Raw genomic sequence first — 144,179 nt, 5'->3', positions numbered from 1 at the left:
TTTCTTAGTGAAAATTGATGCTAGGATTGACTCCAAATGATGGACAGTTTCCAGCTAGCTTTATTGCAGTGCAGGCTTACTTCCTGTTACAATGCCACTGGTATTGAGAGAGTTTTAAAGAACTTGACGTTTCTTTTCAAACTTGTGCTGGTGAGTGATAAAGTAGCTATTGGTTTTGAAGGATTTGCATTCATTTCTAATTGTACATCACATTTTCATATGGAAACTACATTGTATGCATTGTCTATTCTTTTACATTATATTTTTGAACTCTGACCTGAAAGTGGGCAGAATAGATGATAGATTGAAGTTATAGTTTGGTGAAAAAGCCACTTACCTACTGTGACCATTCCTTTTTATCATAGAATCATAGAATCTCAGGGTTGGAAGGGACCTCAGGAGGTCATCTAGTCCAACCCCCTGCTCAAAGCAGGACCAAACCCAACTAAATCATCCCAGCCAGGCTTTGTCAAGCCTGACCTTAAAAACCTCTAAGGAAGGAGATTCCACTACCTCCCTAGGTAACCCATTCCAGTGCTTCACCACCCTACTAGTGAAAAAGTTTTTCCTAATATCCAACCTAAGTGACGTGACTGAACCAGATTTGGATAAAATGTGACTATCCCTTGCCTGAGCAAGGTGACGTTCGGATAGTCAAAGATATCCATAGTGAGTGCATTGCTACTGGTGTCCAGCTGATGATGTATGTGAAGGTAGCCATTGGTTGAGTCTACTGGAAACCAAGGCCTGACTCAGCACTGGAGTAATACACTGCTGAACAGGGCCCTAATGGTCAAGTTCATGAATAATAAAATGTAGTGTCAATACTGGGGAAACTGATATATGGCAGCTCAAAGCCTCTACTTCAATATTTCCTCCCCACCATAGTCCGGCAGCCTTGCAAAACATGAAGATCAATTAAATTTTATTGTTGAATTTGACCCTTAATTCTGAAATACCAACAAAAAATGTGTTAGCATAATTAAGAGAACCATTAAGTGCACACATCAAAACTGAATAATAATGCGATCTTATTACAGTAAACTTTGGAATTCCTCACTGTATTGGCATCCTCCCTTTGCTTTTTTTCTTGCTGGCTGCATTATGCCTAAAATTGGATTACAAACTCTTTAAGGTAGGGACCAAGGCATTTATTTTTATTTACTCTATAAGGTGTCTAGCACATTTTTCAGTGCTATATAAATAATAAGACATTATAGCTGGATGTAATGAATAATAAGCATATGTTAGACAATATATAAATCATTTTTAAAAGTGCAGAGCACGTATGGGAAAGTTTTTTTTGTTTTGTTTTTTTCCCTGTCTCTTCTCATCTAGATCAGTAGAAGTTTTCCAGATCTTTTGCATGTACCTCCCTTGTAGTTCTCCAAAGTAGCAGTGATATTCCCCTTCTCTGTTTCTTGCTCAGGCCTTTGTTCTTGAGAACAGCTGTGGGTCACTTGTTGCTCTGGCTCTTAGAAGGTTCACAACCTCCACAGGGAATTTTCCATGTTTGTTTTTCAGTTTTTAGCCACTGCTTTGCTCCTCCTTACATTTATTTCTCAGCAGGTCCTCTGTTACTCTCCCACAAGGAGAAGGGCAAAAAGGGACCTGTCTTAGCTATGTATGAGCTGACAAGCCTGCCAGAGACGGTTATAAGGTTAGTAGCTGTGATAATGGAACAGCAAAAGACAAGAATATTCATGCACTACAACAGTACTTTAAGCCAAGTTAGCAGAATGGTGTTTATTAAAAACTAGTTGTTTTTGTATCTTGTGGGTGGGCAGCTACTGCTTTTCAGAGATTTCATTCTTTCCTACCCTGGCTACACAATTGCTTTTTATCCTGATTTTGCCACTGGTAATTAAGGTAGATTCAAGCTATGGGAAATCAGTGTTATAGAAAGGCTACTGCATTAGGTAGACCATAACTCTTTTCCAGTATGCCATTTCCTATATTCATACCCATCTGATCTAACAATGCAAGCCAGGTAAGAAAGAAAAATGTTTTGAATATTTCAACACATTTTTTCCCTGTATTACAGTACACAGCTTCTTTCATTCTCAACTACATCACTTCATTAAATGTCTTATCTGTATCTGTGATTCTGAGATAGGTAACACACTACCTAATCTAGTCTATTACAGTTCAATTTTATTGTGCGTAAAGACTTTCAGACAAACTACACTTTAAAGAATTATATAATACAAATGAATATGATATAAATTACAAAATAACAAAGATGTATGGAAAATCAAGCTGAATCATTCAGTCCCAAGGATAATAGAGAGACAGGGAGATATTGAGATAAAGTCCAGTTTGGCAGATAAGCATAAGAGAAAATACATGCTTTAAAATAAGTTAAATGACACATACTGATGCAAAGCAAGATATTGATGATGCTGGCTGCCAATCCAAGGAAAAACTTGTGATAAAATTTAAGAGTCAAAGTATCACATTTCCTTGTGTCTCCTCCTCTACCAACCAAACTGGTAAAAGAACCAGCCCTTTTGTAGATGTAAAGGGCAGGTTTTTTTCCAAACAGATCCTAAAAGTAGGCTAATAAATCCATATTTAGCTACCTAGTGAGAAGTGGCTTGATTGGCCACAGCTCCCAGTGAAGGCATGGTTTTCTTCTTTCATCTGTCCTTCGGGCCTCCCTCCCCCATTTTATTGATGAATGCTGGAACAGGCAATTTTTGGTCTGAGTCCTCTTATGTTTGAGTCATAACAGTTAACTGCTGTTCAGATGATACAATGAAGTCTTACAGTTTTTTACCTTTTTCTACCTATGCCCTGCTGGTTTCTCTTTGGTATTATAATCAATTTTCTCTTTAATTTTCCATTTAATCTTTTACCAGTTGCTGGACCTGATAACTAATTCATTGGTAGAGTATTTAAACCAAAATATTATTCCGGTGTTGCGCTCAGATAAGAATGTGCACAGTTTAAGTAGTATCTAACTAATTGGAGGCTGCAAACTTGAACAGGAAGAAGGTTGGCTGTAAGGCATTTTCCATCTGATGACGATGAACAGGAATGATTATAATATGAGGACTGAAAATTACAATAGTTGTTTGCTACTGTTACAAATCTTTTTTGACCAACTGATAAATTGAATTCTATTTTTATCAACAATAAAAATGGAAAGAAGTTTAGCATATTTTTCCCCATCATGAAAACTCTTTATTCCTCCATTGCTTTTAGCTATTTTTATGTTGTATAGCAATGCTGCAGCATTCAAATATTATTCTGATTTGTTGGGTATTTCACTTGACCTAAAACTCCAATTGATGTTGTTTCTAAGTTGAACTTTTACTTGGCAGTGAAAACAGTGCCTCCCTATTTCTTTACTTGGATGCTACAGCCTACAAACCTCATTCATATATTTTCTACATCATTTATCCAAGTTCTCATTTTAGTAGTCTCTTAATTAACTTTATTTAAAACTATGCTGCATCTGTTGTATTTTGTAACTAGGTCAACATATGACAAACTCAACAGAATAGAAGATCATAGTTTTGTTTGTAACCTCTTACTTGGTATGCATTACTTCTGGTAATTTATTGGGACTAATTCCTCCCTACTGCTTGTTCCCGCTTGCCTTTGGTCCTGCGCTCTTAGACTTTTCTAGAACCTATATGAGGAGTAAAAATTTCCACAGCAATATACCTTTAGTCATGATGAGTGAAGATACTACACTTGCTACTTTTGGATTAAAACCTTGTTTTATTAGATCTTTTTCACCCATATCCAGTAGCAGTTATAAGGATTTTTCATTTTGCTCTATTTAATGCACAACATTTCCTATGTTAAATACAAATAATCAGACATCTGTAATTTTAAGTAAGTTGTATATCTCAAACTGACAGGAAATTTAGTCGAGTAATGCTGTAATATCTCTACCTAAAGGAAACCCTAGCAGTCTAAAGTAATAGAAGCAGCATTTTTTCATAACAGCTACACTGTGAAATGTTCAATATGTGAAAATAACTGATGGCTGAGCAGCACAGAGCAGTCAAATTGGGCCATGGAAGCTGTGGGGTGGTGAGGTGGGAAAAGATTTGACCCACTGAGTTTCTGTATAAAAAATACCCTGCTGGACAGGTAAATTTAAGAGGTAAATTTTCCTCTTAAAACTGAATTTTTTTCATGGGGAAAATTTCAATTCTAATTTAAAAATTTTGATTTTTCCAGTGGGAAATTTTGAATTTAAAAAGAGGTGGGAATTGCACTTTTCACACTTCCTTACACTTTTTTCCAAACAAAAAAAATTTGGAAAGTGTCAAAGTATGAAAAAAATCCACTTTTTCACAATTTCTTATAATTTTCTAACTGGAAAAAAGTTGGAAAACATTAAGAAGTGTGGAAAAATAATTTCTCTTCCCCACTTTCTCATACTTTTTTATTATTGTCCAACTTTTTTCTATTTGGAAAACAAAACAGTGTGAAAAGTGGGATTTTCCCCAATGTTTCTTTCTATTTTATTTGTTTTCCCACTGGAAAAAAGGAGGGAATGCAGAAAATGGGAAAGGAAAACCCAAAATGGAAAACTGAAATTTTAGGTTTCCAAAAACTGAACTGAAAAGACATTTTAAGTTGAAACACAACGATAATTGTCATTTTATTTTGAAATTTTTAATTTGAATCTTTTTTTTTTTAATTAAACAGAATAAAAATCTTCTTGTCCCTGGGGAAGATGACCATATTTGGGAAATGTTCAATGAAAGTATCCCAGATTGCCCACCACTGATCTAGAGCAATATATACAACCCACCCGTGACACTTCCCGCAGCTCCCATTGGCCGGGAACAGCGAACTGCGGATTACTCATACGGGCTGCATGCAGCCGGCAGGTCACAGGTTGCCCACCACTGCTCTAGATAAACAATTTTCAATCTTGTTTTTCTATAACACTTTTTTACAACTTAAAAAGGTTCTTTTGCAAGTGTATCCACACAATAGTTACTTCCCAGCCTACATTAACATTATTTCCACATACATATACATAACTCAGAGGACTGCCTGCTCTTTGTTCTAGCTCAATGATCTTATTTTCATATCTTAATTTTCTTCACTGGTGGTGTTTATCTAAATCCAATTTGCTTTCTGACTTGCATCTGTTTAGATACATAGTCTTATAATTATTTCTTAACATTAATTCTACTGTACATCAAATATGAATTATTTGTTAATGCTGATCTGTCATAGTTGTCACAAAGCTGCTGAGGTTTTTTTTGTTTTAGGTATACTAAAACAGACAAGCACAGTTTTTTGAGTTTAACCATAATAAGCCAGTAAAAGTCTTATTTATGAAAAAAATCATAATAAAGTATGACTGGTAGGACACACAGCTTTTTGACATATCCCATAGTTTCAGCCCACATTAAGTGGTGCTTGTGAACACTTGTCTGAAATATGTAGGGGGGGTGTCAATATACTGGACTAGGAATTGCTCTCATAAAAGCCGAGCAATGGCATAATATGGGCAGTTACTGTGCAATCTTTCATCTGAACTTTCACATACTTTCTGGACCTAGTTTTACACTCTCGTTCATTGCAGAATAGAGACTATCATTTAAGTTGTATTGACATTTTGTGATGTGGATAGAAACCTATTAGGGCCTAATATAAGACAAGAAACCTTTCCTTATGTTTAAAATGTCTGTTGTGCATAAAGAAAATCCTTATGAAAATTCTTTAGCATAAAGTTACTGAATATAAAACAGGAGGTGCCCTTATTTGAACATAAACTTAATGTCAACTGAAAAGATATTCTAAAGAAGTATGGAAAACTGTTTAAGATCCTGAATAGTCTTCACTTATGGTACCTACCAACTCCTAACTTCAGTGTTCCATGCCAAAGATTTCTCAATAAGACTCCTGCCCACCACGGATTGCACTCTCCTATAAAAGGCCTTGTCCTCACAAAAGAGATTTTTATGAACTACCTGACTTGTTTTCACAGTCTGCTGTAGCCTGAATAATGATTAAACATTTCCCCACTCTCCTGATGTCCTCCTCTTCATTTCAGCACTTCTGTTCTAGAAGTAGGCTTCCAGGGAAGAGAACCAGGTCTCTTCCCTGTTTCCCACCTAATAAATTCTAGCTGCTACATTTTGACTGTTGTGTGGGCTACAGAAATCCTCTTTCCCAGCACAGAGCTGCTCTGCTGCCAGCCAATCCAAGAGCAGAGTTACAGGGATGCATCTGCACTTTCTCCTCACGTTTATATTGCCAATCATTACCAACCATTTTCAACTTACACTGCAGTTCACAATCATCAGCTAATTAACTCTTCACTACCCAATGAGTCATATTAGTATTTGATTAGCTTAAATGGCAGCTCTAAAAAGTAACTTTGCCTGGTCCTTTTGTTCATGCTCTTCCCTTTCATGTCATCCCTACTGGGTTTTTTCATTATGAAAAATGGGGACTATCAAGATGCATACACAATAAATCAAAGCCACCACATGGTCATATGGTAATACACCTAAAAACTAGTAATATAATATTGCCGTAACCCTTGTCCTCTTGTCTCCCTAATTTCATGCTGTTTGTTCACTTTGTGCTATATCTAATCTCTTCAAAGCAGGAACTCTTTCATTCTTTTCTGTAAAAAAACTATGCATATTTATGTTGCTGTATGAATAATAATAAGCTTTAAAGAGAAACCTTTAAATGTTTGATTTATATTTGCTTGTACTCTGCTTCTGTATACCTGGTTTATATTTGAATGTCCTGATTTTGGATCATAATAGCTGCAGCCTACTGTATTGACCTACTTCTGGTCTTAAATTGACCGTAGTTAGAGATTATGAAATGTTATCCATCCTTCATTGCCTGTCTGACACCTCTGCCCTAGGATAAAGTTTGACCAACTGAAGAGTGTGCACCATACCATCTAAACAGATGGACATTAATGCTGGGAGCTAGACATACAATTAGTACCTATTCCTAACGCACTATGCTATCCCTAATCCATCCCTAGGCTGAATTAACTCTCAGAAATAGAAACAAGTTTTAGCCAGTTTGTTTAGTGAGGATTTTTGTCTCATTTAAATCAGGTACAGTTCTAGGTTTAGACAGAAAGAGGCGCTATGCCAAATTCAGTAGTAGATATGTGGACAAACAGAATGAAGAGAATCTGGTACCCTCACCATTGCACAGGTATCTTTGCATTGTACAGATAACCTTTGTCACTGATGGTCTGTGCTGGACTATTACAAGATTTTTTTTCGCTAAACGGAGTCCCTGTAACCCATCCTTTGGAGGAATGATATGCTGTTGTATTTCAGCATTCTTCTGGTATTCAAGTAGTATGGAATGCCCACAGGCATAGACCTGTAGTATGTCATTCAGCAGATGTCCATGTCTCAATACATGGCTTCCCACACCAAAAGTGCTACTAGTTTATTTCTCAGACAAAATTTCAAATAAATACTGACTTAGTGTGGAAATTTCCTAAATGATGTAGGACTGGATGAGAGTAATCAGTACTGTTTTTTGTTTTTTAAAAATTAGGGATGGTTGAATCAGTTCAGACATATATAAAACAACTAATGATGGGAAAACTGCAAAAGTTTCTGTACTGGGGTTTGGCTCAGGTGCTTTTCTGAAGCATTCTGTATTGCAAAATGGGATTGGAAATTTCACCAGAACTCATCCTTCACAAGACTACTGAGATTCCTGGTTTCAATCAGAACAGGAAGTACGGGTGATTAGTAGTGTGACATATGTTGTCCTTATAAGAGGAAAGATGGACCCATGATTAGGGGACTGACTGGGATTCAAGAGACCAGGATTTTATTTCCTGTACCACCACAGACTTTCTGTGTGACCTTGGGCAAGTTGTTTAGGGTCAGATTTTCAAAAATATTTGGAAGTCTAATAATGTAGGTATCAGAGGGGTAGCCGTGTTAGTCTGGTTCTGTAGAAGCAGCAAAGAATCCTGTGGCACCTTATAGACTAATAGACGTTTTGCAGCATGAGCTTTCGTGGGTGAATACCCACTTCTTCGGATGCAAGTAGTGGAAATTTCCAGGGGCAGGTTTATATATGCAAGCAAGAAGCAAGCTAGAGATAACGAGGTTAGTTCAATCAGGGAGGATGAGGCCCTGTTCTAGCAGTTGAGTGAAAACCAACGGAGGAGAAACTAGTTCTGTAGTTGGCAAGCCATTCACAGTCTTTGTTTAATCCTGAGCTGATGGTGTCAAATTTGCAGATGAACTGGAGCTCAGCAGTTTGTCTTTGAAGTCTGGTCCTGAAGTTTTTTTGCTGCAGGATGGCCACCTTAAGATCTGCTATTGTGTGGCCAGGGAGGTTGAAGTGTTCTCCTACAGGTTTTTGTATATTGCCATTCCTAATATCTGATTTGTGTCCATTTATCCTTTTCCTTAGAGACTGTCCAGTTTGGCCGATGTACATAGCAGAGGGGCATTGCTGGCATATGATGGCATATATTACATTGGTGGACGTGCAGGTGAATGAACCGGTGATGGTGTGCTTGATCTGGTTAGGTCCTGTGATGGTGTCGCTGGTGTAGATATGTGGGCAGAGTTGGCATCGAGGTTTGTTGCATGGATTGGTTCCTGAGTTAGAGTTACTATGGTGCGGTGTGCAGTTACTGGTGAGAATATGCTTCAGGTTGGCAGGTTGTCTGTGGGCGAGGACTGGCCTGCCACCCAAGGCCTGTGAAAGTGTGGGATCATTGTCCAGGATGGGTTGTAGTTCCCTGATGATGCGCTGGAGGGGTTTGAGCTGGGGACTGTATGTGATGGCCAGTGGAGTCCTGTTGGTAGGTAGACGCCTAGTGAGATTTTCAAAAATGAACTAAGTGCCTAACGCCCAATCTTTATCTTCAAGTGCGTAAATACAAATGAGGAACTGAGGCTCAAAGAGACTATGGGCCAGATTTTTAAAGGTAAAGTGAGAATATTAGTACTTCAGTACCTCACAAGAGTGTTATGAGGATAAATAGATTAAAGATGAGAAATTCTCAGGTACTGTGGAAATGGGGGTCATATAAGTATTACAGATTGTGATATTTTCTCCCTTACTGGAAATACATTAAAAAGGCATCTTTCCAACCCAATTTTGCAGACTAAATAAAGTTTTGATATTTCAGATAAGCTTTGAAGAAGTATCTCAAATTCCTGGTTAATTGTGCAATGTAAACTTCCAAACTTTTGAGAGCTACTAATTTTTATTTTTATTTTAAATCAAGTACCCATAGATACCCAGCACAGAGCAGAGTTAGAGAATGTGGGCTGTTTACAAATTAGTAATCTACCAATTATAAAAAAAAAGTTGAGAATCATATTTGTGAAATATTTTAGCTGCGCAAAGGTCTATATTTTTCTGAATATAATTGAGAAGAGACTAATATCCTATAGCAGGATAGTATAGTTATTTTTATATCTATCTTTTACTGTACACTAGAGGTTCTGATTATACAGATACTGCCAAGAATATAGATTTAATTAGCAGATATCTTTCTGGTTCTAATAATTGCAAATTTACAAACTAATCTAAAGGGAGAAAAAAAATCAGTTTAGCATATAACAAAGACTTTATTGACACTATTCTCCATTTGTGTTGTGCTGAGGAGATGTTAATATTAGGGTATAGATTAAGCCCTATGTCATCTTCAGAAAGTTCTTCTTTCACCCTGCTTGGGTCTCCATTCAGTAACGAAAATAGAAGCCTGCTAGTATGTAGGTCTTAGGAAAAAATGTGTGTGACACAGAATGCACAGTATGAATGATTCATAAAGCAAAACTGGAGATGCATAAGAATGTGCAGTGCAGTGGACTAGGGTTTGTAACTTGGGCAAAATGTATGCAGAAATCCATATATGGAAAAATCCTAGTTTATTTATAATGCAACTAACACATACTCCTTTATTATGGAAATGTGCATCTTATTCAGAATTATGCCAAGATGTTTCACAACAAGGTGATGAATACATTGTTGCAAGAGTTACAATATGAGAAGAAGCACAATAATAGGTGTGGAAATCAAGAACCTGCTCAATGACATAGAAGAAATGCTAGTATTCTCAAAGGCATGCTAGTATTTTAGTTTAAATGACTATTTTCAATTAAGAAGGGCTAAATGTTAATTCATCTTTTCCCTACTATATATCCTCTATGTGTGAAAGGGATGGTAGGAAGTAAGGTACATGTCAAAAAACATTGGCTCCAATCTCTTCCTAGTGTGCTGCTTGCTGCCAGTATGTTAGATGAACTATTCTATTATTTCATCTTGTGGCTTGACCAAGTGAAGATAAGAGTGATTATGAATATTAGATATCATGGTCTTTGGAAACGGGGAGGCTTCGTTTTCTTTTCAGAACAAAGAGACCATTTATCAAATTCTTTGTGTTATTGTTACAGAACTAAATCAGCTTGATCCTGTCTCTTCTGTATTACTATTGTGAGAGTGCCTGAGTATAAACAAAAAGAACAGGAGTACTTGTGGCACCTTAGAGACTAACAAATTTATTGGAGCATAAGCTTTTGTGGGCTACAGCCCACTTCATCGGATGCATGTAGTGGAAAATACAGTAGGAAGATATATGTATACACAGAGAACATGAAACAATGGTGTTACCATACACAATATAAGGAGAGTGATCAGTTAAGGTGAGCTATTATCAGCAGGAGAGAAAAATAATTGTTTCTAGTGGTAATGAAAATGGCCCATTTCCAGCAATTGACAAGGAGATGTAAGGAAATGGGGGGGGGAGGGGGAAATAAGCATGGGGAAATAGTTTTACTTTGTGTAATGGTCCATCGACTCCCAGTCTTTATTCAAGCCTAATTTGATGGTGTCCAATTTGCAAATTAATTCCAATTCAGCAGTCTCTCAGCAGTTTTTGAAGTTTTTTTGTTGTAATATTGCGACTTTTAGGTCTGTAATCGAGTGGCCAGGGAGATTGAAGTTTTCTCCAAATGGTTTTTGAATGTTATAATTCTTGACATCTGATTTGTGTCCATTTATTCTTTTATGTAGAGACTGTCTGTCTGGTTTGGCCAATGTACATGGCAGAGGGGCATTGCTGGCACATGATGGCATATATCACATTGGTAGATGTGCAGGTGAACGAGCCCCTGATGGTATGGCTGATGTGATTAGGTCCTATGATGGTATCCCCTGAATAGATATGTGGACAGAGTTGGCAACGGACTTTGTTGCAAGGATAGGTTCCTGGATTAGTGTTTTTGTTGTGTGGTTGCTGGTGAGTATTTGCTTCAGGTTTGGGGGCTGTCTGGAAGAAAGGACTGGCCTGTCTCCGCAGATCTGTGAACCTAACCTTACAACAAAGCCCGTTGCCAACTCTGTCCACATATATATATCTTCCTACTGTATTTTCCACTACATGCATCCAATGAAGTGGGCTGTAGCCCACGAAAGCTTATGCTCCAATAAATTTGTTAGTCTCTAAGGTGCCACAAGTACTCCTGTTCTTTTTGCGGATACAGACTAACATGGCTGCTACTTTGAAACCTGAGTATAAACAGTGTGTCTGACTTTCTTTATAATGGGCCATAGAACTTCCCCAAAATTATTCCTAAAGCAGATCTTTTGGAAAAAACATCTAATCTTGATTTTAAAATTGTCAGTGATGGAAAATCCACCATGATCTTTGGGAAATTGGTTCAGCGGTTAATTACCCTCACTGACAAAAATGTACACCTTATTTCCAGTCTGAATTTGTCTAGCTTCAACTTCCAGCCATTGGATCATGTTATGTCTTTCTCTGCTACATTGAAGAGCCCATTGTTGAATATGTGTTCCCCATGTAGATACTTATGGACTCTAATTGAGTGAGAATCAATTTTAGGATGGAAAAGAAGGAGCAAAGAGATACAAAGAGCGTGGGAGAGGATGGAAGGAAAAAAGAGAAATCCTGCTTACCTTACTTACATATACTCACATATAGTTCTGTTGACATTGGTGGGACAACACATATGTGTGACCAGAACTGGATTTGGCCCTAAGAGGAAAAAGAGACAGAACAGTGAGAGACAAAAGGCTTAACTGCCTTGCATTTAGAACTGGACTCCATTAATGCAAAGTAGGAACCTTAAAGTTCACACCTGCAGCACTCATACAGGGGAGTTACAGCCATGCTGCTATTCACAACCTGATATCATGAATGACTGGACAGTGTAGACATGCCCTGAGATGTGGATTAGGTACAGTTTATTAATAGATACAGGGTCCTGTGAGTATTGAGTATCATCTTTTAAGATCAGATAGAAGTCATCACACTGGGATTTCTTCTTCCTCTTCTTCCAAGGTGTTTTGTATTTTAAATTACATTCTTATTGACTTTCCAGACATAGACTAAACTAAGCTTTCAAAAAAACCTAATGAACAAAAAACAGCTCAGACTTTGCCCAAATGCTGTTTAACTGAAAATGGGCAGGTGGCAGAGAATCAAAAGAAACAGAAGCCAAGCAAGTTTTGCAATTTAAAACCTGTCTGGTGTATAAGCGGATTTATAAACAAACATAAGAAATGTGATAGGTTTCCAAGGCTAAGAGAAAGGTGAGCAAAAGAGTCGATAATGGAAAGGATGTTCAGAGAAGTCCACAGCTCTAATTCAAATCACATTAAGCATTTGGTTTCCCTCAGGGCAATTTTGTCTTTCCATTTGTATGTAATGTAAGCAAAGATCATTTATTCCAGTCTGAATACTGGTGACATCACAGCAGAATTTTTGGAAGCCGCCTTAATCTATTGCTAAATTTGCACACTCAGCAGTTGACCTCCCAGTAATCTGCACACCCTATTTATCCGTCCCTTTGCCACTTGTTCCGTACTATGATGACCTGCCAGCATTCCTTCCATGATAACTTTCTGAAGGCTATTTCCATCTCTATGCTTGATGTGACCAAAGTACATAAGTTTGTTTCTCTTATTTTCCGACAACAAAATCTGCTTCTCTCCAATAATGTTTCTGACATAAGCATTCATCTTATTTTCTGTACAGGAGATACTCAAGAGTCTTCGCCAGTTCCATATCTTCAATTTTCTTTTTGTCAGCAGCATTATTTCCCCATAATTCACATCTAGATGTCACTGTGGAAAAGAATTAGGTTTTTCACCACTTGAACTTTTGTACACTTCAAGATGGCATGTTTTCTCCACACTGTCATAAGGGGGGGGTGGCTGAGTGAGCCATTAGTACTCTTCTTCCAATTTCTTTGGAGCAGCCTCCTTGGCTGGATAAATATGATCCCAGATAATTAAATTCATCTACTGCCTCTTCAGCTTAACTGTAGATCTTTATGTCCACTTGCATGCTATTTATTATTGATCATGTCAACATACATGCTTTTGTTTTTTTCACATTCAGGGATAGTTCATATTCCTTGCTATTTTTCCAGATGAAACAAAATTAATGGGTGATTATATTCCCTGCATTTTTAATGGTATGATGGATCTTTGCAATTTGATCATGCATGTCTTGTCGCTTTTTGAAACCAGCTGGTTGTGGTGGTAGTTCTGCTTCTATCATTCATATTAACCAATCTTGAATTATATAGAGCAGCAATTTACTTGCCTGAGATTTCAGGGAGAGGGTATAATTGTGACTTCCCTTCATATAATCATAGAATATTAGGGTTGGAAGACACCTCAGGAGGTCATCTAGTCCAGTCACCTGCTCAAAGCAGGACCAACCCCAAATAAATCATCCCAGCCAGGGCTTTGTCAAGCTGGGCCTTAAAAACCTCTAAAGATGGAGATTCCACCACCTCCCTAGGTAACCCATTCCAGTGCTTCACCACCCTCCAAGTGAAATAGTGTTTCCTAATATCCAACCTAGACCTCTCCCACTGCAACTTGAGACCACTGCTTCTTGTTCTGTCATCTGACACCACTGAGAACAGCCTAGCTCCATCCTCTTTGGAACCCCCCTTCAGGTAGCTGAAGGCTGCTATCAAATCCCTCCTCACTCTTCTCTTCTCCAGATTAAATAACCCCCGTTCCCTCAGCCTCTCCTCGTAAGTCATATGCCCCAGCCCCCTACTTATTTTTGTTGCCCTTCACTGGACTCTCTCCAATTTGTCCACATTTGTTCTGTACTGGGGGGACCAAAACTGGATGCAATACTCCAGGTGTGGCCTCACCAGTGCCAAATAGAGGGAATAATGGCTTCCCTTGATCTTCTGGTAAAGCTCCTACTAATACAGCCCAATATGCTGTTGGCCTTCTTGGCAACAAGGGCACACTGCTGACTCATATCCAGCTTCTCATCCACTGTAATCCCCAGGTCCTTTTCTGCAGAACTGCTGCTTAGCCAGTTGGTCCCCAGCCTGTAGCGGTGCATAGGATTCTTTCTTCCTCTGCACTTGTCCTTGTGAACCTCATATGATTTCTTTTGGCCCAATCCTCCAATTTGTCTAGGTCACTCTGAACCCTATTCCTACCCTTTAGCATATCTACCTCTCCCCGCAGGTTAGTGTCATCTGCAAACTTGCTGAGGATGCAATTCATCCCATCATCCAGATCATTAATAAAGATGTTGAATAAAACCGGCCCCAAGACCGACCCCTGGGGCACTCTGCTTGATACCAGCTGCCAACTAGACATCGAGCCGTTGATCACTACCCGTTGGGCCCGACAATCTAGCCAGCTTTTGATCCACCTTATAGTCCATTCATACAATCCATACTACTTTAACTTGCTGTCAAGAATACTGTGGGAGACTGTATCAAAACTTTGCTAAAGTCAAGATATATCACACGTATATATACGTGTGATATATACGTATATATACGTATACGTATATATACGTATGGAACTTTCCCCAAATCCACAGAGCCAATTATCTCATCACAGAAGGCACCGGGTTGGTCAGGCATGACTTGCCCTTGGTGATTCCATGTTGACTGTTCCTGATCACCTTCCTCTCCTCCAAGTGCTTCAAAATGGATTCCTTAAGGACCTGCTCCATGATTTTGCTAAGGACTGAGGTGAGGCTGACTGGTCTGTAGTTCCCCAGGTTCTTTCTTCCTTTTTAAAAATATGGACACTATATTTGCCTTTTTCCAATCATATATCTCCTTTCTTTGGTAAGGGTAGAATTCCCTCCATCCAGCTGGCCAGTTAATTTCTAGTCATCCATACATCATTGCAAATTTTCCACATGAGATAATATTGAGGTCACCAATCACTTTTAGCAATTCTGCTGATATGTTACCTACCCTTGGTACTTTCCCAGGCTTCACTTTCATAATGGTATGAACCATAGTATTAACGGGGTTATGAACCTTTTGTGCAGTGGAGTTTGTCAAGGAGGTGAACAATTTGCTGTTATTCTGCTGAAAACACACACTCATATCCTTCTTGAGGTGAAGAAGGATTTGAACATTTTTTATTAATGTAAATGAATGTGTATGGAGCAGAAGCGAAATGTTTCACATCTTATTGTTGTATAACATTGTTACAGACAAAACTCTTTATTCACAATAAACATTCTGTTTAGATACAACTGGTCTCCCTAACAGTGACTTCCTCACAAATTTCCACAGGAAAAACCACCCCCTTTGTAGAGAACAGCATGCTGTATACAGCAACTACTCCATGCTGTTTCACTTCTCTGACCCTGTGGTGCCTCCTTAAGACCTATTCAGTCCCAGCCCTGTAGAAACGCTTCTGCTGAATGCATGGAAACATGTTGGAGGGACACAGCTTCCCTCTTTCTTCCCCATTTTACTTCCCTGTGCACCTGTAGATGAGGGGAACATGGGGCTTTGTGCTGATATTTTTATCCCTATGTGTATGTATGACATAATTTGGCTGTATTTGTGTGCTTTACTGATATGTAGTCTTGTATTTATGAAAAATTAATATAATGATTCACTGCTTGTATTGACCTAGCTGGGAAAAAGCACAACAGAAAAAGAACTGATTTTAGTTTTGGGTTGTATGTTACAAACTTTTTTTTTCCCATTTAAAATATTGGTTATTGGTGAGGAAATTGGGCCCACTCCTACTCCGATTGAAGACAAAGGTACAGAATCCATGGAGTCAGGATCACTGAGGGACAGATTCCCAAATGCACCTAGTAATGCACAAAGGAGCTGGTTGCACCTCCCTAGCCCTAGGGCCCTTTCTAGCTCAGTGGTTTGAGCATTGGCCTGCTAAACCCAGGGTTATGAATTCAATCCTTGAGGGGCGCACTTAGGGACCTGGGGCAAAATCAGTACTTAGTCCTACTAGTGAAGGCAGGGGGCTGGACTCAATGACTTTTCAGGGTCCCTTCCAGTTCTATGAGATAGGAATATCTCCATATATTATATTATTTCTTGCTTTGATATAGTTTAGAGCAGTTTTGGGGCTGTTCTGAAATATATCAATTAGACAATCATCAGTTGGAGACTGCACTAAGGCAGTGCATTCTGGCCAGGCCTCTCAACTTCTCAGCTTATTAAGACCCATCCTAATGTAGGAGTTCACTATGCCAGCTCCAGGACTGTTGGAAACTTCCCCTTGGGGAATCCTAAGCTGGCAGGATCTGTCCCGTTTCAGGCCCCTTTCTACACCAGAGAAGTGCAAAGAGGCCAGGGTGGGGTATAAATCTTCTCATGTATTTCAACATAAGGTTTGCCTTTGGAAATAAGCTGTAACTTGCTATTAAAGAAATGCATGATTTCTATGCTAGTGTACCTTAATTGTCAGAGAAAAATGTTGTAAAACAATCATACTTCAAATATATCATGTTAAATCTATGGAAGCTATGGGTTCCTTTTGAAACATGAATTACTGGCCCTGAAAAAGATGATTGTGTTATCTGAAAGGAGTACATTTACCCTTCTTATTTGAGCCTCCTTTATGCTAAGCCTTTGTCATTAATTTGAATCAGTGGTTTGTGGTTAAATCTTTTCTGCTGCTTTGGAATGAAAGCTCTGTGTGTGGGAATTATTAGGATTTGAAATTTAATTTTCACTGCTTCTAATCTCTACCACTAAAGTTCTTTCATATTCCTGCAAAACTGTTATAAAGGGAAAAATTCTGCTGGCTATTCAGTAGTCTCCATTTTTGTTTGGTGCATTATGATGTGTTGTCCTGATTATTTGTTGCTTGACGTCTTTTGCTAGCCAGCAGACTAAATGCAGCAGTGAGAACTGAACAAATAATCTCACCACTTGAGAAGCTGGAGGGAGGTAATCATTTTAGTTGCAAATGATGGCTATAATAAATAATACAATTCATTCAACTAAATTCTTCCTTACAACCTGCAGAGTAAAATGGAACTGTCTAAATGGCATGGAATAAGGGGCAATTTTGTTGGCAGAGTTTTGATTTGATTACCATATATTTTCCATAGTCCCACATAGCCTGATCCGATCTTAAAAAAAACCCAAAAAACAACCCACCCTCTGCCACTACTGTGTCAAGAAAGTCTGAGCAAAAACAATTTTGCTTTTTTTTTTTAAATAAGTTCAGGAACAATGAGGACATATAGCCTAAAAAGTATTTTCCATTATAAAGTTAAGAATGTTTTTAAAAAGGTTGCAATCTTATAGATGAACTGTCTGAGACTTGTGTGAACAGTGAGCCTTAAATGCTCTAGAACCTTTGAAGTGATGGCTGCAAAATGTGCTAAGAAAGTAATGGGGGGTAAAAGTTAGGAGAGGATAAGGGGACGCTTGTATAAACCTTGTGATTTGGACTTCGCTTTTAACTAGGGAAAGGCAAACTTTTTTTACCTCATTTCAAACCAACTCAAACACTGCAGGTTCCAAAGTCTGACACATACTGTATTGGATAAATAGGTAGAGCGAAAAACAGAAAAGTAAATCACAGAGACACACGAAAGTAGCAGATGGGAAGAAAGAAAATGTCGAAAGAAAAATGAATATAATAAGCCAGAATTTCCCCACGAGGAAAGTGGGAGGGAAACTGCACCTCCTTTGCCATGGGGGTAGCTGTTCTAGAGGGTATTCATTCCTGAGAGAAGGCCAGGCAGCGGTACCTGCCCTTCTTTCCACCAGAGAGAGCAGCTTTAAATTGAAGTTAAGGCTATATGTTGAATTACTGCAATCTTCTGGGTGGCTTAATCCCACCTTGACTGGTCTTGCCCACTTTTTGAATTGCACTGGCTGGCTGCACTGTGTATCTTCTAACCTTCCCCCATCTGGGCCCTTGTCTACACTATGAGTTTAGGTCGAATTTAGCAGTGTTAGATCGATTTAACCCTGCACCCATCCACACGACAAAGCCGTTATTTTCAACTTAAAGGGCTTTTAAAATCAATTTTGGTACTCCTCCCCCGAAGAGGGGATTAGCGCTGAAATTAACTTTGCCAGGTCAAATTTGGGGTAGTGTGGTCGCAATTGATGGTATTGGCCTCCGGGAGCTATCCCATAGTGCTCCATTGTGACAGCTCTGGACAGTGCTCTCAGCTTCGATGCACTGACCAGGTAGACAGGAAAAGCCCCACGAACTTTTGAATCTCATTTCCTGTTTGGCCAGCATGGCAATCTGCAGGTGAGTGCAGATCTCAGCAGCAGAGGTGACCATGATGGAGTCCCAGAATCGCAAAAGAGCTCCAGCATGGACTGAACGGGAGGTACGGGATCTGATCACTGTATGAGGAGATGAATCCGTGCTATCAGAAATCCATTCCAAAAAACAAAATGCCAAACATTTGAAAAAATCTCAGAGTGCATGAAGGACAGAGGCTATAACAGGGACTCGCAGCAGTGCCGCATGAAACTTAAGGAGCTGAGGCAAGACTGCCAAAAAAACAGAGAGGCAAATGGCGCTCTGGGTCAGAGCCCCAGACATGCCGCTTCTATGATGAGCTGCATGCCATTCTAGGAGGTGCCACTACAACTACCCCACCCATCCCAAGATAGGGAGATGGGTTCCGTCTGTTGCCCCACCACAGTTAGGGAATCACATTGCAGCAAAGCCATCCACTATGACCTGCACATTTCCCAGAGTCACTACCCTTGATATCAGCAGCTCGTTGATTGTGTTGGCTACTTGAATCACAGCAGCCCCCACAGTAGATTTGCCCACTCCAAATTGATGCCTGACTGACCGGTAGCTGTCTGGCGTTGCAAGCTTCCACAGGGCTATTGCCACTCACTTGTGAACTGTGGGGGCTGATCTCATCTTGGTATTCTTGCGCTTCAGGGCAGGGGAAAGCAAGTCACAAAGTTCCATGAAAGTGCCCTTATGCATGCGAAAGTTTCGCAGCCACTGAGAATCGTCCCTGACATGCAACACTATGCGGTCCCACCAGTCTGTGCTTGTTTCCCGGGCCCAGAATTGGTGTTCCATGGCATGAACCTGTCCCATTAACACCATGATGTCCACATTGCCGGGACCCATACTTTGAGAGAAGTCTGTATCCATGTCCTCATCACTGTCGTCACCGTGCTGCCGTCGCCTCCTTGCCTGCTTTTGCAGGTTCTGGTTCTGCATATACTGCAGGGTAACGCGTGTGGTGTTTACAATGCTCATAATTGTGGCGGTGATCTGAGCGGCCTTCATGCTTGCCTTGCTATGGTTTCTGCGCTGAAAAAAGGCGCGAAACGATTGTCTTCTGTTGCTCTGACAGAGCGACTGATGATATGGCTTACAAGGTTGTCACACAAAATGGCATCCTCAAGGATTGAATTCACAACCCTGGGTTTAGCAGGTCAATGCTCAAACCACTGAGCTATCCCTCCCCCCGCTATTCACAGAGGGAGGGAGGGGGGAGCAAATGAATACAAACCAAATCTGGTCTCTATTGTTTTGATCCACTCCATCTCTCTTATACATCTTAGGCTGGCAGCAGACAGTGCAGTACGATTGTGAGCCGTCATCATCTCCTGGCTGCTTGCCAGAAGATGGTGCAATATGACTGCTGGCCATCATTGTCTCCCATTTATGTCCAGGCGCCCCCGACCAACCTCACCGAGGTCGGCTAAAAGAGCACCCAGGAGACGACGACGATGGCTACCAGTCATAATGCACCGTCTGCTGCCAAAAGGCAATGAATTGCTGCTGTGTAGCAATGCAGTACCATGTTTGGCAGCACCTAGGAGACATATGGTGACGGTGAGCTGAACGGGCTCCATGCTTTCCATGGTATGTCATCTGCATGGGTATCCCAGGAAAAAAGACTAGAAATGATTTACTGCCATTGCTTTCACGGAGGGACGGGGAGGCCTGATGACATTTACCCAGAACCACCAGTGACAATGTTTTTGCCCCATCAGGCATAGGGAGCTCAACCCAGAATTCCAATGGGCAGCGGAGACTGTGGGAACTGTGGGATAGCTACCCACAGTGCAATGTCCGGAAGTCGATGGTAGCCTCAGTACTGTGGACGCACTCCACCGAGTTAATGGTCTTAAGTGGGGACACACACAATTGACTGTATAAAATTGACTTCTAAAAAATCAACTTCTATAAATTCGACCTAATTTCGTAGTGTAGACATACCCTGAGGCACATAGCCTGAAGGCAGCAAAACCTGGTCAATAAATCAGGCCCTTTTAACATACACACAGAGCTCTAGCTTGTGCTAACCACCTCTTAGAAGTATAGTTAGATGATTTAAAAAAAATTTTTTTCAATGAAAAATAGAAAGTTTTCAATCTTGAAAATGTAAAATGTTTTGTGTTATTTCAGTTTTTACATTTACTTCCCCTTTTCTCATTAGTTCCCCATTCACCATTTCTAGTTGTAAAATAGAAAAAAGGAAAAGAGGGGGAAATGAGAGAGAGAGAGAGGAACGATGAAGGGAAGGAAAACTGGAAAATATTTTGCAGACATTTTTAAAAACATTTTCGTTTTAATTTCCACAAAAATGACTTACCATTTTTCGAGCAGCTCCACTTAAGGAGTTTGCTCAGTCGCTAACAGGGAGCAGCAGCTTCGCTTTGGGTAGAAACTGTTTTGGTTTTAAATTTAATCACTCTTAAAGAGAAATAGGTTTAAATGATAGGGAAAATTGTTTACGAAATCATACTAGTTTTGTAAACCCTTGGAACTCAAACAATATTTTACCAAGCCAGTAGTCTTGAACTGCACAAGGTTTGCTTAGCTCTAATTTCAGCAGTGGGCTCATTTTCTCTCTTGCCTTTGAAGGACTCATGAGGTACCATTTCAGTTCAAGAAAATAGGTTTTTAGATATGCTTTTGATATGCTTTTGTAGGGATTTAGGGCTAGATCCTGAGGGGTCCTTGCTCAATGGAGGCAAAGGATGGCAAGCAAAAACTCAGCTGCTCTTCTACCCTGCTCTTTTGTATGGGTAAGTAAGGACATCTCACAGTAGCACTGCCTGAAGGGCAGAGGTGATGAACAGAGGAGAGAAACATGATCCGTCCAAATGGACAGTATAGTGAGAGACTGTGAGGCATAATTTGCCTGAGACAATCTCTCCAGTGTTCTTTCTGGGATAATGGTAGTTAAGCACTGTGTCCTATTCAGAGCTCTGGTTTAAAAGCCAGAGTCTAGTCCTTACTGTATTATATCAAAGTGTAAAATACAGCAGAACATAAAATGCTTACCATAAAAACACAGTGTATGTGAAAATGTCCTCCTTATGGCACTGTTTTGTAGAGTTGGTCAGATTCGTTCTTTCTTCTGTAGCATCAAATACTGGCCACAACTACAAGAGAGAACAGCATAATATTATGATGTAGATTGCAGCAGAGCCCATGAGATGCGCCAGTGAGTTCAGAATCTGAGAAGTTCAAATACTACTTGCATCTTTAAAAATGACTTAAGTGTTGCATAGCCCTCATGCTGGCTTTTTGCAAAGGAGCAAATTACACCCTCTTTGAATTTCACAAACTGTGTGTGTGTGTATGTGAGCTAAAGTGAAAGAATCAGCATTCTTTCCCAGATCATCTTGCCTGCTTCAATCTATTGTACCTCTATTTCATCACAGCAAATGCAAGTGATTCTGCCATTCTTGTCCCAGACTCGCATCAAATCAGGACTGGTGGTATAAGTATCCATGCAGCTGCTGTTGTCAGTGTGATGCTTACAGCGAAAATCAGTGCTCAGCTGCTTCTGGTTTGTTACAATATTTGTCAGCTGTGGCAAAGGGATTAGCATCCATCCAGGGTTCTTAAGACCAACTGTAGTGAAAATACAGCAAGAACGTGTTAGCTTCAGGAAATGCTAGAAACAAAACAAAGCATGGGGCAGGTGGGAAAGTGCGTATGTATTTTTTTTTTAAGCAAGAGGTGGGAGAGATGCAAGATAGTATAAAACAGGTGGGATTGAAGGAGCAAGCAGTGGCACTATTAGGGACAAGGGCAAATCAAATTTCAGTTTGTGTTTTTTTAAAATATTGGCATTAGTGAAAACTGTTAAAGATCCTAGCTATATATGCAACTGAAACCAAAAGCTGCTCCTGGATGGCAGTGAGAGGTGGCTGCAGCTGACAGACACGATTTCTCTGAAAATATTCTAGTTTTTGAATATTGGTGGCAGCAAGCATGTGTGGGCATAGGAAAATTTCAGTTATATAACAATTTTTTTAAAAAGTCAGTCACAAGGAGGAAAAGGACCTAAGAAGGTCCATTGGGCTTCTTGGCTCTTGTCCCCGGCTTAATCTTTGCTTTATAGGTATTTGATTCTTATTTCCTATTAGTTCTGTAATAACCTGATTATTCAGTGTTCTTGTGAGCCCTGATAGAACTTTTAGCTGCTAGGATCCTGCATGTCTCCAGTCATTTCCTAACAGAAACTACGTAAATTGTAGTCAGCAATTTGAATAACTTTTTCTACCATGTATTTACAATATCCACATGGAAAAGGCATATGTGTTCCATATGCTGAACACTAAGAGTATGTCATATCTTATATACTTTTATATAAGTTACATAGATATATGGACTGCAATAGAAAAAAGGAGCCAATTTCATATTATTTACATATGAGTCAATATACAACCTCCCACAAGTCCAATATGTAAAACATGGTAGCATTTGTATGATGTACATTGCATATATATATTTTTATTTCACATGGGCACATATAGTCTTCCAGATGCTGTGTTAAAATTAAGATTTCCTCTCATATTTAACTTATTTTAATGGAGTAAGTTAATTTTACTCTCGTCTGAAAATGGGGAATTCCCATTGTGCTAATTTTCAGTGCTGTCCGAAATACCCTCTGTGCATTGTTATACTAACTGACACACTAGAGAAACTCCTGACAATTTCATGTATTTTCTCTCCACCTGGATAATATGTTCTGCAGCCTGTCTTGCTTACAAATTATATTTAGAATGTTTCGTTTTCCAAGTAAAGACTTTTCTTCATGCTGGGTGTTGTCAAAGAAATGCTATTTTTGGTCCTAATTATTTGGTTTGTTGAGTTAATCCCTCTCTACCTACTGCTGCCAGATTCCATTGTCTTTAATCCCCATGTAATATTTGAAATCTAGTTTTCAACTTGGCTACCAGGACCCATAGAGTTTTAGTGTGGTCAGACATTAGCTGGTCAAGCAGCCAGCAATTATTCCTGCTTTCTTTTCACTGACTCTTCCGTGACCTCCTCATAGTTAACTATGTTTTACTCCAGCAGTGGCCCCAGGCAGCTACATGTTTGGAATTTCCTTTTCCAAGCCTAAGCAGCATAGCTTGACTTAATGTACAAGAAGCTGTTGCACAGCGGCACTTTAATCCGATGATTTACTCAACTGTGTGTCCATTCTGTCACCTGTAGAAATGTTTCTTTTGCCACGAGAAATGTTCCGATACCTACCACAGACTACAGAAAAGCAAACAACCAAAACAAAATATACTGAGCTTGCTGAAGTTTCCAAGTAATGTTTAAGAAAAACTTCACTACTTGTTTTCAAATGGATTTTTCCTTTCAGAGTGTTGTTTTCCCATTTTCAGCATTATCATTCTTTTTTATCACTTTCTTTCTTTTTTTATCCTTTTAAACCAGAACTTCTTTTCCTTTGGCCACATGCCAGTGTTGTTGTTCTGTTTTTACTCAAGCATACTCCTATTGAATCTAGTGGGAATTGACTTCAGTAGAAAGAATAAAAACTGACTAAGGACTTTGTTTGCTTCCACCCCCCTGTTTTCCTATTGTTTGTTTTGCCTGTATAGCCTCCAACATGGAAATTGTCTTACTATTGATAATCTGGTTGCCTCTAAACCTGCCTTTTTTTTTTACACCTGTTTTTACACCTTTTAGTGCCACTGGCTTATGTAAAAGTATTGTGTAAACCCGCTGAATGTATATTCACATGAGAAAGGATTGTAGAATGGAATCAGGCCCTTCTCTGCTGTATAAGTTCCACTTCACTATCTCTTTCAGAATGGTTTTAACTTTTACATTTTGTTTTTCCTTTTAATGACTTATCAGACCCAGCCCTCATCTCATATTATAGACTAGGGACAGGTCTCCAGATGGTGTTAATCGGTATAGCTACACTGAAGCCAAAACTACACCGACTGACATTTGCTGAAGATCTAGTGGATCATATTTTTTATAAGTACCAGCAGTGACATCTTAGTTCTTGCAATGTTGATATCCATTCCAGGCAGTCTCACTGTTTGCATAGATCTTTTCTGCAGTGGTGGAGGAAATGTGACTAATAAAAAGGACCTCTCAAGTGACCAAGGTTCTCCCTCTCCTTTGTTGTCTTACATCCATCCTGCAGTGTCCCTCTTCTGCTGAAAACCTGCAGCAACATATAACCCCAAACTGTCAAACTGATCCTCTTCTTTTCTGGCTGTCCATTCTGGGCGGCATTTGATGTCTTCCAGCATCATTCACAGTCACTGAAGAGCCTGTGAAAGGAGTGGAATTACTTTATGGCAAACTGCTAATTTCCTTTCCAACAATTAACAAACTAAAAGTGAGGAATGCCTGTTACGTTGTCTCTAAACATTACTTGCTAAATGATTTAGTCATTCTACATCAGTGTTGAAATAATGAGAATATTTTAACTGGGATTTGTGCAGTTATTTATATCTAGCAAAACTCTTATTTTTAAAAAATATTTCTGCAAATTATACCTGTCGCTGATTGGAGGACTCGGGTCTCTTTGGCTCAAGAGCTGAGAGGCTTGTTGACAAGAAGAAACAGTCTAATGAAAATTAGGACTGATCAGGGCTCTTTGTTCTATTTGGGAACCATAAATGTACCTTCTGCTCTTTTTTTCCTCTTTTGATAATGTTCTGCCTCCACAGCAAATTATATAAGTATAAACAAAGAGCAACATCCTTATGAGCAGAACATAATGTAATGTCAGCATTAATGCTCTGGTACAAGCCTCTAATATGAATAGCAGCACCTTACAGTAAAAGCTGTATAATTGATCTAAAGAAATCTTTCATTCTGCACACTAACCCATACAAAAACAAAAAACACCCCAACCCTCACCACCTTCAAACAATGAATTGTATTGAAATAGAAAAATAGATGAGGCAGGACTGCCAAATTATTTATCTTTCATTAAAAGAGAAAATAACACATAATTATCTCTGCTGTATGAGTACATTTGCTGAAAGTTGGCAAGGAATTGAGCAATAATAATCATAAGACTATGCTACCCACAAGCAAGTTGAATCTAACTAGCTGTTTTTAAGTAAAATGTTAGAACAGGAATACCGAACAAGGAAAATATTCCACTAAAAGTAGTCATTCGGTATGTCCTTTTCTATAGTCTGAGTATAGTCAAAAAAGGGATAGCAATTTACTTCATAGACGGAAAGAGCTACCCATAGTTTTGAAGTAAACTTATAAGTATGTATGTATGTATATATATAATATATATGTATGTATATATGCTAATCAGTGAACAGTTATAATACATCTTTGTAGTGTGCCAATAAACAAATAACAATCGAGTTGCTTTTTAAATGAAAGGAATCTGATGTCTTGAAATTAAGCAGGAATGTGATGACTTGTAGTTTTATTCATACATTTTTGAAAGATTAAATAGTGTGTACAGGAGAAAAATACCAGATCAGGATTTGCATTTCAAAACACCCCATGCTTTCTGTTCTCAGTTTTAAAAAAATCTAGTCTATAGTTAGTCATAAATTAGAGCAGCATGGGGTGACATTCAGTGTCTTCCCCAAGCCTGCAAATCTGTAATTTGGAGTGCAGTCACCTTAAGAATTGGCCATTCTATATAGTTAGTATATGGGGTTTTCATTTTCTTTCCCATTATCACTCCATTGACATTTGTTGTAAGGCTATAAATATCTAAAAAGCTAGAGATGCTTTGCATAGTTTAAATAAATGAACAGTTGCTTCTTTCTCGCCTCTTTCAATGTGCCAGGCATGCTGTTGTGTGCTATTTCTCTATGCTGATGTGTGCTACTGGTAGCTTAACAGCTCAGTTTGGAAACTTTGTTGCACAATCCTTCCAAAACAGCAAATTACTAAATTTTCCCTCTTCCCTCTGCAAGACTTTTCTCCTCATTCATTTCAAAGTGAGGCCAAGGAAGCCATTAATCACATGACTATCCATCTACATATCAAGTAATAACAATAGCAGAATTCACTATTGTCCTGACATAAAATATGGAAAACTATTTCTGTTCCTGTTAGGACTCTAGGAATTGCCATAGCAAAAAAACAGAACGCTTTGATGATCCATTTAGCCCAAACACCTCTCTGCCAGTGACCTATCTTTGCCCTTGTCTCAACTACAAAATTAAGTCGACCTAAGTTAGGTCGAAATACAACCACCACAATTGTAATTGCAGTTTTTCATGTCCATACTAGGTCTTTCTGTCAGCAGTGCATTTCCTCACCAGGTGCACTTCCACCTATGTAACTGATAATGTGGGGTACTGACACCCCGGAGACCCACCGACGAGGCCAGCAGGTTGTCCTAACTACATTGCCCTAAGCGCTATGCCACTCATGGAGGAGGAGTTAAGTCAATGGAGTGGGTGACTTACATCGGTGGAATCACCACTGTAGTGTAGTTACTTGCAGAGTGAGGGCTTGGCTACACTTGCAGATGTGCAGCGCTGGGAGTTACAGCAGTCTTCGTACAGCTGTGTAGGGAAAGCGCTGGAGTGTGGCCACACTGACAGCTACCAGCGCTGCAGTGTGGCCACATTTGCAGCGGTGTTGGGAGTGGTGCATTATGGACAGCTATCCCAGCGTTCAAGTGGCTGCAACGTGCTTTTCAAAAGAGGGGGGTGGGGTGGAGTGTGACAGGGAGCGTGGGGGAGAGAGAGAGACAGAGAGAGTGGATTTTTGGAGCCGACACTGTGTCAGCTCCCTGCCTTGCAAATTCTGACCATTTCCCCAATGCCTCATTCACTCTTAAATGCAAACAGCCTGCAGACCAGATAAGCAGTTGCTCCCACTGACTCCCTTCCCCCTCTTCCCTCTCCCCACCGTGCTGTTTCTCTCCTAAAGCAAACACTAGCTGTAGACATTCATCCCCCTGCCTGCCTCATTCACAGCAAACAGGAGCTGTGTTTGTTTTTTAGATAAGCAGCTCCAGGAGCCCCGAGTTCACAACAAAACAAAGAGAGGCATCATAACAAAACAAAGAGTTCTTTAGTTAAAAGCATTATGGGAAAATTCTGCTGGAGGCCAATTACAGCGCTTTTGGTGGCCACACTGGCAGAGCAGCGCTGCATCACCAGCGCTGCAATAGTTATACCCAAGGCAGAGCAGGAGTACAGCCAGCGCTGCAGCCAGGGAGATGCAGCGCTGTATGTGCCTTGCAAGTGTGGACGGTGTGTAAGTTGCAGCGCTGTAAACCCACCACCAGCGCTGTAACTCTCCAGTGTAGCCAACCCCTCAGTTTGACATAAGCTGCCTAATGTCAACCTGACTCTGTAGTGTATAGGCGAGGCCTTAGATTCTTCAGAGGAACGTGTAAAACTTTCACAGAAGCAAAATTCGTCATGAGTCAGGCTGGTGATCAGTTCTGCCCTGAAGTCAATGGTTTTGCATCTTTTTAATGTAATTTCCAAAGGATGGAAGCTCCTTCCCACATTTATAATCAATGTTTATTTTTTCCTTTTTCAGGGAAACTCCCATTGAGGTAATTGGGTTTGACTCACAGTGTGTAAGAAACCAGTGAAAATATATATATATATATATTTCTAAAATGAGCTTTGAAGAGGAATTCCTTAATTTTTTTACTGGGTTTTGGTACTTTTTATTTCTTTGTTTATTATTTTTCTATGGAATTAGGTTAGAATTAGAGTTGTTTGTGAATTTTTTGATGATTTTTTTGTCAAAAATGCTGATTCATCAAAAAGAACAATTTTTACTGGAAAAGGTCAGTTTAGATTAATTGGTTGACTTGAAATTTTTTGAGGAAAAAAAGATTCCAGATTGTTGCAATGTTTCAAATTTGACATTTTCTACATGGAAAAATTTTCATTTTCCAGTTTGAAATTAATTTTCATGTAGAAATCTAAACAAATTATAGTAAAAAAAATACAAATAAACAAAATTGAAATTGGAACTAAATATTTCCAAAATTATCAAAATGAAAGCTTTCAACTGACCTGAACCAAAATGTTTTTCAGATTTTCAGTTTATGAAAATTTTCAGATTTCAACTTTTCATCCTGATTCATGAAATGGGAAAACTGTTTCCCACACAATTCTGGTTTATGTGGCTTGGGTTTTTAGTATGTAACCCTCTTACATAGCGAAGTTATAATGATAAATTTATGACATATTCATTTCTATGGCAACTGTGATGCCACAATTTTCAGAAGTGACAGTGATTTTGGGTTCCTGAGTTTTTGAGATTCAGAATTGATCTTCAGAGAGTGCTGAGCATTTGGCTCCAAAAAATCCTGCCCCTTTAAAGTGTCTCAAGTTGGACACTCAACATTTGAAATAGACAATGTCACTTCAGAAAAATTTTCTGCAAGAAAGGCAATTGTTTCTTGTATACATTTTTTCTCTTTTTACCCTTAAAAGGGAGTTCGATTTTCTTTCATGTCCCTTTCTGTGTTCTCTACATCTCCGACCACATTATTAGGGTTCATTTATAGATAAATGAGTAAAATAACATAAATAATATGGGGAGTTTAAAATGATCTTAGTGTATGGGAGATCTTAGTGTATGGCAAAAACAATAAGCTCTTCAGGGTATGGACCATGTCTTCCTTTGTGCTTGTACAGTGGCTAATACAATGGATCCCTGGTCTCGACTGGGCTGTGGGTGCTAGCACAATTCAAATAAATAATATGAAGCCTTTTCTGATCTCAGATCTACAAGTTAACAGCAATAAAAAGCAGAACATGCACATAGTGTATTTTATTCGTCCTCGTTGGTGCACAGGTTGAAATCTGCACACCCAGCACCAATAAAGCAACTGCAATGCAGGGGAAATAAGTCCCAGGAGAGGAATAGAACTACAGTTGTCCTCCACTGGGTTTCTTCTGAGCTGGTTCTTCTTTAGGTTGTGGCTGGAGCTCCAGAGGAGCTCTCTGCAGAAAATTTGCTGAATCAGCCAGTCTCCTGAGGGTCTTTGCCATGATGACCCCTTTCCTAGGCCAGCCACAAATATTTTGGAAGCTGACCATTGGCAGAGTGAGGAATGTGGGTAGCTTGTGCCATTGCTGTTGTTTTCCAGGAGAATGTTCCCCTGCTGATGGACAGCCTGGGTCCCTGTTGGCAGCAAATTTGGCATAGTATGTGTCTGAGAGAGAAGCAGCTGCCTCTGCTAACAAACATGGGTGCACCACTCCCCTGAAGTCCTGGTAATTATTGCATTTTCCTGTTTACTGACACGTTGTGTGGATCAAATCCTGGAGCCAGTTAGTCACAGTGGAGTTTGCTGGTGCAGGGAGGTGCAATTTGCAGCTCCATATCTTCACTATCAGTGTGGCTGATTGTGGCTCTTCATGTACAGCCTCTCAAGTGATCTCAGTTATCCTCAGGGTATACATGAGGTGGTATGTAATTCATGGTGAAATCTTGTTCTCTGGCACACGAAGGTGTTCCTGCAATGATGACAGCTTCGTTTAGCATGACTGTATACTTGAACCTGGCTACCTATACTTTAAATATCCAGTTCAAGAGTAAAGTCCTTGTTTTCATTTGGTATGAGACATTACCAAATTTTCTTTGAATGTATAGAACAATACAAGCCATTATCAGAAAATGAAATGAAATCTGTTAATCTTGACCTGCCACATATATTAAACATCAAAGGTAACTTTTATAGATCTTCTACAGAAGCAGCGGGAAGTCTTGCAGACATTTTTCATAAAAAGTTGTTTACAGGGCAGATTTTTCATTACTCAACTGAATTTACGCAACTTATGTTTGAAAAGAGCTGCATAAATCTGTATAAGGTGAAACAGCATGTTACATTATTTTGGTTCTGAAGAGTTTGTCTTCTGGTAAACTGTATTTTAAAAAGAATAAATGGACAAATATCTAGCTATATTCATGTTTTGTACAACAGCTCCTTTGGAAAAGAAGAATAGACTTTAATGGATTAAAATGTTTCTCTAGTTAATTGATGCTGAACATCATCTAAACAGGAATAAGATTTCTAGAGCAAAAGAAAGAAGCAAACAGAAATGTCATTTTTGCAAAGCAACTACCTCATTCTGATAACCTACAGTATATAATCAATATCCATCTGAACCAGTGGGATAACAGCAACAGCAGACTACAAGGTGTAAATTGTGTTCTCAACAACCTCTTTTTTTACTGTAAAAGATAAAGGTCCAATCCTGAAACCCTCACTCACATGAGGAGTCTTTCTTGTGAGGGGTCCCATAAAAGTCAGTGGAAGTAATTTTAATGCAAGCAGAAAAATAATAGATTCTCTCTTCTGTGCATGTGACTGTGTGGCACCAGTTCTGCCTCTAATGCTATCTTGTTAAAATATAATAGCCATCTTTCAGCCAGTCCTTTCAGTGAACAAATTAAATTGGGCTCATACAAATAAACTGAGTTCATAGCAGTTTTGATTTTTAATATGAACCATTTGGAGCAGCCCTTATCAAAACAGAGTTGAAAAATATCTGTTTCCAGCAACTGCTGACTAGGGTAGAACAAGACCCCCTTCATAGTTATTTATCTTCTTAGGGCAAAATATCAAAGACTTACTGCAAGGATTTAGTTAATTTGAATCTGAATATACTTTAGGCTCAAAGTTTTAAAATGTGTATCACAGTGCAGTCAAATGTAGCTTAGTTTGAACTATTTATATTTCATATGAAGAAGTTATAAATTAGTTTTTAAACTTCTTTAATATTTGATTTTACATGACATAACTCTGGTTAATATTTATCACAGAAATAAAGTCTCTTCTGAACAGTAACCACAATATCCTGTTTTTTTCCCTAAAAAATAAAATAAAATAAAATTTGTAATGTAAAGCACATTTCTGTTAAAGCTTACAGACAGCCACAAATTACACAGGACCAATCTACCTGAATGACCGTCTGCTGCCTTATGTCCTACTGACACAATAGAGATTGACAGGGCTGGAACTGCTAACTGTTGCATGATGTAATCTCAAGAGAATGAGAGGTAAGGTATATTCTGCAGAGGGCCTGTGGTTTTGAAATGCTCCTTCCTCAGACAGCATACTCTAGTTATAGCCAAATCCCATTTGCCTTACTCACAAAAGTAGGCCATTAACTTCCCAGAGGCTCCTCAAATGAGTAAAAAGAGTTGTTGTTTTTTAAAAAAAATGCCTTTAGCAAGCAACATTCTTCTGGGAAAGGCTAGAGACACTTTTGTGTGTGTGTGTGTGTGTGTGTGCAGGCATGTGCTAGAATTTGTCCGAGTATTGGGGCACATTGCCATTTGGTTAATGATAGTTTTTAGATACCTTATTATTTAGAAACATAGTGAAGTTTTGAGCAAGAAAGTCTAATAAATAAAAACATATTATTTTAGCCTATATAAAGGTAAAAAAGTACCTTTTAAAATGTTACTATATTTGTGAGTCATAGCAACCCTGTTATTATTAAAATTGTATTCTACCACTGGGTTACTCTGGGAGGCAGTGGATGGACATCTGTATTACCGCTATACAGGGTCCTCTAGCAAAATTGCAAAGGTACAATATTTTCTGCAATTTTATCTGTCACAAAAAGCATAGCTCTCAACAATCTGTTATTTTGCTGTACTTGCCATGAGTCGCAGAGAAGACTAAGAAAGACAGGCAATTTATTTTGTACAGATTTAACCAGAACAGTATATTATGATTACTTCATCAGTGGCTTGTTGAAAAAGCATGAGGAGGCATGTGGTAGACAGAGTAAGTGTGTGAAGGAGCTGTGCTTGGTACACTGATCAATTGACTGGTCAAATGTCAATTGATTGGTCAACTGACCACCTATTTTTGATCATGGTCAAATATCAAATAGTCCAGAAAGAATGCCCTGATGTAGGCAGTGGCCTACCTTTTTTATTTCATCATGGTGTCATCTGTTAGTAAACCCACTTAAAGGTCTTTATCACTCATTTTACTTCATTCTAATGCTACCTGGTGAGGGAGAGAGGGGAGAAGGAGAACTAATTGATAGCTGAGCATCTTGATTGCCTGGAATTTTCTAGAAAAAACATTGTATATATATTTTTGTATATATCCGTGTATATATTTTTGTGTATATTCCTTCAGTATACATGGTGGTTTAGAAAGCTCAGTAAGCAAATTAAGACATGGTTCCTGCCCCAAAGAGTTTACAATCTAAACTGACTAGACAAACATACAGAAATTAACTCAGAAGGGAGTGGAGGAGCGTTCACAGTCATTAAACCTAACACAGAAAGAAAAGATGCACAGCCAATAAGCTGCATGAAAAGTTGGCCTGTTGCCTACTTAGCATAAGAGTATTTACAAATGGCTTTTTTTATTTTATTGTTGCTATGTTTATTTTATTTGTGTTCAATTTTATTTTTCTTTTCTTTTGTAACTGTTCAGACTTGAATAATGTTCATATTTGAATGCTAACTTAATACTGCTAAAAAGGTGGAAATTATTCCATTTTTATAACTTCATTACGTTTCACTTTTTTTAGTTAAAATAACTCAGTTAAGTAACTTGTTTATTGTCATTAGGTATAAGTGTCTATCTAAGGCTAAGCCTACTGGAGACCATAAAATCTTACTTTTTTGTTGTTACTATTCTATTAAATTGTTGCTTTAAAATATTGAACCATTTGTTACATTATTTGAGAGGTCAGTTGACCAATTATTTTTGGACAGGTCAAATGCCCAGTCCTAAAAGGGGCCAACTTGCCTTTACCAAGTGAATACTACTATACATTCAGCCATCAGTTGTTTAGGATGTGCAAAAGGAAGTCAAATCTGAATCAAAATGAAAGAATTTCAAAAGCACTCCGCCAGTCTCTTGGTCTGTTGGCATCTAATTGTGTAAGATTGAACATTTTTGCCTTCCTCAAAATCTCATAAGAGGTCTATTGGTCTCTCTCTGCTCCAGTAAAGTGTAAATTACAAATCTGCTAAAGAGTCTCTGGAAAAGTTACATGACAGAACAGAATCTCAGTGTATTTTGTCTTTTCACAAATCTTCTTTACCCCTTCCTCAGTCTTTCCTCACACTAAACACAAAAAGTGTTTCTAACCAGTGCATGATTTCCTTATAGATCTTCTTAAAATGTGGCTACAGGCAGACAAATGATTATAAAAAGGCACCTTGTTACTGCATAAATCTGCCCCCTATATGTGTCTTCTGAGTCACAACTTCCTAGATGATTGACAAAATCAAGTTTTTACTCATGTCAGCAGGGCAGAGGCTACAAAAGAGCATGTTTTGTTCTTTCCTGCCTCATGCAACATCAGCAAAATGGCTAAGTTCTGATTTCAGAAGCTTTTCTTATTAGTGATTATTGTGTGTTTGAAGACAACCCTCTACCCTAATTATCAAGTATGATGTGCCTACATTGCTGCCAGTTAGAAAAATATCATTTTGACATGAAAACTGAACAGATTTAATATGAAAGCCGCTGAAAGTGGAAAACAAACAAAAACGAATTACTATAACCTGAAATTCTGAGACATATATTAGGTACACATGGGACCATTTTAACAAACTAAATCCCCACAGTTGCTACCACTAGTGTGTCTCCAGTGGTGTGAACAATGCTGATAGAGTTGGTGTTTTAACCCCTGTGTTTTCTGTTCAAGAAGATTGGTCTTTTCATAGAATCATAGACTTTAACGTCAGAAGAGACCATTATGAACATCTAGTCTGACCTGCTGCACAAGGCAGGCCACAGAATCTCACCCACCCTCTCCTGTATCAAACCTGTGTCTGAGCCATTGAAGTCCTCAAATCATGGTTTAAAGACTTCAAGATGCAGAGAATCTTCCAACAAATGACCCATGCCCCACACTGCAGAGGAAGGCGAACCCCCCCACCCTGGGGCCTCTGCCAATCTACCCTGGAGGAAAATTCCTTCCCGAGCCCAAATATGGCAATCAGCTAAACCCTGAGCATGTGGGCAAGACTCACCAGGCAGACACCCAGGAAAGAATTCTCTGTAATAATTCAGACCCCACCCCATCTAGCATCCCATCACAAGCCATTTGGCATATTTACCACTAATAGTCAAAGACTGATTAATTGCCAAAATTAGGCTATCCCATTATACCATCCTCTCCATAAATTTATCAAGCTTAGTCTTGAAGCCAGATATGTCTTTTGCGGCCACTACTCCCTTTGGAAGGCTGTTCCAGAACTTCACTCCTCTGATGGTTAGAAGCCTTTGTCTAATTTCAAGTCTAAACTTCCTGATGGTCAGTTTTTATCCATTTGTTCTTGTGTCCACATTGATACTGAGCTTAAATAATTCCTCTCCCTCCCTGGTATTTATTCCTCTGATATATTTATAGAGGGAAATCATATCTCTCCTCAGCCTTCTTTTGGTTAGGCTAAACAACCCAAGATCTTTGAGTCTCCTTTCATAAAACAGGTTTTCCATTCCTCGGGTCATCCTAGTAGCCCTTCTCTATGCCTGTTCCAGTTTGAATTCATTCTTCTTAAACATGAGAGACCAGAACTGCACATAGTATTCCAGATGAGGTTTCACCAGTGCCTTTTATAACGGTACTAACACTTCCTTATCTTTTCTGGAAATACCTCGCCTGATGCATCCCAAGATCACATTCGCTTTTCTCACGGCCATATCACATTGGTGGCTCATAGTCATCCTGTGATCAACCAATACTCTGAGGTCCTTCTCCTCCTCTGTTACTTCCAACTGATGCATCCCCAGCTTATAACAATAATTCTTGTTATTAATCCCTAAATGCATGACCTTGCACTTTTCACTATTAAATTTCATCCTGTTACTATTACTCCAGTTTACAAGGTCATCCAGATTTTCCTGTATGATATCTCGTCCTTCTCTGTATTGGCAATACCTCCCAGCTTCATGTCATCCGCAAACTTATTAGCACATTCCCACTTTCTGTGCCAAGGTCAGTAATAAAAAGATTAAATAAGATTGGTCCCCAAACTGATCCCTGAGGAACTCCACTAGTAACCTCCCTCCAGCCTGACAGTTCACCTTTCAATACAACCCGTTGTAGTCTCCCCTTTAACCAGTTCCTTATCCACCTTTCAATTTTCATATCAATCCCCATCTTTTCCAATTTAGCTAATAATTCCCCATGTGGAACTGTATCAAATGCCTTACTGAAATTGAGATAAATTAGGTCCACTGTGTTTCCTTTGTCTAACAAATCTGTTACCTTCTCAAAAAAAGAGATCAGATTGGTATGGCATGATCTATCTTTTGTAAAACCATGTTGTATTTTGTCCCAATTACCATTGACCTCAATGTCCTGGACTACTTTCTCTTTCAAAATTTTTTCCAAGAGCTTGCATACTACAGATGTCAAACTAACAGGCCTGTAGTTGCCCGGATTACTTTTTTCCCCTTTCTTAAAGATAGAAACTATGTTAGCAATTCTCCAGTCATACGGTACAACCCCTGAGTTTACAGATTAATTAAAAATTCTTGCTAATGGGCTTGCAATTTCATATGCCAGTTCCTTTAATATTCTGGGATGAAGATTATCTGGGCCCCCTGATTTAGTCCCATTAAGATGTTCGAGTTTGGCTTCTACCTCGGATGTGGTAATATCTACCTCCATATCCTCATTCCCATTTGTCATCTTACCATTATCCCTAAACTCCTCATTAGCCTCATTAAAGACTGAGGCAAAGTATTTGTTTAGATATTGGGTCATGCCTAGATTATACTTAACCTCCACTCCATTCTCTGTGTTTAGTAGTCCCACTTCTTCTTTCTTTGTTTTCTTCTTATTTATATGGCTATAGAACCTTTTAGTATTAGTTTTAATTCCCTTTGCAAGGTCCAACTCTACATGGCTTTTGGCCTTTCTCACGTTATCCCTACATGTTCTGACCTCAATATGGTAGCTTTCCTTGGTGATCACTCCCATCTTCCACTCCTTGTAGGCTTTCTGCTTTTTCTTAATCCCCTCTCTGAGATGCTTGCTCATACAGCTTGGTCTACAACTCCTGCCTATGATTTTTCCCCCTTTCTTGGGATGCAGGCTTCTGATAGTTTCTGCAACTTTGACTTGAAGTAATTCCAGGCTTCCTCCACCTTTAGATCCCCAAGTTCTTCAGTCCAATCCACTTCCCTAACTAATTTCCTTAATTTTTTTAAAGTTAGCCCTTTTGAAATAAAAAACCCTAGTCATAGATCTATTTTTGTTTATCCTTCCATTTAGTTTAAACTGAATTAGCTCATAATCGCTCGAAGCAAGGTTGTCCCCTACAACCATTTCTTCTATGAGGTCCTTACCACTCACCCTAAAATGGCATCTTCTGTTGTTGGTTCAGCAACTATTTGGTGAAGAAATCCATGAGCTATCAAATCTAGGAAAATCTGAGCCCTATTACTCTTACTAGCACTTGTCTTCCAGTTTATATCTGGGAAGTTAAAGTCTCCCATGATCACACAATTTCCATTAGTATTTACTTCATTAAAAACATTAAAGGTCTCTATCCATATCCAAATCAGATCCCGGCGGTCTATAGCACACCCCAAGCACTATCTCAGGGGAAGCTCTAGTAGCTTTCTTCCCAATGTGATTTTTGCCCAGACAGACTCTGTCTTATCCATTCCATCCCTTCTTATTTCTTTACAGTCTCCCTCATCATTGATATACAATGCTACTCCACCACCTTTGCCTTTATTTCTGTCTTTCCTAAATAGCATATACCCCTCAATACCTGTACTCCAGTCATGACTACTTCCTTTACCAGTAACTCTAGTTCCTCCATTTTGTTCCCTAGGCTCCTTGCATTGGTGTACAAACATCTTAATTATTACTGTTTGGCTTTGCTCACATTTTTTACCCAATTAGGCCCAGACATTCTACTGCCAGTATCACCTATTAGAATGGTATCTACACTACCCTTCCTCCTTATGTCCATTTTCCTACCCACGGCTGTATCCTTTCTTACTTTGTTTTCTTCCCTCTCAATGTTAAAATCCGGCGTGGAGATTACCTGGACATATCCCAACCATCTCCCCCCAATTCCTAGTTTAAAGCTCTCTTAATCAGTTGTGCCAGCTCCATCCTAGAAGTCTATTTTCCTCCCTACTCAGGTGAAGTCCATCCTGAGAGAACAGTCCTCTGTCCATGAATGCCTCCCAGTGGCCATACATCCCAAAGCCCTCCTTATAGCACCACTGCCTGAGCCATCTGTTGATCATCATAATCTTGTCACACCTTTGTTGCCCTTCTCTTAGACCTGAGCCTCAAGATTTTCCGAGCTTCCCCCAGCCTCCCTAGTATCTTCATATATTTCCCCAAGAATAGCATCATCATTCATTCATCCCCATGAAGGACAGGATTCTCATTCATTTCTTTCCCCATGAAGGACCTTCTCTCATCAGGTTCCTGCTCCGCCGACTCTCCCCTCCCCTCTGCCTCCTGGTGGGGACCCTCTGTTCTAGCTGTGTCTCCGGGCTGACCCTCTGGTGATCCACCTGCACCTGTCTTCTGGCCTGGTCGTGTCCCCCCCCCCCCCTGGGTGTGCTCCTCCCCTGCCCCCCCCCCTCTTTCTCCCCCTCTCTCCCTCTCTCCTCCCCTCTCTCCCCCTCCTCCTCCCCCCTCCCCTGCCTTCCCCACCAGTCCTCATTATTCCCACACTCTGCCTGGCACTCTCAGGCATCTCATCACTATCATCAGCAGAGGAGGGCAGGGCTGGACCTGCTCTTTGGGGTTTGGCTGGGCCCTCCTCTGCCCTGCAGCCTGCCTGCCCCTGCAACCTACGCTAGGCTGCAGCCTGGCAGCTTCCCAGCAGAGCTCCCCCCCTCCTGTCCCAGCCCCCAGCCCTGCTTCACTCAGGTATCTGGTCTCTAGCAGCCCATCTCTCCTCTCTCTATCTCCAGAGAGCCTCCTCTGGACTCTGGCCCCTGCCTTTTTTATGGGCCCTTGGCCAGGCTTGGTTGGGGCGTGGCCTCACCTGGCCCACCCAGCAATCAGCCCCAGCCCCACCCCCCCACTCACCAGCCCTGCCAGCCCCCTGCTTTTAAACTCCACTTGGGCAGCAGGGTCCCCTGCTAGTCCACCATCCCCACATCAGCACCCAGCAGACAGCACACCCTTCTGTTCTCTGGATCAGCTCTTCTTCTCTGCCTTTCTATTCTCTCATTCTTCCTCTTCCCTAATCCCTTTAGACCCCTTTTGGTTGGATGGTGCAATTTTATGGTCTATCCCCTGTTCCCTCTGGCTGCAAGTCCTCCTATTCACTATTCACTTCCCTTGGTCTCTTGGGGGCTGGTGGTTGTATCTTCAATCTCTCCTTCCCTCTCTTCTTGTAGGACTTCTCTCTCTTCTCTTTCTCTTTGCTTCTCCTTCCACCCAACACCCTGGCCTCTTCTTCATTTTCCAACTCTGCAAACCTGTTCCCGAGCTCTGTTTCTCCTTCACTAGCCTGTCTTTTCCTTTGCCTGGTTCTCTTAGTCAGATGCTTCCACCATCCACTTTCCTCACCCAGCAGTCTCCCCTCAGAGTTCTTTGGTCCTGCTTCCATCTGCAAGTCTGAGCTTTTTCATTCAGACTCCTCATGTCTTTGCTCCATCATCTGCTCAAACCCCCTTCTAAACTCAACCAGAGTTTCCACCTGCATCTCTAATCCTCGGATCTTTTCTTCCATCAGCTCTATAGGCGGCACTTCATGCAGATAAAACTTTTATCAGGTACCTCCTCCAGGATCATGTACATGCTGCAGTTTCCACATCCAGTCATCTTCATTGTGTGTTCCACTGCTTGGGTCACTACCACTGCTGCCTCTGTGTCTGTCATAGGCTTCCCACCTAAATCCTGTAAATCTGGGAAACACAAACCAAACCAAACCAAACTCCCAACAAGGACCAAGACACTGCTAGAACACCGCACACTCCCTTCAGTAGTCTGTCTGTTCCTCTGCCTGCCTCTTAGTCTTCCCTCAAACTCCCCTGTTTACAGCTCTGTTTGCTGGCTCCTGTGCCACTGCAGCTGTCTATGCCACAGCCTGACTGGCTGGCTACCTTTATAGGACCCCTAGTCAGAGAAGCCCCACCCCCTAATCAGGGCTCAGCTTCTCTCCCAGCACACTGTCCCTATCAGTTGAGTGCCACCATGCAGAACTGGAGTCTATCCATACGTCTGCACAGAGTTCCTGTGTGATGCTGGGGATGTCACTTAAATCAAACTTTTCACAGGTGGTCATTTAATTATGTTTGTTTCATTTTGAGTGTGCACCCTGAAACACCTCCGGTCTGATTTGAAGAAGTTCTGAGCACTCACAACTGGAACTGAAGTCAATTGGAGCTGTGCTTTGAGCATACACGTTGATAAAAAAATGCTAGGGACTCTGAAAAATTGTCCCTACAGATCTGAAGTTGAGCACCCATATTTAGTTGACTCATAATAATGTCCTCAATAGTATATGCCTCAGCTCCTCTTCAGTAAAATGGGGATAATACTGTCATACCTCATGAGGTGTTGCAAAGATAAATTTATAAATATTTGTGAATCAGTATGATACTTTAGTGCTGCGCAGCATAAACAGAAATTTGGCTATGTTGAGCACAGCTGGTTGAAATTTTTTGCACAAAACTAATTTCTCCTTAGACACTGTGGTTCTGCTCCTGTTTCTTCTGATTCTATCACCCCAGCCTTTCCCACTCCCCCAATGATCCCAGGATCTTGCTGATCTGCCTGCTTTTCCTGCCACAGCCTGCACCTGTTCCCCCTCTGTTCCTCACTCCTCATCATTCAAGACAGGCTGCTTTCTGGGTGAAAGCAGGAAAAGCATTAATTGTACAGGGGAATCAGTCTACCTGCTCTCAGTCTGGTGCCAAGCACCACAGTGGCCCAAAGCAGCAAGAAAAGCAATTACAGGGAAAGTTTGGCTCAACTTTGCTCAATATAGACAAACTTGTAAGAGAATTTTGTAGCCAAATTCTAAGCCTCTACTGAGCATGCGAAAATGGTAATTGCAGACCATAGGCGCGGGAACTAGGGGTGCGGGGTGTGCAGCAGCACCCCTGGGCACCCAGCGTCCAGCCCCATGCGCCAAGGGGTTTGCTCCCAGCCTCAGCTCTGGTGGTGGGGCGGTAAACAGGGGTAAAGGGGCTGACTTTCAGCACCCCCACTATTAAAAATGTTCCAGTGCCACGGTTCCAGACACTAATAACTTGGCCAAATGTGGGTGGATTTGCACTGGGACGGTAAAAGGCAGGTCTCTGACCTGATGGTGACCCCTTCTGCCAAATTTCAAGTCCCTGCTCCAAAGCATGGGTGTGTTAAATCTTCTCAATGGCATAGATGTAAGAATTTTAACATTATTTTAACATATTTTCCCCTAAGTGTGTTCTTGGGAAAAAATGAACAGCTTTTTGGCAAACTTTTCCAAAAAATTCAGCTTCAGGCAGGCACCTGTCATGGATATTTTCAGACTCGTCAGTTACCTTTTGGCAATGTTATAAGCAATTGAAAACATGGCCTTATAATGGAAAATGTTAGGCACCTTAAATATAAGCAGCATTGCCAGCTCCATCTATAATAAGGATCTGATTCAGGGAAGCATACTTATTAAGTAAAATGCTTAAGCAAGTGCTTAATATTAAATATGTGCATTAGTCTCACTAAAGTCAATGGGTCTTAAATACGCTTAAGTATGTGCTTGAATGCTGTCATGAATAGGATGGTCTTAGACACATACTTAAGTGCTTTCCTCAATCAGGGCCATAAGCATGTAGCATTAGATAGACAATTACATATTAAGTGCACACAATGCTATTACAATGTTAGATCATCTGCCAACCATAATATTTTATAACTATCAAATATGTATATTTAACCTAATGCTGTAGTTATATTTAATGTAAGAGAGAGCTGTGTCAATTATTCATTAGGAAAAAGAAAATGCTAGAAATTTGCTTCTTTTCAAGGGTAGCATGTCTCTGAAAATGCAGTGTTTTTGCATGTAATAGGAAAAAAGACACATAAAATGAATGTTATAAAAGAGCTTTTAAAAAAATGTGAATAACATTATTAGTTCTAAGGACCAATAAAAAATGTAAAGAAAATGAGGATTGAAAACATTTTGTTAACAAATTATATGCAATAGATATTGGATTAGGGATAATGATGATAACTCAGTTAAGCAGAGAATATGTAATGGAAAAGGGAGGAATGTGGCAGAGAAATGATGTTTTTCTGTAGAATTAAGGAAATAATTCAAAACAAATACTTGATATGATTAATCTAGCTTTTGTCGCTATCACAACATGATTTAAATTTCCTCAAATGTATTTGTTTTTCAAATAATTCAGGAAATATATTTTTTAGCCTATGGATTGATCACAAATCTTTGAAATTTTACTTGTTTTTCCTAGAAAGTGATTGTTCATTTAAGGCACATGTTAATAATTCTGTTCCCTAACTGGCCATGCATGCAACCCACTTCCAAGTGAATAATATAATTGAGTGTAAATTTAAAAGTTTTGTTTCCCAGAATACTTGAATGACTTGAATACATGAATGACTTTGAAAGTTGCCTTCTGTGAACATTTATATTAGTAAAGTTTGTTGAATGTTTACAGAAAAGAAACAAAAAAGGAGTGAACACATGGCCAAAGCAAATTAATAGAGATTTTAAGAATATTTAGGAAATTTAAAAAGTTATTTACCCTGCTTTTGCCTGTGGTTGAAGTCCAGACAACCTGGGATCTAATCCAAGCTTTACCATAGATATCCTGTGTGACCTTGGACCAGTCAAATTAAGCTATAGAAATAGTGCTGTGAAAATACAGTGCTTTATTATTAAACAGGGAAATAAATAAAAAGGGAAATTTTAAATTGAAAAGATTGGGAATGGGAATTTTATAGTGGATAATGGTGTACTTAATGTATCAATCTTAGTTGTAACTGAGTCCAATGGGGATTATATTTCCTTTCTTAGCAGAAGACAGACTCAAGACATTGTTTTACTATTAGTTTGACACCACACGACTCTCCAGCTTTACAATAAAAATGTTTTCTCAATGTAAAAATTATAATGCAGTCTCTATGGATTTACATTAAAATCATTGGGGCATCTTCTTGACATCGTAAAATTGTCATCTGGGATGCGGATTGATATCATTTTCTCATCATAATTGGACTTGTAAAATGGTCTCAAGGCCCACATTAAGTTTTCAGTGTGTTTCCTTGACATTATATAATATCTATTCTTTGCCTTTGAATAGACATCAGTATGTGACAACGACAAGTCCTATGAGAGTGGATGGGGAATTGTTTCACAAAAAGTTCCAAGCAGGAATAGCTATAAATGCTCAGTCTACTAATTCTTTTTTGCCATTTATATCTTGTAGCCATTTCAAAAGGCAGTACTTCCAAATAAAAAGGAAACAGCTAGAACCCTGAAGCAGGACTCGGATTCCGCAGTTCCACAGGATCCGCTCCCAAAATAGCAGGAGCGGGTAAAATATATTTTATTGCAGCTGGCATTGGGCAAAATTACAGACAGCGGTGATTTGCAGGATAACACTAAATCTCTCACAATTTTTACATGGTAAACTGATGAATGATTTCCATTTATATAATATATTAACCAACTGTTTTGGTTTTTTTAATAGCATGGGGAAATCTGTCTCTCTTGCAGGATCTAAGGTTTTTGTGGATGGGAGCAGGATAAACAGGATAAACGTGGGAGTGGGTACAGTGGGGCAGGATGGGAGCAGGATTTAAAAAATAGTCCCACACAGGGCTCTAGAAGCAATTCATGTTAAGAATTAACTCACTTCCACATTGTATTTGTGATAGTTTTGCACTTTGCACCCAATTTTATGTAGTGTTTGAAATTGCATCCAAATTACATTATGTGCTTTGTTAAATGAAAAAGGCAGAACCTTTTCAAAAGCTTTTCCAAACTTCAGCTCCCCCAAAATAAAAAACACCCGAGGCATCTGGCTGGCACACCGCTGTGATGTGATTAGAAATAGTTTAAGAAGTTAAATGCTGAAGACAGAAGTATTTAGAACAGAAACACAAACTCAGCTTTACTAATGTATATACTCTACTATCATCTATAATAGTAGGGACATTTCTTCATTTATTATATCTTTTGTCCATTTATATCTGTGTGCCTCCTTTAATTGAGAAAAAGAGAGATGGATATAGGTTTGGGCCCAATGAGAATAAACAGTGTGAAACAGTGTGAAATTAGAGACCAGTTGAAATACTGCCCAGCCATTCTGTTTATACAATATTTATTTAAATTGACTTTGTAGGCAAAGCACTTTTATTTTTAATCAAGCAGAGGTTGATTGTGGCAATAAGGCTGCTAGTTTCCACTAATACTTCAACCCTTTGGAGGGCTGTTGAAGCTCTTGGGGAGAAAAACACAGCAGGTTTGGAATCGAGTGCTCCTGTTAAAAATGTAACATTTCTTCTGTTTCGAGGCACAATCACAAAAGAGAAAGTTTACACAGCCCTTGTATTTCAGATGTGCACATGCCAGTCTCCCTTTCCTAGTAAAATACCAGTGCTCATGAAAGTACCCAGAAAATGTTCTTCCTATCTCCTGTCCTAACAGATCGAAACTGTAACACAGTGAATGTGTTTGGTCTGAAAAACAATCTTATTTTCCTCATTTGGAACTGATCAGCGTTTTAGGTGCATTATAAGGGAATAATAAGGAAGTCATGATTATTTGAGGGTGTTCCAGGGGTTAGGTCACTCTCCTTGGACTTGGGAGCCCCAAGTTCAAATCCCTGCTCTGCTACAGACATCCAGCACAACCCATTTAGCTTTTCTGTGCCTCAGTTCCTGAACTTTAAAAATGGGTATAATACTTCCTTATAATAAATAATAATAATAATAAAATATTATTATGACCTCACAGGAGTGTTCTGTAGATAAATACATTAAAGACTGTGATGTTCTTTGAGATCCACGGATGAAAAGTGCTATATAAGAGCCAGATATTATTATATAACTAACCATATGTTAGAGGGCTTTCCCTTCACCCTATTTCCTGGTTCTTGTCATGCAGAAGTCCGAAGTGCAGGCAATGCAGTGTTTATTGGAGTTAGTTTCCATGTATACCATATAAACATGTATGCCATAACTCCGAAGCTGCAGAGCCTTGTTTCCCAACATCCCATTCCCACCTCTCATGCCGCAGAGAGTTTACCCTGTGTCTGCCCTTTCCAGCTCTGATGCAGCAGAGCCTTGCCTGTGTCCCCATTCCTATCTCCTCCTTCTTAGCAGGCCCAAATATACCTGCAATGCACGCCTGTGGTCCCACCCCTTACAATTTATGGTCATGTTCCATTTTGGAGGGTCGTGAGTTTAGAGTCTTCATTCCACCTTTTTTGTATTCCATGGGAGGGGTGAGGTTGTGCTATGGTCAGAGACAGGCATTTTTTGGCCATTTAGTGTTTTATTTCTTCCCCTTGAGTCCTCCTTGCCCCTCTGTAAGGGTGCGGACTCACTGCTGTGGCACCTCCTGCTGGTGGTCTCAGGGAATTAGCTCTCCAGCTGTTGGAGCACCCTCTACAGGCTGTTGTGCCACTACCTCTTGGCCCCCGTGTCCGTCCCAGACCTGCTGCCCTGTTATCTAGGGTGCTGCCCCCTGGCAGTAACCCCTCAGTCTTAGGGTCTCCCCTCCCCAAGGAACCCCCACCCACTATCCCCACCTCGCCTCAGTATACGGCTACTGCCAGTCATTGTCTAGCCCCCGTGCCCTGGGGCAGACTGCAGTATCAGCCTACTCATCACTAGCAAGGTTGGGTTTGGATCTGCTGCCTTGGCCTACCCCTGGGCTGCCCTCTGCAACCCCCAGTACCTATTAGCCCAATGCTAGGCAGCAGCCTGGGACTTTCCAGGCTGGAGCTCCCCAGCTCCTCTGCCTTTCCTCAGCCCTGCTCCACTCAGGTACCCTGTCTCTAGCTCCCTGCAGCCAGGCCCTTCTCCCTCTACAGCCAGAGAGAGACTGTGTTTGTTTGAGCTCCTGGCTCAAGCCTTTTTAGGGCCAGCTGGGCCCTAAATTGGGGCATGGCCCCAGCTGAGCCTGCTTCCCACTCAGCCTGGGCTGTTCTCCCAGCCCTTCGGCCCTCTCCCAGGGCTGGTTTTAACCCTGTCAGGGCTGGAGTGGGTAATCACCCCGCTACATCCTCCCAACTGGTTGCTTGACCCAGGGCCGCCCAGAGGATTCAGGGGTCCTGGGTCCCCCGCCGCCGAATTGCCACTGAAGACCCAGCACTTTGGCGGTGGGTCCCGGGGCGGACGGACCCCCCGTCAGAGGTCTTTGGGGTACTTTGGCGGTGGGTCTCGGAGTGGAAGGACCCCCCGCCACCGAATTGCCACTGAAGATCCGGAGCAGAAGAAGCTCCGGGGGCCGGGCCTCGCAAGAGTTTTCTGGGGCCCCCAGAGCGAGTTAAGGACGCCGCTCCAGGGCCTCTGAAAAACTCTTGTGGGGGTCCCTGCGGGGCCTGGGGCAAATTACCCCACTTGCCCCCTTCCTCCTCCCCCCCGGGTGGCCCTGGCTTGACCTTGCCTTGAGAGAAGAGCCAGGCAGCCTTTCAGTGTATGCTCATGTATTAGACTTTTACCATACCCTATAACACTTTAGTTTTATTTATTTTTTACCTCACCTGCTTGTGGGCAGGTGTAAAATACAGTGTCTTTGTTTACACATATTAATATAAGATATAAGAGTATTGAATAGTTAAACCCAAAATTGTATCTTAGGCTGACAAACAGGCTTATATGCTAACACCATTTTTTTTTTTTTGTTTATTGCTAGGGACAGTAGTTTTTCTTATAAGTCATAGTGCAGAAGCTGAATAAACTCAAAGAAAGTTAGACTCATATTCCTATGTGAACAGCAGAGGTATTAGAACTCAAAGCTTCAAGTCAAGCTTCTCTAGGAATGTATTGCTAAGTGTTTAACAAGATAATGCATCACAATATGGAATGATTCCCCGTTGAACAAATACAGTCTAGTTTCCCAATGGAAAGTTTGGGTCAGGTATGGATAATCTGAAATAACAGTGAGAATGCATATGTGACCATTAGATTATAAATTCTACTTGTATTGTATTTAATGTAGATAATATAATTTAGTAAGCCAGAAGATTGTACCAGTTTCATACCTGGAACTCTTCATCTACAGAAAATTTACATTGGCATTAAAAAAAAAAAAAACCACTGGACACTTTTTAATTTTGGTCCCCAATTGGGATCTCATACTTTGCCAAATTTGACGTATGATTTGTGCTGATACTGCTCTTTGTGTTCATAGCAGCTGCACAACCGATGCACATTTTTTTGTGTCAAATCTTTGGCAACTGTGAGGATTTGAATTCCCAAAGCCCATTGAAGTCAATAGGAATCTTTCTTCTGACTTCAGCCTTTGGGCCTTTCAATATATGAGCTCTCCTACTTTATGCCTGGGCCAATTCACACACACAGAAACAAACAAACAATGACAATCCCCCCCTTACTTAAATGGATGTTGCTGGTTGAAACTACACAAATGAGCTAAATAAGAAAAGAAAGAGAAAGCTATATGTCTACAATATTTGACCTATCACTTCTGTGTACAAAATGTTAAATGTCTAAACTTGAACTACCCAGTATAAGGATTTTTGAGGAACATTATGTGAAAGTTGAAATGGACAAAACAGGTTGAAAGAACCTAGTGCTCCCTGAAATTACCTGTGACCCACTTTTGTCAAATACATTCTGTTAATCTTTAATTTTTAAAGCACTAATAATATATGCCAATGTGTGGCAGAAAGCCCTCTCTCTCTCACTGCTTCACACATTGCAAGACATTAAACAAAATTTGTTTTTTTTTAAAAGATACAGAACATACATTATTTATGTAGCATAAACATGAACATTTCAAGGAGCTGGGCTGAGAGCTGCAATCCTAGCTCAGTCAAAACTCTGATATTTGCTGTTATCGCTACACACGTTTACAAAGGTTGACATATGAAAAAGCCTGGAAATAATTTGAAGTTGCAGGCTATGAAACAAGCCTGCTTTGGAACTGAATCTGCCTGTCAATTCCCTTCACTGGGTTCATCTGAATTAAATGAAAGCCACATAAAATAGAAAGTTTTTAGTAAACACTAAAAGATGGGCACATCTGCAGGGCAAATGATTAGCTTAGTAATGTTCCTTCAAGTCCAAAACTAGTCTTTTTTGTTCTTCAAATGTTTGTTTATGGGATTATATTAATTTTTTTTTGGTTTGGGACTTTGAAGATACAGTAAATCTGTACATCCCAAAGGTGGTGAAGGAGATAAGTATTATAATGTAGGATTGCAGGGGCATAACCAGAATGTATTTCAATTGGGCACGAAATTTCAGTCTGAGATTTCCCTGTGGCTGTCATGAGGAAAGATTTAGCTAACACAATGTACAAAGGACAAAATCAAGAGAGATAAGACAGCTTTCCTCAGTCCATGACAGCTCTGGGAAAATGAGGAGGAAATCCTGTACTAGGAATGTATCTTCCATGGACGGGATTTTAGTTCTCTGTCTCACAAGAATAGTGTGTTCTCATATCGTGCAATACAGTTTATATGGTGTCCTTCAAATTAAGTTTCTTGAAAGTGTGTGTGTGTGTGTGTGTGTGTATTTTTGAGAGAAAGAGACCATCTGAACCTTGCAGAGTTGGGTGCAGAGTCTTAGAAAAGGGAAAATGACATACAGCGATGGAGTCTAGTAAAAGAAAACAAAGTTGGATTCTGATTTTCTGAATCTGCACAAAAAGTGTGCATGTTGGCTGAGGTAGCACCCAAAAATGTTCACAACTGGAAGGCACAGCCTGCTGTACATCCTTCTCCCTTGTTCTGGAAAAGCAGAACAAACAGAAGATAGGAGCAAAAAGAACAGGAGTAGTTGTGGCACCTTAGAGACTAACAAATTTATTTGAGCATAAGCTTTCATGGGCTACAGAGACATTATGACAGCAAGAAACACACCTTATAAGATCTTTTGGAAGCCAAAACACACCACAAAACAGAAATGCTAAGAAGATCACCACAGTAACTATAGTTATTATCAAGGGACAATGCTTTTTTTCATAGCAGTGTTTTCCACTGGTCATTAATTGTACCTACCAAACTAATGCAGAGAGCATGAATGGTATGGATTCATGTATCCACAACATACTATAGAAATGGTTAGTGCTTCCTGTTTCTTCAGAACAAAACAAGGTTCCCTGACCCACAGGCAGTGCTTAGGCCATGACCTCCATTCAGCAGCTCATCTAACAAGAGAAGGGAATCAGTGAAGTGCTAGCTCATAGCTTTGTTTCCCCCAAAGCTCCCAATTGCAGGAAACATCCAGCATCCCCAATTTGCCTGAGGAGCACTATATAAACGAGGAAGTAACACTCACTGCTACTATGTATCTCTGCTGATTACGCGACTTCTGAACCCTGCATTCCTGGTTCCTGTCCTCCTAACTCAGACTCCTGTCTGCTCCCCATTCCTGCTTTCCTGCCTTACTCCAGGTCTCTGCTCCTGTGCCTGGCACCTGATGCTGTCTCTGGCTCTGACTACTAGGCCTGACTCAGGCTCTGACCAATAGGCCTGACCACCCACACCCTAGTCATTGCACACTGGCCACAATGAAAAATCTAAATAATTTCATTTTGGTGAACTGAAAAAGTCCAACAAATTGTTTTGAGTGGAACAAAACATTTTGTATGGCCTGAAAAGAAATATTTTGTTTCCTTGTTTTAACCTTTTAAAAAAATAAAATGGAAGTAAAATTCAAAATGACAAATTGGTCTGAATTGAGAAATCAAAACATTTCATTATGAAAAAAATCAAAATGAAATATTTCAATTTTTCTGCTTTTTGTGTGTGGGGAGGTGTGTGTGTGTGTGAGAGAGAGAGAGGATGGTACTGATAAGAATTTGCAAAATATTTTGGAGAACCTGAATCTTCATTTTTTGGTGAAAAAAGTTTTGTCCAAAAAATGTTGCCCAGCTCTCCTGTCAATCCTTGTCTAATGCATAGAGAAATACAGCACTTTGAGCTCCACTTCCAAGTCCTGTGTTTCCATATGCCCTGTCTACTAAGTCCCGTGTGCAGCACAGGCACTTCTCAACATCAGGACTTAATGCTGCAGAACATCCGTTTGCTTAAAGACGTCACATTACTTCAAATTCACTTAACTCCGACCTTGTGCATTGTGCAGCTGAGAGGAGGAGCTGAGTTAAAACAGAGTGCACCAGATACTATGGTGATGAGCATGGCGAAAAATCTTACTTAAAACTGAAGATGGATACATACTGTACATACCTAGACATTCACCCTATATAATGCCAGTGAAACAGACGCCTAGGTATTTTAGCTGAGTTGTTGAGTGCTTTGTATCAACTCTTCCTCTGGATGCTTCTCCCTCTGCTTTTCTTTGTTCTCTTCATTAGTTGTCTTGCTTACTCCACCTCTTCTTTCATTCAGTTTGGTTTTGGATGGTGGCAAAATTAGGAAGACAGAAGGAGGATAAAACAAGCTTTTTCCTTGAGCGTTCCTTTGTGTACAGTATTGGGAAAGGGGCTCTGCTCAATGCTGCTCCTCAGGGAGGCAAGGGTGTTGTGTGGCTATTACAATGCACTATACAGGGAAAGCAACATTTAGAAACAAATGTTTCCTCATCAGCTTTTACAACTGTTCAGTTTGCTATTAAATGTCCTGCATGTAACTTTATTGGGGAGCGCCAGTAGCATTTTGGGGAAACATATGCTCAGATGGGGGGACTAATGGGGAATTTAAGTCTTAACATGATTATATTAATGTCTCAAGCAAGATTGCTACCTATGGAGATAATTGTGTTATATATAAGATGCTTAGTAGATCAACTATTTGGCATGTCTACAAACACTTAATTTAGAGAGAGAAAGGAAGGCCATTAACATGCAAAATAAGTCTCCAAAGGTAATAGGTAAACTGGTCATGCGGAAGGGACAGGCAGCCAAGATACACTGGCTACCATTCTATTATAATACTTCTGTTTAAAATAGTCAGTGAGAATGGATCAAGCCTTGAGATCAGTCTTTCCTTACCATTCAATGGGGTTTTTTTTAATAAAAAAGTATACATAAAATATGTCCATACATCTGTTTTTGACATGAATAATGTGATTGTGCTTTATGGTCAGGGATGATCTACTAATCTGCATATTTTATAGTATGTGTTTTATTACATTATTCTGGAGGATTCTAGTCAGCTTAGATAATTGTGGGGGAGATTTTTCAAAAGCCCTTATAGGATTTAAGAGACAGATCCCATTGAAAGACAAATCTCCCCCCAATACCAAAAGGTGATTCATGAGATTATCTAATTTAAACAGTGTTTAGCAAAAAAACAGAATTCAGTTAAGGCCTGACTCCTTATTGGTCTTGGAGCAAGAGTGTACAAATCATCAGGTCCATGAGGCTGGACCCCATTTTGCATTGATCAGAGGGTGCTTTGTGATCCATGGTATGTAAACTGAACATTTAAGTGGATGGCTCTGTGCCAAGATTCAGTCACACTGAAAATACTGTGCTTTCAGTTCTCAACTGGAGACAGCACCAAGAAGGAAAAGCAGTTTTTCATATACACTGTACATATAACTTAGTGCACTAGAGCATACCTTTGAAAACTATACAATAAATAGGGACCCTTGTTGAGAAAAAGAGGAAACATCTTTTAGTGCTATTGGAATATCATAGAATTATAGAAGATTAGGGTTGGAAGAGACCTCAGGAGGTCATCTAGTCCAATCCCCTGCTCAAAGCAAGACCAACCTCAAATAAATCGTCCAAGCCAGGGCTTTGTCAAGCTGGGCCTTAAAAACTTCTAAGGATAGAGATTCCACCACCTCCCTAGGTAACCCATTCCTGTGCTTCACCACCCTCCTAGTGAAATAGTGTTTCCTAATATCCAACCTAGACCTCCCCCACTGCAACTTGAGACCATCACTCCTTGTTCTGTCATCTGCCACCACTTTGAACAGCCTATATCCATCTTCTTTGGAACCCCCTCCTCCTCAGGTAGTTGAAGGCTGCTATAAAATCACCCCTCATTCTTCTTTTCTGCAGACTGAATAAGCCCAGTTCCCTCTGCCTCTCCTCATAAGTCATGTGCCCCAGCCCTCTAATAATTTTTGTTGCCCTCCGCTGGACTCTCTCCAATTTGTCCACTTCTGTAGTGGGGGGGACCAAAACTGGACACAATACTCCAGATGTGGCCTCACCAGTGCCGAATAGAGGGGAATAATCACTTCCCTCGATCTGCTGGCAATGCTCCTACTAATGCAGCCCAATATGCCGTTAGCCTTCTTGGCAACAGGGACACACTGCTGACTCATATCCAGATCTCATCTATGTTGGACTGGGAGCATTTATGGGAGCAAGAGAGAGAATGGAAAGTTAGAGAGAATCCATTCTAAACGGCTAGTATTTCCATGCATGGTTCTGTCCTTCAAGTCAGTAAAATGATTTACTTCTCCCAGACATTTATAACCCTGTGGCAAATAGAAAGTTATTGACAGATAAACAGAAATCTGTAGGTATCACATTAGATGCAGTGAGTACTTATACTAATAGCCTTATATTTTAAAAAAAGGTAAACAATTTTGTGAGACAAATATATTTTGTTTTTATCCCCAGACAAAAATTCTGAAGTTGAGATTGACTGTATACATCAACTATTTGAAAGTAAAACCAAAAACTCACAGGAAAATTATAGTATCAGAGGGGTAGCCATGTTAGTCTGTATCTGTAAAAGCAGCAAAGAGTCCTGTGGCACCTTATAGACTAACAGAAGTTTTGGAGCATGAGCTTTCGTGGGTGAATACCCACTTCGTTGGATGCATGTACTACATGCATGTACTACATGCATCCGAGAAAGCTCATGCTCCAAAACTTCTGTTAGTCTATAAGGTGCCACAGGACTCTTTGCTGCTTTTAGGAAAATTATAATTACAAAACCCCAAGCCCCATCACCACCACCACATACCATTCAAAATTCAGGATATTAAGGAGTTATGGTTGAAGGTAAAATAAACCCCAATATTTGACATTATGAACAAGTAAGGCACTCAAATAATAATTTTGGCCCTGTAGTTGTGCCAGCTTCCTATCATTTCTTCTTTTTTCTTTTCTTATTAACTTCACAAGGTGTGCATGTAGGGGAGCTTATATCACAGAGCTTTTAAAGACATTTTGAATTTGGAAAAGCCACTGTATCGATAAAGTAACCCTTCCACCATCAGCCTCCCATCTCCCCTTCAACAGTTTTTTTCATAAGATGTGTGCAGTCAGTGGTTGTGCTCATCCTAAATTCAGAAAGGACACTGTACTTGTACAGCATGTAGATGGAATATTAAAAATGTGCACCATTGAGTATTGGGTGTTATATTTGGTTTTATGTACACATAGCTGATAGCAAGTGTGACTGTCACCACACTCAGCCTTGCTCATTTTAGGAAAGTGCTACAATATTATGATATGTTCAAAGGATGCAAAGGAGGTTGTCATATGTACATGCACTTGGCATGTGCTAATACTGGTGGCATTCAAAGGGTAGAATGCCTCCGGTCTTGAGCACTGGCACCAGGCTCTTCACGCCATTAAATCACTATATTGGGGGTGTGTGTGCATGGGGAGGGGTCTACCTGCTAGCTGGTTGCACAGGGAGTGCTTTCCAGTTCTCCTGTGTGCCAGTGCAAAAGGCCACATTGGGGATATGTTGGAAGGATGCAAAAAAGGAGCTGTGATTTCATATTTACATGGATCCAGTGGCCTCAATAGCCATGCAACTTGTGCAGAGGGCTACAGCCACTATTCTAAACTATAGGCTGAAATATTAACTGTAGAGGGAAAAACAGAGGAGAGGAGGGAGAGGGGGGCTATATAGTATTCCAGAACCGTAGCTCTCTGTCAACGAAAATGGATTTCACTGCTTCAACCATCCCACACTCTACCGGAAGTAAACATGAATAGTCTGGATTTCATCCTTAAGGAAGAGTGGGGGAAAGTTCTTCTCTGAATGCTCTTTGTCTAATCAGGAATTTATAAAGTACATTTTTTATTTGGACGGTGTAAACACAGCTGGAATCAGCACTGTAATTGTATCATGAAGAGTAAGACATTCTAAGTTCTGCAAAAAGAACAGGAGTACTTGTGGCACTTTAGAGACTAACAAATTTATTTCAGCATAAGCTTTCCTGGGCTACAGGGCCACTTCATCGGATGCATGTAGTTGAAAATACAGTAGGAAGATATATGTATACACAGAGAACATGAAACAATGGGTGTTACCATACACAATATAAGGAGAGTGATCAGTTAAGGTGAGCTATTATCAGCAGGAGAGAAAAAGAATTATTTGTAATGGTAATGAAAATGGCCCATTTCCAGCAATTGACAAAGAGATGTAAGGAACTGTGTGTGTTTGTGGGGGGAATAAGCATGGGGAAATAGTTTTACTTTGTGTAATGGCCCATACACTCCCAGTCTTTATTCAAGCCTAATTTGATGGTGTCCAATTTGCAAATTAATTCCAATTCAGCAGTCTCTCATTGGAGTCAGTTTTTGAAGTTTTTTTGTTGTAATATTGCAACTTTTAGGTCTGTAATCGAATGGCCAGGGAGATTGGAGTGTTCTCCAACTGGTTTTTGAATGTTATAATTCTTGACATCTGATTTGTGTCCATTTATTCTTTTACGTAGAGACTGTCCGGTTTGGCCAATGTACATGGCAGAGGGGCATTGCTGGCACAAGTTCTAAGTTCTGTGGTCACTTCCAAGATTAAGTTGTTTGTTAAGGATGGTTATGGTTGTCTCAAAGTTCCTGGTTTTTTTCCAGTACATTACTACAAGGAAAAGTTAAGGATGCTTTAACTGAATGTCCTTTTACTGCCTGGATTTCTCCTTCAGGTGAATGCGTCCTGAGACTCAGCTTCCCTTTGTACTATGAGGGCAGAGCAAGCTTAATTTTTTCAGAACTGAGATTCAGGGCACCAACGTTTTATGGGCATAATGTTTTATTTAATGCTCTATTGAGCTTTATAAGGTAGTGCTTCTCAGAAGCCAAACTAACAGGTGCCATTTATAGTGTGCCATTTACTGTAGACCTGTATTGAAGTTAACATGATACAATATTTGCCGATGCCAGCCTAGAGAACATCATACTATATGAAAATCTAATACTATATAATGTTAGTTAATAAGATGGGAACATCGCATTGTATTAGACTTTCTCCTAGGGAAAGACACATCACATTGTATTAATTTCTCAGATGATGTTATATGAACATTTAGTGATTGATTCTTTCTTGCCCAGTCCCCGCTTTCCCTCTCAACACACATTGCATCATATTTAGCAGCTTGCACAATGTATGTTTGTTAATGCCAACACAGTGACCACAATAACTGATTCAAATCTGATGCAATTGACTGAGCACTACCTACACTTCAGGAGGTCAGACAAGAATAAGAAATGCACTTCCAGTACCTCGGGCAATAGTTAAAAGGTTGTGCCTAGATATCAGAGGAATCTTAACTATATTTCCCTAGGGGAAGGGAGTGTTTGGTTTCTTGAAATTCATTTCGTAGAGTTAATATTAGGTGAATATTCTTTTAACCAGAAGACCCTTTTATTTATAGTCTGCACATTTTTTCAGTATCCTTAGGCACCAGTTCCATGGGTGCTCCACCCACCAGCAGCCAAGCTCCTATCCTCCCTCCCAGTGCCTCCCACCCACCACAGAGCAGTTGATCCACGGCGCTGGGAGGTGCTGGGAGGGAGGGGGAGGAGTGGGGATGGGGCGCACTCAGAAGAGAGGGGTGGAATCTCATGAGAAGAGGTGGGGAAGGGGCAGGATGGGCAGGAAGGGATGGAATGGGGACAGGGAAAGGGGTGTAATGTGGATGGGGCCTGGAGCTGAGTTGGGGTTGAGCATCCCCATGGAAAGTTGGAAGCCAGCATGTAGTGGGGTGGTCACCCCGCTCCGGTTTGAAAGGGGTTAAAACCAGTTCTGGGAAAGGGCTGTCCCAAGGAGCCAATCAGGGGAAGGCAGGTAGCAGCCAATCCGGGCCTAGTAGGGCTGGTATAAAGAGGGCTGTAAGCTAGGAGGCAGACAGTATCACTCCAGCCTTGGGGTGGGAAGGACTGGGCTGCCTGGGAGCACAGGGTAACTTCAACAGTGCAGTGCTGGGGAAGGGGAAGGCTGAGCTGGGGAGATCAGGCTTGGTGGCCTCCCAGGCTGAGGCCTGACAGGAAAGCCTAAGGAGGTACTGTGGCTGCCAATGATGAGTGGCCATTGCAGACTACAGTTTTCCCCTGAGTAAAGGGGCTAGATGAGGACTGGCAGTGGGTCACTGAGGTGAGGTGGGTTCGGGGGAGTGGGGTTCCCTGGGTGAGGGGCAGCACCCCAAGGTAAGGGGCACTGTGGTCCTGGAGGGACGTGGGGCCTATATGTGGTGGAGATAAAGAGACTGCAGAGAGGTAGGTAACAGAGGGCGAGACACATAGAGGGCACTCCAGGGCTGAGAGAGCTAATTCCCCAATGACCAGCATGAGGTGCCGTGCCAGTCAGTTAGCAGATCTGCTACACAGCGCCTGTGTACAGTATTGACAGTTGCTCGCTGTTGTGAACTCTAGTAACTGTGTACCTGTTACTATTTGCAAATTACAATGGAAATCTACGTATACTATAACTACATATGTTATAGACATTACTTTGTGGTAATTGCTCAATTAACTTGTACTAACTCATGGCACAACCCACAATAGGAAGTAACTGGGGAGGAAAATCTCCATGAGAGTCTCCTCATTTTGCTTCAATTCACAGGAGCAGGGTCTGTTCCCTACAAAAGAGAATCTGTGTGATTTATTGGATAAGGGCACTGTAGTTAGGAGCTCTATTCCTGGCTTTGCCACTGACCTGCTGTGTGACCTTGGGCTAGTAATTTCACCTTTCTGTGTTTGTTTCCCCTCCCACAAACATGCTTTTTATCAGTCTTGTCTATTCAGATTGTAAACTCTTCAGTGCAGGGATTGACTCTTTGGACACATTACTGTGCGGCAAGAGAGTGTATGAATCAACAGCACACCAGCATGCTAGTGCACTGTGGCTTGACTCCCTAGCTAGCTGCACGGTATCTTTCCATTTAGATATGTCCTAAATATGTGTTTGAGCAGTGCCTAGCACAATAGGGCTCTAGTCTTGTTTGAGGCCTGTAGGTGCTATTGCAATACAATAAAAAAATAAATAATACAAGGCTTCCAAACTAGCGCATTCTCAAGAATGCACAAAAAGCCAGGAGCATCTGCATGGAAGCACAGTGCCTGCATACTGGCAGCTCCCCTTCACAGAATAGCTGCAACACAGCCATGGTAGCAGGGATTCATCTGACTTCAAGATGCCCTTGGGTAGATGCCTGGGGTTGTATTACTTTTTCCTGGGAATGTCTTTAGGAGAGGTGGGGAGAGGACGTGTTCTTCTAGGCCCCTACCGCCCACTCCCCTCCCTAAATTCAGACACTATAGCCACTGAGAGATCTCTGCGCGGGGCCTGGAGAAAAGAAAATGGTGCTATCAAAGGACTGGTGGATGAGAAATCTGTGCTGGTAGGGTCATCTCTGTGTATGGCTTTGTTGGGGTATGACCTGAGTCACTGCATTTTTGCAAACTAAGATGTTATTGTCGGTTACCCTTTGCATCATGCAGTATCAAGTGCCCACAGACTATTCATTAATCCCTTCATAAAAAACAACAGCACTTTTAAGTTATAGGCTCTTAAAAATGTTTCTTAAACGTTCAGTCTCCTTTAACCAATTATATTTTATTAAAAGAGATTTCTATCCAGACAGAAATCTTCAGTACAGAAGTTTGTATGGAGAAAATTTGCAACCAGGAGTTACAATACTGTAGTTTCAGTAAAGCTTTATAACAGTCAGCCTGACAGGCCCTTAACTACAGCACAGTGGTGCTGCCAAGTGCAGCTAAGATGCATTGTTACTTTCCTGTGGCGATAAAAGTGATGCTTTAAATGAGTGCTGCAACAGGATTTCTCTGCTAATTGCAGAAATAGACAACATGTGGCTTGAGCAGCTATTATTCATTCTACAGTAATTTTTCTTAAATTGTAAGTGGCATTCTGTTTCAGCAGAGCTACACAATCTGACATTCCCACAAGAAATGTTAAAATGGTTTCATCAATAAAACTTATGCCTTGTTGATTCTAGCTTCCAGAAGTGGAATTACCCGAGGGCTTTTTTTAAAACAATGTGTTGCATTTGCAGAGGCAAACGTCTGAGTTTACAGTCTCATCTGATCTTCTGATTCTTAAGATGCTACAAACAAATCCAACTCTCATGTACAATAATTAATATAATTAACATAAATGAGAATTCATTAAACTGTCTTCAAAACAACTCGAGGAAGATTTAAAACTGTTTAGAGATAACTTTAAATAGTGATGCCCTGAAATGATGCATTTTAGCTCTTAAAAGAAAATCCCACTAATAGGAAAATGTAATCCCAGATTTTGCATAGTAATATCTCCAGGAAAATGAGATGAATTAAGTCATGATTAATTCCTTACGAGAGCAACAGGTGATAGAAATAATCAGATGTGTTCATAGTGTCAGATAAAATGAATAGCTCAAGTTATAGTGTATGTTGGAACAAATAGTCAGTTAATTTGTAATGTTTAATTAAGAAGATGGAAAATGCTACATAAAGTAGAAAAATTTCTGAAACAAGCTTAATTTGAAATAGCATGTTATAAAAGAGAACTAGCTGATTAAAGATCTAGTCATATTGTGCTGCATACTTGAGAATGCACAGACAAAATAATCCAAGGTAATAAATTTGAGAGACAATGTGGGTGAGGTAATATATTTTATTGAAACAACTTCTGCAGGTGAGAAAGGCAAACTTTTGAGCCACATATATCTCTTCTTCAGGTCTAAGAAAAGGTACTCCGAGCATCATACTTAAATGCAAGGTGGAATAGATTGTTTAGCATAAATAGTTAGCACATATGATAAGGGACTATTCAAGGTAGAGTGGACCATTTACATCTCTGCAGTCATAGGCAGGGCTGGCTCCAGGCACCAGTGCAGCAAGCAGGTGCTTGGGACGGCCAAGGGGAAGGGGCGGCTTGTCCGACTCTTCAGCGGCAATTCGGTGGCGGGTCCCTCAGTCCCTCTTTGAGGACAGGACCTGCCGCTGAAGTGCCGCCGAAGAAGAAAGTGGCGTGGTGGAGCTGTCGCTGAAGTGCCGCCGATCATGATTGCAGCTTTTTCTTTTTTTTCCCCCACCATTTGGGGCAGCAAAAACCCTGGAGCCAGCCCTGGTCATACAGCAAGTAGGGGGGTTAGTGTTGTAATAGGCCATACATCCAGTGTCTCTGTTCAGTCCATGGTTTTTAGTGTCCTGTGTGAATTCATTTGAGAGCCTAGTGATTGTCTGGTTTCACCCACGTAATTGTTGCGGGGGGCATTTAGTACACTGAGGTGTGTCAATCATTGTAGTAGTGGAGATATGTCTGCAGGTTTTGTATCTGTTGTTCTGGCAGGATCTGATGCCACTTTGAGTTGGTGTGTCCAGCTGCGGGTGGCTGTGCCTGCGGATGGTCAATGTAAACAAACTGTCTCGCGGCCTGCCAACAGATTACCCTGACAGTGGGCCACAGGTTGCCCACCAGTGATCTAACCTGTTCTTAAAAACCTCCACAATCTCTCTTGGTAACTTGTTCCAGTGTTTAACTACCATTATAGTTAGAAATATTTTCCTAATATCCAACATAAATCTCCCTTGCTGCAGACTAAGCTGATTATTTCATATCCTACTCTCAATGGACACAGAGAACAATCCATCACTGTTCTCTTTATAATACCCTTTGATATATTTGACGACTTATCAGGTCCCCCATCAGTCTTCATCCTCAAGACTAAATATATCCAGTTTTTTTAACCTTCCCTCATAGGTCAGATTTTCTGAACCTTTTATCATTTTTGGTGCTCTCCTCTGGATTTTTCTCCAATTTGTTCACATCTTTCCTAAAGTGTGGCACCCAGAATTGGCCTCATCAGTGCCATGTAGTCTGGGGCAATTGCCTCCTGTGTCTTACATGCAACACTCCTGTCAATATACCCCACATTAGCCTTTTTGGCAGCTGCGTCACATTGTTGACCCATATTCAATTTGTGATCCACTAAAACTCCCTGATCCTTTTCAGCACTATGACTACCTTGCCAATTATTCCCCAATCTGTAGTTGTGCATTTGATTTTTCTTTCCTAATGAAGTTTTTTTAACTTGGCTTTATTAAATTTCATCTCCTTGAATTCAGACCCATTCTCCAATGTATCAAGATCATTATGTCCTCTAAAGTGCTTGTAACCCCTCCAAGCTTGGTGTAATATGCAAATATTATAAGTATACACTTCGCACCATCACTGAATCATTAATGAAAATAGTGAATAGTTTTGGACTCAAGACAGATCTTTGGGGGACCCCATTAAATACATCCTCCCAGTTTGACAGTGACCCATTGATAACTCTTCTTTGAGAATGCTCTTTCAACAAGTTTTGCATCACCTTATAGTAATTTTGTCTAGACCATGTTTCCCTAGTTTGCTTATGAGAACCTCATGTGATACTGTCAAAAGCCTTACTAAATTCCAGATATATCACATCTAATGCTTTCCCTCATCCACTCCTCTGGTTACCCTGTTAAAGAAGGAAATTAGATTGGGTTGACATGATGAGAAGGAGGATGGTCCAGTGCCTAGGACACTAGACAAAGACCTGGATTCAATTCCCAGCTCTACTACAGACTACCTGTGTGACTTTGGGCAAGACACTCAGTCTCTCTATGTTTTAGTTCCCTGTTTGTAAAATGGGGATAATACTTCTCCTCCTCACAAGTGGGTTGTGAGGATAAATATATTAAATCATGAGGCACTCAGATATTATAGTAATTGGGATCATATAATTAATTAACCAAGATAGATATTTAAAACTACAAGACAAAATCACCTTAGATTTATAGAAGTCTAACAATTATTTAAAATAATTCAAAAAGGTAAATTTTAAAATACAGTTATTTTAATATAAACCACTTTCTCTATAAAAATTACTGGATAGACCAGGGGTTGGCAGCCTGTGGCACGCGTGCCAAACGTGAGCCGATTTTTAATGACACGCTGCTACCTGCCGTCTGCCAGGGTCCTGGCCCCACTCAGCCCCCCCGCCCCACCACTCTCTCCTGCAGGGGCAGGAGGCAGAAGCTTGGTCCTGCCGGTAGCCAAGCTCCCCCTTCCCCGCTTCTTCCCCCAGCATGGTGCTTTCCTGCCCCTCCTCCTCTCCTTTCCTGTACTGATCAGCTGATCGCCCTTGCGAGGGGGAGTGGATCCGCAGCGTGCTTGCTGCTCTGGGGAGGAGGCAGAGAAGAGGTGGGGATGGACGGGGCCCTGGGGAAAGCGGTGGAATCGGGCATATCCCCTCCAGCCCCCTGCTGTGAGCTGCTCCTGGCAGGGGGCTCAGAGCACCCCCACAAGCCAAGCACCCCAGCCCTCTGCCCTGACCCCTGCACCCCCCACACACACCCAGCCCTCTGCCCTGACCCCTGCACCTCCTCACACACACCCAGCCCTCTGCTCTGACCCCTGCACAATCCCAGCCCTGACTTTTGCACCCCCCACACATACCCAGCCATCCCACACCATGACTCCTGCACCCCTCACACACCTCCAGCCCCGTTCTGACTCCTGCACCCCCACACATACCCAACCCCACACCCCATGCCCTGACTCTTGCACCCCCACATCCCCACCCCCACCCTGAGCACCAAACGGGAGCTCCTGCACTCCCCCCGATTCCCACCTGCACCCTCGGTCTGGGGTCCCAGCTGCCGGCCCCGCTCAGCCTGCTGCCGGTCTGGGGTCCTGGCTGCCGGCCCCTTGCCAGCCGGGGTCCTGCAGGCCCCGCTCAGCCCACTGCCAAACTAGGTGAACGGAACCCCAGGCCGGCAGTGGGCTGAGTGGGCTGGCGGCGTAAGATCAGCATTTTAATTTTAAATTAAGCTTCTTAAACACTTTGAAAATATTCTTTACTTTACGTACAACAATAATTTAGTTATATAATATAGACTTATAGAGAGAGAGACCTTCTAAAAAATGTTAAAATGTATTACCGGCACGTGAAACCTTAAGTTAAATTTAATAAGTGAAGACTCGGCACACCACTTCTGAAAGGTTGCCAAACCCCTGGGATAGACTAAATGTAACAATAAGAAGACCAATTATCTATGACTATTTCCAAACTACTGTATATTGCAGTCATTCAGCAATATACATTCTTTTTTCTTTTGTTGACATTTATGACTAAATATACATAATTTCATTCAATTACATAAAATAGCATTTTATAATTAAAACTATATGCTACTCTTTTGTTATTCTGTGCAAATGCTTTCCATCAAGTCCTTTTTTGTTTTATATTTATTAAATCCAATACATTAAAAAACTGTTAAAAATGAGGAAGTTTTATATTCTAATCAACTGGTGGTTTTATCATCATACACAGCTACATTTGGTATGCTCTTCTGTGTATTATATCCTACAGATCTCTCATGGAGTCTGTCTTTTGAAAACACCAGCATGAGGTTAACATGTTCATGGTTGGTGTCTGTTGGATAGATCACCCTAATGCATAACACTGTTTTTATTATGCTTAATGCACTTTAACCCCTTTCTCTCTAAAAATGAAACAAAAATAATTGAAACTTTGCGACCCATCTGTCAGGTGTCCTGCATGCTAACAGCATACACTAGCCTTACTTTTGATTAAATATGACTTCTGAACTTCAGTACTTCTATTATTCTTAGTGAGGCAGCTCCCACCTGCACTTTACTGAATGACACCAGCATGTGTGCATTAAAGTTTTAGATTGCTTTAGTTCCCTTCCAGACAGGGAGCCACTCTCCAACTGGAGATTAGGAATCTGTTTATGTATAATATTGAATTAATTCCTCTGATTTATCCCCGCAGCCCCTGAAGTGAGAGAGCATTCATTTTTAATGCAAGAATGAGAGCAAGAAGCCTCCCCGAACCCCCGTGCCCCTTGCGTTATCTTTTGAATAAATAGCTAAATGTTATTCTCCCTTCAAATGTATGTATCTCCATTTTGGATGGGCCATTGTTTAAGGAGGCAAACTTTTTATGACAGATTAGTTTTTACTCCTAAAATCTGGGTGTAGCAGGGTACTTACCCTGCTCCTGCCCTGAAGGGCTTAAAACAGCCCTGGGAGAAGGCTGTGGCAGGGAAAGCAGCTACTAGGCTGATTGGGAAGCAGCCGCAGCTGGGCCACGCCCCAATCAGGCCTCAGCCGGCCCTATATAAGAGGCTGGGAGCTAGGAGCTCAACAGTTTCTCTCTATATTCAGAGAGAGAAGGGCCTGGCTGCAGGGAGGTTAACCAGATATCTGGAGTGGAGCAGGGCTGGGGAAAGGTCAAGGCCAAGGGCGCTGGGGAGCTCCGGCCAAGGAAAGCCCCAGGCTGCAGGCCTGGTAAGGCCTATTAGGTACTGGGTTGCAGGAGCAGCCCAGGAGTAGCCAGGGGCAGCAGGTCCAAACCCCTTTGCCTGTGATGGATAGCTTATACTGCAGTCTGCCCCAGTGAACGGGGGCTAGCTGGAGACTGGGCAGTAGCCAAGACTGAGGCGAAGTGGGGATAGTGGGTGGGGGTTGCCCTGGGAGGGGGAGATCCAGAACTGTGAGGGTACTGGCAGGGGGCAGCACCCAGTTAAAGGGGGCACCGGGGAAGGGACATGGGGGGGCCAAGTGGCAGTGGGATGCCAGCCGACAGAGGGCACTCCAGAGGCTGGATGAGCTAATTCCCCAAGACAACCATCAGGAGGTGCTGCCGGGTGAGTCTGTGCCCATCTACACTGGGATTTCAGATTATTATCTTTTTTCAAAAGTTCCAGTGCAATTTGAAAGCCTAGGGACAAGTACAGAATAGTTTAGCTTATAGTTATTGATTTACAAATTGAGCATCCAATCTTAACAATACAGTGCTGACACCAATCCTTCTTGTGAGCGTACTTGCCTGGTAATGAGGCCCTCTAAGGAAGAAAATGTAGAATTTCAGTCATAATCATCCAGTTATGCAGGCATTCCAATTCCAAAGCAAACCAACAGTTCAATGGAAGAAAAATACTAAAAGACATCACATATGCCTCTTTGCTATGCACTGCAGAGATGAACACAATGTGTCAGAAAAGATCCCAAAGAGATGGAAAGGCAAGCACAAAGGCTCTCCTGTGTATTATATCCTACAGGCCTCTCTGCTCTGATCCAGCTGCATGTGACTAAGGTTCTGCCATGGTCATGAGGACTAGTGGACAAGGGCAACTGCTCCTTCTGCTGTGCTGCAGGTGGGCCTGGGTGTATTTCTACAGTAAATCCAGTTGGAAGTTACAGATGGTAGAAGCAGTGGTATCTCTGTATTCTTTGTCCTCTCTCGTACACCTCCAAAGAGCAGGGGAAGAAGTCCGGGTTAATCAAAGGTACATGGCTCATCTGAAATAATTTTTATAGTGGGCGCAGCAGCACTAGCAGCTGAGTTACTGAAAAGGAAGTCACTCTACAGGGATGCCCTCTTAATTCCTGTACATGCTCTATTTTAAAGCTTCCTTCCTTTTCATGATAACCCAAATTCTTCTTCTTGGGACATTATATCACAACTCCAAAAGTCCCATGCGCACTGAGTGTGAGTGATCATTATAGGATCAAAACCTCAATATTCAGTGGACTTTTTACCTGCCATGTATACCTACTACATATAGTTGAAACTCTGGATTTCTGTTCCTCGGGAATTTCCAACATTTAAAAATTTCTTTTCACTGTGATTTGGAGCAAAACAAACAAATCTAAATCTCATTAAATGTATTTTAATTTTTTGGAACCCCTCTCCCCTTCTGGTCAATTGAAATGTTTTGTTTTGATGAATGAGACATTTCAATTTTAAGCTTGACTTTTTTATTTTATATTATTCCATTCTGACAAGGTTAAAATAGAATATTCAACCTTATCAAAACACTTGGTTTTAATTTACTAAACAAAATTTAATCCAAATCAAAACATTCCCAAAGAGTTTCAATTTGGAAAGGAACTGTTCCGTTGGAAACGTGTTCCATCAGAAAAATGTCAACCAGTTGTAATATCTTTTACATGAAGCATAATGGTATAATAAAAATTATCTACTATTGAAATGATCTTCTATACATACAATTCTGCTCCTAGAGTAAGTTTTTTCACTTTTTGAAATGAGACGACCAACTGTAAAACATTTCTACTACAGAGGTCAAAAACTGTCTGCAACCCAAGTCTCTCACGTCCTTTTCTTTGTCAAAATGCATATTTTTTCATTACAACAGAAGTAGGAAGCATGCTTTCACTTTCATAGCTTGTGCAGGGAATAATAATTCAATCAGATTATAGCACAGAAGTCAAAGCAATCAGAATATTCATTTGTTATTACATTTTTATGATTTTGATCATATTGTTTTGAGCCAGGCACGTAGGAGTTGGTCACTAGGACTCTTGATCAGTTCATACAATATTATATCCATCTTTATCATTAATATATTTTATGATGAATTATAATTATAGTAAATGAGGCACAACTTGTATAATACATAAAATGTGTGAAAGAAAAATACACATAATCAAACTTGTTAAAACTAAGTGTATTTTGTCTCCCTCGGGGACAAGTCTTTTTCATCTTACTCACATGAGTAGTCCCATTGCCTTTGATGGAGCCATTCATTTGAATAACTGAAGCAGGATTTGGCTTAACCTTAAAATGGAACAACCTAGCAGTTAAAATGAAGCAATCTCAGAATGATTAGTGTTACAGTATGAAGCATCCACATTGCAAAAAAAAAAAAAAAGGATAAGACCCATTGAAATAATCCAGTCATCTGGTTGGCTGAATTTGTGTTTAGATTTAAATTATTATGTGTGCAGATAAACAATTTGTAACATTATCTGTTGAAAGACTATTTTACAAAATAGAAGCTTTGGTTGCATTAAGACGGTATACGTTTTCTTAAGAGTTAGACAACATTAAAAATATGTTGATGTTAAGCAACTTGTCCTCCAGGCACCTGTTACTTAATGATGCATATCACATTAAGGTGCAATATATATTCTTAAGGGATGAAGGAATCCTTCAATTAGCAAGTTATCAAAATGCAAAGTATTAGCTTTACATGCACTTTGTATCACAATGCACAGCTGTATTGTGGATTAGGGTTCTCTGCAAACTACATCAGAAGTGATCACCTTATTGTTTTTAAGTTCTTTGAACATTGTTGGAAAACCATTTAATTATCTCTTTAATGAGTCTCATTTAAATCACATCAAGCTCTGTCCTTGTTTTCAAATCTGATTTATGATCATACTCAGTGGAAACAATCAGTAACCTACAGATCAGTGTTCCTCAGGGCACCAAGGTGTGGGGTAGCTCCAACTGGTGAAACAAATTACCAGCAGGGACTCCCCTGTTATATTGCAGGTTAGGATAATTGTCCTGTTATTATAATGCTATAAGAACCACATTAAATACTCAGAAAGTCATTATTAGATGCTCTTAGCAAATGTACTAATGCTGTCATTTCAAGGAATCTTACACAGAAGTTTAGGAGATCACTGATGCTGACACACTTATGACTGGGAAGTAAATAAAATGGGTCATTCTTTCTTCAATTTTTCCTTTCTTCTTGAAAAAACAACTTTTCTTCAGAATAAGTTTCCCGGATTTGCAAGTTGCTAATGCGTCTGCCTTTCTTTCCCAGTCTTTGGAGATGTGCCTTGTCAAAACTTTCAGAATTATTTAGTGTCTTCAACAATTTTTTTTCATCCTTGTCCTATTCATCATCAGTTTGTTTGTTATCCTAGCACACATTCTCCATCTAAACTAATGGAACCCTCATGGCTTCTTCCAAGCATCACCAACTTTAAGGTCTTCTTCAGTCAGTCTTTTTTTTTTTTCCTTGAGCTCACTTCTTTCTTAGACACTTCATGGACAAGAAACCAATTCAGGCCTCTAAGCCTCATGCAATGTCCAGTGACATTAATAGGAGTTTTTCTGGATCAGGCCCTTTATCAGTATCTCAGCAACTTCATCCTATTTCTTTAATTTTTACAACAAATGAAAACACTGATTTTTTTTTATAACAGGAAACAGGAAGAACTACTACTAATAATATATTTGGGAAAAAAAAAACTTCTTTAGGTGTGTGGTCTCTATGTGAGACAGATTTGACTATACCAAAATGTTTTGGGAATTTGTTGGTTTCACTGGATTTTTTTTGTGTGAAAAATACTTTTTTAAAAAGTTGAAAAAAAATTTTCTTATGACTTTTAAAAATGTTTTTATTTTTGGTTCAAAACGTCTTCCTTTTGAAATTGCCTTCAATATATTTTAAATGCTCAGAATTGAAACATTCTGTTTTGAGCCAAAACATTTTTTTAACACTGATTTGCCAAAAATTGAAAAAAATATCATTTTCTGTTTGCCCCAGAATGATTCTACTTCAATGCTTTTGAAGTGCCAGCAAACCAAAAAATTGGTTATTCACACAGCTATACCCCGACCAAGTGGTCCCCTGAGGAGCCGACTGGGTGGGGAATGGCAACTTCACATTCCCCGAAAGTTCAGTGGAAATGATGGAGGAAGCTGTCTTACCCTCTAAATATAATAAAAAGGAGGGGAGGTGTCCTGGGTCAATGGACTTTAGGTGTTCCTAATGGAGGTTCAAGGTTTTTATATAGTTAAAATTTCAACTTAACCCACAGGGCTTGATTCGCTGCCAGTCCCTATCAACCAAACTGCAGTGTTCAGTTCATGTGATCCAAGTTCTGTAGAATTGAAACAGAGTTGAATGGAATCAAAAGTGGATGGGTTGACGTAGTGAAAACCATGATGTAGGAAAACACAAGTTTCCTTCACTCCCTGAGAAGAAACTGCAAAGGAAACTGGTACACTTTTTCCCTGCTTCTCCCCTGAGCTGTGTCTGAAGGTAACTGCATCTGAGAGAAATGAGTGACAGACTGTTTTTTCTTCCCTGAAGTTTACCTCACTAAACTCATACACACGTTTAATTTTGGGCAAGTGGGTAATCTCAATGAAGTCAATGGGACTAGTCATACTTAATCCCATGCATAAGTTTTTTATAGTGCTAGAGCCATAATGTGTGGAGATGGAAATAAACTGAATTAACACCAAAATGGGCCTCAACCTAGAATGCACAAAAGGGATGGATTCTGATATCTACACTGGTATAAAATATACATCTGGAGTATACTCAGAATTCAGAATCTAGCCTAATATGCACACAATAAAATAGGGGCTGGAGATCTCTCCCTTTCAGTTCTGGTTCTAAGGTGGGGCCTCCAGTCAGCATTCTCTCATCCCACCCCAAGAGAATTGCAAATCTTATGTAAAGAGAGGGTTAACATTTGCATCACCCACAAATAATCCGTGAATAGTGGATTCTAGATTCATCTATTAATGAGTCTAGCCTCCCAAAAGCACCATTTTATGCACAAAACACTAAAAGCCCCAGAAATTAATTTGCAGTATACAGACTAGCTAGTCAGCAAATGAAGATAATACCAGAGGCTTAACCACAGTGCACAGTGTAATGAAGAAGGCTTACTTGGAGCTGTTAATTAAATCATACACTGTGGTAAGGCTGAGTATTAAAGAATAAGTCAGTTTATTGGATGTTCAATATTAAAGTGTTCTGTTATGCAATGGTTTTCATGTGGAACCCATCATAAATATTTCAGGGGTTGTCTCTGCTTCAGCAGTTCCAAAGTCCTGGTGCAGAACAAGGAAGGAACTTTTCCAGAAAATTACACCCAGTAAAAGACAAAAACCTGCATAAACCCAGAGTACCTCCTGTTTTTAATAGCACTTACCCTAGATCCTTTTTTTTAAGCATCCTAAGGAAAAGCAGCCCCCACTCTCATGTGGCTGGGTATTGTATTTTCATACTGGTTTATCATCTCTATGGTTAGTCAACATGAGGTATTAAACCTCTTAAAAAATTGTGCACAGGTGTTTATCTCCCACATACAATGTGCTAATATACTAATTGGCATTACTTGAATATTATACTTGGAGAGCTTCTAAATGAATCATGTCTGAAAAAAGCAGATGGCTCCATTAGGTTCATCAGATGCGTTTTCTGCTTCTATACCTTAAAGTCTATGGAAAAGCCCTACCCCTGAGTCAGCATTTTTTTCTTCTTATACAATCTCTCCTTTTATATCCTATAGTTAGCTAATTCTTTCTCCTTACTATTCCTTCTCTCATGCTTGACTGTACCTTTATTTACATAATCGCTAAGTCTAGTGCACTCTCCATCTTCCCTTCACTCGTCTCCATCAACTCCCTGTACAACACTCATTTCTTTTTTAGGCTTCCAAAGCTTCCTGTTCATAATCCTCAGTATTTTCATTTTAACATTATGCTCCAAGCTTTTTGTGGCAGAGACCTTGGCTTCTCATGCACTTGTAAAGCATTGTGAGTTGTGTACAAGTAAATAAATAAATAGTAATAAATAAATAAATAGTAATGAGTGCAACAGTTTTTTTTCTTTTTTTTTCAGAAAAATTATGGCGCTAAGTGGTCTGAAGCTCTAGTTTTGTCAACTGCTATGGTGTAGATTAGAGTACTCTGATTCTGTTCAAGATCGCATGTAGGAGATCTAATAGTCAAGATCTTGTGTAGTGGAAATAAAGTACAGATTTTTTTTATTGGAGTTCATTGATTACATACTTGATGATATTTTGTATTTGAATTCAGACAATTTAAAAAAACATGAATTTCAGAGATTTTTGAAATCTAGATTTAAATGGTTTAGTTATCATGATGGGGGATGCGGGGAGGAAGTTGGGTCATCAAGTACTGAATGATGGAAAGCAAAAATGAACCTGCCACAACTGAAACTGTTATTTGATTATTAAAAGGTTAATGGTGCCTAAATGGCTTCATAACATTTGAATTCCTTGGTCTTGTAGATAGCAAAAAGTTAAAATGAAGTTTAAATAAACATGCTTTTGTCCATTAATTAATGCATATTTTATGAGAGCAATGGCCTCCTTTGACTAACAAAAATTAGTGGCAGCAGTCCAGACCCATGTTAAATATATGCAAAAGCAAAAGTGACCTTATGATTGCATGGACAAATTAGGCAACTGTACACTGATGGTTAATTAGTAGCTCTGAGACTCGGCCAGAGCACATGGAGATACATAGACTCCCAGTCATTTCAATGAGTTTAGGATAAGGTCCTTTGGGGGGGGGGTGGAACTGGGCTTAATTTTATGCATATGAATAACCCCATTAACTCCAATGGGACAACATAAGTGCTTAAGTGCTTTTCTGGGTTGGGATCTTGTATGGTGTTTGCAAGCTAAAGTGAAGGTACATGGAAAACCAGGGAAAAAATGGCCCTAATTAATCAGATAAGATCAGAATATAAACACACAGAACATATGCCAATATCTGACATATGAGTGTAATGAGGCTACACATAATAATCAGAATTCCTTTTTAAATTTTTGTGCATACTTCCAGTGTCTGGTCCAAAGCTCATTGAAATCAATGGAAGTCTTTCCATTGTCTCCAACAGGCCTTGTATCAACCACTAGAAGACCAGTCAACACTAGCATTTAACTCAAGGGCTCAGGGCATGGGCCTGGGGGATGTGCAGGGCTCAGGGCAGGGGCCTGGGGGGTGCGCAGGGCTCAGGGCAGGGGCCTGGAGGATGCACGAGTGGGGAGTCAGGGCAGAGGGGTGTGGGGGGGAGGGGTCAGGGCAGGGGGCTGGAGAGGATATGCCCCTATTTGACCCCCCCACACACTTTCCCAAGGCCCTGCCATCACTTCTTCTCTGCCTCCGCCAGGAGCAGCGAGCATGCTGACTCTGCTCCTTCCCGACCCACTTCCTCCCAAGGGCCATCAGCTGATCCTCCGGCAGGGAGGGATGGAGAGGTGGAGGAGGGGCAGGAACCCAGCACACTATGGGAAGAGGCAGGGGGGTTGGCAGGACCAAGCATCTGTCCCCACGGGGGGGAGGAGCAGAAGGCGGAGAAGAGTGCACTGGGCCAGGCTGGGCAGGATTTTTAATGGCACACTGCGGTTGCCAACCCCTGCCATAGAACAATTTTTTTTTGCAATCTAAGTTACTTGTATTTCTTGGTTTTGATCTATATAGGACACTGACTTCTTCAATGAGTCAAGTCACTGCATTCCACCCGTTGTACATTTTCCTTGTTTTCTTTTATGCAGTTATCTGTCATCTAAGTTGGTGGGAGAGAGTGCAGAGCTCAAAGACAGCAGTGGGGATGGAGGGGGAGGTCCTTAATGAGCCTCACATCCATTCACTTATCTGCCCCTGGGAAATGTATAGTTGTTTCACAGCCCCAAGCTTATGTTTTTCAATGTTTGTCAAGTTTTTAACTCTTCTAAGGTGTACAGACCAACATGAACCCCTAGGGAACCATAGAATCTGGCTTCTGACCTTAGTTTGTTCTTGACCTTGCTATTTGGTTGCTGTCTGTAACCCAGGGCCTGACCCTAATATACTGGTAACCTGGCCTTCCCTGCCTCCTGATGACTCATTCTTGGTTTGACCTCTGGCTTGTCTTGGACTCTGACCTCTTGGCATTAGACCTAGCCTGACTTCTGGTCTGACCACTATGTCAGACTGCCTAGCTCCCAAGCCAACTTGATTCTTTGACAATGTTTCTATGTAAAAGGAGAAATTGCTATATGTTGACTACTGCTTTTTCATTAGACTATTGGATCATCAGAATACCGCAATACTGATGATTCTTTAGTCAAATTTCAGCTTGGATTGAATATATTTTGATACTTTTAAACACCTTCAAAATAAAATAAAACTACCTGTCAAAGGACAACATCAAACAACTGGGAAGCAATAAAACCTGCAGAAGGCAATTCTATTACAAAATACCTAAAGCAGTGAGTTTTGGGGAAAGGATTGGCCTGTTGTATTTCTAACACTGATGAACAACCTAGTAGTATCTTTTGATCAATCAGGGAGATGTTCAAGTTTCTGAAAGCCATAATTTGTGGAGGTACATGAAGAGAGCCAAATTTCTTCACTCTTGTCTAATCTGAGTATGATATATTATGATAATGGTAGCATAAATTTAGGGTTTCCAATAATGAGTAGGGTCATCAAACAAAGGGTATGTCCTATTGCTTATCAAATAGATTGGTTTCAGAATAACTCTTAATTGAACCCCCATGGAGTAAAATACTCTTGTTTCCTGGACAAAGTTAATATCTGGCATGTTTTTATTGTCTTTAATAGTATGATCTAAAAAAAAAGTGAAAACTTGCAAGGTTATGTCTACATGTTATATCTGAACAAGAAAAAGGAAAAAAAATTAGCTATTTAAAGATGGAAAGTAAATATGGGTAATTTAGATTTTGAAGGTTTGGTTTTGGGGAATAAACAGAAGATGAAGTTCAGGTCATAATGAAGTATGTTACCATTTCAAGATACTGTAGGTGAAACAGAGGTCATGTCCTGTAAAATCATTAAATTTCATTTCTTGCTGTTTGAAATTCAGCAGTGGGAAATCCAACCTGAAATAAACTAATGAGCTTTTAAAGTTTCTGTAAAGGCTTAATGAACTCAAGGAGAGAGAGGGCATTTCAGAAATTCTTAGAGCTTAAACATTAACGTTTATATTTAATACAGTTATCCTTTTAGCCAGAAAGTCAAATATGGAGTCCCAATTGTAGTTGTAATTTTCTTATGAATAGCTTCAAAATGTTTCCCATTTGGATGATAAATGGGTTGGTCTATTGGAGCACCTGTATATTTGTAGTAATATTACGTGGTTATAGTTTTGTTTTTTTCTTTTTATTTAAGGCAAAGTTACAATAAAATTACTTGTTCAGGTTAATAGTCAGCGAACCAGGCTAAGGATTCAGGTTTGCTGGCTAGGAGACCTCCCCCTTTTACTACTCTAAAAAGGGTGACAAAATTTCTAAATATCTATCCTGTGTTTAGAGGGGCAAGGTGGGTGAAATATATTTTACTTGATCAACTTCTGCTGATGAAAGAGACAAGCTTTTGAGGTATGAAGAATTTTTCAGGTCTGGGAAAGGTACTCATACTACTATAGGTAAATAAGTAGCTAACATATATTCTAAGGGGCCATTCAAGGTGAAGTGGCCCATTAACACCCATACAATCATAGGACAAAAATGGGAGGTAGTGGGTTACACGTTGTAATAAGCTAAAAGTCCAGTGTCTTTATTTGGACTAAGTTTTTGGTTATTATTTTTTTTATTGAAGGATGTTTGGTTATTATTTTTTTTATTGAAGCAAATTCTCTCAGGGTATCTGAGTATCCTGTTCCACCATGTGATCTGATCTATTTCTCTGGAGTGTCCTTGTTTGGTGAAGCCAGTTTTAAGTGTGTTAAGGTGTGTATCCCAGACTTTCTCCTTGGAGCATACTGTGGTACCTGAGGGCCAGGCTGTAGATGTAGATGTAGGTGTGGTGATCTATGGGTTTCTTTTGTGTATAGTTGTCTGCAGAGTGGCTGGTGAAGTTATGGTGGAAATCTGCAAGGGAATTTAGGTCGTCCAATGTGTTCCATCTTGTACTTAGCTGTGAAACTCTGAGTACCTGAAGAACTCTGTATAGCTCGAAAGCTTGTTTCTTTCTCCAACAGGAGTTGGTCCAATAAAAGATAATGTATCACCCATGTCTTTCTAATATCCTGGGACCAACAAGGCCACAACAACACTGCAAACAACAATGGAAGATATCCTATTTTTGGCACTTCTCTTTTGTAAGTACTTGGTGTGAAAGCTTTCCTATTACAGTAAAATATGGACTGTCCTTGTATCTCAAGTCCATAGGAGGCGAAGTCACATTTTTCCAATGTGCAATACAAAGTTTATAAGAGCTTTCCACCTCTGTGCCTGATCCAAAGTCATTGAAGTCACTTGACAGACTCCCATTGACTTCAATGGGCTTTGAATCAGGCTCTTGATGAGGGTTTTTGTTTTTTGTTTGGGGCTTGATTTGCTTACTACAGTGCCACCTTTTTCTTAAGTATTCATGCTGATTCAGCATATAACTGTTAGTAGAGATTGGGCATATTATTGTCTGCCCTCTGTAATGCTATATGTCAGCCTTGGTCCTTTTGGTTTCTTTTACATATGTGCTCTTGTTGCAAATATGCTCTTGTTGAATTACTGTGAGTAATTAAAGTTATATGTAACTTAAGGTAAGTATTATTATCACTGCTGAGATAGAGATAACTACTTGGAATACGAGACTAATTAGCAATGCCCAAGGTGAAAATACGTTTTCTTCAGACGCTTTGTTCTGCACTAATGTCTTCAGCAGCAGTAAGCCATGAACAAACAGCTTTCTCAATTTCTTTCCAGAGTTGCAGTAGGAGCCCCTTCTGTAATTTTTGGCCTTGCCCATTGGCTTACAAATTCAGGTCCTTATCAAGTCTAGGCTAGGCACTTTGACCTAAAATAGCTAATACTTGTAGGTGTTAAGGCAGAGCGGCTCAGGTTGACTTCAGACTCTGTGCAGTTGATCAGTGATCATTCCATAAGTAAACTGAGTAGGTGATTTATTTGCTGTAGCTGAAAAATCAGCACAAAAGATGATACTGGAGACTGGCTGACAGGTGGATTATTGGAATGATTGATCAAAAAACAGGAAAGTTCTCTCATGGTTCCACTAGCTATAGTTAGTAGGGGGAGAGGATATGTACTAGAGTTTATGCCACAGCTGATACTTTTGGCATGACTGATGCATTTCCCTCTGTCTCTATTGCTGTTCCTGTTCTTGCTGTGATGGTAGTATCTGCCTGTGCCTCGACTGATGCTCTGTGTGGCTCCTATATGTGTTGTTTCCCTAGCAGGACTGAACCATTAGCTATGCTGTGAGTGCGGTTGCTGTCATTACCTACTCTGCTGCTTCTACCATGATTACAGCATTTGCTTTGGCCTCTTCTGTTCCTTTGCCATATCTCTGATACTAATGCTCTAATGGCAGCCTGTGTTCTGGCCTCTTCTGCTGTTACCCTTTACTTGTGCCATGACCATGCCATCCCTACTTGCCCTTTCCCATGATTCTTAAACAGACAGCATTTGTTGAAACTTAGATGACTCCAGGAGGCAGGTGACAAGGAAGTTCTTTCCTTGGGCCCTGTGTTTTGATGGCTCTTCCTCTGCTTTCCTTTCCCTTTAATTTATGTGCTATCAAGCCAGCATTAAGAACTAATGTAAGCATTATATTATATTTTAAAGGGAAAATGCTTGCATTTCTAGCTGGTAGCGGTATCTGAAAATAAAAACAAAATTAACTAAACTTTTACAGAACTGCTGAAAAAGTTGACTTTGTATTTTTAGCAAAGGTCCAGGTCAGTTCCTCTTTTATCTGGATCAGTTCAGCCAACCCAAGCCACTGACCTATTTTCTTCCACCTGCTGGCTGCAAGAAATGGGGGAATGGGAGAGTTATTTAATTTAAAGGGAATTATCATGCTATAGCTCAGACTGATGGATGGTTAGGGTTTGTAGGATTGGACGTGTGTGTGTATGTATTGCTATGCTTCACTGTAATCAAAGTATATTTTACAATAAGAGGGTCTTCAGTACATCAAACAGTTTTGCTACACATTATAGTTCTAAAATGTGGACCAGAAAGATAATTGCACTTTCGCTTTGCCATTAGGGAAATTGACAGGCAACTGTCTAATTCAATCTCTTGGTGTAAGGCGGGATGTTCCATTTTCCTTTTATTTAATTTAAAAACATTGGAAACATGTACTGTAGATGAGCAGCCTAAATGTCAATGTCATGATATCTCAATTTTAAAATTCAGTGTTTCACAAGAAGTGAACTGATGAGTGTGTTTCAATATGTTCTCACACTCCTGGACAGACTGGTCCAGGATGTTTGGGATTCTAGAAGCATCTGGTAAATGCTCTGTATTTTGCCTGGTCTAAGACTGACCTTTTTTTAAGGTAAGATATATTGTAAATTACTATATTTCAAGGAAAGTGGAAAAACACTTGGAAGTATTTTTTTCTAGCTCCAGTGCTTCACAAAATATCAGAACTTCTCATAATTCACAAGTCACATAATTCTGATTTACATTCTTGCCTTTCTTCATTTTTAGTTCTGATCTAATTTTAGCAGAGACTAACTCAAGTTTGCAGAGAACAACTTATTTACATCTGTAAGGAAGAAACTGTGTTTTGCTCATTCATGTACTCATAGGTTGGGGACTGCAACCAATACCATGTTTGTTTAAACCATATGACCCACTGGGAAAGTACCCTGAAAAATTCCACGAACAGAAAGAACATTGGTCTACTTCAGCAAAATGTTTGTGCAAGTGCAAGAGACTGGATTTTTGTGGAAGGACATAGATTCAGAAAGGGGCGTATTCTGTGGGGTTTTATTTTTGAGACAAAGGTTTCAACTTCTACTATATGCTAGCAATGTGGCACTACTGTCTTCTGCTACTTGTGTGAGGAATGCAAAATGTGAGATCACCAAATTTCTCATCATTCATGACCTGATGCTTGGTGAAATTCTTGCTTTTGCCTATATTATTGAAAACTGGCTGAATGACTAGCTAGACTTGTACTTGCACAGATATTTCTGGCTGTTTACTCAGTGCTTCGTGAGCCTAGAGGAGGCAGTGGAAGAAAACTGGCATATTTTGAATCTGACCTCGTATATAATAGAAGCCCATTCTCAGGGGGGGGAAAAATCAAGTGCATACACTTACCATGAGACTCCCCCGTGAGAGCCAGTGCAGAACTCTTGGTGGTTCTCAGATTACATCAGTTTGTCAAGGGCTGCCAGAGCTAGCTGAGCAAGGGAATTCCTAAATTGAATGTATAGTGTGTGGGGGACTTTTATACCCAGGCATACTACACTTTCTGCTAAATTCTATGGTGACTGTCAGATTCTCCCATGTATCCTATGGAGGAACATGACAGCTGGACACATCTTTGACCTATTCGTAGGGGCTTTAACCTGACATACCAAAATGCTTAATTCTGTCAACATTATTTTTAACATCTATGACAGACCACTAATGGAGACTGTAAGATGTCATGTGCAATCTCAAAGCTGATTCACTAAAAGGTGGTGAGTGGAACCACTTGGAATTTGACCCTTCTATAAACTGCATGGGAAGGAGAGAGGAGAGTGCCCCTTTTGTAGGGGCATTCCATTTTTTTTGTAAGATGCTCAGATACTAATATGTTTGTGTTTAAAAAGGTGTTGTACATAACATTTTTTGAATAAATGCCTTTAAAACTGTTACAGGTTTTCTAGGAATTTGTTCACCATTCACAACTTGCGTTGTGCTGTGGAATCTGCTTTTCAGAACACATCAAAAATTAATGATCATTGCCAATTATCTGTAGTATATGACTTCTTGTATATTATCCAGAAGGCTAAAGAAATAAAGGTGGCATCAGTGACTACCCATCTGGGCATATCATGCATTTGTTTTTTCAAGTCCCTCTGCAAAAGTTTACTTAGACATGTTCTTGGATTGGGGGATCTTGATGATTAATGGCTACAGTCTGTACCTACAATTAACCCTCTCACTGATGAAAGGGCATGCATGCTGCACTCTTAAATGGAATGTTCCTTCAAGCACCAGGGTAGCTAAAATGTATAGATTATACTGTTCAAATGTGGAACTGGACATTCCTTGTATGCTAGACTGTATTTAATTAAAGTCAGAACAAATTGTCAGTGCCCCAGTAAGTAATACATGGAATTTTCCATTCATATTGGTTGTAAATTATGTTTCATGAGCATCACTGAATTTATTTTCCCTCTGTCCTCTTTTAGTGTTTGACTGTCATAGGATATCTGGTCCCTGTGAGTAAACCAGACCCAACACCCTTGTGTCAGAGCTGGTGATCCCAATTAGTCAATTATGGTGGGGGAAGGGGAGCATTATACCTAGCGTTATAAAGGTTGGTCAGACAGCAGGTAGAGAAGCATTGATTGGGAGCAAGCTGTATATGGGCAAAGGACCCACAGAGGACTGAAGTTAACTTCTGTGGAGCAAGGTGCCAGGTGCCCAGGAAGATTGCTGTGGCTCTGCTGTTCCAGAATAACTCCAGAGCTAGTGGAGTGCAAAGCTGTCTGAATAAGGGCTGGATGAGCTGAAAAATGTTCATTTTGCTTATGTTTGGATTTAAACTTCTTTGAAGGAGACTGGGTGGGGCAGTGTATGCTTGGGGCAGTGTATGCTTGGAAGCTGGGGAGAAACTCTGCCTTGTGACACTGACATTCTTCAGTTACAAACAGTCCTTAAACTTAAGAGACAATCAGAACTTTGTTTCTAAACCTCTGCAAATACCAGTGTGAGGGAGCAGTTAGTGCTTGCCCCATGGTTCTGGTTTCAGGATACATTGAAATTGGCCTTTGTTATTGTACAGATGCAGCCGAAATCTTGCAATTCTAAATATTTAGCATTTGTTTCTGTTTTTGTACAACGAGCACTACCACCATTCTCAGTTGGTAAAATAGAATTTTTTCAGTCACTGAGATGCTTAAAAAGGGATAGCTGGAATGTTATTGGGGGGCAGGGGGGTCAGATCGTGTTCCCTTTTGTTTTGTTGGCTAGTCAGTCCCTTAAAACTCACTCTAAAATCCTATTAGGGGTCTGATTCTGAGTGTGACAGTGATGCATTTAATTTACTGTCCCTTTCAGCAACTACGCTGTTCCAGCATTGTAGGTGAATACCAGGAAGGAGCTCTACTAACACCTTGCTAGGTGAGCACAAGGTACACTCATTTGCTCTAAAGCTTCTTAAGAAAGGGTTGGAAGAAAGGGCAAATTCAGCACACCGACTTTTATTACATTCAGCACTATCAGCCACCAACCTTCCAGCATATCCCTAGGAAGAGGGAGAAGTATTGCTTGCAACACAGGCATCCCTATCTACCATCTCCTCCATTTCATATATATTCAGATCATCTTTTTTGCTCATGAGGGAGATAATTATAGCCTGGCTCACAGAACAATTCTGAGGAGCCCATTGGTCAGAGTTCAAATCTCTAGGGTTTACAGTTCATTGTGGCTATACTTTAAAATCCTTCTAAATTACAGATAAGAGAATGAAATCAAGTAAGGTACTAAATGCATCTTTCTTAATTTCTAAACTGATTCGCTTCACCTGAAGTATTCAGATGGATTAGTGGACTATTGAGTCCTAAACCTCTAGTAAACGGAGGTGACCTCCTTTAAATCGCTATGTACAAAATATGCTTTGTCAGGCAGTCCAATAATCCAAATCCTTTAAACTACAGTAAGCTTAGGTTATTTTAGATGCATGAATGAAAAAAGTAAAATTGATTTTGTTTTCTCTGGATACTAGCATTAAGGGAAGTCAAAGAATGAAATTTGTTTGATATTCAAATGAATAACAATTACAGCATTGAATTTAATCCTTTTTTTTAAAAGCCCTTTTACATGGAAAAGATTTTAGAACAAGATGAGTCCTAGAGGATACAATAAATTATTGCTTTCTCTACAGTTTTGGATGTTTTATCATACTTCATTGCCTCCCATATACAAAACTCATAATAAAAAAAAATCCCTAATAAGTTAGAATCTCTATTTCTATACCAAAAAGTATTAAACATTGTACCCTACATGGAAATCAAAGGGAAACATTTTGTTAAAAATTCTCTTCCTGTGTTAGAAAAAGAACAAAGACTAGCCATAATAATTCATGGAAATGTCCTCTCAAAGCACAGATGTCTTTTAGCCATCCAAAATGGATGCTGAGATCAAAAGGGGAGTTTCATGCATTATGGGCAGATGTTATGTAGGCAGCTCTCATTTGGTCTAACAAAGACGTATTCATGAGCAGGGATTGAAAAAGCCACTTTGCACAGGATTCCAATCACTGGTGACTGAGAGTTCTTCCCCTCATAAATAAGGACCTCTTTTCAGACTACATTGCAAACAACTGGACCTGAACAAAAAAGTTCATGAAAACTGGAACATTATCTTGAGTGAAGGTTTGTGGAGTATTTTCACGTTCTTCATCTCTCTCTCTCTGTATAAGTGGCTAGACCAGGATTCTCTCACTGAATTTCTCTGAGCTGATCAACCATGAATTTATATGTAGTAGCAACCAATGAACCTCATGTAGGTAAAGAAGGGATGAATCAGCTTGATTAAGGATTCATCAAGAACTTTCCCTAAACTCAAACTTTCTGAGGGCTGAAAAAATAGGGCTTTCTTCACTCCCCACCCCACTCTATTCCACAACTACATTTTAGTTCATAATTGTGCACATCTACACTTCCTACTTCCAGCAGGGTTTGAAAGTGCTGAAACTAGATACTTGTTATCCCAACTAGGTCAGGGCCCCATTTTGCTAGCCACTGTATAAACATAGTAAATGACAGCTCACACCCTGGGGATTTTACTATCTAAAAGAAATGTTAGAGGAATGGCCCTCTAAATACAGTTTATGTGCACCAACACAAAGCACCCTCTTATAAAAGATGGGGAAAGAAAAATATTACCAAATCTAATACACTTCCTGAGCACCAAATGTAATTTACATTGGTAAATAGATTTTTCTAGTAAAGTTGATGACCTTGACTTTGATCACAACTGAACTAATGGAGATTAGTCTTCACTGAGAATTTTAAACATTCCCCCACCATTGGTCTAGTACCAGCATAGCTCCACTGCTGAGAGCACTAGTTGAGATTGGCTATAGGCATTTTTATCACCATTTCATCTAAAGCTGCTCTGAGCTGCTGAAAGGGACAGTAAATAGCATTAAAAGCTATCATACCCAAGATCTCACTTAAAATAGGATTCTAGGGTGTTTGTGTGTTTGACAGAGGACAGAGAAGGAATGTGAACTGATCCTCAAATTATCATATAAAGTGTCCCCTTTCATGCTTCGCAGTAATGGATTGGGATTGATAAAGATACACTTATACATTAACTTCCTGTATTTTAATGTGTGCATAATTCTATTCTGATCAGGTCTTAAAAACATGGTGTTAAATAATGTTATGGTCAAAAATATTTCATCCAGCTCTATTTAACTGAAAAATGAAGATTTGGGTTGACCAAAGTATTTAATGAATTTATGTATATTTTGGAAAATTATTTGTCAATGTAAAAAAGAAAAACTTGGAGACCAGTGGCTGAGGTAAAATCTTTTTCTTGGGCCAACTTCTGTTAGTGAAAGCGACCAGTTTTCGAGCTATGCCTAGCTCTTCTTTGGATTCCAGTCCCTTTGACAGTGCCCTCCCTCTCCCACCATATAACTTGACAAATCATCAGAATATTTTCTTGTGATGAATATGCAGTAAAAGTAGGTTTCATTTCATGCTAGCCATCTTTGAGGTAAAAATTACTCCCCTGCTATGTGTAATGTTTTCAATTTCTAATGTTTCTGCTACTAAGATGTACAAGGTTATCAAATAAACAAATAAAACTACGTTTCTGCTTCACCTCTCTTGTTGGTTGTGGTGAAGTGGAAACGAATAGTAGTTCATTGTACATCTCCCATGCTCTTGATGGTGCAGAGGAACAGTAGTAAATGGCTGAACATCAAAAGGATTGGGAGTTGAGATAGATTCACCTGTAGCTAAATCTCAAGGTACTCCCCAGATATGGCTAAGCATTCCTGTCTATATTTCAGAGGATAAGTGACTTACTCTCTGGACAAGGCATTTCCACTAAAAATGTCTTGCCCCTTTCTCTGAAATATTTGGTAATAGTTATTATCAGGGAGAGCACTGGACTAGATGGGACACTGGTCTAATCCTGTATGTTAACTCCTATGGTTTTTTGTTGAATCATATCCATCTTCAGCATTGAGGTAGGGCTGGAAGGTATGTGTATTGTCCATTTGTGTAGCCTATGCACAACTACCTCAGCCATCCCCTCTCCCCCTTACCCATATATACATTTGTAAATCAAGCCAGAGTCCTCAGAGGCTTGGCCACCTCAATTCAGCAGAAGCATTTCAGGCTCTGCACACCTGTGGAGAACAGGATGAGGATTGGGATTTGGATGGGCAGGAATAGCTCTGAATTTCTTTACACCTGGTTTGAAAAATGGAAAGCATGTACAGGAGGCCGGGGGAGAGGGGAATGTTAGCAGTATGTTCACAAAAGAACCTTGGTGAGGGTTCAATACTGGTAGCTAGGAACTGATCTATTCCTTGCTTGCTTATTTAGCAATTTTTTTTAACTTGATAAACTGCTGGTGATGTACTCAGGAGGCAACAAAGAATAATAAGCAAATTTGATTAGAAATGAGCTCATTAGTGCACTAGCTTCCTGTATCTTCCAACAGCTAGAAAATGGATTCCTAAAGTCAGTGTGATCCTTAAAAGAATAGGATACCAAATTTAAAATTTTTCAGGTATGTGCTACTTCTGTGGATATGCCTCTCTTGGTTTTTGAAAATCAACTGGAAATCTGACATTAAAAATGAGGCGGTGAGGAGTGCTGCCTTAAAAAATGGTCAACTTTCTAAATCACATACTGAACTCCAAATAGATACAGGTCTTATGGTACATCATTTTGTAGATTGGAAATATAAAAGCCCAAGCAAGACAGCTCACTTTTTTGAACTGAATTAATAGCGCTTTAAAAAACTCCTCCTTAATTTTGTATGGAGTTGGACTAGATACAGTAGTCATTCATCTAGACTACGGTTAGTAGCTCCTTCTGGATAACAACCAGAAAAACTCAACTGAAATATTGGCTTAATGAACTAGTTATCCACTCCCAGTTCCAAATGCTTTTTTATTTTTTTGTTTCATTCAGGAACTCGAAGTGTATGCCAAACTATGGATAAACACGATCTTCATTTCCTTTATAGCTAACAAAGTGACGTGCTATGGTCCTGCTGGCTCCATTATCAGGTTTGAAATTCCCATCCAGCACAAGGTGAGGCTGATAGAAACACTGTTGCCTTTACAGCTGGCTTTAGTTTCTTTCTTTGAAAGGAATTTGCTCCCCTCTTTGTATCAAAATGACAAATTTCTTACAGTAGCATGTTTGCCAACATATTACAGCACATATAACAGGGCAAATAGTGTACACTGCCAAGATCTTTGCTATTGCATGGTGAAGGCTAGGGCTCATTGGGGAAACTTTTCCCACTCTATGAGAAATTGAATTTTTGAAAAATTTTCTAAACCCAATTGGGACAAAGTTGAAACCTCAAATTTTTGTGACCCAACAAACAAAAATAATCAGTTCAGACCAATTGAAGTGACTTTTTTTAATGTTTCATTTCAATTAAATGTTTAACTTTTTTCCTAGTATAAATTAGATTAAATTTCAAAAACAAGTCACTTTGAACCAAAATCCCATCACAAACTTTTCATTTAGAAAAAGATTGAAACCAGACATTTTGACAACTGTGAAACTCCTTTCGATATATTTTAAAGTTGGGAAATTTGTCCAAACTGACCTTGTCTCACTAACAGTTTTGGATTTGACAAATATAGCACTTTTTGACAAAAAGCTTGAAAAATTCCCCACCAGCTCTAGTGGTGACCCTTTACTCTTAGATCATTTCTGATGAGTTTGGTTATCTCACATCGATTCCTATTGGATATTCGTCCATGTCACAAACACCATATAATTTGCCATTGTCTACTTACAGGATGCTTCATTCTTAAACAGCAAGAGTATTGTGGGTCAGGACTGAGGTGCACTGACAGAAGTCTATGGGATAGCTTGCACAATACCTGTAAACTGTAGCTAGTATGACTGTTTTCAGGGGCATCAACTTCAAGTCGCACTCTTCTTACCCTAGAAGAGCCCTCAGGCTACTGGGTGTGTCTTTCTCAGTCTTTCCTGTTGCAGCTGTTCTTCATTTAAACACCTAAATATTAATTAGAGCAGGAATTGGAACCACATGCCCCCGCTCCTAGATAAGCCCTAACCACTAATACTAAGTTCTAACCTGGCTATTGTGCGGTGGACCTCTGTGTTCTCCTGTTTAAACTGTTCCACTTTGTAGAAAATAGCTGAATAGTAACTGGCCCAAAGAGAGAGACTGTGAACATGACTCTGTTGCCTGCTCACCTGAGTAGTGGGAGGGGGGGCACACTGGGGTTCAAGTCCCTGCTCCAGAGTGAGGATTCATTCTTGAGTCTCCCCATCCCAGGTGAGTGTCCTAAACATTAGCTTTTAAGATGTGCCACTCCTGTTTTGTGAGAGGTGTCTTATTTCCTTTGAATTTATTAAAAATACCTAACACAAGGTTTCATTTGACCCAAAACATTTTTTTCCAACTTGTTTGAAAATATTATTGAACTTCCAGCAAACTGAAAAAAATCAGTTATTTACATAATGATAGCTCTAATGTTTTTTAAATTTCAAATTCATTCTCACTAGCAAGAGCTCCATAAACTGGATGAATAAGAAAAGATATTTTATTGAAGAATTGTATATAATTTTTTAAATCCCCCAATCTATGACAAATTAACTATCAAACAAATACTCTTTGGGTCTACCTTTAATTTTTCTTTGAACATTTGCATGTGAAAACTAATTTCTACCTTTTTTGGATTTTGCAAAAGAGTTTAAAATATTTTTGAACTGTTTTGACTAATTTATGAAAATGTAATCCCCACCTCTCATTCATCAGTGTGAGATGGTTTCCTTCATTATTCTATTTCACTTGTTGCCTAAACATGTATTCCATGAGCTTCTAGCCTAGAATGTAGATTTTGACCTGAGGCTCTGTTATGTTCCATAATGTCAGTAAGGCTCCTACACCTTAGCATTATGTTTGTACTAAATATCCCTATGAAACTTGTTCTGAGGAATGTTACAGAGCATATGCAATCATATTTAACTCTATCATTATTAGGGGTTTTCCCCCTCAAATTGCCCAAGGCATTAATCCACATTATGGAGCAATTTCCCTGTAAAACTGTGTTTTTTAAAAATTGAATTTGGGAATCTTAAGAATATAAAAGCCTTTCTGGAGCTTTTTTGTGTCTACTTCTCCTCCTCCCCTTTCTATTTTTTTTTTATTTCTACAACTTAATGGCAGCCCAAATCATTATATAAATAGTAGGGTTGTCTCCCGTCAATGATCTCCTGGTTTTTTTGGTGCAGCTCTGAGATTTCTTCACTTCTCAATTTTAAGCCACAACCTTAAGATTCCATGTCCTAGCCAGTTACCCCACTCCTCACTAAGGCCCTGACCCTGTAAGCAGAACTGCATAGGTGGGAGACAGTTGATAGTGATGGCACTTCAGTTGGACAAAGGATCTGCATTGTAACTTACTCGGCACCCAAGCAGGCCTTTCCTGCTCATAAAATCATAGGACTGGAAGGAACCTCACGAGGTCATCTAGTGCAGTCCCCTGCACTCATGGCAGGACCTGTGGATCCAGACCTATTAGACCAGGGGTGGTTATGTGAACCAGAGTCTTTCCACAGGGCAATACAGAGCTCTGACTAGGCCGGTAGATCAGTTGTGTTTAAATTTAAGCACACAGTTTGTGGCAAGTTGTGAGACCTTAAACACCTTTTCAACCCATATGAATTTTACGACTGTTACAATACCCTGCAAAACAGGATTGATAAGGGAAACATAAATGCTGACACAACTTTAACTCTAATGGTATGTACTTCCCCACTAACAGACTATTTTATTTCATCCTTCACCAAGCCATTTCAATTAAGTGTTATCTGATATATAAATTAGAGGTAACACAATGATTTTATTCTTATTTGGCTGTAATGCCTGCATCTGGGGGATAAAAAATCCAAACATAAGTAATACCAGAGTACTGAACACTTCATTCATTGAAACATTAAATGTTAAGTGACCTCCAAAGCTTTCTCATATGGGAAAATTACACTTTGGTTTCTGTGCACATACATCAAGGGAAAATTAGTTGCTTATCTGGACTTCCTGGTATAATCATCCAGATTAAATATTTGGCTATGCTTCTTTGGATGATAGCTGTCTTCGTCTTACTGCAATACAGTAGAATATATACTGAAACAGTAACAAAGAGCATCTCCTTAGCTGCTGTAAATTGGTATAGCTTCCGTGAAATGAATGCAGTTGCATTGATTCACACCAGCCGAGGATCTGGCTCAAGAGCCTGAGGAGGGAGGAACTGGCTTTTGCAGTCACAGATCAACTGTATTGCCTCTTTCTGCTTTATCATTGGTATCAAGCATTGATACCTCAATGTCAATAGTTTTGCTACATTCTATGGAGCAAAAATAAGTTTTTTCACAAGGCATTTAGGGGGTGCAGATTAATCTCTCTATATATTATAATACACTTTTCACTGACTGGAAAATAGAAAGAATGACTACACCTGTGTGCAGCCATACTCAATTGTAAAGAGTATTGGCTTCCAAGAATTAGATATTGAGCCATACTAATGTATTAACTCCCACACAGAAAATTATTCTCCACCATTTCTGTATCTTGCATGGCCAATGGTATAGTCAGCAAATGTGCTCACTGCAGCCTCTGTGCGGTGAGTACTAGACTGATTTGCTGGAGGAAAAGGGGGTCTTTGCCTCTTTTAGGGCAACCTCCACTACACCACATAATATGGGGTCGGGGGAGATGTTCAGTGACAAATCAGGAAGCATATTCTTAGCTTAATAGGACTGGCACCAACAGCTGCAGCAGGAGGAGCCTGAGTGAAAGCAAAGGCCAGAAGGAGACACCAGATGCCATTATTCTTCACCTTGGTTAACACAATGTGGGAAGGTGTAAGGGGATCAAACTGATGGTCAGAGCTAAGTGGGATTTAGGGTTGATCTAGGAATTATTCCTTGGGGGACAATTATTTGGTCAGATACGTAGCAATGTAGGGTAGGTATGGGGGCTGTGAAGCCTCAAAGGGGTAATCTGACCAAGAGGCCTGTAAATAGGTGGCTAAATTTATACCCACCTGTCAAGTTCAAGGCAACTGAACCTGTATTTCCCCTCAGTGGTCCAGCAAGAGTACCTACTCTCAAGCTTCCTGCTCCCCAGCCATTGTCTGCCTTGAGTGGAGGCCAGAATCTTTCTTCTGACTAGGGTATTTCCAGGCTGCTAAATTCCTTGGCTTCCCTGTGTTTGTTCTTAGCAGAGGAAGGTTACCCAAGAATCCCTACTTGCTTTCTCTTTAGAGGCTGATAACAGAGTGATTACAAACCTAACTTAAAAAGAAGGCACTACAGAGAACCTTAACAATAAGAATCTACACACACATGCTAATCTTCCCAGAGATTAACCCAACCCTAAATTGGGCTCTGGCTGGAACAGTCCTTCCAAACCCGACCCAAGGGGTTTCTTTTGTGATCATTAGTTCATCTCTGCTTCAGCACAAAATAAGTACACTCATCATTTTTTTTTTTTTTATTTATGCTAATGGGTCTTTGCTGAGCTTGATCCATGCAAAAAAAAGTGTGTAATTAGTACATGTTGTTTTTCCTCCTCCCAGCAAAAAAAAGGATGGGGTCAAAGTCAAATTGGGACATATTCTCTCTCTTTCAAGTGCTTTTCCAGATTCTCTCTTCAAAGGAATTTTTGGAACAATACCTGGGAAGCTCCTAATACTTTCCACAGATTGTAAATTCTATAGGAAGTGGACTAGTGCATATATACAATTCCATAATAACACATGCACAACTGCAATTTTACTATAATTGACCCCAAGGTCTTAATTCACCTTAATTCAATAAGTTCATTAGGATATTGAGTGTATGTCATAGTACCCAAGGTAGTTTGAATCTTCATCAGGGCATATCTTATTGAGCATCAGAGTTAATCAGGGCTCAGAGAGCAGATATAATTTTGTCTGATAGTCACTGATTCCTTCCTGAATATCTGGAAACTCTGTCAGGGAGTGGGGGAGAGGGGGATGAAGGGGAAGCTAGCCAAGCCTAATTATTGGTGCCTGCTTGTGATAGGTGTCTTATGGAAAGGATGCAGTTATTGGATAAAATGGATTGGAAAGGGATTTGAAACAAAGTGTCCCATAAGGGAGCTGATCAAGAAAGTTTTGGGGCTCTTACATCTGTTACAGCAGGGAGCTGACTGCCTTTTTTTTCCCCTAGCCCTGCCCCGCCCCCATTGGGATCTGAGGAAGTGGGTTTTGGGCTTCTCTATCTGGAACAGTGGGGAACCAACCCCATGCCTTTTATAGCCCTCATTTGCCTCATGTAAAGGGAGGCCAGTGGGGGTCCCAGCAGCAGGATAGCTGGGAGCAGTTTGGAGAATATGTGAAAATGATTAAGGAAGAGGATGACCTGCACTGTGCAACTTATTGCTGGGTACTCCAGGTAAATAAAGTTGTAGCCTAATTGAACCACATTCACTGCCTCCTGTCTATCTTCTCGCATAGCCAGACAAATGAGAGATGCACTCATAATCCATCCGTGAAGTCCTATTTCCTATCTGGATAAACAGTCAAACAGATTGTTTAAAGTTTGTCTTGTATATTAGCAAAATACTCACCCCTTTGAATATATTTCTCACACTGCTTCAGAATGTTGATCAACATTTTGGTCACTGCAACCATAAGAAAAGACACTGACAGTGCATATGCATTCACACAGGTGCAGTCCAAGTAACACATTGTCTAAAAAAACCACACTGAGAACATTCAAAGTCAGCAATAAGGTCTGCTTAATGTTTGGATCACCTCAGAGCTTCCCTCATATGTGGCCTCTTCAATGTGGACAATAGCAGCAGTGTAATAATAGCACAGAGGGAGTACTAGTCTCATTAGCATATTGCTTCAGACCCTGTATTAATTTGATCCTGTGTGGTCTTCGTGACGATATCCATAAAGTGGTGACAATATTAGCTGCATAATTCAGGCTTTGCACCCATTTTTACCACTTGATGAAAGGTCACACTAGAGTCCAAAAAAGAGAGGAAAGATCGTCCACTTCACCACTTTTGTCAGGATTTACAAACCATCTGTATTTCTGTTGAACTTATTCTTGATTCAGAAAGTAAAATGTCTTGTGTGTCACACTGGATATGAATGTCATGTCATGGAAGAACTGTTTCTTCTGCTATACTTTGAACCTATTTACTTACTGTAGTGGGGCGGCTTCCCCACTCCCTGAGAATTTAGGATGCAGCAGGCCAGTGGGCCTGCACAGATGGACAGCCAATAGGAAAAGGACTTATTGGGAGCCAATCAGGGCCCAGATTGGAGACAGCCAATCAGGGCCAGGCTCAGCCATATATAAAGGCTGCCCAGAATAGCAGCAGGCAGTCTGTCCCAGCCCTTCAATAGGGGAAAGTCAGTCTCCAGAGCTGGGAGACTAGCATCAGGGACAGCACAGCACAGCACAGCACAGCACAGCACAGTGCTGGGCAGGCCCAGGGGAGCAGATGGGAACTCCAGCCTGGGGTCTGCCAGGCTGCAGGCCCTGAGGGGAAGGGCCTAGCTGGCATGAGGGGCTGAAGGGGAAGCGGCCCAGGGATGTGGACAGATGGAGGAAGAGAAGGAGGGCAGGATGGCTGCCACTAGAGGGTCCCTGGGTTGGGAACCAGAGTAGTGGGCGGGCCTGGGTTTCCCCCCCTCCTTCCCTTATACCCGGGCTGGTGGGAGTGGCCATCTAGGGCTGCACCAACCTCCTGCTAAGAAGGGTGTGACTTTGGGGGTGCAGTTGCCCACATTGCCAGGGCACAGAGAGACAGCTGATTGACACACACCCTCTCCCCTGACCCAGAAGGGGGTATGGATGGACTAAGGGGCACTGCCGGAAGGCAGTGGTCTGGAAGAGGACACCACGAGCTGGAGAGCGATGCGGGCTCAGACGCCAACCAAGGGCAAGACAACGGGCGGGACACCACCGAGAGAGGGTGCTCCATTGGACTCTCCTAATTCCCAAGGATGATCAGCAGGAGGCGCTGCTGTGGTGAGTCCCAACCTTGTCACACTTACACTCACACACACTGAGAGAAACTATCAAACTGAGGTTAAGATCAGACCTCCATGAGGGTCATGCAGCAGAAGTAACATTTGTTACTATTTTTACCACTAATGTAGTTCTGCTGTGTCAGGGTGAGGGGAGCAGTATGGACTGTCCAGTCAGGTCAATCCATACTCCTTACCTGCCATAGAGCTCTAGGCAGTGAGTGGACCATCCACCCCAATGTGGGGTGTTTGGAGACTGTCTCCAAAGTGTACAGGCCAGGAAGCTGACATAGTAGCTGTCTCAGAGGCAGGATTCCATTCCCTGGAATATCTGCAAAACCTCTCTTTACACAACCCATTTCAGGATAACGATTCAACAGGTTTAACACTATGTAAACAATAACACATTCCAGATCTCGCAATGTGTCTCAGAGGAAACTGCTGGGTGTTGAGCGCTTCTGAAAGTCTCTAGCCTTTATTTAGGTGCTTAAATGGGAGCTGACGTCTTTTGAAAATCTGATCTCAATGATGGGTGCTGGCCTTCAGTTCTTTTGAGAATCTGATCGGAATATATACCTCATGTCTGACACAGCAGAGAAGTACTGATGGACACAATGGTGGGAGTGAATTATTGCACACACTGTTCTTTATTATATATAGATAAAGAACACTGTAAAGAACATATATATAAAAAACTTAATTGTGTGTGTGTAAAATCATAAATGATATAGCTATTTATATTCATTTTAATGTTCATCAGCCATGACGTCTTCCCCTGGGATGGATGTAAAGGGTGTTGGACTAAGCTGCTATGTTGATTGTATACTAGGGGTCGGTAACCTTTCAGAAGTGGTGTGCCGAGTCTTCATTTATTCACTCTAATTTAAGGTTTTGCGTGCCAGTAACACACTTTAACATTTTTAGAAGGTCTCTTTCTATAAGTCTATAATATATAACTAAACTATTGTTGTATGTAAAATAAGGTTTTCAAAATGTTTAAGAAGCTTCATTTAAAATTAAATTAAAATGCAGAGCCCCCTCCCAACCAGTGGCCAGGACCTGGGCAGTGTGAGTGCCACTGAAAATCAGCTTGTGTGCTGCCTTCGGCACGCGTGCCATAGGTTGCCTACCCCATTCTATGCTTTTCAGGAGTTCCTGGCTGGCTGGCTTGCTATCCTTATCCACCACTGGAGCAGTGTATGGGGGGTGGATTGGAGCTGAGAATCTGGTCCACTATTTTAGTGGCAAAACAATGGTATCACAGGCAACATAGACCTTCGATCATTTTTGTCCACAACTAATATGTACTTGTGACTTCCAGTATACACTGTTTTAAAGTCCTGGTTTTTGTTCCATTTGGTTCATATGCTAAAATCACAAGCAGCTTTACTAAATGGCTGAAAAGATAATCATAGGAATTTAGAGTTAAAAGGTACCTCAAGAGGTCATCTAGTTTATTTTTCCCTTAACTCCCTCAATGCTGATAAAAAATTATACCTAGGCAAATGCCTGTAAGATCATTTAACCTGTTCTTAAACTTTCAATGAAGAGGATTCCAGAGCCTCCCCTGGTAACTTGTTCTATTGCTTAACTATTCTTATAGCTAGAATTTTCTTCCTGAAATCCCACTGAAATCTTAATGCAAATTACTACTTGTTCTACCCTCAGTGGACATGGAGAACAATTGATCACTACTTCTTAGATGCGATAAGTCTTCAGATATGTAAAAGGTTGTCAATCTGATTTATCTTCTCTCTAAACAGAACCATTGATAACCACTCTTTTTTGAGTATGCTTTTTCAACCGGTTGTGCTCCCACTCCCAATCAGTTGAGCACCCATAATGGGACTAAAGTATTTTGTTGCTAGCCATATCTGCTCAAAGGACTGTCAACCAGTATTTAAATCACACATGTTTGTTATAGGTCTATTAAGGTTGCCTGATACTTCCCATTATAAGAACCTGTCTTTGGTTGCTTATAACTTTGCCAAACTTTAGCTGATTGTGTATGTAAAATATCAGCCTAATTTCTGCATCAGGTTCAATAATTTTGGTTTGACCACTGCTGAGAATGAGGATAGTGACTAATACATTGTATGGCCAAAACTAAAATTCAGGTGACCTTTTCTTTGAGATGCTTTAGCAGCCCCATGCTTTGGAGTAGGGAGCCAAAATTTGGCAGGGGAATGGTCTTTGTCAGGGATGTGCATTTTACCCCCCTCCATGCAAATCCACCTAAATTTGACTGTTATGAGCCTTTGAAAAATCACAGGTTGCACTTACTCAATATAGACTTGCTTGAGCTTTTTAGCTAAAATCCCTGAAGATTGCATTGGCACTAAACATGCTCCCACCTGTGGCAGAGCAAAGCTTTCCTTGCAGCTACAGCTCTGGGCTGCTTTAGGCTCTGCCAAGGCCATGCTCCAGAACTGAGAGCAGTGTGGCTTCCTTTCCTCTTGTCAGGCTATGTCAAGACTGATTCCCCACTCTGGCACTTTCAGTGTAATAATTGGGGGCCCGCAAGGATTCTAAAAACTAATACTGGTCACTCCAGGCTTGTATTAAACTTCCAAGGTTACAGCTTTTCTCTGACCTTGGATGGGTAGGTGCTGCAACTACCCAAATGCAAAAAAACCCTTTTGATCCAGGAAGGTGCACTTGGGAATTCCTCCATGTAGGGTACCCTCAAACCCTTTCACCCTCTTTCTCCCCCTGCCCACCCTGGGGAAGAGCTGAGCGAAAAAACAAAGGAAATCAGCTGTTGCCACCAGCTAATTAAACATATGCACAAACCTCTTAGGACATACAAAACCAATCCTGTTTTTTAAAAAGGTAAATTTTCTTAAACAAAAAGAATACATCTGGAACTTAGGCTATTGCTTAATTATTATATTTGCTCTTTTTAAAATCTAGCATCAAGAGTGGCTTTCTTGCGGACCATTTTAAAGGTTGCAAGCAAAACAAAAGCACCTGGCATTAGCACAGAGGCATCCACAAGCAATAAAGAAATAAAAGAGAAACCTAATTGCGTCTTCCTAGACATTCCCTGATCTGCTTACATATCTGGATGTTTCAAATAAGTAGTTTCTACGTATGATCTGATGGGTTTTTATACCTGGCTTAAAGCTTCGTACAGCATAGTTCAGGCCTGTTCCTGCTCTGCGTCTCCGCTCTCCAGAGAACAGACAGACAAAGGGAAAGTTTTTACCATTTTAAAAATTTCTAGCCCTCCCATTGGCTCTTTTGGTCACGTGCCCACTCCTGTCCTTTTACCTATGGGCTTTTTTTTTTGTTTGGTTTTTTTTTTTAGATCAGAAGGGACATCAAAATGTCTAGTTTGATCTCAGAGGTGAATGGGATTGATTAGGTGAGGAGACTTGGATTAGGAATGGGTGGGTGGGGAAGAGGAGGTCGTTGTGGTGAGGGAAGGGAGACAGATGTATGATGAGGAGCCTAGCTGCAGGGAAACAACTGGAACTGGTAGGGCAAAGTTACTGGGAGAAAGAGCCCAGGCAGGGGTGGCGGTGGGAAGAGATTGGACAAGGAGCCCACGAACGGAGACTGGGGAGGGTGGGGGTCTTTTTAGGCCTTGGAGGACAGAGTGGATGAGAAGCAATGGGGGACGTGGAATGACAGTTGGGGAGAGGGGCAAGATTGGCAAATTGGAAGGAATCAGGGAGAAGGGGTTACTCTTTGGATGGGGGTGGGAATAGGCAGAAGAGTCTGTACCCTGCCTCATTTGTTGCAAAAATTGAAAGGCCTGTAGTGAATGAGGCAAGGGATTTCAAAAAGAGAAGAGAGCTTCATACTTAAGGCAGTTCAGTGATACCCTAGGAAATTGAATTCCACCCCTGCCTCAGCCACACAATTCCTTTATGCTGTGTTCTTGTAACCCTGTTGGTCCCAAGATATTAGAGACAAGGTGGGTGAGGTAATATCTTTATTGGACCAACTTCTGTTGGGGGAGAGAGAGCTCTTCAGTTCTGGAAAACAAAGGCTATGTCTACATTAGCACTCTTGTCAGTGAAACTTGTTAGTCAGGGGGCGTGTTTTTCACAACCCTGATGGACAAAAGTTTTACTGACAGAAGTTTCATGAACAAAAGCACCAGTGTGGACAGCACTGTGTTGGTGGGAGATGCTACTGCTGCTCATTGGGGGTGGTTTAATTATGCCAGTGGAAGAGCTCTCTGTCTTGTCCGCATAAAGCAGCTACATGGGAGACATTACAGCAGCGCAGCTGCAGCCATACAGATCTGTAGTGTAGATATAGCCTAACTAGTGTCACTCCTAAATACAGTTTTGAACAGATTGCTTAATGTGAGTCATTAACACAAATTTCAGGGGACCATTCAAGGTGAAGTGGCCTATTAACAATCCCCCAGTCATAAGGAAGAAAGGAAGGGTGGCATGGAAAGCAGCTGGGGGGAGTTGTAAATGGGTTACTGATTATGGTTTATTACAACAAAATCCAGTGCCTCTCTTCAGTCCATGATTTTTAGTGTCTTGAAAAGTTATGAATTTAAACTCCCAGGCTTGTGTTTTGAATGTGTTGTGCAGGTTTCCTTTGAGAGTGAGGATTGATAGGTCAGCTATAGCGGGATTGTTTTGTGAAAAATGTTCACTCACAAGTGATTTTTATCTTATTTTTCCTGTGTGAATTCATTAGTGAGCATAGCGATTGCCTGGTTTCACCCACATAGTTGCTATTGGGGCATTTAGCGCAACGGATTAGGTACACCACATGTTGTGTAGGACCCACAGATCTTGAATAGTGTTGTGGAGGGTGTTGATCATTGTAGCACTGCAGGTTTTTTGTATCAGTTATTCTGGCAGGGTTTGGTAGCTGCTTTGAGTTGGTGTCCTGGTCTATGGGAAGCTTGCTTCTGATGTTGAGCTGGGGTGTTTTTTGTTTTGAAGGCCAGAAGTGGGGGTTTAGAGAAGATTTTTTTTTTTTTAGGATGGGGGTCCCCATTGAGTATGGCTTGAAGTTTTTGGGAATCCAGTGTGGGGTGGTAGGTAACTGTTGAAATGTGTTAACTAGTTATGCTGAACAATATATGGAGATATACTTATCTCATAGAACTGGAAGGGACCTTGAAAGATCATTGAGTCCAGTTCCCTGCCTTCACTAGCAGGACCAAGTACGGTGCCTGACAGATCTATTTATTTATTTTTTGCCCCAATCCCTAAATGGCCCCTTTGAGGATTGAGCGCACAACCCTGGGTTTAGCAGGCCAATGCTCAAATCACTGAGCTATTTCCCTCCATTTGTTCAAATCCTGTGTTTAGCAGTAATGCTTTGTTAGTTTTCCAGACCTGAAGAAGAGCTTGGTTGAAGCTCAAAATCCTGTTTGTCTTTCCCCAGCAGAAGTTAGACAAAACCATGGGGTTGCATCCCTGACCACCTTGGCCTCTGTCCTCTGACTTTATTTAATTCTTATTTGAACCCCGCTATAGTTTAGGCCTTCACAAAATCCCTTGGTAACAAGTTCTACAGGCTGACGACTGTGCTATGTGAGTAAATACTTCCTTTCAGTTGTTTTAATTTTACCTATTAATTTCATTGAGTGACCCCTGGTTCTTGTGTTATGTGAATGGGGTAAATAACACTTCCTTATTCACTTTCTCTACCTTATTCACGATTTTATAGGTCTCTATCATATCCTCTTTTCCAAGCTGAACAGTCCTAGTCCCTTAAATCTCTCCTCATATGGAAGTTGTTCCATAACTACACTCATTTTTGTTGTCCTTCTCTGTACCTTTTCCAATTCTAATAACTTTTTTGAGATGGGATAACCAGAATTACATATACAATTCAAGATGTGGGCATACCATGCCTGTCTAATGTCAAGCAAATCATTTAAACCAATTTTTTGTGGGTGGTCACTAGTTGTGTGCTCTTCATTTTCTGGGTGCCTGCCTTGAGACCCTGGGGCTTGAACTACAGAAATCCTGAGTGCTCACAGCTGCAAGTGCAGTCAGTGAAGGTGATGCTCTGAACATATGCAATGCTATACAAGAGTAAGTAACTGGAAAAAATCCAGTCATCTTAATCAGGTACCCAAAATTACTGGATACTTTTGACCTTAATATCTCTGTGCCTCAATTCCCCTCCTGTAAAATTAAGAGGATGATAACCCATCTCAGAGGAGTGCTTTGAAAATAAGTTCATTGACGTGTGAAGAACTCAAATAGTAGAGTGAGAGACCTAGAAAAGCCATGAAGAAATTAATAAGTCTGTCTTCAGAGCAGGGTTTGAATAGTGTGCGGCAAATAAGGCATAGGCCCACGCACTGAACAATGAGAAGAAAACACAATATTGAATAGCTGTTCATTAATTGAGTACTGAAGGAAGCAGGTGTTCTGTGGAAAAAATAGTATGTGATTATGTAATTAACGACTATCATAATGCATATGCACAAAGGGACTAAATTAAAGTTGCACAGGCAACCTTAATTCTGACGATTCCTAACTTGAGTGCTTTCAACGTTAATGTTCTTTTAACATAGGTGTGTGTGTGGAGCGAGTGCGTGTGTGTGTAATTTTAGACATTGTTGTATTTAATTTTCTACTGTAGTTCACTGCCAAACTGTTTTTTGCATATTCTACATCTGTTTTTATACATATATGATAGACTTGAACATGGAAAATTAACACTGATATTTTCTTCTATATGGGTACAAAATTTTATGGACGGGCGGGAGGAGGGGGACAAAATTACTGCATCACCTACTCTTCCAAGCAAAAACATTAGAGCTAAGGAAGCTGATGGTGGAGACAATGAAAACAAATTCACAGCCCTGAGGAAATAAACAAGTTACTGTACTTTGCTTTGACCTATTGGTATCAATTACACATTAAAGATAAATGGCCAGTACCAACTAGCTGGCAAAACATCTGAGACAGACATCAATTTTAGTAGAACTGAAGATGTAAATCAGTCCTATAGCTTGATTTTTTTTTTTATGCCTTTCAGATCAGCTGGGATGCTTCTTGTGATGATGCACTCTATATGATTCTATGAAAATATGCTAATATAACTGGAATATGCTTTATGCAAAAGGTCTCTTGTGGTATCATTACAAAGCTTATAATCTACTGAGTGTGGTCATCCTATTTTGTATAAATGTATCAATCTAGTATCTGAAACTAGAAATATGAAATATAGCCCTGAGGGCCTATTGTAGTTATGCAAAGTGTGGGCCATTACTGGTGGTTTGGAATCTTGATAACTCTTATTAACCAGGACAATTGACTGCAGATGGTTCTTTTACCTGTAAGTCTTCCTGTATACATGTGTGCTGTCAAGTGCGCAATGAAGTCTTAGTGACATGTGATCATGTCACCTGAACTAGAATCCATCTTCAACCTGATGTCTTTCCATTGAGAAGGAGGGGGTAGGAACCCAGAGAGGGACAAAGGATTCCCACCTTATGCAAAAGGTGAAACAGAACAAAGAGAAGAGCCATCATGAAGAATCCCATAGCTACCACCTGAGCTGGGACAAGGGCTATACCAGGGGAAAGGATTGTGCTCAGATTAGGAAGGCATCCAGTCTGTGAAAGAAACGTATTGAAACATCTTTCAGGGTGAGATTATCTGTATTCAATTGTATTACTGTATTAGGCTTAGATTTGCATGTTTTATTTTGCTTGGTAACTCACTTTGTTCTGTCTGTTACTACTTGGAACCACTTAAATCCTACTTTCTGTATTTAATAAAATCACTTTTTATTTATTAATTAACCCAGAGTAGGTATTAATACCTGGGGGAGGCAAACAGCTGTGCATGTATCAGTGTTGTAGAGGGTGAACAACTTATGAGTTTTACCCTGTATAAAGCTTATACAAGGTAAATGGATTTATTTGGGTTTTAGACCCCATTGGGAATTGGGCATCTGAGTGTTAAAGATAACGCTTCTGTTAGCTGCTTTCAGTCAAGTCTGCAGCTTTGGGGAAATTAATTCAGACCCTGGGTCTGTGCTGGAGCAGACAGGTGTGTCTAACCCATCACACTTCTGATAAAGCACTGGATTATATTCATGATATCACCTATTAAATCTAAATCTAATCCATTGCTTGGATTATCAAAAAGAGAGGCCCACACTGTACAGATGTGGCATATAAAGATTTTGCTTTTTCTCAGCAGTGAGTGAATAGGTCAACATGCTGGATCTTACTACAGATAACATCTTATTCAATTCCTCTTTATTTCAGGCCAATAATATTAGTTTGCCAAAAGAAAAGGTGTGGAGATCTAAAGGTCTGCTTACTAAATTTAGAAAGTGCTTTAAATATAGAATGGAGATAACACCCTGACATTGGATCACACAGTATTAGGTGTCCACAGAGTTGAAAAGAATAATAGTGCTTTTGCTGTATGTATGTTACTTTATTTAATGCAACTTGGATCTATAACACAACAAAAATGGATATCTTGCATACCATACATGCATGATGAAGGAAAGTACAGTAAGATTTAGTGAAAATCCGTGCTCTGCCTAGTAACGTGAGAACATGACAGACTCTGCAAGCAGTAGAATACGCATTCAGTTTATGTAATTGCTCCTTGTAGGTGATTATTTAATAGGCATAACCCCAACTATACATACAATATGATGGGGGGCTAATTTATCTACAACAGATCAGGAAAAAGATCTTGGGGTCATCGTGGATAGTTCTTTGAAGACGTCCACGCAATGTGCAGAGGCGGTCAAAAAAGCAAACAGGATGTTAGGAATAATTAAAAAGGGGATAGAGAATAAGACTGAATATATTATTGCCCTTATATTAAATCGATGGTACGCCCACATCTCGAATACTGCATACAGATGTGGTCTCCTCATCTAAAAAAAAATATACTGGCACTAGAAAAGGTTCAGAAAAGGGCAACTAAAACAATTAGGGGTTTGGAACGGGTCCCATATGAGGAGAGATTAGAGGCTAGGACTCTTCATCTTGGAAAAGAGGAGACTAAGGGGGGATACGAAAGAGGTATATACAATCATGAGTGATGTCGAGAAAGTGGATAAGGAGAAGTTATTTACTTATTCCCATAATACAAGAACTAGGGGTCACCAAATGAAATTAATAGGCAGCAGGTTTAAAACAAATACAAGGAAGTTCTTCTTCACACAGCATACAGTCAACTTTTGGAACTCCTTACCTGAGGAGGTTGTGAAGGCTAGACTATATAACAGTTTTAAAAAGAGAACTGTATAAATTCATGGTGGTTAAGTCCATTAATGGCTATTAGCCAGAATGGGTAAGGAATGGTGTCCCTAGCCTCTGTTTGTCAGAGGATGGAGATGGATGGCAAGAGAGAGATCATTGTCTGTTAGGTTCACTCCCTCTGGGGCACCTGGCATTGGCCACTGTCGGCAGACAGGATACTGGGCTAGATGGACCTTTAGTCTGACCCGGTACGGCCGTTCTTATGTCTCTTTTTTTTTTCTGTACAACATGAGAACTTAATGAGATCAAGTTAGCTTAACTTGGTTTGTGGACAGCAAGTGTAAAATTAATGAGGAGTCCTTGTGGAACTTTAGATATTAACAGATTTATTTGGGCATAAGCTTTTGTGGGCTAAAACCCACTTCATCAGATGCATGGTGTGAAAAATATAGTAAGGGGTGTGTGTGTGTGTGTGTGTGTGTGTATCAACAGCACATGAAAAGATGGGAGTTGCCTTTACCAAGTGGGCTGTCAGTGCTAATGAGGCCGATTCAATCAAGGTGGAAGTGGCCTGTTTTCAACATTTCACAAGAAGGGTTGACTATCAATAGAGGGAAAATTACTTTTTGTAGTGACCAAGCTAAAGACTGGGAGTGTTCAGGCCTAATTTGATGGTGTCCAGTTCGCAAATTGTTACCTGACTGACTATCTTGTTGACAGAAACACACTAAAGTTGCTTGGTGCAATTACTTTGAGCATTCCCAATTTTTATACAGACATGCTGCTTTCCTAATGGCTGATGGATCCAAACAATTTGAGTTAATGACCGCTGAATAACCAGTATTTTAAGGGGAATTCAGGTTGAATTTCATCCCATCTCTAATAGATTAGGAACACAATTTGCTTTGGCCTAGGGTGGGGTCAGAGACAAAGATCATGGGGATTATGAGAATATTTTCACAGTACATCTTGTTTGATGTACTTTTTGGCTTTAAAGGGGAAAACTAACAACATCTAATGTGTAGGTATTTTTGCAGGACTTTTCTTTGTTCTTGAGACACAGGTATTCATAAAAATCACCCATGCAGGCATTACCTTTTTTTATGGTGAATACTCCAACAGGATACTTGTCTAGTAGACTTAGAGGGTCTGAGCGTCTCACTACTCAGAGGCTGGGACCAGACTTTCAAAAATGTTCCGTTATTAGGCCATCTTATTGCAACTAATTCTCCCCCAACTTTTTCAGAAAACTTCAGGTCAATAATTATGACCCTTGCCAGAACAAATGCCTGCTATGATCATTCTACCCAGTTCCATTTGAACAATGTTATACAACTCTACAAATATCTTTGAAGCTCTTCAGGTTTGGCACAGTCAGTTCAGTTTCCCACCTCCTTCCTGCCATCCCCTTTAAGTCTCTGTCATGCTTTCTGCCTATTTACCAGAAAGACAAGGTGAGTGAGGTAATACCTTTTATCGGATCAACTTCTGCTGGTGGAAGAAGCAAGCTTTTGAGGGCTAGAGCTGCTGCATTATTATTTTTTAGGCTGGATAGCAGCTCAAAAATTTGCCTCTCCTACCTTGTCTCTCTAATAGGCCTACTATGGCTACAATACTGAAAACAACAATGGAAGATATCATCCTAATTTACCAAGCAATTTTATTTTACCATTTTTTAATTGGCTTTTCCCTCCTCATTTTTTTCTTATTGCACACAATTGTTCATTTTGGCTCTTCACATTTATATGGTTTTCCTGCTGCTCTATCTAGCTGCTTTGTTTCTTTGAGAGCCTAATATGGAGCTAGATCATGAGATCAGTGTATGCCCAGAGTAAAGGACAGAGTGTTAATTTGCCACTGCTGGAGCAGCCCCAGAAGGGAGTCTGACTCAGCTGATTAAATCTCCCTTCTGGTTCCCTTGCTGGTCTGGGGAGGGAGTAAACTGCTTTAGGTCTATATACCCACCACAGTTCACACTGCCTGTGCCAAAATCAGCTATACAGTCCTGTGTACTGGTGGGACAGAGTTCAGGGCAGTTCTGCCCCCTCCTGCCTGTTTGTGGCAGGGGGATAAGAAATAGCAGCTTGATCCAGCCTATTTCCACTGCCCTACTGCTACCCATGGTACCTGTAGTCCTTTACATCCCTGCATTGCCATAGTCCATAGATGCCTATATTGCCTTAGTCAATCCTAGCTTATATTAAAGCAAAATTATGGCAAGGCTTCATGATAACTTGATGGGGATGTGTAGATTATGGCCTAGCCCTGTATGTTGGCACAAGGGGGGGAAGCAAAGAAGAAACAAGAAAATATCTTCATCTTTCACCCCTGAGCAGGGACCTAGCACATTCTAGAGCCTTATCCTGCTGGTAAATAAGGACTTGGGATCCACTGCTGGACCTGATTCTGATGACACGTACACCAGTGAAAATCAGGTGTAAATTCTGAGAGGAGGATGGAGTTGCAAGGGTGAAAATCAGAAGCTTTTGTAACACAATCAATGACGGATGCTGACTGTTGTAAAGTGGGAGTAGAATAATGAAGGTGATTTTCATGGTCTTTAAAGTACTGGGAGGCCATAGTAAAGCAATGAGAAATTATAATTTATGAGGGGAGCGTATACACTCATGCCCTGAGACAGATTTGCATGCAGTTTGAAAAGCATCCAGAAGTCCAGATAGTTGGCCTATTATTTATTTTATATTACTGTAGCACCAAAGAGCCCCAGTCAGGAATCAGGGCCCACATTGTGCTAGGCCCTGTAGAAATAAAGAACAACTGTCCCTGCTCCAAATAAACTTATTTATGTATCAGACAAGATAAATAGATGGAGACAAAGAGATTACAAGGAAACAATGAGACAATATTGGTCAGCATGACAGGCAGTGGTCTCAGAATGCCAGCAGCCTAACCGTTAACCTAAGTATCTGAACTTGTGGAGTCCACAGAATTGAGATGGAAATCTCATAAAATCAGGCTTGCTCATGAAACCTGATTTGTTTTCCTGATCCTTGAGCCTGTTTTCTTGGCATTTCACTTCTGATATATTTTGACACTTCCAGCCCATTTGAAAAAGAGGAGGACAAAAAATAATCTCCAAAGCGCTGAAAGTACACCAAGGCTTAGATGAAATGAAAGAGAGAGGAAAGTGTTCTAGCAGGTTTTTTAATGCCAGTTTCCTATTTACAGTATATTCTCCTGTTTCTGTGCTATGTAAAGTAGCTTGGTATGACTTTTTTCCCTTTTGATTCTGATTTCCCTCCACACTACTCACAAATACATCATTCATGGATTTTATATAAATAGTAAAATCAGATAGGTCCGTGCATTTTTTTTTTTAAAAATGCACTATCACCTGAGTGCCTCCCTCTTCTTGTCCTCCTCAGTGATGCAACTGAAATTAATGAATGCTCTATCTTCCCGCAGTATTGCAGCATACAGTACATAGCAAAGTCTCTTAATAGGTCAGACCAAGAGAGTTCACAACTCAATGCACTCAGGCAATGCTCCTTTCATACTAATTGTGCCCAATCCAATAAGATTTGTACAAACTCTAAATCATTTAGGCTTGTTAAAATGCCACTGTTGAGGTTCTTTGTGCCATTTTTCAGGGTGTAGCTGTTTCATGCTGAGATGTGCTCTAGAAATGAAGAAAGGAGGGGGAGGAAGGAAAAAATTCTTTCCTTGTAGAATGAACTATATTTCTGTATCAAAAAGCCAACAGTGTTGTTCTGAGTGAGTGCTTCATTGAAACACCCTTGAAATTGGAGGGTTGTTTTGTCTGACAGCTTCTGCACTGCCACACTTATAAAGAGAGGCATAATACTGATCCATAAACATGCAGCTATTATACAGTGTATATATTGCTGTTTTGGTAGGTCATGTGGATGTGTCATTCTGGAGGCTTTCCTAATACACAGTATTTTCCTGTAAACCTTTTTTCTGATTTTTCTGTGCATCACAATTGCAGTTCAATTGCTTTATTATCCTTTATGATTAAATATGAATGCATGATATTCTCCTCTTGACTTTTTAGTTTTTCCTGTGTAACTGTTACTTCTGGCTAGGGGCAAATAAATCCATCTCCTCTTCATCTAGTTTACTACAGTCACACATCCGCATCTCTAAAACAGCAAGTTATGTTGTGTAGCATGAGGGCTGTACAGTGACCTTGAACTGAGTGAAACTCCATTACCTTCTCAGTGTGCATTCTGTGATTACTGTAGGTTAGGGTTCAAGTGCATTAGCAGAGAATACAGGGGAGCTAGCAGCCTAACAGCAAGACATTTCCAGCACTTTTCCCCCTTTTTCTGCTCATTCAAATAGCCTAAGGGGCAGACACGGTTACAGTTCCATCAGACTGAAGTTGATTAAATGTCACATATGCTGGGTATTATCAACTACCAGTCTATTTTAAAATGTGCTATCTACATAACCTTTGTGAATTACATTTAAAATACTATGAAACATAATCACTGTCACATGTTAACCAGGGCATTAAAGGACCTAAAGGTCATACAGTGAATTTAAATTTCTTAAAAATTGCAAATGTACGATGGTTTAGATTTCTGATTCTTTTTATTTAGCATGAGTGCTAAAATCATTCCACTGGAAGTACAGTTCATGATCGTGCCTTCAATAAATCTGCCTAAAATAAGATGGAGAAAGTGCAGTCCAAAGGGAACATGGATATCCCTGATGTTTTAAAATATAATACTTTCAAATTTATTTATTGTAGAGTGGCATCCTAAATATTTCTGAAGATGTGGTTCTTCCAGTGTTGGGGATATAGAATGCATCTATTCAACAACCTTTTTTTTCCCTTTCTTTCTTTCTAATATGTTACATTAGGTAAAATAGATCAAAGCTCTACCAGTTGAGAAGAGACTAGTCTATACTTAGCAGTGTAAGACACAGCATCAAAGATTTTTATGCTCATAATTTGACATACTTTTTGCCCTTATCAGTTTTTTAAATCCATGTATTTTTATACATATTAGGTTTATTTTAAAGGGAGGTGGCTGCAGCCTCGCACACAGGAGCAACCCTACAGTAACCACCTAGAATTCATGTTCAATGGGAAAAAAAATAAACTGTGTCAGTAACAGATTTTACTTCTGAGTCTCCACAGGGCTATTTTGAGGGATGGGAGAACTGGTTCGAATAGGTGGTTCTTCTATCTCAGTCTTGTAAATATGCTGTAAATCACTGAGAGCCATATTGGTTTTGTCTGGCCTTCCAGGAATGTGTGTAGATACAAGGAGCCTTCCTCCCAGCATTGTGCCTTTCCACAGGAAATGCTCACAATAAATATATAATGTGGCCGGTATGAAAATGCATCTCCATACTAGGAACAGTGGAGTACCAGCTTCTTCAAAGGGGAAAGGGTGCCATGGTCCTGTCCCTCATCCAGAGCAGGCCAAGCAGAAAAAGAGAACATGCTGAACCTATTTAATAGGAGGGGAATCTTCTGATGTTGTAGTTAACTAAAGTCCACCTGCTTCCTGGGGCTCTTGATTTGTTTTAACATAAAGTAGGTCTGTGCCTTTTAATGTGCAATATAGTCCTACACCTTCCTCCATGTTCAAATAGCTTTTGGTGTTGCTCCCTGTAGCAGGGTGCTGGTGCAAAAGCACCTAGTTAGCCCCTGCCCACTCAGCTCCAATCAGGGGAAACAGAGTGGGGCTGATGGAAAAGCCTGATGCTAGCCTGAGAATTGGCAACACCTGCTGGCCTGACAAGCCAAGGGCTATAAAGGCTGGGAGGGAGCCAGAAGGCTGGGGGGCAGCCAGGGAGAAGTCAGTCAGTCAGTCAGTCAGTCAGGGTGGGAACTGGAGGCCTCCTAGCTGAAGGCTGACTCGGCCTGTAGAAAGGTTGAATAATCCTGTAAAGCTTGTAAATAGATAGATACTGGTGGTGGGATAACTGTAAGTAAATAAAGGCATGGGTGTTGCACAACCCTGAAGCCTCTCTGAGCCTTACTGGGGCAACAAGTGGGCCCCAGGAAGAGGGGTGGGTCATGGACCCTGATGCACTCCCCCATCAGCTTTTACCTCTCTTCTCTCACATGCGAAAACTTCTTCCTCTTCCCTAAATCTCAAGAGGGCCACAATTCCCTCCATATGCCCCTAAAAAGGCCTCTGTTCAATCAATGGAAAATGAGCATAATAAAGATAAATCATTAGGAATCTGACCATATCAATCTCCTTTAAAGGTATTCTTTCTGTCATGTTCCAGCAGCACAGCTACACAGCCCCTAGCCAGAGGATCAGATAGAATTCTCTTTGGAACTTGTCAGAACTGAGATTAGTTCAGGAAACACTCACAGTTCAAGGACAGTTTCTGAGGGAGCCTATTTGTGCTGTATGGTTTTACATCTCCTGCATTGTACGTGTGGGAAGTTGCAGCTATAGCTGCTATAGAGTGTTCCTGGACTCTGCAATGAGATGGCCACTCTTTAGCAATACTGACTGAAAATTACGACTGTTATCTTTTATAATGAACCAATACATCTTGAGTATTCCATTAAAGACTAGATTGTGGATGTTTTCATTTCCTTTCAGAAAGAAGTCACACTGCTCCATCCAAAATAAAATAATGGAAAAACTAAAGCCAGAGGCTGATATTTAGTTTTACTTTTCATGCAAAAAAAAATGCTATGACTGTTCAATGAGACATAATAGCAGAGGTTCCTTGCTTGTTGGGGTGCATGTAAACAGTTTGTACATGCGTACTCCTTATGTATCCTCTTTGAATCCTGTTTATTTAGGACTTGATTAGACTAATTAAATGTTTATAATACATTTTACTTATGGACCAATCTTTATCTGAGGATCTCTGTGAACTTCACAAGCATTAAATAAATTTGGATGTATATTACATCTTGTCAAAGAGTCATAGATTTTTAGAACCAGAAGAGACCATGCAACATTTGGCTTGACCTCCTGTAAATCACAAGCCATAGAATTTCAGTCAGTCACCCCTTCATTGAACCCAATAACTTGTGTTTTGGCTAAAGCAAATCTTCCAGAAAGGCATCCAGACATGATTCAATAACAAGGGATGGATTCTCCATCCCTTCCCTTGATAGTTTGTTCCAATGGTTAATCACCCTTGCTGTTAAAAATGTATACCTTATTTTTGAGTCGAATTTGTCTTGCTTCAGCTTCTAGCCATTGGTTCTTATTACACCTTTCTTGGCTATAGTACAGAGCTCTTTAGTATCCAGTTATCGTCTCTCCGTGAAAGTATACACTATCATTAAGTCACTTCTTCATCTTCTTTGATAAGCTAATCAAATTGAGCTCTTTTTAGAGCTTCTTACTATGAAGATATTTTATCTACCCCTTGAATCATTTTTGTGGCTCTTTTCTGAACCCTCTCCATTTTTCGTCTCTTCTTAAAATGGTGGACATCAGAACTGAACATAGCATTCCAGTATCACTCTCATTACACCGTACACAAAGATGAAATTATTTCCTTTCTCCTCCTCACTAAGCCACTGTTTGTACATCTAAGGAATGTACTAGCCCTTTTGCCACAGCATTACACTGGTTACTCATGTTGAGTTCCTTGTCCACTGAGACGCCTTAGTCATTTTGAAAATCACTGCTTTCCTTGACACGGCCCCCATCTCTGTAGCTATGGTCTGCAGTCTTTGTTCCTAGATGTATAGCCATGCATTTGGCTATATTAAAATGGATTTTGTTTAAATGGGCCCAGTTCATGAAATAATCCAGATTGCTCTGTATAACTTTCCTATCCTTATCATTTACTGCTCCACTAATTGTGCCATCTGCCAATTTTGACAGTGATTTTTTTTTTTAAATGAGGGTATTTCTAGGGATTGGTTCTAGCCTGACACTATTCAATATTTTTATTTATCTAGAAGCAATGCTGATTTACCATTAACAACCACTTCTTGAAATCTGTTGGGGAGCTTTTTAATCCATTTGGGTGTTTAAAATCTAGTGTATGATGCTAATTTTTAATCAATTTCATGCCAAGTCAAACTCCTTACAAAAAAGTCTCAATATATCAGTTACCTTTCTCAATCAAACGTGTTAAGTCGTCAAAAAAATGAAGATCACACAAAAATTCAGTGACCAATCCAGGAAAAGACCAAGTTGTCTTATCTCAAAGTGTCATGGTTTAACCACTAGAAACGCTCATGATTTTTAGTTATATTGACAAATGTACCAAGGTTAAAATAAACCTGTAAATATTATCACATGCTGCTAGTTCCTATCTGGTTCACGTTTTACCAGCTGTAATAAACACACTCAAAATAATGATGGTGATAGAAAATAGTAAAGGTTGGTACATGGTGTTTTGGCCTTTTATAAGTTTGTACTATACAGAGTCATATAGATGTTGGTTAGAATGTGAAAGATTTTGGGGGACGAGAGTTAACATAAAGATTCTGGTTGTACCCAATTCCAGTACCAGAATAATGGTCGATTTGACTTTATTCCAATCTGCTAAAAATGTTATCTTGCATATGGATTTATATCTGTGGATGCCACTACTGCTCAAGGCAATAGTGACTTACCATGTTAGCAGAAGTGTGCCTTGTTTTTGGTTTTTTTTTAACCCTGCCCGAAAAATTAGGTTAATTTTTAGATAGTTTTTTGTTTTTGTTTTTAGATATTTTTGTTGGATCCAGTCATGGCTACCTGAATGTGTTACTGCTCCACCGGGAGATAACTGGTACACAGAGGGAGCTCTGCCAAAAATGCACACTCTCCCTATGTGGCAGTAACACATACAGGTGATCAATGTGACTATACAGTTATATTCATGTAGTTTTTTTAACCCTACTTCAAGGCCCCATTGTATACTGTGGGCTCACTTACAAAAAATATACTGGACACTGCTAACATTAAGGGTGAAACTATCAAAGCTATGTCATGGGATGTGGGTAGCCAATTCCCATTAACTTTAACTTGAAAATCTCAGCCTAACATTGTTTTTAGATGATAAAAAAATAGATCTATATCTGAATATAGAGAGACCTTCAGATATAATTATACACACACACACACACACACACACAAAATAACCTCTCCTACCACAGAAATATATATATATTTATTTCTATCTCCCTATAACCACAATCAGAAAATAAAGCCCATATTTAAGTATCCCCTCCCTTCATACCTCTTCCCACAGCACATCTCCCTCTCTGAACTCTTGGGCCGGGGGGGAAATGGCCCTTTCAGAATGTCCAGAAGGTTAACAAATCTAGGATCTGACAGACAATGTTGTTTGCAGGATCCTGATAGATAGATAACAAAAAGGTAAAAAATGTGTGTAGCATGAAGCAAGGGGCCCCCCACATCACAACTACTGACCTCATTCTTTATTCTGTGGAAGTGAAACAATCTCCATGATTTACTGTGCTGCTAAGCTCATCTTGAACCCTTTCCCTCCTCCTCCCATTTTTAGCAGCAGATTTTTCTCCCATGCTGCCCCCGCCATCTGGAACCACCTCTGTGCAGTTAATTGATTCCATGACTCTCTTCATTTCCCATCTGGAGAACTATCTTTTCTCCCTTTCTCATAACCCATAACCTTCTCTCTACTAAAACAATCAAATCCTATCCTCAGTTTCCTTGTACTCAATCAATCTCTCTTACCCTTTATTCTTTCTTCCCCCTCCCCACCCCACAATATTTGCAGATGCCACTGCTGTGGTATAATTGAAATGCTTGTGATTTTTTTTGTATAAAAGATAATATGCAAAATCAGTTCTGTGGTAATGAGATCATGACAAATCTGTTGCATGTATAAATATACAATTAATTTTTAAAAAGGGCTAAATTGAGCTTTTTGTCTCAGACTTTAGCTTGAGTGATGCACAGACTCAGTTCCTCCTCTGTTTCCCTCTTACTCCGAGGAAGTAAGTTGCAACAGCCTTGTGTTGGATGCACCTTATTTTCCTCTCTGCAACCAGAGAGCTATTGCTACTGCCCCCATCCAACCATCTGCTCATTGAGATGGGGAATACTGAACCTAAACCTCTATGGTCCCTTCCCTCCCCTCACTGAACCCAAGCCATCTGTGGAGTAGGCTCTATAAAGCTGTGAATGGAGTTGGTGGGTTCTTATAGCTCTGCATGCCCCATAGGGCAAGTGCACTATCTTTCCCAAAAGAAACAGTACAGTGGAGTGGGTAGAGCAGTGATGGATTCATACTTTAGAGGCAATGGTTCTTCCAGCCTGTGGATTTGTAGATAACTTTGCAAGATCTTTTCACCCTCCAGCCTCGATTTCATCATTCTCAAAATGTCTCTATCTATAATGCAGTCTTTATGGACCACAGTTTGAGAACCAGTTCTGATTCTGATGCTAGGGCAAACGGTGAAAAACTGTTCATGGATAGATATGCAAATTCAAAAATCTATTTCTGTTTGAATGTATTTGCAACCCTGTAATGTTTGCATTCCATAAACATTCAAACTGTCAAGCTTTATTATTACAAATACTCACAGACAATAACTTAAGATCAAATACTTGACTATCACTAAAAGGAAACTGAAAATAGTACATTCAGCTGTGCAATTTGCACTATGCTGGTTAGTTGACTCTTTCATCTCAAGAATGCAGCCCAAGAATTATTTGCTGAAGAAATTCACAAAGAGCTTTGAATACAGAATAAATGTGAGAATTTCACTATCTGTTCACAAACATTTTTTCGGTTTCAAATTCTTCAATTGAATTATTCACTGTGAATTATTTGTGCAGCTCTGCCTATTGTCTTAGGAGCAGGACAACTGGCATCTTCTCTCTGGAACTAAGGTGTTTAAATGCTCAGTTGTTAGATAATTAACGGAGTGGTATTTCAAAAGCACTAAGTGACTTAGGAACACAGAAAATTAATCAGATGTGTGCTCCTAAGTCACTTAGGCACTTCTGAAAATCCCATCCACTGTACAAAAATTAACCCAAATGTCCTTGGCTTAAATAATAAGTGATTAATTATGATAGCATGGAAAAGAGTAGAAAGCCTAAGGCCATCAGCACATCTTATTTCATTGGTTCTTCAAATAGTACATACCATCAGATCTGGTTAAATACATTTATTTTCAAAATTGAATAAAAGTAGCATTACTGTTCTTAATATAGAAGACAGAATTAGACCTCTAGAACTCACATTTTTATCTAGGAAGATTGCTGCTTGTTCTTCTATAACATTTCTAATGGCTATAATCTAAAGATAGTGCTCCATCCATCCTTCATTCATTTACTTTGTCTGACTATAACATCATAATCCACTTTTCTTCTTGTACACCTTGGTAAAGAGATCTATAAAAACAAACAAGAAAAAAACACTCACTAAGCCCTTTTTTATTAATTCCTCTGAATATGGTGAATAGAGCTAGCTTTTCTTTTTTCACTAACATCTGTTGCTGGAAGAGAACTGGAAATCACCTAGGAGGAAAATGTCTGTTATTCAGCACAGTGATAAACTCTGAGGCTAAATGTATTATTGTGGAGTGACTTAGGGAAGAAATAAATCACACTGAGAGTCTACAAGCAAAAATATGTTCATAAAGTGCCTTTATCATACTCCATGTTTATACAGCTCTTAAAGACCTCTGATGTTTTATAATACCACTGTTGGAAGGGGAGAACTATATGCTGCGTGAGCTGTGATGGTCAAACAGATGGAAGACTCCACTGAGTGCTTTATCAGACACCTGCTAGTCTCTAAATGGCAGTGGATAGGCTGGACTACCCCTTAATGTGACATCTGTGTCTCTGAATTTATAATTACAACACTATGAGACCGCACACATTGGCATATCCAGTTCTTCTGTCTGGACACCTACATGATTTTAATTATGGCATTCATGTGTGCCAGTGCTTTAGGAAAAAATGATTAAATGGCATTTCACCATCCTAAGTGTTCATGGTTGTATCAGATATTTTTGAGTGGCTGACAGAATGATGTGAATATAGTTCTAAGTGAAACAGATTTCATAGAACAGTTTCAATTATGTACCTAAAGAGAGGTTCTGGACCAAATACAGCGTTATCAAATGCAGTTCACTGAGTCTGAAAGCAGTTGTAAATTCAATGGAACTAGGAACTGCAAACCATGTAATTTGAAATTGTTCATCATCCAATACACCCAGCAGGTTATGGACAAGGGCCAGCGTAGTTAAAAAGTAACTAAAAATGTATAAAACTGATTGGAGAAAACAATCTTTATTGGTACCTATTGCATAAAAACATTGATTAGGTGCAATACATTTGCAGTGCAGTAAGGCAATAGAATGAACAGTTCCCATTGTGTGTACTCTTAGGTCCCATACATTTTTGGTATAATAAGTGTTTGTAAAGACAGAAATAGACATGATGAAACAAAAATGTAGAAAACCTGCCAAGCTCTCTTCCCTCCCCACAATCCTCCTTGGCTTACTCTAGAACACATGCCATTGTAAAAATGTTAGGACCCCCTTAGGAATCTCCTGCTCTAGTGAATTAGCAGCCTCCTCCACTCATATTAAAAGAAGCTAACAGATCTTTTCAAGAACTCCTAACAGAATTGGGGTCGCGGGGGGAAATCTTACTGAGGTATCCAGTTAAGATGTTCTCTGTTACATCACCAAATTCATGTGGAGTAAATGCCCCAGAGATCTTCCTCAGACTTCATCTAAGAATGCTTCTTTTGTTTTATTTTGAAAAGGGAAGACAACTTGCAGAATATCATTAGAGCACAGGTGAGCTAAGGTCCTTCAGCTCAATAAACTGAGGGAAACCCATAGAGACAGTCCCCCCACTACTGCTATTTCCTGAAGCCTAAGTGAGCACTGCATGTTTTCAAAGCTGCCAGTACAACGGTAACATTGCTTAGTCCTATGCTTTGCCTGTTAATGTAGATAGTTTTTGTTTTACCATCCATCTCAGGCAAAGATTTTCTGATGGTCTGTGATGCATTCTATATGCTCATGCTACATTCTCCATACAAATGTTTCTAAGCTGTTGAACATTTCTTAGAAAGGCTAAGCTACAGCACCTGGAGTTAACCCGGGTTATGCAGACACAATCCCTCCCTGAGCAACCTCATGTGCAGGGAGACTGCTGCTCCCCACTAGGTGGAGAGTCCCCTCCCTAAGCTAGTGCGATATGGGAGTGGGGCTAGGGCACTACCTATTTCACTCTGCCCTCTTTGGAGAGCTCTGGCAGAACAGCCTCTGCCCTTTTCCAGCTGTGAGAGGCCCTAGCTTAGGATGTGCAAATGGTGAGGGAGACTCCATACTACTCCCTTCTCTGAATGCTCACATAGGGTCTGGCTTTTGGTATTCTAGTCCTCAGCTTATTTGGTGGACAATCATGAGTAACAAATTGTGCCACGGTGTGTGTGGCTATATAGCGATAAGGACAAATTCTGATTTGGTATCTCTGGTATGTAGCCAGACCATTTAATCAGTTTTAAAGGCATGTATGGATCAGTTATAAATGCAGCTTTTCCAAGGTGAAAGGCTAGCTAGGCTCCATTGATATTAATGGCATTTTGAAGTATTATTCATAGACTTACTATCCAGTTGTAGATTTGAGCTAAAGATGCTGAGTGCAAACTACAAATGTCGCTGGCTTTGAGCGCTCTTTATCTGAATATGACCTGTAATATTTAGAGATCTAGGCCCAGGTACACAAAAGGACTTAGTTGCCTAACCCCCAGATTTAGGAGCCTTAGTCCCAGTTTTAGTCTCCATTGCTATTCACAAAACTCCTGCTTGGCTGCTGCTCCCTGTAGCCTCATAAACTAACTCTCTGCAACTAAATTTTGCAGTAAAAATTCCCTACAAGCAGATTTTTCTGCCTCTGGGTATGTGCACTGCTTCTTCACTCTGGGCATCCAGGCATTTATCTCCTGCTTAAGCCTCAGCATGTTCCACATACTGGGGAAGATATGCAGAAGAGCACCTATTTTACCTGCATAGCCCAATCTGATTGCTGAGAACACCTCTACCAGCTCAGACCCCATTCAAAAGCTGGATAAAGCAGGAGGTCCTGGTGCCCACCTTATAACTAGCCCAGAGGTTAGAGCACTCACCCAGGATGTGGGAGGCCCAGCTTCAATTCCTCCCTCTGCTTGATGGAGAGAGAGGATTAGAAGGGGTCTCCCACACACCCATCAGAAAAGTGCTCTAACCACTGGGCTATAGGATAGTCTAATGTGGAGTTCCCTCATCGCTCCTCTTGACACTGTTCCACCTCCATTTAATAGTCATTGGAGGCTTAAGATGCACCCCTCTCATTGGCAGCTCCCATTGGCTAGCTTAGGCAGCTCTCTACCTAAGGGCTGGCTTTTGTTGGTTGCATTCTTAGGTACCTATCTCCCCATTTGTTGTATAGGGACCCTAGTACCTAACTCAAGCTTTGTGGATCCAATGTGTTCCGGTTTTCTAGGTGATTAAAGCTTCAGCATTGTGATGCTGAGTGTCACAATACTAAATCCCTTTGTGGATCTGGATGCTATCAATTAGATAGCTGAGGTCTTTTATCAACTACAGCACTTTTTAAACTGGTGTTCATTGCTGTTTTGGTTGCCTTGGATCCTGATATGCCATTCCCAAGGGTGGTTGCTTTGGGAACAGTACCACAGCAAAAGTAAAAACAGATTTGTTGACACTGTAATGATATTCTTGAATTCATCTAGAGTTGGTGTTTGAGCAATACAAATATGGTTCCTCTTTATTGTACAAATAAGTAAGTAATTGGAGTTAATCTGCTGACCATCTTCAAATACATAAATCCAGTCCCTTTCTATAGTAGTAACAAGATAAATAAAATTTACATAACAGGGAAAGTTAGAGAGAAGTTTATATCATAACAGCAAACTTAATTTAATTGAAATGGTAAGTAAACAAGTGTCAAATAGGAAGAATTTAAAGCCCAGTACCAGGAAGAGACTAGTCAAAATAAATGAAAGATGCATATGCATACTATGGCAACTATCCTGCAACCTGATCTGTATTGGCAAACCCTTGTACCCATATGGAGTCCCACTAAAGTTAACAGGTGCAGAACTTGCACAATGCAGAATCAGGGCCCAGGTTAACATACACTGTGGCTAAAAAGATATCTTTTCAAAGAAATAATGGTACACAAGAGAATAGAATTGCTGTGATATTTGATTTGAGTTTTGATATAGCATATTTAGCGCTGACATGAATGGCTATTGAAGGACTCAATGCATCATCTCACTTACAAGTGTTACAGATATAGAGAATCTGAGTGATAAATCTACCCCCTTATTACTAATTTGAGATTACCCTGTGAATCTCCTTGAGCTGGAATAAATAAAAATTTGTCTTTATTTCTCCAAGTGATCAGATGTCAGGCTTGTCTACGTTGGCAAGTTTCTGCCCCAGTAAAGCAGCTTTTTGTCCTCAGACTGCAGACACACTGCCAAGCCACTCTGTGCACAGAAACTCCTCTGCTGCAAAAAACCCACCTCGACGAGAGTCGTAAGGCTATTTGCGCAAAGGCTCCAGTACTCTATTGCCAATTTCCCCCTTCCCCTGCCTCAGGACTGGTTGCTCCCTACCACTGTCTGAACTTACAAAACAGCATGATGACACATTCTTTGCCCCCGAAAACACAGTCTCTCTCCTCCCTCATCAGTACACAAACGCACACACTCTCCTCCTACCCCCACTTCAGTTGAAAAGCAGCTGGCAATGTAGTAGGATGCCCATGGAATCTAATCATACCCATGCCCAAAAATCTCCCTGCCTGTACAACTAACACCACCTTATTAATACTGAAAAAATGTTGAAAATCACATTTGCTTGTCGTCATTTATGCTGTGTTTTTACTTTTCTAATTGTGGGTTATCGTCTGGTCTCAGACAGTAAGATTCCATTAATGTCTCCATTTGACCATCCATATGGAAATCCCAGGATGCATTTTCATGTTTCATAGGAACTGACTCTTGAGCTACCTCTAGAAAGGAGGAATGGGACTATTCTTTTTCCACAAAAAGAGTCTTCAAGGATACAAATTTGATAGCACAAGAAAATTTAAAAAAGGTAGTTACATGATTTTCTTTGTATGTGTCCATTGTTAGTCATAGTAAGGAGGACAGCAGAATAAAATGGTTTGTCTTCTTACCTTAAAAAGTGACATGTATTAGTTGTAGTAATATTTATCTACTGTAACAAGTGTGCCTGGCACTGTGAAACAAGAGTGCTGTTGCAGGGAGCTCACAATTAAATTGTTTCCCCTGAAACAAAGCTTACACAACAGGTCCAGGTTGTAATTGTAAGGATCAGGAATCTCTCTTGGTTTCATAAGAATATACTGAAAGTAGATTTAAGTGATGTCTTAGTGTACCCGCTGTGACAGGCCTCTGTTTGAGATTGCAGAATCCAGCCAATACATGTTGTCAGTTCTCAAAGATACAATGGGGGCTGCAGCTATCATTTGAAAACAAGAACAGTTAAACAGTATTTCACAGCACAGTGCTATACAGTTCTCTAGGGGGTTAGACAATTTGCCAGGGAGACCCCACTGATTGCCTAATGATTACATCAGTCACTGGATATATAGAGTAGTGACAGTCTAAACTGTAGAGCAGCATGGCTTGAAGGATTTAATCTTAATACAAAGAAAGGAGATGAGGGTGAGAATAGCATTCAACTGAATGAACACATTTGGGTAAAAATTGTTTATTTGCTATTTTTACTGGGCCACAATTTATTTTCTAGTAAAAATAATAAATACATTCAGTTGTTCCCTAGTAGCTCCAGAAAGAAAGAGGAAGAAATCATGTCTTGGCAATGACCAACACATTTGTTTTTGTTTTGTTTACATTTAAATAGCATAGATGTCCTAAAGCTATAGAAAGAAACATAAACACTGTATGCACTTGAATAATTGTATATATTACTGTGAGTTGTAAGGCCCCAGTAAAAATAATATGCGACTGTATGTTTCAGAGATCTGAGGTTAGAGGATAATATGATATTGATAGCTCGTAAAACATGATACCTTTCCTGCCTCTTGAGAACCTTCACAGAAGGCTGTTGTTATTATCCAGCCAAGCAGGCCACACCATCATTTGTCTTGTTTTCTAAATGCCTGTCTTAATTGTTTGCCAAATAGTTGTCTGGCATTCTCCTATCATTGCTGTGAGAACTATGGTTGGAGTGTCCCCATTGAGGGTGTTAAGTAGCATATGACAATCACATGTGGCAGTGTGGATTTGCATCAGGGTTTACTTTGAGCATGTGTTACTTTCATTAGCCTCAGCCTCTCAGTACCTAATGGATAAAATCTGGGTATTGCCATTACTGTATATCAAATGCAGCTTGAAAATAAAAACAAGGCTAAAAAGAAAAATGAGCACACTCTTAAAGTTTCTTGTAACAGAAAATCATAAAATATTATATCAATTTTTTATACCCGTCTTATTTGAGGTCATAAGTTTCTTCAGTGAAATTGGTAACAAACATAGTTGATGGGGTTTTGTTATTCTGTATGACATATCACATGTATGGCAATGATGATTTTGTGTGTTTACAGTCTACTGAATTATTTTCATAATGAAACACTTGAAGAGAGTTTACAGAAAGGAGATAGAAACAAGTATCATGAGGCACATAGCTTAATTTAAGGCACTATAAAATAAATAACACTAACAAAAACCACATGGAGTCCTGCTCATGTGTCAAGTGCTGTTGGGTGTATTGTGCAACTCTTTCCTTGTGAAGTGTTATAATTTACACTGCTGGAGAGTGCTAGAAAAGAACAATTATCTATAGTTTATCTGCATACAGAGATGGACCTCAACTACCTTAAAATTTATGATGCTGTGGATCTTCATCTTGATCTGAGCTTTTTCTCTAACTCATCTTTACTTCAGTGAGGTTCTTAGTAGTCTGGACAGAGGCTCACCTTTCATATATGTGCTAGCTGTGTGACTAAATTCTGGCTTTTCCTATCTGACCTACAGGGGACAAGAACAGTAGCCTATGAAGATGTTCCCTGAGCCATACTGCCTTTGTTTGGTCAATCCAGAGAGATTGACTCTGGGTGGTGGAGGGCAATTTCCTCAGCAACCCTTCTGATGGCAGGCCCATTGGCTGGCATCTTGCAAATGCTTCCAGGTACTAGCACATTCTTAGAGTAGACTAGAGTGTGGTCAGAGGTTCTGCCACACAAGTTATCCAGGGCCCTGGCCTAGCACTCCGTAATAACAGCATTTTAGCTCTGATACAGGGTTTTCACTTGTAGATCTCTGTGCACTTTATGAAGAAGGGTCATTGTCATTATCTCAATTTTACATGTGTGAAATGAGGCAAAAAGAAGAGAAGTGACTTGCACCAAGTCACAAAGCAGGTCTGTGTAGCAGAAATGAGAAGACAACCCAGATATTTGACTCTCAGTCTGGTTGCATCTCTGTAAGAACACATTGGCTCTGGGCACCAGTTTGCATGTTTCCATGCAGTTGCATTGGTGGTGAGTGAAAAGATGCTTCCTCTGTTCTCTTTTGTCCTAGTGCGCCTGGAGATGTGGCAGAATTTAGCTCATAGAAAAATGTACATCCACAATTAATGGTGTAGTGATCTTGTTAAAAAATTTTATTACTTATACATTTCAGCAAATGTGTTGAGTCTTTAATGGCTATGTGGAAATTTTCTAGCACCTTTGGGGCAAATTTTTCTCTTGTAGCTTTAGGATCAGGTGCTTTCTTGGTTACTCTGGCAAGCAACGCTTAGTGGATGGATGCCATTATGCACATGAGCCAAAGTCACAAACCTAAAAGCTTTGGTTTGTCAGCTGTTTTCAAAATGTACATTATTCAATCCAGTATGGGCTTATCATGCCAGTGTCTAACACCACAGGCAATATAGTTAGGAAAAGGATATCTATATATGATGTATGGTTTAAAATTTGATCGCTTTTTGGGCTGGTAACTTATTAAATAACCTAAGCCATTAATTTTGTTGGGTGACTAGCCAATCAGATAATGAAAAATAATTTTAAAATGGAAAAAGGAAGCTAATTCTTGCTGCCAGAATGATCAAAACATATAACCATACATGCTATTACATTGATGTATATGGTTTGGCAAGTATTCTCAGAGTCACAACTTTTTAATGAGAAGGCCTGAGGTCCACAGCAAAAGTATGTCTGCTCTGGGACACTTAAAGATGCATGAACAAATATCTGGCTTGTTTCTGCCATCACAGCATTTCACTTGGAGATGTAAATGTGCTATAGGAGCACATTTTTGAACATGGGCCATGTGTACCTTTCTTTAGCAATGTGACCATATTTGGCTAACTAAATTACATGACATGCTCTCGGCTCTGGGTCACATACACAGCAGAATCAACCCCCATTTCCTGGAAAACATTAATATTTCAAAAGTTTCTTATCCTATAAAAATATAAAATACTCTTATTTCACTCCATCAAGGACAGCACAATTATCTTTATGTATAACTAGCAAGACTGTCGAGAATTAGTTTTTTTTAATGACTTTATTTTTATATTTTATTCATTATAGACTTCTGGTTAATATTGTAGTACTCTAGTATTTTGTTCCGGGACAAGTAAATGGACCTTCCATTATTCAAATCAAGAACTAAGGAATAGTGAACTGCACTCACAGGAAATACCATACTCTTGGGTTCTTCCTTTTAATACTAGGTTAAGAATAGTGCCCTGGGCACTGACCCATTATGTCAGCAATTCACCAGTCCTTTGTTTTTCAAATTCTATCATCAGCAATTGGATATACAAATGACAACTAGAGGCATATAGAACTTCTGTACAGAAACCCAAACCAGATAAAATTTGTCTGGTTTGGGCTTTGAATAACAAACCAACTAAAGCTAAGGTCAAGTTGACAAAAGTTCACCAGCTTTTTTGGCAAGCCTAGTCCAGGTTTCAGGAGGCTAGGTAAGGTATTTCTAATATATTCACTACTGTACTATCTAGGTGCCACCTGTTAGGAGCACAATACCTCTGTGTAACCCCATGAAATGGAGTATCCCAAACAGTTATGTTGTACAATAGTGCAATGCCGTTGCAACAAGTGCAGCTCTACATTTGTGGTCAGAGGTTTGGGGAACAAAGAATGACTTATTGGGATTCTGAGGTATATTTTGGAGGAGGAGGAGCCTATCCACAATTTGAATGATCTGAAGTGGCAAGGGTAATTTGGAATGGTGGAGGAAAGCTCAGTCACCTGGTCCAATAGGGAGACCGGCAGCTGGACACTCTGGGATCCCTCAAGAAGCCCATTTAAGAGGAAGTTTGCCTTATGATAAACCTGGCCAGCAACCCATGCAAGAATTGGTCTTCTGAGACCAATTCTGGAGTTAAAATAGAGGCAACTACAGAGAAATAAATGTACGATGGGGTTGCGAGAGGAGGAGGGCAAGGCTTCAGGGAAAAGCAGCCATGTACTATCATCAAATTACTCAATAATTATTGACAAAAAGTCAACTTAAAAAGACTCTTACTCCAGAATGCTGCTTTATACATTACCCATTGTTCAAGCAAAGGCCTGAGTAAATACATGAGCCTTGCACCATTGTCAAGAAATGTAAGTTCAGTCATTAACACATTTCCTCCACAGAGAATACTTTGCCTCCAGTCCCAGACATTTCAATCAAGGGACTTTTAGCAAAAGTGCCCCATCTGATTTCAACTATATTGTGACTAATACATAAAGAAAGAAGCAGCCTCTGAGGCACACAGGGCTTCATGCTCTGTACTGGTCCTGGAGTGGTATTCAAGGTCAGTCCAAGGTCAAGCATTTAGGAACAAAGAATGTAGGTCACATTTATAAGATGGAGAATTATATCCTGGCTAAAATGAGTCTGAAAAGGATGTAGGGTTCATTGTAGATAACCAATTGAATGTGAACTCCCAGTGCAACGTTGTGGCTAAGACGGCAAATACAATCCTTGGATGTATAAGGAGGGGAATATCAAATAGGAGTAGGGAAGTGGTATTATTTCTGTATATGGCTTTAGTGAGACTACTTCTGGAATACTGTATCCAGTTTTGGTGTCTGTACTTCAAAGAGGGTATTGAAAAATTCGAGAGAATTCAGTAAAGAAACTCATGAATTATTAGAAATCTAGAAAACAAAATTTACAGTGAGAAATTAAAGGCATTAAATATATCTACATTATCCAAGAAACGCTTAGGAGCTGACTTGATCACAGTTTATAAAAATATATATATGGGGAAGAAACTTCTGATAGTAGATAGCTCTTTAATCTAGCAGGAAAAGGCATAATGAAACCCAGTGTTTCGAAGCTAAAGGTAGACTCAGGCATGGCTACACTAGACAGTTTACAGTGGTGCACCTGCACTGATGCAGTTGCACCACTGTAAACTCTTTAATGTAGCCTCTGTAAGCAGGGCCGCCCGGGGGTGGGGGCAAGAGGGGCAATTTGCCCCAGGCCGCACAAGGGCCCCACGAGAGTTTTTCAGGGCCCCTGGAGCGGGGTCCTTCACTCGCTCCGGGGGGCCCGGAAAACTCTCATGGGGCAGGGCGCAGGAGCTTCTTCCGCTCCCAGTCTTTGCCGGTGGGGGGTCCTTCCGCTCCGGGGCGGAAGGACCCCCCCACTGGCGAATTACCACTGAAGCGGGACCCGCAGCCAACGTGCAGCCCGGTCTTCGGTGGTAATTTGGCGGCGGGGGGCCCTTCCGTTCCGGGACCCGCCGCCGAAGTGCCCCGAAGACCCGCGCCGGGGGCCCCACGCCGCTGAATTACTGCCGAAGACCGGGCTGCACTTTGGAGGTGGGTCCCGCTTCGGCGGTAATTCGGCGGCGGGGGGGCCCCCGCCGCAGGTCTTCAGGGCACTTCGGTGGCGGGTCCCAGAATGGAAAGGCCCCCTGCTGCCGAAGACCCCAGGCCCCCGGAATCCTCTGGGCGGCCCTGTCTGTAAGCCAACAGGAGAGAGCTCTGCCTTCAGCTTAACTACTCCAGCCCTCATGAGTGGCAAAAGCTATGTCAGCGGGAGAAGCTCTTCCACTAACAAAGCACTGTTCACATTGGCACTTATGTCAGTGTCATTTGTGATTTATTCACCCCCTGAGTGACACAAATTATGCTGACATAAGCTGTAGTGCAGACATAGCCTAGGTCACAAATTTTTAAGCGTGCATAATCAATCATTGGAACAGCATATCTATGTATATGGTGGATTCTTCATCACTGGAAATATTTAAGTTAATATTGGAGATTTTTTTAAAAGATGTGTGATAGCTCAAAACAGCTATGGATTTGATGCAGGAATTTATTAGATAAGATACTTTGGCCTGTGATATGCAGGAGGTCAGACTAATTGATCACAATGGTACCTAAAAATCTGACTCTGTTGTTGATTGTCTTAGTTTGACAAATTCCACAAATGGATGCAGAAAGATTTACAGCTCCTCAATCATATATAGGCTACATTGCACAGTTGAGCAATAGAAGGGTTTATAGACTTCTTGCCAAAGTTTAGGTACCCTCAATTCTTAGATAAATGTAAAGTTCCCTTTTAGCACCTAATCTTCAAAGATGTTGAGTGAGCTCCCATTGAACTTAATCAAAGTTGTGAGACCTGAAGCCCCTAAGTATCCTGAAGGACTGAGTCAGATAAGAGACATAACAGATGTTTTTTGCAGCATTGTGTGTGAATGGTGAATACCCACTTCATGCATGCTGCATGCTGAGTCTATAAAATGCCACAGGAAAGATCTTTGCTCCTCTACAACCAAGACTAACACGGCTACCCCTCTGATACTTGAGTCAGATATTTAACTGACATATAACTACAATTCTGAGTTACTTTTAGCAAGTGTGTAGATGTTCTGAGCAGCAAAAATACACCAATGGAAACATCTTTATTGGGAACTATAAGAGGGGATTCCTTATTAAGTCTGGTGGGGATGACCTAAATTATATTAGTAAGCTGAAAAGAGTACATTTTGTTTTTCCTCATAACTGAATTTGTCTCCATCAATTCAGAAACTGTCATTTACAATTTCTCTGAAATGTATCTGAAAATACCCTAAGCAATTAATTTTTTTTATTGGACAAAATAGGGTTTGTTAGAACTCTTTCTTTTCTTTAATAATCCTTAACTTTAGGATAAAATTTAGCCTTGGTATAAACAAGATAACTGGAGTTTCACTGGAGCAATAAGAGTTGCTTCCGCTTATGTCCTGCTGAATTTGGTTCAGCAGATATAGACACAAAAGTAAGATTTCAACAGTATTGCTTCTGTGTGCTTTCCTGCAGCAGAATTGTCTCTATTATGTGTGGCTTTAGAAATTTATGCCAGGACTTTCAATTCCCAAAAATCTGAAGTGCAGACCACCTCAGCCAGCCCAATAGATCTTGAAACATGAAAAGTTATTTTATCATTTGTCATCTGATACCTTTCTTCTTGTGAGGTTAGAAGTGTTTTCAATATCTTTGTGGAGGCTCAGGATCTCTTGATTATATCTTTTTTTTTTTGCCACCCTATCTCGCACTACCAAACAAACAGAGGCTGAACCTTTTGAAAACCTGGTCCTTAATGTGCAAAAATAGTTCCCTTTTCTGCTATCTTTTCCTTTGACATAATTACTCTTTTGTTATGGATTAATTTTCCAAGTCTTCTGATAATGACAAAGGAAAAAAATCCTTATTTCCACTCTCCAAAAACCTGTTATCCATCAGTGTTCTTTCAAAAATTAGAGAGGTGTAAATAATATTACAACTTCCATAGCACTGCAGTAACATAACGTGGCAACAGCATTTCCAGATGTGTTAACATGCCAGCTTGCCTGAGATTTATATAGAGTAAGTAACAAACACTGTATCCAAGTAGGGTTTGCCTTGCAAAAGATGTATTTGAAACATGATATGGTAAAAGCAAAGGACTAGGAGTCAAGGGACTTCAAGGGGCAATCTTCCCCTTTTTGCCAGCATGCCACCTCCCCTGCCTCCTACACATATACATTTCTGATTCTTGTACCCCCTTTTCTGCCTCTCAACAAATATTTACTGATTCTCGTCCACCATGATCATACCACTGGCCTGAGTATGAGTGTTACCTGGGGTTCTTTCAACCCAAAGCTCTTGGTAACTTTTACTCTGTGTGAGGTGGTGTCAGGAAATAAATCGGGGAGACACAGCCATCCAACCGATAGATGGCTGGCACAAACAGGACAACACAAGAGTGCTTTCACTTAAAGCTAAACTTTACTTAGCCTCAAGCACTTACACACATCCACAACAGATTAGTAAAAATCCCCAACCCTTGATAATTACCAAAGCTGAGTGTGGCTCTCAAGTGACACAATGGCAGGGCTTCCGGTGGCCAAATCTTCCATCTGCCGGTGGGGACCGCAAGATGTATCCAGAGGGAGAGTCCAAAAAGAGTCCAACTATCTCAAACTTCCCCCCTTATTTATACATTGGTAATAGAATGACATGTCCCTTAAAGAAACCTTAAGTAAGCAGTTTCAATGGTCAAGCAAGAGGTTCCTTCTGATTATTGATTAACCAGGTGTGGGTACCAAAATCTCCCCGAACATTAGGGGAGGGGCAGAAAGGTGTTAGTGAGAGAAGGTTTGGCATACATACCAAATTAGAAAGGATATATTTTATATACATTTTTGCAAACACTTAAAAAAAATTTTATTCAGAAGTATTGTTTTAGTTTTTCAAGATTTCTTCACCCTTTTAAAAATGTTTACCTTTGGAAAAGTAAGAGAAATTGTTACTTTCTGTCATGTTTAAATTATTTTGAATGTTTCCCCCACTTCTTCAGTGGAAACAGGATTTTTTCTTCATTTTCATTTAGATTTTTTTGTCAAAAATATATGTAAAAGGCCTTGAGATCCTTGGCTGGAAGATGCTATATACGTGCAAAATATCATTATTTTAAAAATGGATATGTAGAAGTGTGTGTGTGTATGTGTTTTTAAGGAAAAGGAGAGAACTGAAAATAGAGAAGATAACTGATAAAGAGAAATACAAAAGGCTACTGTGCATAATCTAATACTAAGAAAGCAGATTCTGAAAAATTATTTTGTATTTTAATATTTTCTTTTCATATATATAAAATAGCATTTTTATTACGACATCATGTACTTTTTATTGCAGCCTCAACTTTGAATATTTTCTATATTAATCAAAACTACAATTTTTGAAAAGTTCTAAACATTCTAAATGTGTGAAACTTCTAGAATATTTTGTGTGGAATTTTTCAGACTCGTATATAATCTTGCTTGGTTAATGGGAAGATGCAAGATATTAGAACAAACTTTGGTCAACTAAGTCTAAGGTATTAATCTACAAGATATTTCAGCCTTTTTGATCTAACAGCACTTTTTGTATGGTAGGAGGCAGTTGACCTAGGTGAATAAAGAATTGCTGTATCATCTGCTTAGGGTAGTAAATTTGATTTTTGAGCACACTTTCAGTATGTCATTAATATACCATTGGGGGAAAAAAAAGTGATCCAAGGACTGACCTAAAGGACACACCAATTTCAACTGAATTAATCTCCTACTGAGTTCCCCAAATGGAAATTTCCTTGGAGTCCATTTTTAAAAAATGGAACCATTAGATTTCATTATCAGATAGTCCAAATTTGTCATTTAGTACAGAGAATGGAGCAGAGTTGTCAGTGTTAGTTTTATAGGTAGTAATGTACCTAGGACATACCAGCATAATCCATTTTAATAATTTTTCACGCTGAATTCTAAGTATAGTGACATTTTCTACAGTCAGGTCAGACACATCTAGGTAAGAGTATAGCTATAAACCAAGCATTTGCAATACTATAATAATGTTTTATGAATGCAATGTTATCATGGGGTTTCATTCTAAAATCAGGTTATGTAAAAGTTTAGGCAAGCATGTTTAAGCAAATTCTAGACATCAGAATCCAACTCTATTTACCATACAAGTTGTGCAAGATAAAATTGCTACCCTAGAACAATATAAGATATTAATTTTTAGGAGGGCAGTAAACTAGAATTGGTCAGGTAGTCTTTACTAAAAATGTGATAACTAGAGCTGTTTGGGTATTGTTTTACTTATACATTTTTTCATGTGGAAAACTCTGATATGTTGAAAAGAAACCTGTTCATAAGAAAGGATCAGTTTCAACAAATTTCCCATTTTAAAAATATTTTGAAAAAAGTTTCAAAATTGTTGAAATGGGATGTTTTGAAATTTTTCTAAATGAAACATTTGTTTTTCAGGTCAAATTGACTTTTCTTATACAATTTATGTAAATTTATAGTTAAAAAGGTTTAAAAAGTCAAAATAAAAATGAAACATTTTGATGATATTTAGACAAAACATTTTTATTGATCTGATCCAAAAAAATTTTTAGATTTTCAGTTTGCAAAATATTGTTCATGATTTTGACTTTGTCATGATTCATTTTCTGCTCAGCTCTTCTGATAACCAAAGACCTAAAAACCTTGAAATAAAGCAAAATACTTTTGCTGTCTGCCAGTTTTTATTCATTTTTTTTCTGTGCCAGTATGACATCTCTCTCTACTGGCATCTGAGGTAGTGCAAAAATGTTGATATACTGTCAAGATGAAATGTGTGGGGCGCCACGAGGAAGAGCAGTACTTTTCACATGTTGATCAATGAAGCACAATGGAATGCTAATATAGTGTAATCCACAGAATGATTGCTGTGTTGGTGGCATGCAACATTAGTGTCATCTCTCAGAATCACACATGATGGGTCATATTATTACAAGCTATCATTCCCATTCACAAGTTATGATAATTCACAGTGGGATTTGATAATGCACTGTTATTAGGTACTAATAACTGGCTTGTCACCACTTTGTGATGTGCACCTCACACCAGGAAGTCATAAACCACCAAACTTCCCAGTCTGGAGGAAAAGTAGCAAAACAAGCAGGAGATGAAAACAGTCAGAAAAGCTGTAAGCCAAGATAAAAATGTGAAGCCAGAGGGCAGAACTTCTTGCTTCAGAAAAAATAGGAAAGGAAGATAAATCTATTTTTGTAGGAGACTGTAAGGATTAAGGGTCTGGTAACAAATTTACTGAAGGGACCAAACAGTAGGGAACTGGATTAAGAATCTCACATTGGTCCTATGTGAGGGACCAATACAAAATGAGCTGACTTTGCCTCCATCCTGTTTGGGAAGTGGAGAATGTCCTTGTATTGTAGTTTAAGAAGCATTTTTGGTTTCTGTAGATTACTTCAAGATGTTAGTGCTCTTCTGAGTTTCTCCTGTTTTGTTTAGTTCTTCATTTCCCATATTGTTTCTTTAGATTGTAATTTAGCCCAAATTCAAATTCAGTTGATCGAAAAGATATATGGTAAATTGGATCAGCTGATGGGATGTGAATAAGGACTCTATTTATAAATTGTTATTAGGGATGAATTAATCTCACAAAGTTTTTGTTTCAGTTCTCATAAACATCCAAGACCTCTATCTGAAGTTTTTGTTTGTTTGTTTGTTTTTCAAATTTATTTCAATGATTTTGGAAGTTGGGCTGGAAATCTCATTAAACCAGGACTTTGTGGTTTTGACTTGGCTGGAAATTCCATGAGGAAAATTTCTTCTAGTACTTCCTTGCTATCACATTCAGCTGAAACTCAGATGTTCAGGAGAAGATGTAAATATAAATAAACAAAAGAAGACTATCTAATGTTATATAGATGAAATCCAATATTTGGACATGAAAAAGATTCACTTTTGGTTCTTAGTTTTGCATTACTTTTTTTTTCTTCACTATTAGTGACTCAACTGGTATAATACAACCTTATTGATAATGATCAGTTTATAAATAAATCTGCAAATTTACCCAAAAAGATATTGGAACAAATTGAGAAATTAAACAGCAATAAGCCACCAAGACCAGATGGTGTCTTTCACCTGAGAGTTGTGACGGAACTCAAATATGACATTGCAGAACTACTAACTGTGGTATGTAACCTATCACTTGAATCAGCTTCTGTACCAGATGACCGGGGGATAGCTAATGTGAGGTCAAAAGATCCTCCAGAGGTGATTCTGACAAGTAAAGGCTATTAAGCCTAATTTCAGTACCAGGCAAACTAGTTGAAACTATAGTGAAGAACAGAATTATCAGACACATAGATGAACGTGATTTGTTGGGAAGAGTCAACATGGCTTTTGTAAAGGGAAATCATGCCTTACCAATCTATTAGAAGTCTTTTGAGGGGGTCGCCAACACGTGGACCAGGGTGATCCAGTTGATTATAGTGTACTTGGTTTCAGAAAGCCTTTGACAAGGTTCCTCATCAAAGGCTCTTAAGCAAAGTAAGCAGACATGGGATAAGAGGAATGTTCCTTTAATGGATCAGTAACTGGTTAAAAGACAGGAAACAAAAGGTAGGAATAAATGGTCAATTTTCAGACTGGAGAGCAGTAAATAGCAGGGTCCCTTAAGGATCTGTAAGGGATCGGTGCTGTTCAACATATTCACAAGTGATCTGGGGAAAAAGGCTAAACAGTGAGGTGGCAAAGTTTGCAGATGAAATTGCTCAAGATAGTTAATTCCAAAACACAGAGAGTTACAAAGGAATTTCACAAAACTGGGTGATTGGGCAACAAAATGGCAGATGAAATTCATTGTTGACAAATGCAAAGTAATGCATACTGGAAAACATGATCTCAACTAAATTTACAAAAGGAAGGGGTCTAAATTAGCTGTTACTGCTAAAGAAGGATCATTGTGGGTAGTTCTCTGAAAATATCCACTCAATGTGCACTGGCAGTCAAAACAGCGAACAGAATGTTAGGAACAATTAGAAAAGGGATAAATAATAAGACAATAAATATAATAATGCCTCCATATAAATCCATGGTATGCCCATACGTTTGAGTATTGCATACAGTTCTGGTCGCCCTATCTCAAAAAAAGATATATTAGAAATAGAAAAGGTACAGAGAAGAGCAAAAAATGATTAGGGGTATGGAACAACTTCCATATTCAACTTGGAAAAGAGATGACTAAGGTGGGATACAATCAAGGTTTATAAAATCATGGATGGAGGAAGTGAATAAAGTGTTATTTACCTCTTCACATACCACAAGAAGTGGGGTCACCCAATGACATTATTAGGCATCAGGTTTTAAACAAACAATAGGAAGTGCTTCAAACAATGCACAGTCAATCAGTGGAATGCTGTGCCTGAGATTTTGTGAAGGCCAAAACTATAGCGTAGTTCAAATAAGAATTAGATGAGTTCAAGGAGGATAGATCCATCGGTGGCTATTAGCCAAGATGGTCAGAGATGCAACCCCATGCTCTGGGTGTCCCTAAAGCCTCTGACATCCAGCTGCTGGAACTGGATGACAGGGGATGGATCATGCGATAATTGTCCTGTTCTGTTCGGTCTCTCTGAAGCATCTGGCATTAGCCGCTGTCAGAAAACAGGATACCGGGCTAGATGGACCTCTGGTCTGATCCAGTATAGCCATTCTTATGTTCTGAAAAAGTACATAACACATGTTATGAGCACTGTTTAAACTCAGTGGGCCAAATTATTATCTCATTTGCACTGGTGCAAATCTAAAGTAGCTTCATTGACTTCAGTGGACTTACTCCAAATTTATATTGGTATAAATTAGATCAGAACTTAATGCACTGATTTCACTTCCTAGCAAGCATGCATAACCCTGTTCTGCATGGATAAGCCCCTGTGCCCAGATGGAGTCCCACTGACTCAATGGGTGCAGACATTTGCCTACTCAGAGCAGCTAGCAGTTCTGGGATCTCTGTATCAGTAAAGAAAGAAATTCTCAAGGAGCACAAAAATAGGACGGTAAGGGACATTGCTTGCTGATTCATATATGTGAATATGAAAAAATACATGGTGTGTAATACAACTAGCTGTAAAAGTATGGATGTAATCTAAATATTCAGTATTGAAGTCCTCATTAGAAACACTGACAGTACATGGAAGAAAAAAGACCCACTTACCAGACTATTTATAAACATGCATTTTAAAATTATTAGGGAAAGATGAAAATACATCAGACATTTTTGTTTAGGGAGAGTTTAATTTTTTGCTTTGCCCCACGCAAAGGAGACCAGAATAAAGGTAACAATGAAGCAGTATAGACTTGAGCCTGCTGACTGATAGCCAGCATACACTGCAGTATTTTGAAAAGTCAGCTACTATGCTTGCAGTTTCACAGTAGCTGATTTCATAAGGTACCAGCTGCATATAAGGATGAATTGAGCCATTTTTGAGAAACATTTCCTAGCTATTCCTATCCTGCAAATGAATCCACACCCTATTCATTTAACCATTCCTCCTTTTACGTGAATATGACAGTAAAGCAAGCTCACACACATTGCTGTGCATATTCCTGTTCACACTCTAAGACCAGCCATGAATATCAACTCTCCCCAGTATATACATAAATCACTCCTACACTTCATAAGAATTATATACAAGCAAATGAACATTTTTCAAAATACACTTCCAGTCCTCCTTTGCCCTTTTGATTGGTGGGGCGGGGGATCTGTGGGGAGCCATCCTGAAACTCATATGTATCTCTCCCCAAAACAATGAAAGTACTGTTAACTTGAACCGACAAACTCCCTTACACTTGGTGCCTTCTTGAACTAATCGAAGCAGAAAGTCGTATGGAGCAAGGCAAAGTAAAAGGGTGAGAGTAAAAGTGCTGCCAGATGGATCTGAGCCACTGGTTATCATTTGTCACTATTTGTAACATGAAGATCGCTTTCTCATTCTTCACCACTTCCTCCATCTGTTCATGAAATACTGTCAGATTTACTGTAGGAGGAAAGGAGGATGTTGAAGCTTAAACCTGGGTTGGTGTGCGGGTTAGTTGACTTACCCATTGTTCTCAAATATAGTGCTAATTCTGACACTGTAGTAGTGCTATTGCTTCATCTTCTTTCTAATTAGAGCCTATAATTTTCAGGGATTCCAATTTAATGTACTTCAGTTCAAAATATAAATTGCATATCCTGGGTAAACTAGGGTAATAAAATGTAAACAATACCAAATATTCAGGGTAGAAAGTATTTCAGTTTTAGTTTCTGTTCTGTCACTTCTGAACAGATTCTTGTCTTAGTTACCCTGTTGAAGCCAATGGAGTTATTCTGGATTTACAGCAGTATAAATGAGGTCAGAATCTAGTACACTGATTATGAAGTTGTTCCTTCTGGGGTTATCACTGGGTTTTTTTTCTTCTATTGATGCATTTTCTGTCCCTTTCTGTAGGGATTCTTGATTTCCTGTAGCTTTATTCCCACTGTTATCAAGTTTGATATACCTCATTAGTGCTGTTTCCTCAAATGACCACCTTCTTTTCCCCCCATTAACCCCAGTTGAAGATGTGTCAGGTAAATTTAGCCAGCATAGATTATGAAGCATACCTGTCATATGATCACAGAAAAAACAAGATGAGGTAAGTGGAGAGCCAAATTCTATACGAGAGGTAGTCTGAGTGCTTTGCAATTGCAGCCCCACATGGAGTCCATTGCATTAATACATGGAGAAGTCCATACTTGAAAGGAAATAAAGCAATCTCCTTAATAGACATGGCTGAAAAAAGGCACTCAGATACCATGGTGATGGGAGCCATATAAGAATGTATACATATAGAAAGAAGGCACCTTAGACTACAGCTGCTATCTAGCACCTGAAAGCACAGGTTATCTATCAGGATCTTACCAGCAACATGATTTCTGTCTTTTCCTGTTAAAGATTTTGCAATGAGCTTGTTGTTCTAAAATAAAGAGTGCCTAATCAGCATAATAAACAATTCACTTTTTAAAGACACAGATCTGAAGTGTTCAGACAAGTCACATAAGACAATTTTTTCTTGTATTTTCTGCTCTGTTGCTACATTTAAAATTGATCACTCTTCACATAATCATCTTGAATTTGGATTTCAGGGTCAATGTCATATGTGAACATGAGTACCTATGAAAGAACCAAGATAGACATTTAGTGCCTATAAGTAATTTAGTGAAGCCGCTCCTCAAGCTGTAATACAAGATGCTAGAAGTCTCATTTTCAGTATTGAATTTTGCATCTTAATCTAGTCAAATAATATTGCTGCTAACCAATGACAGCAAGACAATCTAAAACTGTCAGTGCAAAAGAGTCAGGGTACTAGAACAACAGAAACCTTATTCAAAGCATGCTTTTAAAGTAAAACCACGAAAAACACAATATGCCCTTTAAAAATATAAGTAATTAATCTTCACACTTTGATAATCACTCTTTTTAATTACAGTTGTAGATAATCTGCCAAATATGCCAATGATTTCCCATTTTCCTTTGATCTCTATATAGCTTTAGAAGGGTGGATTAATCTGAGATTTAAGTATTAGGTCTTGGATTTCTAACTGCTCGTATGGAAAACAAATTATACATACATACATACACACACTTTATACACACATACAGAGAGAGAGAGAAAATGTATCATGGTGTGATGAGTTTTTAAAGTTTTATCCATATTAGTTTGGTCACACTATTCATTATGGGTAAATCCCAAAGAAGTATTGATAAAACCTTTCTACCTCACCACTTATATTTTATGTATGTGCCACATATGTTATAGAAAAAAATATTTTGAAATGTTTTAAAAATATTTTGAGCATTATTTTCTCCCTGTTTATGAAGCTATGGCTCCATCTCTATGGGACTGATTAATCAGAGGGTACTTGGAGGTACTACTGCATGCTTCTTGTTAAAAGAACCATTTTTTCATATCTGTAAAGGGCAACCTCAGCTTTCATCACACACGTACACACAAACTTACTTTTCTCTGGTCTATTGCTTTGTGGAGATGAAACTGAAACCATAAGCCAAAGTCAACCAATTATAAAGTTGGAAAGGGACATGCAACTAGGTTCCACTTTTGTACCAGGTGGCTTGTTGAGGAGAGGAAACTGTTGTGTATTTGGTTGTTGTGGTAATAGAATCTTGATTTGCTATGGCAACTGAGTTAGATTATTAGAGGATAGCCCAGCCAGTTTTGGCTGGCTGATTAGTTCTAGTGTGGCAATAAATGGTTGCTTCAAGGTTTACAGCTCTCTGTGTCTCCAGTGATTCTTCCTAAAACTGTTGCCCCCAAGGATATAACAGAAACCTCAAGATTTTCCCCACAACAGACTTGCATATAAAATGAGCCAGTTACATGTGGAATGTTAAGTTTCAGGTGAAATTCTGAAGAATACTCTCACTGAACCTCCCCACAGTCATTGGGCTGTCACTGTGCATAGTGTCCTGACAATCTAGCCAAAAAATGGTTTCACTTGATGGTAGCAGCAGGATCTCTAATATGCACGGGGAGATGCACCACATAGTCCTTGATAATGAAACCCCCATTATTCCATTGCTTACCATTCCAGCAACACTGGAGAAGGATAAAAGGCAGAGTCAAGATATTGCTGCACTAACTGGGTGTCCTGCAGCCACTGCAGCTCACCACTCTCTTCCCACCAGAATCTGTCTGCTTAGCTTCACCTCAGAGTCAGAAGATCCTGTAACAGGAGGGAGGCTGTAGTGTTGTTCTCTCAGGTACCAGCCAGGGCAAAGTCCCAGAAACTAGCCAATGGAGATCCACTGCTCCATCATCCACAGCTGCTAAAGGATGGATGGAAAATGTAGGAAGGAGATCCTCATTAAAGTATTGAAAGAACAAATTGCTATATGGGACTCAGAGGGAGCCACAAAACACTCTGAAATATAAAATAACATAGACGTGTGTGTGCATGTGTGTGTACACGTGTTCATCTGTGCACACACTTAAAGTCAGTAATATTTTAATGAAAATATTAATTGTTTATTTGATTTTAATGATGGGCAAGGAATGTATTCTGAGATTTGGCCATCACACTCTTTTGTGGTCTTAATGTCTTGGTATGCCAGATATTATGCAGCCAATCATGAACATCATAAGCTCTTGATTGCATTCATTTCTCAAATTAATCAGATGAAGGTTGAGTTTCAACTTTATTATCCTGGTTGTCAGATAAAATTTGGCAGCAAAATCTATTGCCTTTAGAGTCCTAAGTAGCTGAAAGAGATTTTAAATGCTCAAACTTGTGCTTTGGGTGGCATGCCCAATATCACACAATGTATATATTTCACTAGGATGGTGGTGAAGCACTGGAATGGATTACCTAGGGAGGTGGTGGAATCTCCATCTTTTAAAAACTTCTAAGGTCAGGCTTGACAAAGCCCTGGCTGGGATGATTTAGTTGGTGTTGGTCCTGCTTTGAGCAGGGGGTTGGACTAGATGACCTCTTGAGGTCTCTTCCAACCCTGATATTCTATGATTCTATGAAAACAGGAACTTCTTAGTGCTGCTTCCACTGATCTTTTGAAGATATGCAAGTACCTTAGGGATGGTTTAACATTTAATATTGGTTTGTGGATATAATCATTGGATTCTAATTAAAATTTAGGTCACTGAAAATATTGTCCCCTAATCCTCAGTTTCTGCCTAGCTGCAGCTGGTGCAAGTGACTGTTCCATCTTCACTCTCCCCTGATTCCTGGGTATGGTGGAGTTATTGCTTTTCCTTATGCTGGCTGGTAAGTGGGAGGCTCTGAAACCCTCCTTCCTTCAGATGCTCCTCTGACATTCTCCCTCTACTGCAGGGGCTGAAAAGGGAGGGGCCTAGAACTGGCTATGCTGGATTTTCGCTAATTGAAGATTTTTTTCAGACTGATGGAAATCTTAACTATCCAGTTAGGACAGCTGTACAGCCCCTTTGTGTCATTCTGGCAGTTCAAAGGGACTATAGCATAGGTATCGGCTAGCACATTTTATTTAGTTGGTATTATTGACTAGATTGCCTTCCTACCGGATATCTGTAACTGCCAAAACTTTCTCTTGAGTGGAGAAAGTCACTCTCTGTTTCTATTGCCTGAAGGATGTTTCTCTTAGTATTTCTGATTCAGGGGTGGGAGGGTGTGGATGTGTGATGCATTCGTTATTACTTTGTATATTTAATGACTTGCTATTGTTGCACTGGTAAATAAAAAAATAATAAAAATAAAGTTATAATATTAAATACATTTTTCTAGTACTGGAGATATGTACGTGTCTAGCTATGATACATATATAGTCCCCATTACCATAGCATCTGAGCATCTCACAATATTTAATGCATTCATCCTCATAATACCCCTGTTGGGCAGGGAAATGCTACTATCTCCATTTTACAGATGGGGAACTGAGGCACAGATAGATTGCACGACTCATGCAAAGTCACCCAGGAAATGAATCTGCCGCCTGAGATTAAGCCTAGCACCTGAGCCACTGGACCATCCATCAACTCTGTGTTGTCTCTTGCAAGATCCTTTTTCATTTCTTATACTGTTCTGACAGTATTTTTATTTCCCGTGTGTATATTTACTGAAGTAGGGTGGGAGTTTAGAAAGTCACTTAGGTACTTTTGAAAATCCCACCTGTTAATTTCCGTTGTGAAGGGAAACGTATCTATAAGGAATTATATATTTTCATCCTTTGGTGTCTGATCTTCCCCCTGACAGTAGATTGGATCTTCCATATAACATCAAATGTCTTGTATGTAACTCTATTTTTGTTAAGCCTCTGTCATTCATATCAGGATTATAGTGTTCTTAATAGTGAATAAGAAATTGCCAATCAATTCTTATATATTGTACAAAGGATAAATTAAAGTTTGAATACAAGGCTCATGTTAGTTCAACACCCTTAATAAACTATTCAGTAAGCTTGCCACAAACAGACTATCTTTTGGTTGATGAGGCTTAAAGAACCCTATTTACCAAAATAAAATGAACTCTGTTAGCATTTGAGTAATTCTGGTGTGACTTTTTTGTAAAATGAGGCCATTTGCTAAATCATCATAATACACTAAGATATGTTTACACATAATGCATTTTGGCTGGCCACACAGAATTATATGACAAAATTTCTCATCTGTTTTGTCCACGTACAGTATTATATGGGTGTAAATTCTTATGTGGAGTTTGTGTACTCCTTCATTCACAACCAGTGTAACATAGTTATTGAACTGACTAATGTGGTCATCCAGCACTACAGTTCAATGAAGGAAGAATCATGTTCAAAAGACTACTTAGCATTTTTGACACACAATTCCTGTCAGAGACTATCTGATCTATTATAAATGATCTACTTCTTTTTATTAATAAATCCTGACAGTTCCTTTAAACTAATATGCAACCTCTGCAGCATGTTCAGCTTGTCATTAAACTATCTCAGACCTGAAAGTTTATTGAACATCTTTGCTAAACTTTGGAAGTAAAAACTGTAAAAAATGAAATAAAAGTTCAGTGGAAAACACAATATCCATATGAAACAGAACTGGGGGGCATCAGCCTGAAAAGTGATAAAACTTAAAATTATGCTGTCAAATAAATTGGGGAGGAAAATGCCTCACCTTAAAACGTGTGGCAGAAATTATAATTGCATGCATGCAATTGCATGCGCAATTAATATAATGTATCACACAACTGTGGCAAATGCATATTCAAATAATAGGTCAGGCCTCCAGTTAAGCTCAGGTTCTCAGAAGACTGCAAATTTTTTTTTTAATTTTTTTTGGCAAATGCAGTCCTGAATATTTGGAATTCTTTCACTATTCTCTGGCTTCAAAATATCTCTGTTTTAAAACTGACATCCTATTGCTGAAAAATTTAAACATAATTACTATTAATTAATTTCTTTACAAAATATTATCATTGTTCTGAATGAGATAGCGTAGGGTATGCAACTTAACTGAGAAACCTTATTTCCAGAGCCAAGCGGGCATCAATAATATTATCCACATTCAAATAAAACGTGGAAGTCAGAATCCAAATCTTGCCTGCTTATTCTTCATAAGTAGCAAAGGGATCAGGTGAAAGAGACATCTTTTTACTAAATGGAAGATGACAGAGATTCTTATGGGGTGAATTACAAATTACTGAGAATAAAAAACAAAAATCAGAGATTTTTTTTTAAATGGCCTGACAGTATCTATTTAAGGGAAATGTCATTTGATGAGCAGACCAATGGGTAACAGCAGCAGGGGTCTCTGAGCGGGAGGAGGATTGGTCTGATTAACCTAAGCAAGGTTACAAAATTATATCGTTGCTATGGTGAATCCAGGATTATAAGAGAAAAGGGTTCTCCCAGTTTCTGGAGATAACTTGGATAACTCTTGTTATACTGATGTATTCATGACAATGACGGCTATCCAGTAAAACTGAACTTCCTGTTTGCAGTCTTCATTTTGAACAAGCTCCTCTACTATCTATAGCATTTTCACTCTCTCTAACAGAATAAAATATGGTACCAATCCCAAAACTGAATCTGTGCAGATGCTTATTTGTGTCTGTGTAGAGCTGCTGTCACACCAGCAGGCTCTCTAGTGATACATCAAACCACCTATGTTGATTTGTTTGCAGGATTGGTGAAGATAGGCTTTTATAAATGGTGGTTGCACGGCGAAAGTCTATTATGAATATGAATGGTTGTTCATGTTGGTATGATACTCCATGTCCATAGAATCATTGACCTCTCTGAGACAGCCAACAGGGATACCCATTAGTGGCAAATGTGCCAATGTTTTTTTGTGAAGTGGACATCTGTCCATTAAGAATTGGACTAAAACTATGAAAACATTTCACTTATGGCCATTAATTAATACTGACCTACAAGTTTAAACTTGTGACCTAGATGTGACAAGCCCTGTTCTGTTAACAAACTTACTGTCTGAACAGACAGACAGTGGTCTATTAACAATTCTATTGGTCCCTCAAACAACAAGTGTTTTTTGATTGCATAGAAAGGTCTTGTCTAGTGCTTTAGGGCAACTTACGTAACATATACAATTACTCTAGCTGACTAATTATTCTGTGTGTCCATATAGGCCATTGGCAAGGGAGATGGATGGGAACAGTCTCCCTGCCTGGATTGATGCAAGTGATTGTTGCTCTGGTCAGCAATAAGGGGGAGGGCTGTGTATGTGGATTGACAGGGTCTGTGGAATTTTCAGGTGGTTTGGCAACCTTTCCTAATTTTTTGCTTTTGTTTCGTTATTGGTTATGCTGCCTGTAGCCTGCCCTGTGCAGTGACTGAGCTTCAGCAGTTACATTTCTTCCAGGGTCTCTATGAAGTGGCCTAGAGGGTTGAGTGACATTGCCAGAAGTGGCAATCTGGCAGCTGGGGAAGGATAGCTCAGTGGTTTGAGCATTGGCCTGCTAAACCCAGGGTTGTGAGTTCAATCTCTGAGGGGGCTGTTTAGAGATCTGTCTGGGAATTGGTCCTGCTTTGAGCAGGGGGTTGGACTAGATGACCTCTTGAGGTCCCTTCCAACCCTGATATTCTATGATTCTAAAGCATTGAACTAGTTCAGGATTGGGAGACAGGCTTATGTATCATGATCATTAGGGCATGAGGAAAATAAAGCAAGAAAAAGACTAACATTCAGAAATAGGCCAGGTAGTCACTACAGCTCAAATGTGAACTATGGAGCACCGTGTTGAATACTCACAGTGACCTGTTTGTGAACAAAGCAGAGAATAAAAAAGATAATTGAGTAAATTCAAACAGCAAATAAATCTCAGGGAATTGCACCTGCTTATAAACATTTTGTAAGCTGAAAAAGAAGGTAAAATCTAGAGCTAGTAAAAATTTTCCATTGAAAAATGGGGTTTCAACTAAACACAAATTTTTGTTATGTGTGTGTGTGTTCTGCATTTTTTCAAGTTTTTGTTGAAAAAATTTCAGCCAAAAATAAAAAACATTTAGATTTTTTGTAGAATATTTTATCAATTAAAAGTACAAATTTTCCATGAAGAACCAAATATTTCTGAGTAGCCCTAGTACATTTATCAAGTGAATTATTCACAAACCTCTCTAGGAAACATTTGTTTTATTTCCTGCTGGCTTCGTTTAAGACCACATTGCAAGACACAGACCATATTATGAGTTACACACCTTCAATTCTTTCTGCATAATTAAAGCTAAGATGTAATCGCAATTTTTTTTAGTAAAAGTCATGGACAGGTCAGGGGCAAGAAACAAAAAATCACGGGCCTGTGACCTGTCCATGACTTGTTCCATAAATACCCCTGATTGAATCTTGGGGGGGGGGGGTGCTGTAATGGGGGACACTGTGGGGGGATGGAGCCCTTGGCACCAGCTGCAGGGGGAGCGCCACCACTGGAGGAGGTGCCTGGGGGGCAGTCCCATTGACACCGAGGGGGAGCCCCAAGAGGGGCCATTGCTGCTCCCGCCACTGCCGAGGGGGAGGCACAAGGGGGGCCCTACCTGCCTCCGAGGGGAGTTCTGGGGGGGGGCGCTGGTGCTCCCGCCACTGCCCAGGGGCAGGGGGAATCCAGGACCAGGCTCTGCTCTGGCATTACTGCTTGGAGCCACTGAGCTGTGGCTGCTCCCACCACCACCACCACCACCCAGGCTGCTGCTCATGTGGTCCCCAGGGGCCAGCCACATCAGTCACAGATGTCACAGAAGTCACAGATTCTGTGACTTCCGCAGCCTCCATGACAAACACGGAGCCGTATGTGTAATATATGGTCTGTAAGACCATCTCCATCTTGTCATAGAGGAGATACTTAGTAAGAAATTCAGCAAAAGGTTTTTGCAAGATTTCCAAAATCTTCTGTTTTCACTTGGGCAGGAATAACTATAAGAACATGCTACAGTTTCTGATCTCAGCAAGAGCCAGGATATGCCAGGGCACATGATAATGAAACAAAGTTGTGTTCGAATCATTCTGAGCTTGCAGAAAAAATTGGTTTGGGTTTATATTGAGTTTTATTCAGAGACTCGGATTGTAGGATTAGGTCCTTGTTTTATGTGATCTGACTTGCCCATCTCTCTTATTAGTTATTTTTCAATGTTTACCGTAGGTGAATGCACCATAAATGAGAAAAATACTGGATTTTACATATTACATTTATATATCAGCTTGCAATACTGCAAAGGATTGTGGGTGATGCAAAAGAGAGTCCCTGATTTCTTCTGGTAATATGACTGTTTCTTTAGCTCAGCTAAATAGAAATCCTTCATTTACTGAATGATCTAATGAGCCTTTTTCCATCTCTAGCTTTTTATGAACTGGCAGGGCACTGAATTGGGGAAGGGTGGAGACTCAGGTGCTCTATCCCACTTCTGGCTTCTCTGTGCAGTCTGAAATATGAATTGATATACACTAATCCATACTCTTTTAATGACGTGTGTCTGCATCTGTTGGCACAGGTGTGTACACAAAAATGTCATTACTGGACTTCATCCAGAAGTTATGAATCAAAGCTCTCAAGTGATGTTAAACTGATGGCCTTCAAAAAATACAGCTTCATAATTTACTGGTTGAGAATACAATATTATATTACTGTAACAGTGTCAGATGAAATAATGTATGTTTTCCTTTCTAGAAATTCCAATGTGAATACAAAAAATAACCCCAAACCTTAACCCTTTAATTTTATTTGGTGTGATTGGATGGAAGGAAATAGGGTTTAAAATACTCTGGGTACTAAAAGCATAGTTTAAGAAAAAGGATTAGAGCTGAGAGAAAAAATAATTCAACAAAATATATCTATTCAGCTCCTTTACAGAGGGTGCTTGTTTTTCAGAAATCAGTCCTGGTGTTTGAGCTAAAAGAGTGGATGAAATTGTAAATTCAAGATAGATTAACTGAACTGGCACATGTTCTAAATGTTTGCTACAGGATAAGGGGGTCACTGTAGACTATATATGTGCAATGCAGCAGCACAGAATTGGGTTTCTTATTTTATTTAGTTTTAAGATAAACCCTCATGACCACAAGACAAGTGAGTGATCCGGTAAAATAAAATAAAGGAGGTGATGATATATTTGTTATCATAAAATGTAAAAACAATACAATAATAGAGTAAATTCAGCACTATTATACCCCCAATGATATCAGTGGAGTATAATATTATACTCCACTGTATTAGTATTTGTAGTAGTAATAGTAGTAGTAATAGTATTTGCTCTGTTTTTTATTTTATACAAACATCTTGGACGGAGGCAAGAACAGTGGGAGTCTATTGAGGTTCATATTTTTGTGGGTTTTTTTTTTTCAAAAAATTCCTGTGGGCTTGATCTTGCTAAGCAGTCTGGCCATGATCCAACAAAGAACTTAAGCATGTCATCAGCTTTATGCTTATGAGTAATTCCGTTGCTTGCATGTACAGCATCTTGAAGTTTCAAGTCCTAAATATGTCCTGGGAAAATTTCTCAGCAAGTATAAATCAGCATAATGTCTTTGACTTCAGGGGAGCTAAATGGTTTATACCAGCTGAAGATCTGTCCCAGCAGATATTTAGGAGACATTCCCCCAAACCTTCACAACAGCCAAGTGATAGTTATTCAAAATATTAATGAATAGCTGCAAGAAAATGCATTGTATTACTAAACACCATTAAAGAAAGCCCTTGAATTGAGACTGGTTTAAGAAAATATAAAAAATTAAATCAGTGGAATGAATCACAACTAAGTTCGAAATTCTCAAGAACTGTTTGTGGACTACTAGGTTCTAGTCAATACTTCACAACATATAAATTACAAGGCCAATTAGCAATAGACTAGAATTTAAAATCACATTTATACTGAACCCAATGAGCATGTCATCTTGTTATCCGTGTATTGATACCTACCCATATAATAGTACCACACTGAACACACACTCTCTCTCATATGCCCTACAAAAATCATGCTTTTCTACTGATCTATCACATTACAACAAGCAATTTTTTCTATGCATCTACGTGTAAGTGTCTGTTAAAATACAAATAATTATTTTTAAATATAACTACATGAAATTTTAATAAAGAAATATGGATCCTTAGGTAGGCGTGAATGGGGACTTACTGGCATTTCACTACTGTCATACACAAGATTTATAAGGTTGTATACACATATACGCTTATATAAAGAGCCATTTGAAGTATTAACATGCCAAATAATGTGTTTGACCAGAGCTTTTACTCAGTGACTTCAAAACTGAAATGCCTCTTTCAGATGACAAGAACTTCACTGAAGCAAGGTCACAGGCCAGAGCATTTTTCTGTTTGTAAATGCCTGAAATATAGGGGGTTCTATGCTAAGCCTTGTGAGACCCAGAGCCACAAAAAGAGTCAGAGCATTTCCAGTTCCTTGTAATTGTTCATCTACAGAGTGAACTTCGTTCCAAGGTTCAGATCACATGAATGGATTTAAACCATGTGCATATAAAAAACTGGAAATAAAACAAAAACTCTGTTATATAAGAAAAAATGATGAGGTAATATATTTTATTGGACCAACTTCTGTTGGTGAGAGAGACATGGTTTCAAGGTCTTTTTCTCTATTAAAGTGAGAGTGTGTGTGTTAGTTTATTATCAGTTTACTGGCTATTAAAAACATTAAGAAGCACAAAGTAAAATATGCTTAATTTCTTTTTATTTTAAGTAAACAGATTTACTAGATTGTTACTTTAAGAACAGTGCTGAAAAAGCTGCACTAACCCAGGAATACAACTCTTGGGAGCATTGTGCCTCAGACATCCATCTGAGTTACAGTTCTTCCTCTTGTTGCTCATGGGAGTTAGTAATTTACTGCTAGCTTATTCTAACAGCAGATCACTGCCCCATCCATGCTGCCTTGGATGTTGTAGCCAGAAAGTAAAGGTGCAGCTAAGTCTCCATCCATTCCAACACCTCCCACTTCTTGCCTTCATGCTCTAGAGAAGGAGCACACAGGCAAGCATCCCAACTTCCTCTTATATTGCCTAAATTGAGGTCCAGTTCATATGGATAGGGGCATAAAGATGGGTTGTTAGTTCCTGGCATGAGCATCTGTTCCAAGTCACAATCTAGTTTTTATTAGTCTGAAATAGTAATAGCATATCATCCGGGCTCCTCTTACACTCTGTCCATGAGAGGTATCAACTTGTGAGTGGTATGGGTGAAAGAGTCCGCTCTGAACAGATCTATGATATCAGGACCATGAACACAACTATAATGATCACTGAAGTGCTTCAGAATGATTTAAAATGCACTCATCCCCAGCAGCTTCCATTCCATTAATTACCATATCTCCAATATTGCTCTAATCTTCAAAAAACAATTGTTACTGACTTTAAGAAGCTAGTTCATATGATGAATAGAATTCCTGAGTACTTTATTTTTGTTTTCTCCTCTTCAGCTGGTCCTTCTCTTAGTACTCTACTTGCTTCAGCTGCCTGAGTGGGACTAGTCCATTCAGAAGGAGAGGAGGAAAAACAAATACATAAAACCTAAAACTAGTATATTTTGGGCCATATTCATCCCTGTGGCAAAGGAGTGCAGAGGGATATTATATAAGAACCTAGACATATAGATCAGTTTACACAGATGCGAAACTGAGCCAAGAGGTTCAAGTAATTCACCCCAAATCACAGACTACAAGTGGCAGAGCTGGGAATGTAATTCAGGTCTCTGGACTCTGTCTCAGTCACTTGATCATGATGCAGCATGTCTTTTTCCTTCTGAAAGCCTTATGTAGGACAGACCCAAAGCTTCCCATCTAGCATAACACTGGCTCAAAGGACTATTCACTTCAGGCCTGATCCAAAACTCATTCAAGTCAATGGGAGTCTTCCATTGACTTCAATGGATTTTGATTCAGGCCATTTCTCATTACGCATACAGTGTGCCTTTCCTTTATTTCCAAGTTATTCAATGTAATCATAGATATGTTGCTGCTGTCACAATGTTTTAAATGAAGATGATTACTTTAAAGTATAGGATTAACTCCTTTGGTAGATATGTGGGTAGTAATCCTGCCACCTACAATTTTTTTTTTAAGATTGAGGCATTTAAGTTCAGCAATTTCATGTGAACACTAGCATGATACTTTTTGCATAATTATCATTACTGGCTCTGTATTCCTAATGTAGCCGGTTGTTCTCTTGAATCTATTGGACTTTCAAAACTAGAAGTGATTAGAGTGCTGAAGTCTGACTTCACTGATCACAGCTGGTATTAATCTTGCAAAAATAAGCACAATCTCAAAAGGCTTTATTTGAATTATGTATAAAGATCTAATTCACGTTTCTTGGCAAACCATGAACAATATTTAATCCTATGTACTTAAGTACATTCAAAAGCAGCAAAGGCCAAACATCACCTTTTTGTCGTGATCAGACTTCTGAGTGCCAAGGGAAATTACTCCAATAGCCCATGTAGAGCAGCACCAAAAGCTTTTCAGTGTACCCGAGACACAGAACAACTTCAAGGGTAAGTAGTATTGGCATCTGTTTCATTCAATGTAACCTGTGAACTGGGAGTTTAAAGATTTAGGGCATGAATTCAACAAAAATCTAAGTCTCTGATAAGCACAAAAATGTCAAGAAAGGGAAAGGTTTTGTTTTGTAACCTTGGGACCAGCACAGTTCTGATTCCGCCATATTATTACACAATCTGTTCCTCATGTGGGGAAAATATTTACTCTGGCTAGGTCCTCTCACAAGGGCTTATTGCAAAGGAAACAGTGCTTGGCAGGAAAGTATTTCTTACTGCTTTGCTCCATTAAAAGAGTTCTCATTTTTTGGCGTCTCTTTTTAGCACACAGTGCAGTCAATTAGTGTGTCAGTTAATTGCTTAAACGTACTACAATAAAATTTTACTATGATTGATTCATAAAAATGATACAATCCCCTGTTTATATTAGTATTTTCAGGAAGTAATAAATTAAATCGCATAGATCAAATCGAAGAATGCTAACATTTTCACATTTAGAATGATCACATAGGGGTGATAAATGTCTTTGTTTTATTTTAGCCAATAATACATCAGTAGTAGTCTTTATTTGAAGATTTTTTATTTTTATGTATGTAAGCAGTTTCTTTGGGATTTTATTCCCTATGTGGAAAGAATTCTATTAACTTTTATTCCATGAAAAAGAACACCTATATGATTACAGCTGACAGTGTGAAAGTCCGTTCTAGTTCACTGCAGGGCATTGAGCCTATATATGATACTACTGACTGAGTTATAAAGGAAATTTGGCTAGTAAGTGACAAGCAACAGGTTCCTGGGAAGCAGAAACTTCTGTGCACATTAATGTAAAAAGCAGCTGTAGGCAGCTTGGCACTCTAATGGCAAATGGAACATGCAAGAAACATCATCTATGAATGTACCTGTTGCTATACAAGTCTCCTTTTCACCAGAGAGATGGATGAAAATATGGTAAGAAAGATATTTTTTAGCATTAACAAACAGTACAATAGATAAAGTAGCAATGAAACTTGCATATTAAGTTACTAAGCATTTTTTCATCTTGTTATATCATAAGTTCCTGGAGGATAGGACTACCAATGGCTATTAGCCATGATAGTCAGGGATGCAACCCTGTCTTCTGGGTGTCCCTAGCCTCTGGCTGTCAGAAGCTAGAGGTAGATGACAGGGAAT

General features: G+C 39.8%; 1 long non-coding RNA gene across 7 annotated transcripts; it reads right to left on the bottom strand.

Annotated features, from left to right (window-relative positions):
• Nucleotides 1–29,368: 29,368 nt before the first annotated feature.
• Nucleotides 29,369–131,650, bottom strand: LOC120407352. 7 transcript variants are annotated; one of them, XR_005599899.1, is made up of 6 exons: nucleotides 131,519–131,650; nucleotides 130,420–130,671; nucleotides 109,873–110,024; nucleotides 88,124–88,177; nucleotides 83,382–83,518; nucleotides 29,369–29,945 (listed from the first exon to the last, which is right to left on the bottom strand). It is a non-coding gene; the product is annotated as an uncharacterized LOC120407352 (long non-coding RNA). The 7 variants fall into 7 exon arrangements; XR_005599900.1 differs by lacking the exon at nucleotides 29,369–29,945 and adding an exon at nucleotides 63,848–64,033; XR_005599901.1 differs by lacking the exon at nucleotides 29,369–29,945 and adding an exon at nucleotides 107,878–107,995 and having other exon boundaries at nucleotides 83,250–83,518.
• Nucleotides 131,651–144,179: the final 12,529 nt, after the last annotated feature.

This window comes from Mauremys reevesii, linkage group 6 (genome assembly GCF_016161935.1).
Source record: "Mauremys reevesii isolate NIE-2019 linkage group 6, ASM1616193v1, whole genome shotgun sequence".
Classification (NCBI taxonomy): Eukaryota; Metazoa; Chordata; order Testudines; family Geoemydidae; genus Mauremys; species Mauremys reevesii.
This window is presented reverse-complemented; position numbering and strand designations above follow the sequence as displayed.